The 142,239-nt window shown below is 46.4% G+C and overlaps 4 protein-coding genes and 2 pseudogenes across 9 annotated transcripts; 3 read left to right on the top strand and 3 right to left on the bottom strand.

The window, feature by feature from the left end:
• Positions 1 to 11,740: 11,740 nt before the first annotated feature.
• On the bottom strand, positions 11,741 to 12,372 carry LOC144253763 (bcl-2-like protein 13 pseudogene; annotated as a pseudogene).
• Positions 12,373 to 36,030: 23,658 nt separating this feature from the next.
• LOC144253762 (bcl-2-like protein 13 pseudogene) lies at positions 36,031 to 36,663 on the bottom strand (annotated as a pseudogene).
• A 15,866-nt stretch (positions 36,664 to 52,529) lies between these two features.
• Positions 52,530 to 67,218, top strand: LOC113193071 (2'-5'-oligoadenylate synthase-like protein 2). Of its 2 annotated transcripts, none has more exons than XM_077795579.1 (6): positions 52,530 to 52,576; positions 60,842 to 61,130; positions 61,938 to 62,113; positions 63,509 to 63,750; positions 64,221 to 64,362; positions 65,876 to 67,218. In XM_077795579.1, exons 2-6 carry the CDS (start codon positions 60,893 to 60,895, stop codon positions 66,356 to 66,358), a joined length of 1,281 nt encoding a protein of 426 aa, XP_077651705.1. In that variant the 5' UTR covers positions 52,530 to 52,576; positions 60,842 to 60,892; the 3' UTR covers positions 66,359 to 67,218. The 2 variants fall into 2 exon arrangements, with proteins under 2 accessions (XP_077651705.1, XP_026259205.1); XM_026403420.1 differs by lacking the exon at positions 52,530 to 52,576 and adding an exon at positions 53,509 to 53,791.
• A 6,680-nt stretch (positions 67,219 to 73,898) lies between these two features.
• Positions 73,899 to 90,257, top strand: Oasl (2'-5'-oligoadenylate synthetase like). 2 transcript variants are annotated; one of them, XM_026403412.2, is made up of 6 exons: positions 73,899 to 74,096; positions 78,001 to 78,283; positions 80,040 to 80,215; positions 84,620 to 84,861; positions 87,176 to 87,323; positions 89,115 to 90,257. In XM_026403412.2, the coding sequence occupies exons 1-6, from the start codon at positions 73,899 to 73,901 to the stop codon at positions 89,613 to 89,615; spliced, it is 1,548 nt and encodes a 515-aa protein (XP_026259197.2). In that variant the 3' UTR covers positions 89,616 to 90,257. The 2 variants fall into 2 exon arrangements, with proteins under 2 accessions (XP_026259197.2, XP_026259198.2); XM_026403413.2 differs by lacking the exon at positions 78,001 to 78,283 and having other exon boundaries at positions 73,911 to 74,096.
• A 1,314-nt stretch (positions 90,258 to 91,571) lies between these two features.
• Positions 91,572 to 101,922, top strand: C3H12orf43 (chromosome 3 C12orf43 homolog). Of its 2 annotated transcripts, none has more exons than XM_026403428.2 (6): positions 91,572 to 91,713; positions 96,180 to 96,222; positions 96,390 to 96,488; positions 99,724 to 99,797; positions 100,327 to 100,417; positions 100,912 to 101,922. In XM_026403428.2, exons 1-6 carry the CDS (start codon positions 91,572 to 91,574, stop codon positions 101,261 to 101,263), a joined length of 801 nt encoding a protein of 266 aa, XP_026259213.2. In that variant the 3' UTR covers positions 101,264 to 101,922. The 2 variants fall into 2 exon arrangements, with proteins under 2 accessions (XP_026259213.2, XP_026259212.2); XM_026403427.2 differs by having other exon boundaries at positions 100,909 to 101,922.
• Positions 101,923 to 102,514: 592 nt separating this feature from the next.
• Positions 102,515 to 121,415, bottom strand: Hnf1a (HNF1 homeobox A). Of its 3 annotated transcripts, none has more exons than XM_026403405.2 (10): positions 121,000 to 121,415; positions 112,753 to 112,952; positions 109,750 to 109,936; positions 109,078 to 109,319; positions 107,910 to 108,061; positions 107,585 to 107,786; positions 106,519 to 106,710; positions 105,351 to 105,472; positions 105,115 to 105,280; positions 102,515 to 103,804 (listed from the first exon to the last, which is right to left on the bottom strand). In XM_026403405.2, the coding sequence occupies exons 1-10, from the start codon at positions 121,323 to 121,325 to the stop codon at positions 103,677 to 103,679; spliced, it is 1,917 nt and encodes a 638-aa protein (XP_026259190.2). In that variant the 5' UTR covers positions 121,326 to 121,415; the 3' UTR covers positions 102,515 to 103,676. The 3 variants fall into 3 exon arrangements, with proteins under 3 accessions (XP_026259190.2, XP_026259191.2, XP_077651704.1); XM_026403406.2 differs by having other exon boundaries at positions 105,115 to 105,259; XM_077795578.1 differs by lacking the exon at positions 106,519 to 106,710 and having other exon boundaries at positions 105,115 to 105,259.
• Positions 121,416 to 142,239: the final 20,824 nt, after the last annotated feature.

The following is a 142,239-nucleotide window of genomic DNA, read 5'->3' as shown; positions in this document are numbered from 1 at the left end:
AGATGCATAGTGGCTAAAAAGCAAATGTGCATATTTTATGAAAATCATTTTCACTATAAAATCACTAAGAATTGGGTAAATTATGACAAGATTTTTCAAAAAGTATATTCTAGGAGTTTGCAGGTGTGGCTCAGTGATAAAGCACAGGGTAACATACATGAAGCCCTGGGTTACATCCTCAGCACTACCCAAAAACCAAAAAGCCAAAACACACAAAAAATATATAGCCTGAAAGAAACAATTAGAAAGCTACACTTTTAGGGTAATAATGAAAAGAATAGAATGTAGCAATGAAACCAGGAGAGAAGCAATCTTTACTGAATTGGCATTTTCTCAGTGAGGCCTCTCTTGATTAATATAAAAATGTCAAGCATATAGATTTTCCTGTTGTGATTTTTTTTCACATATAACGATATACCTTAATTGTCTCCTTCCATTAGAATTTAAATTACTTTGGGTCAAGGATTTTCTCTATTCACAGCAATCTATTTATTCTAGAATAGAGCATGGTGTGTAATAAGCACTCAAAATATTGCTGATGATTAATAATTGCTTGATACAAAACCAGATGGAATAAAAAAAAGTTAGATTTAGAGATAATGCTAGGATGGACAAAAAAAATTTTTTTTTTCAGTACTAGAGAGTGAACCCAGGTCTTCATGCATGCTAGTCAAACACTCTATTCCTGAGGTACAGCCCCAGCCCAGGAATATTTATTGATCACAGAATACAAGTTGTCCTCCAATGCAAGCATCTTCAGTATTCACATCTACCAATATTACAAATGTATTTACCCTTTGATTCAGTAGTCCCATTTCAGGGTATTCAACCCATAGAAAAACCTCTACATTTCACACATGAACAGTGTTATTCATCACAGCCTTCTTTAGAGCAAATGTTGGAAACAACAATTTCCTCATGAAGCTGTCTGGTTAAATGAAAGATGACTGTCCACTTGTTGAAAAGCAATGGAGTTGACAGAGAAAATAAGAATGAATGAAGGGAGGAAGCCCTTTACGTATCTATCTGGAAAGATCTGTGGCTGGCCCCAATTATTCACCAAGCTGGATCACTGCTGGTCTGTAAAGTCAATGACCAGTATACTGTCAATGCCTGGATCATCATGGCCACTAAGGGTTGGACCCAGAACCCCCCCCCCAGATCAGCCATTGCCAAGAAAGGGGGATTCTAGCTAATCTCTGGGGACACAGCCCTGTTGCCTGGGTGAACTCAAACCCTGCTCTGCAAGGTTACCTAGAGAGAGACAAACCACAGGGAGTTCTTTGTCTATTAGGGTCCAGGTCAACTTAATTAAGAAACTAGGGAAAGATTTTCTCACATGAACCTTTCACAGATGGGAAAACTGAAGACCAGTGAGAAGAAAGTCAAGGGGGATCATGAGTAGCAGGGCAATTCAGAGCAGGAATCCCACATCTATTCCTCCATAAGCCCCACCTGGGCTGGTGCTGAGCTGCAGAACTTGAACTTGTGTATGACCTTCATCCAAGCACCTGCTCTCAGCTGTCAGGTCACATCCCTGAGACCTGCATTCCCTCATTTAACCTTTGCTTAAGACAACACATTAAGAAGGAGGCCTGTGCATAATCAGTTCTTTATTCCTAAGCCTCTAGAACAGATCCTGGCACACAGAAAGCACTTACTGTTTATTGAACAAATCAATCTGATCCTCCCAAAAACTCTTACATTACATACAAAAGATGGAGACACAAAGAATTATTGGGTTTATCCATCCATCCATCCATCCATTCCTCAGGCTCCTGTGTTCTTCCTGTTGCATGTTAGAATACAACCATGAACCCCTGGCATGTTCCCTACCCTCAGAGCTCACAGCCCAACTTTGGGACAGCATCATACCCATGGGCCATGGTGGGGCTTTAAGCTGGAGCCTCCTCTAGCCCAATATCTAGTACCAGCCCCAGACATAGAGCCAGAGCCAGCCATGGAACCACAGACATCTCTAGCTCTAGAGCTGTACACTTTCTGACACCAAACTATAATGACAATTGGTCTCCAAAAAAGAAGCTAATTCTAGAGCTGCCCCAACACTACTGGGTGAGATAGAGCCAGTTCTAGCACTTTTTCAGACATCATCTTTTGTTCCAATTCCACAGCTAGAGCACCAGTGACTCCACAGCACCAGTCCCAGAGATAGGGCCAGCCCAGCACACCTCTCAGTACCAGCCCCTGAGCTACCACCAGGGCGAAATGCAGCACCAGAGGCTTATGGCCTGCTCTTTGACAGCAGGTTTTTTGTTTTAATTTTCTTTCATATTCTTTATGATTTATTATATTTTATTCTTAAAATTTATACAAACCAAAATTTAGTCTTCAAATCACTTTCAATTGTGCCATTCATGGATATCAACTATATTCAAAAGCTGTGCTGCCATCAGCTCTATCTCCAGCATCAGTTCTGGAAAAATCTCAAAAGCTAGATTCAGCTGTAGAAGCAGTGACAGAACAAAGAGCAACATTTGTCTGAGACATTTCTGTCATTAGATGTGATACCAACTGTCAGTAGTCTCAGAGCCGAAGCCATCAACAACCAAGTCTAGCTGCAAATCAGGACCAGATCCAGCTCTGCAGCAGCTTCAGAGGAGAGCTAGTTCCAGCACAGGATCACCCATCTCCCGTGGAGCTCAAGTCAGCTCTGCTCCTGGCATCCTTGCTAGAGGCAGCGCCACCTATAAATCTAGAACCAAGTCTAGCACCAGGCATGTTAGCAGCCGTGGAGCTCCAGCTAGCTCTGCACCAACTGTATGGGAGTTCCCCATGCCAGTAGAGTCTGCTTTGGAAAAGAACCCAACACCATGGGAATCCCTAACTGTCCTTCCATGTGGGGTCCTTTCCTTTTGCACTTACTAGGTCCATTCAGAGTACAATGACACAAACACAAACATACATGCACTCACACAATAGTGACTTGCTGTAAAGGGTTCAGAAGATAAAAGGACACTGAGAAGGTGGCAAAGAAATAGGGATGAGGTATTAGGCAGCTCTGCCATGGGGCAGGGGTTTACGCTCTCTTAGCAACAAGTCCAGCAAGGGCATTGCATGACAGGAGGGATATGCCAAGCTCATGGTGGGGGACCACCAGGTTCCCTGAGTCTGATAGGGCCAGGGACAACCCCAGAGCAGCCTCAAGAGGATGGACTGTGAGGTTCTGGGCTCAGTGATTTGATAGAGTAGGATGAGATTTCCTTTGTGTAGAGGAGCCATTACCTCTCAGGAACTTCAATTTCCTGCTCTACAAATTAGAGTGCTTGAACTGCTAGCAGTTTTTGGTGGCCCCAGTTTTTCATCCATGACCCATGGCCCACCAACCTCCTTCAAAGATGCTCTGATCTCTGTAGGTCCTTCTGAGCAGATAGCAACCTAGATCTTAGGGCAATGAGAATCTAGGTCATGCACAGCAATGAAAAGCACTAGACCACTCCTCTTTGAAAATGGGCCCTGCATCATTGCCCTGGTTGGGATGAGCGACTTGGAAACCCAAAGTCCAATCAAGTGTGTCAGAGGGACAAAGGCATCTCTATTGTTCCTTCATCACTCTAGAACTGGAAGATATGATTCCTTTGCCTCCTGAGCCTTGGGACCCACAATATATCTGCACTTAGGTGAGGGTTTTACAATGGGTTTCCTGCCTGGGTTCATTGTTAGCATTGGTCACTGGGGCAGCAGTGCCCACCATGTTCAATGGAGCAAGTGGAACCAGGGAACAGCCCCCAGGGTCATGCTGTGTGCTCTGCCTCCCACCCAGTGGAACCTCCCATCAATAGCATCTCTGCACACAATACAAGCACTGTGCCCTAGCACTCACATGGGCAGAGCCTCTGTTGGGCCCAGGTATGGCTCTGGAATTGACCCCCATGGGCCCTACCCTCTAGAAGCTGCCAGTCTTGCAGGTGGAAATGCCCCAAAGCTCAAATCAATTGTACATTAAAAATGCCAAGTATTGTAGTGAAAACATAGCCTGTTGGTTCAGGTAACCCTGGGGTCACTAGGTATGGATCTGAGAGTCTCAGTGAGGTGGCACAATGTGTTTGTGTTAAAAGCACAATGATAAAAGGGAGCCATCCTTGCTCAATTCTTGGAGCAATATTCCTGGAAAGGCTCGGCAGTGCTGAGACCAGCAGGCCAAGTAAGTTTGGCCAGGGAGAAGGTAGAAAAAGAGACCAGTGTGGCTGGAGAAAGCCTGGAAAGAGGGAAGAGGGGAAGGGCAGACCCTAGGGCCCAGATGCCTCAGGAGCTATTGCTGCAAGACAGCATTCACCTAACTCACTGCTGACATCCACAGACAATGATGATGTCACAGATCCTGGCACCTGATCCAGGCCAGTTCAGCTGATGCCTCTACCTCCATGTCTCTCAGAATCCTGTACTGAAGCTCAGCTGAGATGATCAGCCTCCAAGCTCATTCCTCTGCTATTGGCAGGATCCAGTTTGGCTGAGCCCCAGTGCTTTTGTTTGTGATCCAGGATACTATAGAATCTTTGTCCCTGGGGTCATCCATAGGGCAGCTCAAAGTATCTTAGCTTGATTTCCTAAAGGGAGGATGAGAGAGAGAGAGAGAGAGAGAGAGAGAGAGAGAGAGAGAGAGAGAGAGAGAGAGCGCGCGCGAGAGCGAGCCAGACAAAAATCAAACTTCCCATGACTCAAGTCTTGGAAGTGATATCCCATAACCTTTGTCAATATCTGTTCCTTAGCAGCCAGACACCAAGTCTAATCTACCTAGTTGGGAGGGGACTAAAAGCCTTATGTACCAAGAGGCTATGGTCACTGGGAGCCCTGTGGGGTGCACTTGTGGGATGCACAATTTATGAGAGGAAGCCATTTGAAGATCTATACCAGTCAGGGGTAATCTCTGAATCTCACTTCAAAGTTCCCATGGTACAGAGTAGGATGTGGCCAAGAGGTGAAGAGACTTTCCTAAGATCTCTGTGTGGGACCCAGATTTGGTTGTGTTACAATCTTTTTTCCCCTCCTCTTCTAGTGATCATCCCCTTTAAAGTTTGTGCATTAGAAACATGTGACTCCAGCCTTAAGGTTTCATGGGTAATACAGGTACTTATAGGCCACATACACTTGATGACATACTTAGAAGCAGATGCTAAAATGACCCCCAGGAAGCAAGTAGGGAGTCTCGGGAGGCCCTGAGAGGCACTATGACTTGTCCAAGATCACAAAACTAGAAAGAAGGGGCCAGGTCTGAACCCAGCTGTGTCCCCAAAGCTGGGCCACTGGGTATACCCAGGCCTGCCTAAGGGATGATGGGTCAGGGGTGTGTTGGTGTAATTGTGTCCACTTGTGTATCTTGGGAAGAGCAGAATAGACAGCATTACCGGTGAATTTTGGGGAAATCTTGTGTGAGGAAGAGAATCTGGTAAAGGGACTCATGAAATAACCTTACTTCCTTGACAATGGGAAAACAGAATTTGGGTCCATGGCAGCCAGGCACCCACAGGCAGAACCAGCCCCAGCCAGCTCAATTGTCTGGAGACCATGAAAGAGTGATGATCTTTTGTTGTCTTCCCAGTTGCCAAGGCTCAGGCCTCAGGTATTGAGTAAAGGCTTCGCCCATGTCTGGAGATGCTAGGTCAGTCCTCTCCCCTGGATGCATCTAGAGATTTTCCTGGAGGAACCCAGAAGTGACAGGGAACAGGCCAAGGCGGGTTGACATAATCACCCCACCCCATACATGGCTCCCCAGGTTTGTGTGTGTGTATGTGCATGTGTGTATGTGCGTGTGTGTGTGTGTGTGTGTGTGTGTGTGTGTGTGTAAATATGGAAGAAAATACTTTTGGAGCTCTTTTTCACTTCACTGTATGGATATTAGTCATTTTACAGTTTGCTACTATTTCCACATTAGAATTGTCCCTTCTTGGTTCCATCCAAGGGCAAAAATGAGTCAGTCCAAACACTGAATGAGCATGACAGGGTAGGGACCTGGGAGACAGGCATAGTGGAGAAGCTCATGAACCACCTGGTGCCTGTCCTGTGTTGTGGGGACCCATTCTTCATACCTGCTTCCTGCATACCTTCCAAAGTTTCATTACCACCTAGCAAGTGCTAAACCTGCTATACAAAAGGTGCACACCACCTCCAAGCCCAGGGGCACTTGCTCTTTCTGGCTGGGTCTTGGGAATGCCATAACAGTTTTCTGAGCCCCAGTGAGCTCTGTGGAAGCTGGGGGTTTAAGAGGAACACCATCCTAGGGTGTTTTGAGGATCAAATAGGATGAGCCCCCCAAGTGCTTGCCCCAGGCCTAGCCCTATGCAATGGGCTGCCTGGGGCTGTGGGCTTCTCTGTGTGACTGTCCCATTCCCCATAAAGCAGCACCTCTGCCTCAGGCCTTACTTCTTTGAGGTATCAGGCAAAGCAGTTTCCCCAGTTGGAAAGGAGGTTGAAGACTACCTCTGGGAAGGGCCCCAATCTAGATTTAGCTAGATATAGCCAAAAGCAGGGATCCAGGGGTGAATTGAGGGGCCTGAGTTATAGTGAGGTACCTGGGAAGGATCTGGTTGGCTTAATTCATTGCACAAACATATGAAACACCTACTATGCGTAGGCACATTTCTAGACACTGGGCATATCATTCAGGGAACTGGTAGAGGCTTCCCAGCTCTCCTAGGCTTTCATTTCTGTCCAGAAGTCAGCCAGTCCCACTAGGTGTCCTGGCAGATGAGGGGTACAGGACATTAAAGGTTTTACCTTCCTGTCCTCCTCTAGATATGGAATCTTCAGCTAGATTATGAGGAGGATAAACAAGTAAAGAAGTGGTGGGTTTTGGATCAGGAGGAAGGGCTCCTGTCTCCAGAGTGGGATACTTGGGAGGCTGGGGGAGAGGGCAGATGAGCAAACCCAGGGTCCCACACTTGTTTGGATTCACAATAGAGGGCTGACATTTGGGGCTTCACCTACAGGAGGAAGAGACAACTGTAGGTGGGATCCCAGGCACTTAGGGAGAAGCAGAGGGGAGGCTGGTGGCTCAGACCAGGGGCACTCTTGAGGATTTATCCCCACCACAACCCATGCAAGCCAGGCTTGAACAGGATGTGTTGGGAATGGCCTGCCCACACATGGGCTTCACAACTCTGCTCTCTGTGCCCATCTGTACAGGGGCCTTGGAAAGGTGCAGGAGAAGGCCCCTGATTGTTGTCTGCCTGCTTGCCCCTGGTGCTTTCTGCTCCATCCTGCAAACCTGGCTGAACAAATACCCTGAGAATTTCTGTGGTTCCCCAGACCTGGCAAACATAAGCAGCACCTCTGCCTCAAGCCTTACTTCTTTGAGGTATCAGGCCTATGTGCTACCTGGCTCAGACCTTACTCTGAGGCCACAGACTGTAGAAGGACCTGTTTCAGTGAGGCTGAGCCCTATGGTGAGGAGGTTTGGGCTGGGTGACTAAAAACATTTGAGGGGGTCAGTACTTGGCCCCAGCAGGAGGAAGCTCCAGGAGCTGGCTTTTGGTCAGGAACAGGAGCCTGCAGGCAGGGGACCCTAGTCTGGGAAGACATCCTATTGTGGGGACTAGGGCTTCTCTTGGAGGCAGGGGTCTTCTATGAATGGAAAAGGCTCAGGGAAAGGCAGTTGTGTTTGAGATACAGAGCTGTCTGTCAGCAGCCTTCCTAATTCAATCCTTAGATTTGGGGTAGCACAGAGACAGAGGCCCTGATCTTGAAGAGAAGGAATAATCAGTGCTAATATCAACACTGAAGAAGGGTCAGCTCCAATACCATCCCCAGGGAGAGACCATGAGTCACAGGTCCAGCTACAAAGCAGGAGGAAGCTCAGTCCCAGGACATTCCACCTCTGGCAGCACATATTCCAGCTGTAGATATGTGGCAGCTGGGGCCACCTCAGTGGAGGTATATCCATCTTCCCTTCTGGCAGCTGATTTTCCAGTCATAGGGGATTTAGAGCTTGCAGATCCAGAAGCAGCCAAACCAGACTTCATTCCACATAGTCTGAATGCTCTGGATCATATGGTAATTGGGGCAACATTTATTGGGATACAGCCCCCTCCTCCTGGGACAATGGACCTTTCAGCCAATATGGAACAAAACCTGTCAGGTTTCCACCTTGGACAGCACGTGGCTCAGCAGCTGAGGATCCTGGGAAGGATGGGGCCACCTCTATGGAGATGTCTTGACATCTTGCTTTGAGGCATCTAATCCTCCAGCCATTGGGAATCTAGAGCTTGCAGGTCCAGAAGCAGTTGAGTCAAACTACATTCCAATTCTGGCAGCACATGGTCCAAATGCTGTGGATCCTGAGACAGCTGGGCCAACATTTGTTGGGTTAAAGCCCCCTACTTCTGGAGCAACAAATCTTCCAGCCAATATGCAACAAGAACTGGTAGATTTATGTGGGGCTGAGTCAGAGCCCATTCCACCTCTGGTAGTACATGGCCCAGCAGCTGAGGATCCTGGGAAATCTGGAGCCATCTCTGTGGAGACACAGCCATCTCTCCTTTTGGCAGCTGATCTTCTAGCCATGGGGGGTCTAGAGTTGACAGGTCCAGAAGAAGTCAAGCCAGACCCAATTCCACCTAGGGCAGCACACCTTCTGGCTGTCGTGGATCTAGAGCCCTTTCAGGCACCTGACCTCCCTCAGTGTCAGTTCCTGGTCTTCACTCAGTGCCAGCTCCCCTATCACTTATGTCCTTCCCTTCCCCTGGAAAACTGTCCTGTTTATTTTTTCTTACACTTCTTTTTTTACATGCTAGGAATATCCTTTTAAATATTATTAATAAAATTTAATTATTTTCTCATTTCAATTTGTATCCTGAATCCTCTCATGTTGCATAACCACCTGCACTGTCTAGCTGCAATCTGAAGCCCAAAGCAGAGTACATGGGTCCTGTGGGGAGGACAAGCAAAGGCCTTCTGGAGGAAATGAGACAGAAACTTCTTTTTTAGGGGGAAGACACATATTAGGGTAGGTGTCAGCACTCAGGATAGTTAAATATAAGGATCCATGTCAACTGTGTCAAAAAAAATCAAGCAGCTAAATGTACTTTTTCCAAGAACTCAAGGCTTTGAAAACAACTATAAGCTCATGGAATATCAAATGCCACTGCATATGTCCTTATAGACTTATGGTTTCAATTTTCACACACACACACACACACACACACACACACACACACACACACATCAACTCCTCCTTGCCTGGAATCTGCCTCAGAAGAGAAAAGGCCTCTAGGCATAAAGATGAATACATAGTTCATGGTTCCCCTTCTGAAGAACACACTCAAAATAAATACAAGTAGTATCAAATCCAGCTCACTTAGGTAGAACCAAAACAAACAAAGAAAAGCTTCAATTTAGCAATGGCATAGCACTGGCCTGTTCTTACCTGGAAACCACTGCCTGTGGCTTCAGTTTGGAAGTGTGGCGTTGGGTGTTGGGTCCATGTCCCATGTGTCACTTTTAACAATAAAATTCTTGTGGATGTAAAAGTGATGCTTTGGGCTGAGCATGGTGGCACATGCCCTGAAATCTCAGCAAGTCGGGAGGTTGAAGCAGGAGGATCGCAATATCAATGCCAGCCTCGGCAACTTAGTCAGACTCTGTCTCAAAATAAAAAAGAAAATGACTGGAGGCGTAACTCAGCAGTAAAGCACCCAAATTCAATCCCCACTACTGCAAAAAAATGTAAAAGGGTTGGAACTGCAGCTCAGTTGTAGAGCACTCCTGACTTCAATCCCTACTACCTCAAAACAAAACAACAAGCAACATGGTGCTTTGTGGGAAGCCCTGACGTAAGATAAAGGAGGTACTAACATATAATTTCTTCTTACCAAAACACTTTTCTTTTCATTAAGAGTTTAAATTCAATAGAAATGGAAAACCTCTCTACATTGGTCAGCATTCAGCACATCAGAGATGGGTATCAATTTGATGTGACCAAAAGGTTACAAACACTAAAAATAAATGGATGTTGACCTCAGTATAAATGTTGCTATTTAAAATAAATCTTCCAGTGATGTATTATTTTCAACTTTTTGGAGTGGACTTTTTTAAAATAAAGATGCATATCACAGTGGAAACAAGTTGCATCCTACATATAACTACATACACACTCAACGCATTGGTTATTACAATCACATTCTCACTAGGGGAGAGAGTTTCATCCAAAAGGACTGTCTGAATACAATAGGCAAATTTAAATTAATTAATAAAAAAGACATCTCAAACAGCAAGGAATCCCAAACTATTTTTTATCATACATTTAATCATTCATGGCATCTTTACCTTGCACTGCTTTTTTAAAAAAAAAAAAAATTCTGTAGTTGTAGATGGAAAGAATGCCTTAATTTTTGGTTTACTTTTATGTGGTTCTGAAGATCAAACCCAGTGCCTCACACAATCTAGGCAAGCACTCTGCCACTGAGCTACAGCCCCAGCCCTACTTTTTGGCTGCCATTTTGATACAAATCATAACAGTCTTGACACACTCTCTTGAGTAAAAAGCAAGGTTCTCACCCCCTCTCTCCAAGCTAAACTAAAAAGTCTCCACTATATCAAAAACAAAGGTCCCAATGTTGAACACATCCCAGCCCTGGGAACTTGGTATATCCCAGAAGTTGATGGATTTTACTCAGATAACATACTCCCCCAGTGTGGATATAAATGAGGGATAACTTTAATTCAAAAATAAAAATATTTTCCCATTGTTTTCAAAATATTTTTGTGCCAAACTCTTTTGCTAAAGATAAAAAGATTCTTTCTCTAAAAGACACTTGGCATATCAAGGTCCTGTAAAATAATCCAGGCACTCAGCAGGTCAGATCCTCCCTGACCTCAGCTCTCAGGGTCCAGCATCACCTGCTGAGGTGCCTAAGGCTGCTTTAGAGGACCTCAGTTCCCACTGCTAGGTTAATTTTCTAGCAGCAGCATGAGCTGTGCTTACTGGGACCCATTAGAGTCCTTTCAACACATCAAAATGATCAGATTTGCAGCACCTGGAGTCAAACCAAATATTGTGTACTTACAAAGATGATAAGACTGATGATCTGAAATGATCCCCCTTAAGTCAATTCATCAGGTTGCCACATGAATAGGAAGGTGAACAGACGTTTATCTTCTAGTCTCCCTTTCTTGCCATTTCAATGTGTTTTTCCCAGCGTGCTGCTTCTGGAGAAAAGCACAATTCATAGACTTGAATTTCGGTCCTCTCACCTGAAGAGCAGATTGGCCAAAGATAGACACAGGAGGAAAGAGGATGAGCTCCTAGCATCTGGTGGGTGGGGGTTGGGTGTTGCTGACCATCCTACCATGCACAGAACTACAACAAGGAATTCTCAAAATGTCCATAGCACCAAGGCAGAGAAACCCTGTTCTATAGGGAATATTTTACTCATTAAGAGTCTGAATCTAGCATGAGCCTAGGTCCTTGGAATTGACAACCAGACCAAGATGAATGCCCTCTATGTCCAGCCCTAATATGTGGATCCCACTGCTGCCCTGTTAAGTGGACACCCCCAATCCTCCCAGGGGGTTCCACAAATGCCCCACTGGTAGCTTCCAGTTCAAATTCCAGCAAGGACAGCTCAACCTTAGACCCTCTTCTTTCTCTCCTGAAGCAGCAGCTAGTACTTTTTCAAAGCCATAAGACTCCAATTGCCACTGCCTGGATGTCCACAGCAGTGCCCCTTCAAACAGCTGCATAGACTTGCCCTCAGATGACAGCCAGCCATTGGAGGAGGACTCCTTGCTAAGACTGCCTCCTCACAGAGATCTCCTTGTCACTTGGCAGGGCAGAGGGCACCCCCTCCTCTGCTTCAGTAGGTTCCATGGCTGCTGCTTTCACCTCTTCTTCATCAAGTTCCACAAACAACAATGGTGCAGGGCAGGCTTTCTCAGCTTGCAATCATTTCTGTGTCATGTTCCCTCATCTCCAGCTAAAAAGTGGCAGTGGTGTGTGGAAACAGGGAGCAGGGGCTCTGGGGAATGCCTCTTGCAGCTCCCTGGCTGGCAAGGCAGCCCTGGCAGCCTCCCCAGTGCCCTCAGGTATCTCTTTTTCTTTCTATGCACAATGTCAAGAGTTGTTCTCTCTCCTCTCTCAAGCTCATTGCTCTCTAAACTTTTGACTTCTTCAGCATCCATTGCGATCTGCTGCCAGGACTCAGGCTCTAGGGACACTGGTAGGCTCTCTGTGTGCCAACTCTGGCTAGCTGACAGCAAGACAGGTGAGCTCTCTGACTGCCAAGTTGTCACAGTTGGAGACTCTGGGGGACTGACCTGTCCAGAGTTATCACTGGGCAGGATATAAATGTCATTGCTGTCTTCTGCAATGACTTCAGGGTATTTCTCCTCATCAGGCTCAAGACTAAAGACGTGCCCATAGAAAAGGAGGAAAAAATCCAATACAAAGAATGGTCAATATTGTAAAAATAGATGTCAGGTTGGAAAATATTTCTTTCATGAAGTTCTGGGAATAGATACATTGTTTATATCTGCACAGTTTATGGATTGAATGCATTTATTTGTAGGCCATGCTGAGTAAGAATTTTTGACAGTACTTTGAGGGGTTTCCTGAAAACTATGAACTAAAAGTTCACATGTATTCAATATAATTCATATAACTCTATTTCAGTAATGAATGCAGGACAGCAGAAGAAACAAGGCAAGATCCTGTTCTCAGAGAACCTATTGCTTAATACAGTATGAAAATAATGTTATATCCAAAAGGCCAGTAAGACTACAGATGAGAAAAATGAGTTCTTTTGGTGGAAATGAAAGAACATGAGGGATGAAAGAAAGCTTCACAGTGGAACCAGCAACTATACTGGACTAGAAGACAGGATGGTTGTTTTGATTATTTATTTGTGGTAGTGGGGAATGAACCCAGGAACACTCTACCATTAAACCACATCCCCAACCTGTTTTGCTTTTTCTTTGAAGACAGGGCCTCACTACGTTGCCCAAGTGGCCCTTGAACTTGCAATCCTCTTTCCTCAGCCTCCAGAGTCACTGGGATTACAGGCTTGCACCACTGCATCCCAGGAAATACTGTATGAAAAGAGTAATAAGATTTTGATGGCAAAGGTCATGTGGAAGACACAATACCAGCAAAAGCATAGAGCTGTGAAAAAGCTGGGAGAGTAAGCCAACCTGTTTAATTAGTGCATAAGAAGTACCGAAAGCTCAGCTGGGACAGGACCACAGAGGAACCTGACAGAGAGCTAAAAACACTGGGACTTATTCAATAGGTGATAGTTCATCACCAAATACAATACAAAAGTAAAACAGAGTACTTGCCTGGCATGTACAAGGCCCTGAATTTCATCCCTAGCACACAGTAACCAAACCCAAATAATTTTAGAAACCAAGAAAATGTGTACAAGCTTCAGTCAGGCACAGAGACAGAAACCCATAGAAGGCATGAGGATCATTTGGAGGATCACTTGAGCCCAAGAATTCAGGTAACAGATCCTATGTCAAAAATTAAATAAAAAGGGAAATAAACTTCAAAATTAACTTTTTAAAAACCCAAACAGAACAATTAAAAATAAAAACAATTTTAACTAATTTTTGTTGTTGTTGCTGTAGTATTAGGGAAGAAATCCAGGCACTCTGAACATGATAGCAAGTACTCTGGCCCTGAGCTACATCCCTAGCCCTATCCTGTCCCTTTAAATTTCATGATGGGATCTGGCTAAGTTGCCCTGAGTTGCATAGAGTTCTGAATCCTACCTGAGCCTCCTGAAAAAACAGGATTACAGGTGTGTTCCTATTTTGTCATTCTAATACCAGCAGTTCAATGACAAAGTTATACACCACTTCTAACTCTGAAAAGCTGCTGTGTTCCTAATTCAATCAATATTTCTATTGTACATCAATTAATTATTCCTTTCTTCTGCCTTCTCATTCATTGCACTTTGAACATACCCACATGTTGGTGGATGCAACATTGCACACAGTTATTCTCTTCAACTAGGCCTGAGCTTAAAAGGGCCTATGTTTTATTCAATGTTTGTATACTCCATCAAACAGGGTGCCTAGCACAGCATATGCAATTAAGGCATACTGTATAGTACAACTAATTTCTGAGGGACTTAAACAGCATCATATATATCACCCATTAACCTTTAGAAAATTCTTATGAGCATAAATTCTTATATAAAATGAGTGATTTCATTAGTAAATTAGAATTACTTCTAGATAATCTGAAGAATATGTGGGAAAAATTTCTCTAAGAACATGTCTTTAGGCAAAAATAAAGTCTAGTGTGTCTTTCTACTTATCCATGAAAAAAAAAAAAAAGAATATGAGTTGGGCTGAGTGGGGTGGTACACACCTGTAGTCCCAGCTACTCAGGAGGCTGAGGCAGGATGATCACTTGAGCCCAGGAGTTCAAGACCAGCCTGGGCAACATAGAGACTCAATGTCAAAAAAAGAAAAAGAACACGAGTTGGTGCTACTAATATTCACTGCTCCACAAACCAGAACTCCCCCTTTGATAATCCACACAGATGCTTAAAACACACATAGAACTGACTCACTCTCATATGACAGAGAAGATCAGCAGTTATGCCTGAAATATAGGGTTGGAACTATATGACAAAGTCCAAGTTTGATGGACAATGTCCATGGTTGAAGTAATAAGGGTAAATTAGGATAAAATCACTTTTTTTATCATTTGTTTCCATTTTTGGTGTTGGGGAATGAACCCAGGGACACTATGCCACTGAGCTACATCCCATATCTTTTTTTTTTTTTTTAATTTTGAGACAGGTTTTCACTCAGTTGCTTAAGGTCTTGCTAAGTAGTTGAGGCTGGCCTCAAACTTATGATCCTCCTGCCTTGGCCTCCTAAGTCACTGGAATCACAGGTGTGTGCCACCACATTCAACAAAAAAAAGTCAAGAATTATCTCAAATGAGATGATGCAAAGCAATTCAGAGTGTATAACAATCATTTCTCCCTTTCAGTTTTACTACTTCATACAATAGTCAGAAAATTGGCTCACATCTGCATGGTTGGAAAATGTCATCTCTTTATGAAAACAACAATGCAGGACAGTTTCTACTTTGTCTGCCAGTTAGTTTATTTAAGTTGCCCAATTTTATTCAACTACCTAACAAATAAGCATAAAGGCCAGTCTCAGTAGATGTTGTTATCTTCAATAGATTCAATCATTTATAGCCTGAAAATGTGGGCTTTTTCTCTTAAGAGCAGTAAATCATCATAGGGCTTTTCCTCTAATTTTACTATTCTGAGTTCCAGAAGAGTGAAGAACCCTTCCTGTGAAATTTAAAAGCAAAAACTGTCAAGTACTCTGTTGGATTATTCAATTGTTTGCTAATTGCTTAAAGACAGTTGGTTTGCTAAATGACACTGAAGAAAATCCGGGACCCAAGTGGCACTACTTAGACCAATTGTTTGAGGAAAGAAAATTATAGAACAGTATTTATAGGTTAACTATTAAGAGATGGTCGACACTAATACTGTGCATTTTTTAACGTGTCAAATACATAGTCCAAGAGTTTATAAACTAAATTCATGTATTATTACCTCTAAGAATAGCATTACAAGATATCCCCCTTCCAAGTTACTTGTGACAGCATTTCAAGTGGAAGCAGTCTTGTAAATAAAATTTCTGTTAAGCACATAATTTAAGGAAATTTTTACTGAGAAAAAAAAATCTTAGTCCACTGGTAACAGAAAGTATCAGTTTGTTGGATTTAAAATGTTTCCCTTTGGAGGGGGGGGGGGCTGGGGATGTGGCTCAAGCGGTAGCGTGCTGGCCCGGTTGCATCCTCAGCACCATATACAAACAAAGATGCTGATAACTAAAAAATAAATATTAAAAAAAATTCTCTTTAAAATAAGTGAAATAAATAAATAAATAAATGCAAGGGTATAATGCTAAAAATTTCAACGTATTAAGTTAATGGCATACCTTGCTTTAAAAAAAAAGTTTCCCTTTAAAAAAAAGAAACCCAAATACATACCCTCTGTACAAGAAAAGTATAAAATTTTGGATGATCACGCTACATAATATAGAATGAAACTGGTTAAAACTTTTCCTAATTTATTTATTCTGTTGAAAGCATTAATTTGTGAACTAATGTTTATGTTTAGTTCAGCTGCATTTATGGCAGGTATCATTTTCAAATCCGCACCCATTTTTCCTGAAGTGTAAGAACTCAAATTTTATTTTTAAAGGTCAACAAATTATAGAGCAAATTTAAAAAATTTTTTTTTTAGTTATTGATGGACCTTTATTTTAATCATTTGATTATTTGCGGTGCTGAGAATTGAACCCAGTGCCTCATAAATGCATGGTTAGCACACTACCAGTGAGCCACAAACCCAGCCCGCAAATGTTTTTAACTATATTTTTTCCTACTTTATACTTATCAGTTGCAATATTAACAGAGGGCTAACGTCTATGGGAAAAGTGAGCTCCTCTTGGTCAAAGGCTATTCCCCTCCCCGCTCATTTGTAGCCTCCCGGACCAGGTACTTCGAGATGTCCTGAGATGGGAGGCCTGATTGTAAGTGGGTCTCAGGACAAGTGGGAGACTTCACAAGGGTTAGCTCGGGCAGCGGAGGGGGCGGGGCTCCTGGCGCCTCACCTACAGCTCCGTCCCTCCCCGGGGCCTCTCTTCCCAATCCTGACGGGGCCGGGGGCGAGAAGCCGGGCAGGAAAGGCAGAAGGCTCAGCGCCAGCGACAGAAGGGAGGCATGAGGTCCCTCACGACTTCGGAGCTGCAGCCACCGTGGCCGTCTCACGCTCCCCGGGAACCCTGCAGCCGTTGCGATCGCTACCACCTGCCCAACTACCACAACCGCCGCCGGCGCAGGCACCACGTGGGCGGGGCGCCCGTGGCGTCATCACGCTTCACCCTCCTTGGCCCCGCCCAGCCCCGCCCCCAGTCCTGCCGCGCGACCGGGCTCCGGGCCTAGGAATAGATGGCGGGGCCCTCAGCCTCGCGGCGTTTCTGAAAGCACGCCAGATCGGAGCCGCGAAGCAGGATGACTCCGAGCTGCGGTGGCAACTCGGCGCTCAGCCTAGTCGAAGGCGCGGAGCGTACTCACACAGTCCTGCGGACACGAAAGCGCTGTGCGAGGCAAATCTAGCGGGCACCTGGCGCCGTGTTTCATTCAGGTAACTGAATTGCCCTGAGTTTCTTTTCGTCAGAGCCCTGAAAAGAGGATAACAGTAGCCATCCATTTAAGGATGTAGATAGACTGTCTCTAAACGGAGAGTGGTCTGAATTATCTTTATTCCCTGCCTCCTAGTGCTCATTAAGAATAGTTTAAAATGCCTTCAAAATGAGAGGAGTTGAGAGTCATCATTTTACAACTAACCTCCCACCATCATAATTAAACAGTTTACACTCCCTCACAATCCTGTTAAGGTTTCCTGTATTCACATTCATTCATTCATTCAGAAAATTCCAGTTTCATCCTGCTCATGTTCTCTAATTTTTTCCTCCCAAGACACACTTGGATCGTTTTAACTCCTGGGTCTGCTGTACCGTCTCCCCCTTTGTACTGCCAATATGATGAGAATTCTTAGAGAATGTGCTGTCATACAAGGTAACTATATAGCCACCATGAGACAAGCACCCTGAAATATTTCATTCCTTGTCTATCCAGGTACTTAGCCAGGAAAAGCCATTCTTTAACTATTTTTCAAGACCTTTCTCATCTCAGCCTTAAAGTCCAATGGAATTTCTCTTGCTGGATTCTGGACTTGCCTGGGACCTGTCCCTCTTTCTTTCTTTCTTTCTTTCTTTCTTTCTTTCTTTCTTTCTTTCTTTCTTTCTTTCTTTTTCAGTTTCTCACTTTTGGAATGGAAGTATCTGTACTGTATAGTGATTGTTTCTGGAAGCACATAACTTGTGTGCTTCACAGGTGGAGAGAAATTGTGGAACTGTCTTACTTCACCATGTTCACTGAAGTAATTCATATGACTGAATCTTACACATGCAAAGTCAAGCTAAAAAAGAGAAAATACAGAAATATATGTAGAGTACAATTTCATGAATACACAGTTCAAAAATCAGTAAAACTGAATTATGTGTACAGAGAGGCACATATACATGGTAAAACTCTAAAGAAAATGAAGGACATTATTACCATAAAATAGAGGATGAAGTCCAGCATTGTGGTGTGGACTGTAACTGTAGCCCCAGTAACTAGAGAGCTGAGGCAGGAGAAACTCTTGAGCCCAAGAGTTGGAGACTAGCCTGGAAAATATAGCAAGACCCTATCTCAAAAAATAAAATAAAATCCAAGGTGGTGCTGTGGGGAGCAGTGAATGAATCATTGCTTTGAACTGCCCTGGACAGCTTGGGATATTCTGGTGCAAAGGTGCCAAGAAAATTGCCCTTTCCACCTTGGGAAAATTTCCCTTTCCACCTTGGAAATTCTGGTGCGAAGGTGCCAAGAAAATTGCCCATTTAGGGTGGCCTCTGTTAAGAGGAAAAATTCTGCGCCAGTCTGGGGGACTTATTAGTTCAGTAGCCTTGGGTTCAAAAGCAAGAGCACTTGACCACTAAACTGCATCTCCAGCCCATTTTACTTTTCTTTTGAGGCAGGTTCTTACTAAGTTGTGCAAAGAACTTGCAGTCCTCCTGCCTCATCCTCCCCAGTAGCTGGCATTACATGCATGTGCCACCATACCTATTTCACAATAGAAATGCTCTCCAATAAACAGAAAACAAGTACTTTATTTATAACTTGTAACAAGCATGGAAGGAAATACATCTCACGCAAACACAAGTCAGTCGTAAGCCATCATACTTAACTATAGCACAGGTAAAAATAAGAAAGTATAGGTAGCCAAATGTCCATGTATTCAAAGGCAAGCCTCTTCAGCCTTTTTAATGGCTAACAAACTTGGTCATCTGTTTCCCCAATGGATAGTAATATCCTCAATATAATTTAAGCTCCTAGAACACATACATGTTTGTTTTGCCTACAACACTATCTCTAGCACTTAGCAGATAGTAGTCCTCCACAATCACTAAACAAAGAATAATGACAGAAAACTAAAAACAAATGAGGGTGATGTAAATAAGCACAGTGTCTAGGCATCTAGAGTGACATTAAAAAAAAAAGCAACAGAAGGCATAAAAAACATGAAAATTAGTAAATTGGGGTTGGATGCACATGACAGAAAACTTCAAAATAACAATGCCTTAAGTAAGTTAATTATTTTTCTCTCATATGAGAGAAGAATGAAGGTATGTAGTGCAGAGGAAGTGTGGCATCATATCATAAGGATCCAGGCTCCCATCTTTCTGCTTTGCCATTCCCAGTTCATGGGGTCTAATCATAAAAATCACCTCAGGGTTCCAGGACAGCCACAAGTACTTCTGTTATATGCAGGAGCAAGAAAGAAGTGAAGAGCAAACTCTTCCCTAATGTGGAAATTTCCAGAACATTCATCCACTTCAATTTACATCTCATGGCCAGAATGTAGTCATCTATTCAAATCTAGATATAAGGAAAGTAAGGAAATGGAGTATTTTATCTGAATGGCTAAAACTTGCATCTGTTCATAAGGGAGGTGGGTCAGGTGTTTGAAGCCCATTTGGGCAACTTAGAACCTGTATCAAAATAAAAATTTTAAAAGGGAGTGGGAATATAGCTCAGTGATAGAGCACTTGCCTAGCATGTGTGAGGTTCTGGGTTCAATTTACAATACTGAAAAAAAAATTCTCTACCACAGGAACAATTTGATCAGGAAACAAATACAAATAGACCAACCAATAGTCATCAAGAGTTCTTAAGTGTGGCATAATCATGATGCAGACAATTGCAATCATAAACATTAATGCAGATCCTGAGACATTGAGAAATGTTGAATTATCTGGGCCAATCTTCTTTTTAAAAAAAGTGAAGATGTATATAATACACTTCATGAAGATGCCTATCCAAAATATTGAATATTAAAAATCCAGAGCCTATAGATGAGCAAAACCTAGTATTCACAAATTTAGTCCTAGGTAGCTAAGATTTTGCTACAATGTATTAATATATTTTTTAAAAGATTGATCTGAATTTTTCCCTCAGAATTTGCACAAATTCAAATTTCAATATATATATACACACACACACACACACTCCTTTTAGGAATCATTCACAAGAAAACATGGAAATATAAGAATATCTGCTTTCACCCTGAAGAAAATCAGCACAGTAGTAGCAATACATTTGCATTGAATTTATTCAATGAAAAGTGTAAATTTAGTTTGACAAATTTGCTTTAGATAAATTTGGATATTTCTCTCAACTGCCAAAAACACAGTTCATGTTGTAAAACAGATGGCATATTCCTTCTTGAATTCATATGCTTATTAATGAAAAAATCCTTTGGTTATATAAATAAAGGAAACATTATTTAAGAAGCCAGAAGAAGAACACCAAGTGCCATGGATTGTACTAACACGATACAATAAGTTGGACTGCATTGCTTTAATTCTAGTAGCTACTAAAATTAAATGTATCATGTACTCTGTGCTGAGATATTCAATTTTCTTGTCCTTTCTCATTTGGATACAATATGACTGCTATAGAGTCAAAGAGAAGATGGAAAGAAAATTTCCCAGGAAATATGCACTCACATTTTGCTGGTCAAAGTTGAGTCATGGGGCCTGTTCATTCCTCTTCCATTGGCAGGATCCAGTTGGCTGTCCAATTCATCAACAAATCTTTGGGGTCTATCTTCAAAAGTTAACCAAATCCAACTTCCTCTCTCCAACTTTCCATTACTTGCTCACCTCTCACCCAGATTAATATAATGGGCTTCTAATTTGTCTTCCTATTAACATTTCTGACCCCTTTAGTTTTGACATAAGTGCCATCAAGATCCTTTTAAAACTTACCTAGGTGAGCTGGGCATGTTGATCATACACCTATAGTAATTCCATCTACTCAAGATGCTGAAGTGGCAGGATCCCTTTAGTTCAGGAGTTTGAGGCCAGCCTGGGCAACATAACAAGACTTTTATTTCTCATGGTTTTGATCATTAATGTCCCCTGAAGAGCCCATGTGATAGTCAATGCAGGAATGTTCAGAGCTGAAAGGATTCAATTATGAGAACTGTAACCTCATCAGTGGATTAATAATCTGAATTGACTACTGTGTCTGCAACAAAGCATTAATACAAACCAATTGCAGTATTATTGTAAGTGTTGAGGCCTGTGTGACTGAGCCCAGAAAGTTGAACCTGCTCATACTGATATAGGAACTCTGGGCTGAGATCTGCAATTTTCTTCTCCTTTCTCATTTGGATACAATATGGCTGCTACATTGTCAAAGAAAAGAGGGTGTAAAAGAAAAGTTTCTAGGAGATGTGCCCTTGTATTTTGTTGGCCAAGGATGAGACATGGGGTCTATTCATTTCTCTTCTATTGGCAGGATCCAGTTGGCAGAGCCTCAGTGCTTTTCTATCCGTGGGCCAGGATACTATAGGATCTTTGGCTTTGGCATAATCCACAGGGCAGCTCATAATATCTCAACTTGAGCTTTTGTGTTGCTGTGACCAAAATACCCAAGAACAATTTAAAGGAGGAAAAGTTTATTTGGGGCTCAGGGTTTCAGATATCTTAGTCCATAGATGTCTGACTGTTCCTCTGGGCCCAAGGTAAGGCAGCACATCATGGAGGAAGATCCCAGTAGAGGAAAGCTGCTCAGCTCATGGCAGAGTCAGGAAGCAGAGAGAGGGGGGAAGAGGAAGGGGCTGCAGGGAAGATACACCCTTCTGGGACATGCTCCTGGTAACCCACCTCCAAACATTTTTGCATTAATAAAGGAACTTTTGAGGAATACTCATATTCAAACCATAAGGAGAAGGGAGAGAGAGAGGAAAGAAGGAAGAAAAGGAGGGAGGAAAAGAAAAGAAAGAGGAAAGTAAAAGGGAAGAGGAGGAAAGGAGAGGAGAGGAGAAGAGAGGAAAGGGGAATTAGTCAGAAAGAAATCAGACTTTACATAACTCACATTTTGGAAGTGATATCCCAAAACTTTTGCTGATTTTTGTTCCTCAGAAGTTACAGGGCAGGGGCTACAGTCTTTAGGCACCAGGAGGCTGCAGATACTAGGACAGTTGTGTGGTACCCATCTCGTGAGAGGAGGCAATTAGGCCAATTCTAAATGTCCTATGGAGTTATTAGAAGATTTATACCGGAGGAGGACAATCTCTGAATCTCAGTCACTTCACATTTCTTGTGGTGCAGAGTGGGAAACATAACCAAGAGGGTAAATGGCTTTCCCTAGATCTCACTGTGACCCAGGTCTGGATTGAATTGTGTGTCACTCTTTGTCTCTCCCCTTCTAATGACTATTTCATCTCTTAAGTTTGTGTGTCAAGGACTTATGACTCCTGCCTTAGGGTTTCACAGGTAATATAGGTACTTATGGGCACATACACCTAACTATATCCTTGGAAGCTTATGCTAGAATGACCCCCAGGGAGCAGGTGTGAAGACTGGGAAGGACCTAAGAGGCACAATGAGTTGTCTAAGGTCACACACCTGGAAAGAACAAGGGGCTGGGTCTGAACTCAGGTGTACCCAGTACCCAAGCTCCCCAAAGCTTGGGTATTGGGTACACACAGGCCTGCCAGAGGGAAGGTGGGCTAGGCATAATAGTGTCCACTTTTACATGTGTCATGGGGAGATGGGGGAACTAGCATCCCAGGGATTCTTTGGGGCAGTCTTGTGTCAAGAAGAGAATCCGGTAAGGAGACCCCAAGAAGTAACCTCACTTCTTTGACAATGGACCTAACAGAACTTGAAACCAAGCACCCACATTGCAGAGCTCCAACTAGCTCACTTGTCAAGATCTCTTATAAAGTCTCCCAAATCACCAAGGCTCAGGCCTCAGAAAACCACTGAGGGGATACCTCACCCACATTAAGATACTGTGTCAGCCCTTGCCTGGAGTCTCAGAAGTGACACAGAACAACCCAAGAAAAGTCAGCACAGACCAGCCCACCACTCTATTCCCTGCAACAGCCCCAGAGCCATCCCAGGGATGTGTGTGTGTGTGTGTGTATGTGTGTGTGTGTGTGTGTATGATTATGGACAAAATATTTTTGATGCTATTTTCACTTCACTAGTAATGAGTCATTTTGCAGTTTGCTACTATTTACTTGTTAGAACTGTCCCTTCTTGGTCCTACCATAGGATGAAAACAAATCAACCCCAACCCTGGTTGAACCTGTGAGAGTGGGGATCCTGGAGATAGGCATGGTGGAGAAGCTTGCAAACCACTTAGTATTTAACTGGATCAAGGACCCCTTTTTAATATCCACCTTCCCACATACCTCCTGAAGATTCACCATCACCTAGCAGGTGCTAGACTTGCTGTATAAAAGGTGCCACCACCTCCAAACCCAGGAGAATTTGCTCCCTCCTGACTGGGTCTTGGGAAAGCCCTGCAGTTCTCTGAACCCTAGACAAGTCTGTGGAAATGGGTTTTCATAGGAACACCACTGTAGGGTGTTTTGAGGACTCTCCAATTGGGATGAGCCCTACAAGTGCTTGTGCCAGTCTAGCTAGCCCTGTGGAATGTGCTCCCTGGGCTGTGGGCTTCTCTTTGTGATTGTCCCCTCCCCTGCTTGCTGAGGCTTAAGGCAGAGAGCTTCCCCAGTTGGAAAGAGGTTGAGAACTCCCTCTGGGAGGGACCCCAACCTACATGTAGCCAGAACAGTGATCTCTGGGGTATACTAAGAGGCCCTGAGCCAATGAGATATCTGGGAAGGAACTGGTTGACTTCATTCTTTGCACAAACATATGAAGCACCTACTATGTGTAGGCACATTTCCAGGCACCTAGTGTATCATTCAGGGAGCAATACTGTTGTAGAGACAGATGAGGCCAGACACCAAGGGAGTAGCAGGACACGGATTTATTTATTGATTGCAACCAGGTTCAGAGGGAAAAGCTTTCACTATAATCAACCAATCCCCCTGAACCCCAAGTTCAGGAAGTTTTAGAACTTTATACCCAGTGTATAGGGGGAGGGGCTCAGAGGCTTACAATCTACAGAAGTTTACATGACAACTGGTTTTCTTTTTCTTTTTTTTCTTCATCTTCTCAGCTCCCAGCTCAACCCAGGTTTGACAAAAATAACCCTAAGGACTTTCTCTTTCCTCTCTCTGTGAAAATCAGTGCCTGAGTTTGTTTTTGTTTTATTTTGTTTTCTCTCACAAGCTGCCCTTCAAGGACCTAACTCTGAAATGCAAATACCTCTGTGAAGGCCTTGGGTTAGTTTTTCTTATTACACTGTGTTTCTGCAGGCATACCTCCTGCCTGAAAATTCTTTTTCAGAAAGTCTGCTGACAGTCTAAGAAAGATTATGGTGGGGTCTCTGGAGAAGCTTAATTAAGATTTTCTGTGGAGGAGGGGGTGCCACTACAGTACAGATATACTTTCCACTTGCTCCTGGGTTTTCATTTCAGTTGGGAAGTCAGTTCCACTAGCATCCTGGCAGGTGTGGGGCACAGGACATTTAAGGTGACACTTCTGGTCCCCTCTAGGTATGAAATCTTCCACCCACATTGTGAGGAGAATAAACAAGTAAAGAAGTAAATGGACTTGGGGTCAAGAGGGAGGGCTCCTGTCTCCAGAGTTTAGACACTTGGGAGGCTGGGGTAAAGGAGAGCTGGGCAAAAACAGGGGTCCCGCACTTGTCTGGATTTATACTAGAGGGCTGAGGTCTGAGGCTTCACCTGCAGGAAGAGGAGAGAGACAGCTGTAGGTGGGGCCCTGGGCACACAGAGGGAAGAGGGGAGGCTGGGGGCTCAGAGCCAAGTCCCATGAGGACCCATCCCTGCCATAGCTCATCCCAGCCAGTCTTGCCAACATCATCCTGGGTTGAGGCTGGACAAGAGGTTATAGGCCTCACACCTCTGCCTTCCATGCCTATGTGATGTTGTGGGTACAGGGGCTGGAGCTTCTTTGGGAGGCAGCAGTATTCTGAAAATTGGAAAGGCTCAGGGAAAGGGAGTTATGTTCAGGACCTTTTCTTCTGAGCACTTGAGCTTGAGGAAAAGGAACAGTCAGTGATACCAGCAACACTGGAGGAAGGGTCAGATATGGCACCATCCCCAGAAGGATAGCATGAGCCACCAGAGGCCATAGAGCCATCTATGAAGCAAAAGGTAGCTCAGTCCCAAGCAGCCAGGCCAGAGGACATTCCACATCTGGCAGCGATTATTATAACAGCTGTGGACAATGAGGCAGCTGGGGCCACCTCTATTGAGACAGCATCTCTCCTTCCGATAGCTGCTCTTCTAGCCATGGGGGGTCTAGAGCTTACAGGTCTAGAAACAGTCAAGCCAGACCCAATTCCACCTAGGGCAGCACACCTTCTGGCTGTCGTGGATCTAGAGCCCTTTCAGGCACCTCTCTCAGTGTCTTCACTCAGTGCTGACCTCTCCACCACTGCTGTCCTTCTCCTCCCCTGCAGAATTGTCTTTTTAATTTTTTATACACTCCTTTTTCCGTGCTTGGAATATGCTTTTAAATATTCTTAAGAAAATTTAATTATTTCCTCATTTCAATTGGCATTCTGAATCCTCTTGGCATGCTGCATAAGCACTGCACCAGCACTATCTAGCTGCAGCCTGGATCCCCAAGCAGAGTACATGGGGCCTGTGGGGAGGACATGCTCAAGCCTCCTGGAGGAGGTGAGACAGAAGCTCCTTTGTATGTAGAAGACAAATGTCAGGAGGCAGGTGTCAGCACTCAGGACACTCAGGACACTTGATGTCACAGGCCTAAGAAAGTGAGCTGCAGGTCCTGTGCAGTCCCAGAAGTAGGGGGTGTGGATGGCAGGAGCTGGGGTGCTGCATGACTCAACTGGGGGTGGAGACAGGCTTCCTAAAGGAACTTCCTGAAGACTTGGACCTGCCCAGCATAGGGAACAGAGTAGGCAGAGGTCAAAGCCCATGGCAGAAATGGGCTGGTAGCAGGGTAATATTAGCAGGAATGGCCTAGGATCAGTTTCCCTGCAGTGGCATCTGTCTCCACTGCCCCCCCACCCCCGCATGTGATTTATGGTACCAAGTCTTCTGAAGACTCTATAATAAAGATGGAATGAGCACACCATTACACTGATGGAAAAGCTAAGGTTTATGAACAAGCCTCCTCTGCCCTGTAAGGAGACAGAGCTAGGATCTAAGCCCAAGCCTGTGAGACTCTGTGGGGCCCGCATGACAAATGGGATGCACTGAATGTCACAGGAGTGACCTCTTGACTGTGCACTTCCTGAACCTTTGTTTCTGAAGAGAGAAGCCTTTTCCTACCCACAGATACTTGGAGAGCCAGGGTCTAGGACCAGCCTTTCCCCACCCAGCTTCCAGCCCAGGCAATGGGGATGGCTCTGTCCCCTGAGTTCAGCGAGGACAGAAGAAAAAACACACTAGTGGTATTTGTTTAAAAAAAAAAAACTGCTCATTAAAGTACACCCTTGGAGCATGGTGTTTACAGCAAGCAACATCCTGTTTAAGAAAAGCAAGGATTGGAGGAGAACTGCACATGTGTGTGAAAACTTCCACTCAAAATTGGGAACATTTTAATACCAAAGAAAAAACAATCTGTGCAAAACCCTGCCTAAATAGCTCAGAGATCTGGACTAAAGTGTTGTTCTCAAACTGCAGCAAACTCTGGTGTAGATACATAGGTGTTTAGCTTTTTCAATGTGATTTCCTTATATTTAAGTCAAGAAGAATCATAAGCAATTAAAAGGTATGATGGTGATATAAGGGCCCATGTCAATCACTGTGTCCAAAATCAAGTGGCTAAATGCACTTTTCCTCTTTCCAAGAAGTCCAGGCTTTGATAACACTTGGAAGTTCACAAAATGCCAGAAGCCACTGCATATGTCCTATTAATAGCCTTCCCCACATGCCTAGAATTGGCCTCAGAAAAGAACAGATACCAGCATAAAAGATGAGTACACAGTTAGACTTTTAAAATTCAGCAGATGAAGTGGTTGCCCTTCTGAGGACATGGTCAAAATAAATACAAGTACTGTTAACCCAACTCATTGGGTAGAATTAAAACAAACAAGGAAAAGCTTCCGTTTATGACTTGATAGTGGCCTGTTCTTACCTGAAAGCCATTGCCTAGAACAGTTTGGAAGTGTAATAATGGGTGTTGGATCCATGTCACTTTAAACAGTAAATCTCTTGTGGCTGCAAATGTGATGTTTTGTGCAGGGTGCAGTGGTGCACACCTGGAATCCTAGCTACTCAGGAAGCTGATACAGGAAGATCACAAGTTCAAGGATGGACTTAGAAAGTTCAAAGCCAGCCTTGGCAACTTAGCAAGGTCCTGTCTCAATATAAAAAGTAAAAAAAAGCTATGGATATAGCTTAGTGGTAAAGCACCCCTGAATGCAATCACCAATACCAAATCATTATCATCATCATCATTATCATCATCATCATCATCATCATCATCCAAGTGCTGTAATTGCGGTTCAGTGGTAGAACACCCCTGGTTTCAATACTTTCTACCTCAAAAAAGAAAATGAAACAACAATGTGATGCTTTGGAGGAAGCATGTGCACAAGAGCAATTAATTATTAATAATGATTTCTTTTTACCAGAACAGTTTTCTGTTCCTTAAGAGTTTAAATTCATCAGAAAAGAAAAACCTCTCTATATTGGTCAGTATTCAACACACAACACACTTTGTCTGGTCATCAAGCCCATGTGACTAGAAAGTTACAAACACAAAAAGTAAACAGATGTTGACCACAGTATGGAGCCTGCCATTTGAAAATAAACCTTCCAGGGATGTATTATTTTCAATATTTTGGAGTGGACTTTTTAAAAATAAAGATGTATATCGGTGGAAACAAGTTGAGTCACATATATACCTACCTATACACTCAATCATACATGCATTATTACAATCAGATTCTCACTAGGTGAGAGTTTCATCCAAAAGAATCATTTGAATGCAATAGGCAAATCTAATGAAAATATCTCAAACAGGAAGGAATCCCAAACTATTTTTTAATCATTCATTTGATCATTCATGACATCTTTACCTTCCACTGCTAAATGAATACAGTTGGCTGCCATTTTGATACAGCTCATAACAGTCTGATACATTCTCTTGAGTAAAAAGCAAAGTTATTACCCCCTCTCTCCAAGCTAACCTAAAAAGTCTCCATTGTATCAAAAACAAAGGTCCCAATGTTGAACACATCCCAGCCATGGAAACTTGGTGTATCCTGAAAGTTGATGGATTTTACTCAGATAACATATTATATTCCCAGTGTGGATATAACTAAGAGATGACTTTAATTCAGCAAATGTTTTCCAATTGTTTTCAAAATATGGTTCTAAGTGATAGAAACTCCTTTGCTAAAGATGAAAAGCTTCCTCCTCTTAAAAGCACTTAGCATATCAAGGTCCTGCAGAATATTCCAAGCACTCAGCAGGTCAGATCCTCCCTGACCTCAGCTCCCAGGATCCAGTATCACCTGGTGCTCCAGGATGCTTTGGGGGATCTCAGTTCCCACTCCTGGTAACTTCATTGGCTGTGCTGACTGGGAACTAGATTCATGGAGCATCCTTTCTATGTGATGATCAGGTTTGCAGCACCTGGAGTCAAATCAAATAGTGTGTATTTACAAAGATGATAAGACTGATGATCTGAAATGATCCCCCTTAAGTCAAATTTATCAGGTTGCCACATAAATAGGAAGGTGAGCAGACGTTTATCTTTGAGTCTCCCTTTCTTTCCACCTTCAATATGTTCTTCCCAATGCATGTGCATTGCTTCTGGAGAAAAAAAACAATTCATAGACTTGAATTTTGGTCCTCTCCCCTGAAGAAGAGTAGATTGGCCAAAAGATAGACAACAGGAGGGAAGAGGAGGAGGCAGAAGAGCTCACAAAGATAAAATGAGCAAATCACAGCTGTAGCAAGCAGAGCTAATGGAACTTCATCCAGAAAATGGAAATACCTGCTGTTAAGTAAAATGCTTTGTTAACTTAATTACCATTTAATTCCAGCATTTGGGGGAGATGAGAGCATTGGAGTCAATAATAAACTGAGCTTAATCAAGGAATGAGATATTAATGTGCACTTTTAATCTGGGGGAAAAATAAATGGAAGGCTACAAAGCAGGAAAAAAACAGGGCTAGGCAAAAGTAAATTATTTCCTTTGGTGCTACTAAATAATTCATGTGCATAACACAATTCTCTTGCTTAAAATCATCAGAAACAAATGCATTACTCCAGACTCTTCACAGGGAAGATGTACTTCAACTTCTTTTTCTGGGAAAGGAGGCAGCAAACCAGCAATCTTAAAATGTCAAAACTTTTGTTTAAAAATGTGTATTAAGTTTCTTCTAGTTGCACAAAGACCATCCACTGAGGGGAGCAATATCACTATAAAAGGTCCCCTCAGGAAAGGTGGGAACAGGGTAAGACTCATCTGAGTAGCTGCTACTCTGCACCTATGACAAAGCCTTGCAAATATCCCTGAGAACAACTCCCACCTGAGCTACAATGAAGCTGCTATCTTGTCCTGTGGCTTAAACATCAACATGGGGAGGACCCTGGTGGAGTGAACCAGGAAACACACAAGCCAGCTGGGGGCTAAAGCAAAGATAGGATGTATTAATGTTCTAGGAACACGACAGTTTCCAACTCTCCAGGGAGTCCTCTTGATAAAGGAGGTAACTATAATGTAATGATTGAATTTCATTCTTCCCTGCTATACAGTTGGGCTCTATTAGCAAAGCAAGAATTGACATTCTGCTATGTATGGTAAGGGAAGGGTTTATACTTTGAAGTCATGGGTCAGCTGAGCAAGATGTGTCTGGTCAATCCTCCTGGTTGTGATCTATGAGCGTAAAGAGGCCAAGTAATGCCTGCAGGTATTCCCCACCTTGCTCCACAATCAGACCACAGGCTGATGGCCTCAGTAGGGGAAAAGGAATAAAGGGGAACAAAAACTATCGAACGGCGAAGACAGAAAAATGTGTCATGGTGCCACATGCCCCTGGATCCCTTAGCATTTGGTGATGATCCCAATGTCAGGTTGCCTACCCTTGCTTTTGAGCAAAACCACTCAACACATAAATCAAGAATCCTAATGGGAAGTCACCAGTACTGACAGCTCTTCTGTACCCACAAGACATCTCATTCAGCATCTTGTGGAATACATAAGCTGCAATTAGAAGCCCTGGATATCACCTTCCTTAGTTTTCTGTAGTGGAACATGCCTACACAGTACTTTAGAGAAATCAGAAAAAGGCTGTGGTGAGCAGAGCACGGGCAGCACTCTGACATTTGCAGCCTCCTGCTCCAGTCTGCCCTTGTGCAGTAAGCAACTGGTACAATTGTGTGCAGAGAGCCTATTAGTACTGCTTTTCAGGGTCACAAAACAGAACTTGACTTTAAGCCAGAATAACTCAAAGTATTGCCTTGCTTCTCACACAGAAGACTTTAGGAAAGTTACAAGTTCTTATGCGTTTTCCACAATCAGTAGTAACATGGGAAGCTAGGCAAATGAATAGCCATCAGAACCATGACAATGCAGGAAGGTACCTGAGCGCACTGGAGCAAGCTCTGGCATGTCGCAGAAGCTCAACTAATATTTGCAAAAAATTTATATACACAAAGCATTTTTGTTTTCCTTAGGAAGCAGCTATTCTAATAATGGAAACACCTCCTGCGTACACAGACCTCACAGATGGGGGGTTATCAGTAATGCCAGGTGTCAGTTCTGGCATAGAGCATTTTGCTGAGATTTCATATGAGATAATTTCAGGTGAAGATTTGTTTGTGGGCTGAGAGTTGATCCCCTTAATCATCAGATGGCCTCTGGCCCTCTTGACCACCACCTCAAGTTCTGTGAAAGAGAAGTTTGTGTGAAAAGACAAATTGAGAGCAAAGAGAGGGATAAAGTTTCTTACCTATAAAACAATTTCTTTCTCTATAATAGCTCTCAAAATTAGAAAAGTCAAATGTCCACGTGTCACACTGTAAGGGAAAAGTCATTGTTTTATAGTAATGAAGGAATTAACACAAATACTGAGAAAATTTATGACAGTTTTGGTCCAAATACGTCACTGGGTTCATTGTTTGTATCTACGACAAACCCAGGACTGCATTTGATGTGAGATGAGACAGGTATACAGCTAAGAGGAGGAATTCGGATGCCTTTAGGTGGGAAATGCAATAATCAGGTCAGCAGGGCATTTCTTTATCTAGAAATATTCTCTAGAGGGCAGTATTCACAGCCTACCCCAAGGACCCTGTCTGTATCCAAGTTGGCTGGATTCCACTGCCTGCCCGCATAAGAAAAAGGTAAAAGAGGGAAAAAGCAAAAATGAACTTTATACAGTTTGTTGAGAATGGGGAAAACCCATTACAATTCTTCCCCTGCTGGTCCCACAGAAGCTCTAACAATTTATAAAAACAAAAGCCAGATGATACACACACACATGGTGAGCCTGTGCTAGACAGGCAGGGGCAGAGGGTAATCTCCACTCCCAGCTTGCTTGTTGTCCACGGAGGCTGCAGGGGGGTGTAGCCCTTTAGCCTCTGCTCTCCTATGAGCAAATATGGGATGCAGAAAATGTTATCAGGAAGTTGTCTTAAGTCTGGATCATATTGATCATAAGAGTCCTGGAATAGCACAAAGTAGGAACTGATTTCTATGGCAAAGAATTAGCACATTAGTACAGACAGGATAAGTTGGTATTATTTAATTCTGATATTTTTCTCAGGAAACCATCCCTGGCTTTTGGCCAAGTGATCAGAAATCAGTAACAGAGCAGTTAAGAGTTCTACGTGGAACATGTACAAGGACTGGAGTTAAGCAAAAAAAAAAAAAAAAAAAAAAAAAAAAAAAAAAAGTTCTACATAGGTGTGAGGACATAGTACCATGGTAGAACATTAGCCTAACATACTCAAGGACCTGGGTTTCATCCCCAACACTGGGGGAACTAGAAAAATTCTACAGAACTAAGAAAACTTTCCCCTATAGTTCACAAAGAACAAGGGATGACAAACTGGGTGATACTCTTAATCCCACATTTGCATCCCCTAAAGAAGTTGGATGTATTCTAAATCTCTCCTTTAGCTTGGTTTCATGTAAATTGGGAGGACAAGAAGGAATGGCCTCTTACAATCAATCCCCTCCAAAATAGGAGGGAAGATTTAAGAAATAATACTGTTTAAAATACAGTAGCTAAAACAAGGACTGTGATAAGAAGCAGCCCTCATTATGGCTACTCCATCCCACTGCCAGCAGCAGAGAACCAGGAAATGAGGAAGACAGGGACACTGACAGACACATCCAATTACTCAATAGCAAAGATGCAATCTAGAGAAAGAATGCCAATAGAAAAAGAGTATTTGCCATTACCCAAAAAACCTGGCCTGGCTACTTTACAGCAATATTCAATAGCTGGGCAAGTAAAGCAGCAAGTAGTCAGGTCAAAATCACATTTCTTCCTTATTCTAGCCTTTGTGGAGAACACAGACCCAAATATCCTAAGCCACAAGTCACCTCTTAGCAGCTCACAAACAAAACTGTCTCTTGTCAGTACCCAATATAAGCAGCTTAGGGGTGTGAGGATACAGAGTTCAAAAGCAATAACATCAGAAATAAGATATTTTATTAGGGAAAAAAAGAGAGAAAATCAAGATAACTCACCAATTTCTCTGCTGTATGGCAACATAAATAGCAATTAGAGCTGGGCATAGTGGAACAGGTCTGCAATCCCAACTATTCCAGATACTGAAGAATCCCAAGTTTGAGGTCAGAATGGGCAGCTAAGTGAGATCCTGTCTCAAAATAAAACAAAATAGGGCTGGAGATATAATTTGGTAGTGGAGCCCTTGCCTAGCGTGTACATGACCCTGGCTTAAATGTCAGTAACTGCCCCCCCCATGATATCAATAAAATAGCAACTAGAATATAGAATGATCCCAAGCAACTGTGAGAATCCATGGAGGAAAAGTAATCTTCACTTCATTAATCTCACTTTCCAGTCCTCTGACGTCCAGCAACATCAATCAAGGTCCCAAAACACACAAACATACCTCCCAAAATGGGACACTGAAAGTCAGAACATAGAGACACAGTACATGGGCTCGGGATGCAGCTCAGTGGTAGAGCATTTGCTAGCATGCTCGAGTCCCTGGGATCAATCTCCATCACTGCAAAAACAAAACAAAGATACAGTCCATGATAAAGCTGAAGACACACTAACACACTTGGATCTCTTCCTGATCAACTTCTAAAGGTGTTTCTTTCAGAAAGATTTTATTTTAAAAGAGAAACTTCAAAAAGAAAGCACATTTAAAACATCAGATCCTAGCCAAGCATGGGCACAGTTGTACTTACAGCTACTTGGGAAACTGAGGCAGTAGATTGCAATTTTAAGGTCACCCTTACTAATTTTGTCTGAAAATAAAAAAAATAAAAATGGCTGAAACAGCTGAATGGTAGAGTGTTCCTGGGCTCAATGCCCACTACTGCAAAAAGAAAAAATAAATCAGGCCACTAATCAGTGAAAGTATTTTTATTATAAATTTCCTTATTTAAAAAGGAAATTTTTAAATAAGGGCTCGGTGTCACACACCTGTAATCCCAGTGGCATGGGAGGTGAAGCAGAAGAATCTCGAGTTCAAAGTCATCCTCAGCAATGGAAAGGCACTAAGCAATTCAATGAGACCCTGTATATAAATAAAATACAAAATAGGATTGGGGATGTGGGTCAGTGGTTGAGTGCCCGAGTTCAATCCCCATACCCCCACCCCAAAAGAGTAATTTGTTACATTGACTAAGATAAATCTAAGATGACTTCCTCTCAGCATGTGTGCTCTGCAGAGTGACACCTATGGCCCTCAGGCATGAGAGGACACCGTTGCACCCCTCCTCAAGGAACAGAAACAGCCTGAAAATGGTGCTGATTCTCAACTGGCACCAACTGCTTTGGGTCCTTTTGGCACTTGGGTTGTGAAGGCTTCATGTAAAGAAGCCTCCATTCTTGACCTCTGAAGGCCAAACTAGAATCTCAACAGCATCCTCAGTCTCAAAAGTCAAACTTTCTTTTCCAATTTTTTATTTCAATGATATTTAGAATTAAGTGATTCAATGATAATGTACTTAATAGGAGATATGACTCAATTGGTTCTGTAAACCCAAGAGTGATGATCCTCACCACATGGCAAGAGACCCACAGTGGAGCTGGATAACCAATGCTAAGATTGAGGTCAGATATTGGAAAAAATGTACCAAACTAGGGGAATACAGTGAGCTTCTGTTATCAGAGGTGCTGCTGGCCAGGTCACCATAGGGAAGCAGGGTGATACTAACCAAATAGCCATCCTCCAGTAGCCAGTTACCTGCATTGCACTTGCAGTTTAGAGGACCTGAGGTCTGTGATGTTATCTTCTGGGTATTTTTTTTCCCAAAGTGTGGGAGACCAACCTTATACGTGACTGAGTCATACTCCTCGGCTAGGGGCTGAGGCGCTCAGTCACAGAAATGTGGTTGGTGTCTCGTGCATGGGTGTGTCTTGCTACAGCCCCATGGGTGAAGCTATGCTCACCTGTTCCTTTGTAATATAACCCCTGCCCTGTTTAGGATAGAATCTTCCTTGGAAGCGCCTTGTGTGTGGCCCCTTCTCTTACTGTGCCCTTAGGTGTGGCCTACCCAGGTGTCAGTCAACCTGCTGACAGTGGACATAATGAAGATACTCAGCCCCCTGAAACCTGACCCCTTGCCTCATTTGAATAGCTTCCCTCAATAAAAGGGGTCAGCACATGCTCTCGTTCTCTCTCTTTCTGAGGACCCTTAAGGTCAGAGGAGTCGTCACAGTGACCCCAAAGAAAAAGGCATTTGTGTCTCTTGTGTGGTTATTTCGTGCAGCACAGTTAGCCCAGTTTAACTGGAGTGACCCCTGTGCCTTTTAGTCATGAGAACAGAAACCCGGCACCAAAGATTCCTAAATGTAGCATCTCTGCAAGAAGGAACTAAGGAAGGTTCAGGGTCTTGTCAGAGGTGGTGACAGGGGAGAGATATAGTTCAGTTGGTAGAGTGCTTGCCTAGCATGCCCAAGGCTGTGGGTTGAATCCCCAATACCCCCCCCCCCAAAAAAAAAACAATGGCAGGGGCACCAGGTGAGCCCTTCCTCTGGTATTGGGTTTAAATGGGGTATGGGAGAAGAAGAAGCAGTGTGGTACTTTCATACCTGAGAAGTGGTGGGACAAGGGGAGAACACCTTCACATTACAGCATGGGGTTGGGTGGTAAAAGGCCAAGAAGGAGCAGCTCTGAAACACAGTGTGCTCATTAAGAAAGAGGAAACTCCAAGGAGGTGAATGCTGACAAGCCCACAGCTGCGGAGCTCACAGCTAAACCCTCTGCACTGGAAATTTCTACCCCCGAGTTTTCTAAATGAATCCTCTTCCTCTAAAGCCATAGCCCTCAAAGGAAGCTGATTTTACCTACAATGGACATTTGGCAATGTTAGAGACACTCTGGGTGTCCTCACCAGGAATCAGGTGCTCCTAGCATCTGGTGGGTGGGGGTTGGGGTGTTGCTGACCATCCTACCATGCACAGAACTACAACAAGGAATTCTCAAAATGTCCATAGCACCAAGGCAGAGAAACCCTGTTCTATAGGGAATATTTTACTCATTAAGAGTCTGAATCTAGCATGAGCCTAGGTCCTTGGAATTGACAACCAGACCAAGATGAATGCCCTCTATGTCCAGCCCTAATATGTGGATCCCACTGCTGCCCTGTTAAGTGGACACCCCCAATCCTCCCAGGGGGTTCCACAAATGCCCCACTGGTAGCTTCCAGTTCAAATTCCAGCAAGGACAGCTCAACCTTAGACCCTCTTCTTTCTCTCCTGAAGCAGCAGCTAGTACTTTTTCAAAGCCATAAGACTCCAATTGCCACTGCCTGGATGTCCACAGCAGTGCCCCTTCAAACAGCTGCATAGACTTGCCCTCAGATGACAGCCAGCCATTGGAGGAGGACTCCTTGCTAAGACTGCCTCCTCACAGAGATCTCCTTGTCACTTGGCAGGGCAGAGGGCACCCCCTCCTCTGCTTCAGTAGGTTCCATGGCTGCTGCTTTCACCTCTTCTTCATCAAGTTCCACAAACAACAATGGTGCAGGGCAGGCTTTCTCAGCTTGCAATCATTTCTGTGTCATGTTCCCTCATCTCCAGCTAAAAAGTGGCAGTGGTGTGTGGAAACAGGGAGCAGGGGCTCTGGGGAATGCCTCTTGCAGCTCCCTGGCTGGCAAGGCAGCCCTGGCAGCCTCCCCAGTGCCCTCAGGTATCTCTTTTTCTTTCTATGCACAATGTCAAGAGTTGTTCTCTCTCCTCTCTCAAGCTCATTGCTCTCTAAACTTTTGACTTCTTCAGCATCCATTGCGATCTGCTGCCAGGACTCAGGCTCTAGGGACACTGGTAGGCTCTCTGTGTGCCAACTCTGGCTAGCTGACAGCAAGACAGGTGAGCTCTCTGACTGCCAAGTTGTCACAGTTGGAGACTTTTGGGGGACTGACCTGTCCAGAATTATCACTGGGCAGGATATAAATATCATTGCGGTCTTCTGCAATGACTTCAGGGTATTCCTCCTCATCAGGCTTACAACTAAAGACATTGCCATAGAAAAGGAGGAGAAAATCCAATACAAAGAATGGTCAATATTGTAAAAATAGATGTCAGGTTGGAAAAAAAATTATCTTCTGAAGTTCCAGGAATAAATATATTGTTTTTATCTTCAAAGTTTATGGATTGAATGCATTCATTTGTAGGCCATTGTAGAGGAATCGTTTTTTCATTCCTCTGACTGGTTTCCTCAAAGCTAACATATAAAAACTTAGTTTTTATTCGGGGTAATGCATATATATGCAATGCAATAATTAATGCAAACCAGGGAAGAAACAATGGTATTAAAAAGGAAATATATCAGTAAGTAGATTATGAAAATAGTGCTATAGCATCTGGGCCAGTTAAATGGGAAAATTAATTCTTTTGTTGGAGGTGAGGGAATGCAGGGATGACAGCTTCACAGAGGAGCCAGCACTTATCCTGAACTCTGAAGCAAGGGAAGGTTTTGACAGTGAAGACCCAGCTAAAGACACAATACCAGCAAAAGCACAAAGCTGTGAAAAATGGGGAAGAGCAAGCAGAGCCCCAGTTTAATCAGTGCACAATTTACAGGAAGAATAGAAAACTCAGTTGGGAGAGGTCCACAGGGGAACCTGAATGACAGGGAAATAAGAAACAGGAACTTTAATCAATATTAATGATTAGTCACTGATCTTTTTCAGATACAATAGTAGAATCAACATTTAAAAATTACTCTTAGAAAATCAGGGTATAGCTCAGTAGTACAGTACTTGCCTAAGCATGTGCAAGGTCCTGGGTCCCATCCCTAGCACACAAATACAAAAATAAACAAAAATATTTGAAACTCAAAAAACTTGTATTCATCTTTATCTAGACACAGAGACATGTACCCATAGTCCCAGCACTCAGCAGGCTGAGGCAGGAGGATCACTTGAACCTACAGGTTGAGGACCAGCTTTGGCAACATAGTGAGACCCTGTATCAATAAATTAACTAGTTAATTAAAAAAAATAAAATTTAAAATTGTGTAAATATTGTAAGAACAAAAATAGGGAGAACAAAAAAAGTAAAACTAATTTGAAACAATCACCCCTCATTTTTTTTTTTTTCAGTTCTAGGTATGGAATAAAAAGATGCCGTCTCAGCTACATTCTTATAGGATTTCACCTCTTTCAAACTCTCATTGCATTTTCATCAGTGTAATTACCAATTTTACATCATTTCTTTTTTACCCCATACCTAACCAATTTTTAGCTATCATCTATTCCATCTTCCCCTCCCTTTATTTAATCATTCAGTACTACATGTATATTAACATACTTATTCCTAAATGGATCTTAGTTAAATCTAAACATATCTCTTCTCTCAATGTTTTCTGATATTACTCTATTGTAAGTAATTACTTTCTTTCATCAGAACTAATGCAAAGAGTCTTGAGCACCTGTGAACCAAGGTGGGGATGAACGGTACAATTCACCAGTCAGCTACATACAATTTCTTTTAGTCCTGAAGTAGTTGCTTCTTATTCCCAGAACTATGTGACTGAGATGCTAGTAATCAAATAATCTCTTCCCTCAGTGTTTAAAATTGTCTTTAAGTCCTAGTGAGAGAAAAACAGAGTACCCTTGGTATTTATGGAAGGCTCCCTGGAAGAATATTCTTTATTCAAGAATGGATCTTCAGGGGTTGGGGTTTGTGGCTCAGTGGTAGAGTACTTGCCTAGCATGTGCAAGGCCCTAGGTTCAATCCTCAGCACCACATAAAAATAAATAAATAAAGGTATTGTGTTGTCCAACTACAACTACAAAATTTTAAAAAATATTTAAAAAAATAATGGATCTTCAGGAAAAAGTAAGAACTAACAGATTCAGAGAGAGCTGCTCTAGTTAGCAGGAAAACCATCAATAAAAAACAAGATGCTGGCATAAATAGAGTATGCAGGCTTCTGGATCTTTAGTATCCCAAAGCTTAAAATAGGGAAGGAAGAAAGAGCTGGAGAAGAAGTAGGAAAAGTGAAGTTTGATGCTGATGCATGGAAAAATCAAATGTCATTGTCTACCTAGATAGACAACATAGACTCATATCATAAAATATGCTTTACCTCACTTTTTCTGAGTCTCACAAAGATCTGAGTTCTATTGAAAAATGAACTCAACTCCCTGGCCACAGTAAGTCCCTTTTATACACTATCAATATCTCAGAACAGAAAAGACAACTCTGAGATACCATCTGGCCACTAGGAAAAGGCTCAGTTGAATTTTATAAAATAGTGTAACCCTACATTTAAAATCAATTTCTAATTCTCTTACTACTCTAGTTAAAAAGCAAGAGGGCAAAATTATACAATATTTAGAATACATTATCCCTCCTGGAACACGTTAATATTTTTCCCAGGAAAGCAAATATTAAAGTTTAAAAGCCATAGCATAGTAGTTTTAGAGGAGCATGAGTAGGGATAAGGCCAATCTTTCCTCTCTATTCTTACCACAAAATTGTCTTCATCATATTCTAGGCTCCACATAAGAAGGAAGCCTTATCTTGGTGAGTGTATTCATTGTCCCATACAAGTGCTATACTAAATTCCTAAGCCCTGTCACTTTATTTTTGTAGACAATGAGGTTTTTACCATACAGAAAATGTTTTACAAATATAAAAAAGGTAAAAGATCTCTCTCTTAAATCTTCATTCATACAAAGCAGAATAGTATTTTAGGAGAAATTTCAGGCTCCCTGAAGCCTATCAAGGAGCTCTAGTTTAAGGTTCATGATCTGGCTAGACCCAACAGGATCTAGCTTAAATGCCATCACCTCTGGACCACGGTAGCTCCCTCTTTTATTTATCCTCCACTCCTAGATAGCTGAGTCTGGGCCACACAGAGTATCAGAATGATATATTTTGTACATACTATATTATTAGATCTCCCCAATTATGTTGCTCCTCAACCTACTACAGAGTTATCCTGATAAGCCCCATAATCTGAAAATATCTTAAGCTGAAATGCATTTAGCACTTCTAACTTACTGAACAACTTAGCTTAGTCTTATCTACCTTAAACATGCTCAGAACACATGCATTAGCATACAACTGGGCAAAACTAATACAAAGCCTATTTTATAATATAATGTTAAATATCTCACAACTAATTTATTGAACACTGGTCTGAAAGTATAGTTACACTTTTGCATCTATACACACATCATAAAGTCAAAGAATCACAAGTCAAACATCATAATGATATAGGATAGATGAGGCTGGACACCCAAGGAATTTTTAGGAAGCAGGTTTTTTTATGCTGCAGCAGTCCAGAGGGTGTAATCCCTTAAAATCTCTGACTCTGGCTATGGAAATTCTTTGAGATTTATACCCAGTGGGAGGGAAGGGAGATGTGGGGAGCTTATGTAACAGTAGGTGGTTACATGGCAGGTACTGTTTGTCCCAAATTCTTAGGTCAGACAGAGGTTTTACAAGTTTTATATGCAAACTTGGCATTTATAAGAAAGAGGAAACTTCAAACCACATTGAGTTCTTTGTAGAACTCCTGTTGACACTCTTTATAAAATCTTGCTGACAAGAAGCTTAATTATGGTAAGGATTTTGGGGGGGGGCTACTTCAATAATTCAGGTGCCAACTATAGATCATAAATGCTTAAAGGGGGATCCACAATGGCGGGCCAGAGGGAGGCAGCATTCTATGTCACTCTGTGACCCAGGTCTCAACTTGTGGGAATACTGTTTCTCTGAAAGTGATAGAAGACCCCTACAAAGCTGCTCTCATGCAGAAATCACCAGCCCTGTGCCCATGCACAGGGCTCTGGGCCTCAGCATTAGAGCAGGACTCCCGATTCCTGACACCTAACTCCCAAATACTAACTCATGCAGGGCTCACGAGTGCCTTAGCAGGATCACCGCATCAGCACTGGTGCAGAACTCCCAGATGCCGCTCCAATCCCACACAGGACACTCAGTTGCTACCATAGGAACTCTGGCCACCAATCCCCTGTTGACCCCCATCTACCAACATGGGACTCCTCTGGTCACCTCAGTCTTGCAACTCAGCAGCTATTGCCATAGTCCCCTACACCAATAGTCTGCCTTCACCTGGGGACATCCCAGAAGCTCTGAAGACAGTCAAAAGTGGCAACATTGCACGCAACAGAGCTCCTCTCTGAATATATTGCACAATGCCATTGCCTGGCTCCCCCCACTCATCCTGATACCCCAGTGCTGGAAGTGGCCCTTCTCCATCTTACGTCACCTTCCTCACCATCTTTGGTGGGGGGCAGCTCCCAGATTGGAACTCCAGCTGGCCAGGAGAGGTATTGTATCCCTACAGGACCACTATAAGCCTATAGGATAAAAACAATAACATCGGACCCACAGTGCTAGAAGGAAAGACACACAAGCAACATGAAAATACAAGGGAAAAAAGTCCCCCAAAACAATCAAGATACCACATTATTAGAATCCATGGCAAGTACAGCAGAAGAAATGACAGAGAAGGAGTTTAGGATGTATATGATAAAAATTTTCTGTAAATTAAATGATAATATAAGAAAGCAAATTCAGGCAGCAAAAGATCATTTTGACAAAGAGCTACATAAGCAAATACAGGAAGCAAAAGATTATTTCCATAGGGAGATAGAGGTTCTAAAAAAACCATAAATCCTTGAAATGAAAGAAACAATAAACCCAATTAAAAGTTTAATTGAAAACATCACCAACAGAGTAGACCACTTGGAAGACAGGGCCTCAGACAATAAAGAACAAAATATATAATCTTGAAAAGAATGTAGACCACACAATGAAAATGGTAAGAAGCCATGTGCAGAACATTCAAGAAATATGGGATAGCATAAAAAGACCAAATTTAAGAGTTATTGGGATAGAGGAAGGCATAGAGTACCAAACCAAAGGAATTACTAATCTATTCAATGAAATAATATCAGAAAGTTTTCCAAACATGAAGAATAAATTGGAAAACAAAATTCAAGAAGCTTAAAGAACACCAAATGTACAAAATCACAGCAGATCCACACCAAGGCACATTATAATGAAAATGCCCAACATACAGAGTAAAGAGAATATTAATAGCCAAGAGAGAAAGGAATCAGATTATATATAGGGGGAAACCAATTAGGATAACTGTAGATTTTTCAACCCAGACCCTGAAAGCTAGAAGATCCTGGAACAGCATATATTAAGCTCTGAAAGAAAATGGGTGCCAACCAAGAATTTTGTATCCAGCAAAATTAAGCTTTAGATTTGAAGATGAAATAAAAACCTTCCACGATAAACAAAAGTTAAAAGAATTTATAGCTACAAAACCAGCACTACAAAACATCCTTGGAAAAATATTCCATAAAGAGGAAATGAAAAACAACAATGAAAATCATCAGAGGGGGATATTACACTAAAGAAAAAACTAATCAAAAGGGAAACCAAGTCAAGTTAAATAACAAAAATGGCTGGGAATACAAATCATGTCTCAATAGTAACCCTGAATGTTAATGGCCTAAACTCACCAATCAAAAGACAGGCTATCAGATTGGATTAAAAAAAAGACCCAACAATATGCTGCCTCCAGGAGACTCATCCAATAGGAAAAGACATACACTGGGAAAAAAATCATATCATTCACATGGACTGCAGAAGCAAGCAGGAGTTTCTATCCTTATATCAAATAAAGTAGACTTCACACTAAAGTTAATCAAAAGGGATAAAGAAGGACATTTCATACTGCTCAAGGGAACCATCTACCAACAAGACAAAACAATTATATGTGTCCCAAACAATAGAGTATCTGTGGTAATCAAACAAATTATTCTCAAGTTCAAGAATCAAAGTGACCACAACACAATAATCTTGGGTGACTTTAACACACCCCTCTCACCACTGGATAGGTCTTCCAAACAAAAGCTGAACAAAGAAACTACAGAACTAAATAATACAATTAATAACTTAGACTTAACTGACATATTTCATCCTTCAACAAGTGAATACACTTTCTTCTCAGTAGCACATGGATCCTTCTCTAAAATAGGCCAAATAATATGCCACAAAGCAACGCTTAGCAAATACAAAAAAGTAGAGATACTACCCTGCATTTTATCAGATCATAATGGAATGAACTTAAAAATCAATGACAAAAATAAATAGTAAAAATTACTCCGACACCTGGAGACTAAATAATATGCTACTGAATGAACAATGGGTTGCAAAAGACATCAAGGAGGAGATTAAAAAATTCTTAGAGGTAAATGAGAACACTGACACAACATATTGAAATCTCTGGGACACTATGAAGGCAATACTAAGAGGAAAGTTCATTGCATGAAGTTCATTCCTTAAAAGAAGAAAAAGTCAACAAATAAATGGCCCAACATTATATCTGAAAGCCCTAGAAAAAGAAGAACAAATCAACACCAAAAGCAGTAGAAGATAAGAAATAATTAAAATTAAAGCTGAAATCAATGAAATTGAAACGAAACAAATAATTGAAAAAATTGACAAAACAAAAAGTTGGTTCTTTGAAAAAATAGTTAAAATCAACAGACCCTTAGAGAGAAAACTCAAATTACTAACATATGTGATGAAAAAGGCAATATCACAACAGACACCACAGAAATACAGAAGATAATTAGAAATCATTTTGAAAACTTGTACTCCAATAAAATAGAAGATATTGAAGGCATAAAAAAATTTCTTAAGACATATTATTTGTCCAAATTGAATCAGGATGATATACACAATTTAAACAGACCAATATCAAGCGATGAAATAGTAGATGCCATCAGAAGCCTACCAAGAAAAGCCCAGGACTGGATGGATGCACAGTCAAGTTCTACAAGACCTTTGAAGAAGAACTAATACCAATACTCTTCAATTTATTTCAGGAAATAGAAAAAGAGGGAGCACTTCCAAACTCATTCTATGAGGCCAATGTCACCCTGATTCCAAAACTAGGCAAAGACACATCAAAGAAAGAAAACTTTAGACCAATATCTCTAATAAACATCGATGCAAAAATTCTCAATAAAATTCTGGCAAATCGAATACAATAACATCAAAAAGATCGTGCACTACAATCAAGTGGGATTGATCTCAGGGATGCAAGGTTGGTTCAACATACAGAAATCAATAAATGTAATTCATCACAGCAATACAGACTTAAAGATAAGAATCATATGATCATCTCAATAGATGTACAAAAAACATTCAACAAAATACAGCACCCCTTCATGTTCAAAACACTAGAAAAATTAGGGATAACAGGAACATATCTCAACATCATAAATGCTATCTATGCTAAGCCCTAGGCCAACATCATTCTAAATGGAAAAACATTGAAGGCCTTCCCTCTGAAAACTAAAAGAAGACAGGGATGCCCTCTTTCACCACTTCTATTTAACATTAGTTCTTGAAACACTGGCCAGAGCAATTAGACAGATGAAAGAAATTAAAGGGATACAGATAAGAAAAGAAAAACTCAAATTAGCACTATTTGTTGACCATATGATTCTATACCTAGAAGACCCAAAAAGTTCTACCAGAAAACTTTTAGAACTATAAAATGAATTCAGTGAAGTATCAGGATATAAAAATTAACACCCATAAATCAAAGGCATTTCTGTATATCAGTGACAAATTCTCTGAAAGGGAAATGAGGAAAACTACTCCATTTGCAATAGCTTCAAAAAATACCCCAAAATACTTGGGAATCAACTTAACAAAAGAGGTGAAGACTGATACAATGAAAACCACAGAATCCTAAAGAGAGAAATCAAAGAAGACCTTAAAAGACAAAAAGATCTACCTTGCTCTTGGATAGGCAGAATTAATATTATCAAAATGACCATACTACCAAAAGCACTATACAGATTTAATGCAATTCCGATCAAAATCCCAATGACATTTCTCATAGAAATAGAAAAAGCAATCATGAAATTCATCTGGAAAAATAAGAGACCAGAGTAGCTAAAGCAATCCTTAGCAGAAAGGGTAAAGCAGGTGGCATCACTATAACAGACTTTAAACTATACTAAAGGGCAACAGTAACAAAAACGGTATGGTATTGGCACCAAAATAGACTGGTAGACCAATGGTACAGAAGAGAGGACACAGAGACTAACCCACAAAATTATAATTATCTTATATTAGACAAAGGCACCAAAAACATACATTGGAGAAAAGATAGCCTCTTCAACAAATGGTGCTGGGAAAACTGGAAATCCATATGCAACAAAATGAAATTAATCCTCTCTCTCACCATGCACAAAACTCAACTCAACATAGATCAAGGATCTAGGAATTAAACCAGAGATCCTGCGCCTAATAGAAGAAAAAGTAGGCCCTAATCTTCATCATGTGGAGTTAGGCCCCAACTTTCTTAACAAGACTCCTATAGTGCAAGAATTAAAACCAAGAATCAATGAATGGGATGGATTCAACTACAAAATTTCTTCTTAGCAAAAGAAACAATCTGTGAGGTGAATAGAGAGCCTATATCTTGGGAGAAAGTTTTTACCCCTGACACATCAGATAGAGCACTAATCTCTAGGGTATACAAAGAACTCAAAAAGCTAAACACCAACAAAACACAAATAACCCAATCAATAAATGGGCCAAGGAACTGAACAGAAACTTCTCAGAATATGAGATACAATCAGTCAACAAATATATGAAAAAATGTTCATCACCTGTATCAACTAGAGAAATGCAAATCAAAACTACTCTAAGATTTCATCTCACTCCAGTCAGAAGGGCAGCTGAATACAAACAACAATAAATGTTGGCGAAGATATGGGGAAAAAGGTACACTCATACATTTCTTGTAAGACTGCAAAATGGTGCAGACAATATGGAAAGCATTCTGGATATTCCTTGGAAAATTGGGAATGGAACCACCATTTGACCCAGCTATTCCTCTCCTTGGTCTGTACCCAAAGGACTTAAAAACAGAATACTACAGGGACACAGCCACATCAATGTTTACAGCAGCACAATTCACAATAGCTAAATTGTGGAACCAACATAGATGCCCTTCAGTAGATGAATGGATAAAAAATGTGATATATATATATATATATATATATATATATATATATATATATATTATATATATAAAATAGAATATTACTCAGCAAAAAAATAAGATAAAATCATCACATTTGCAGGTAAATGGATGAAATTGGAGAAGATAATGCTAAGTGAAGTAAGCCAATCCCCCCAAAAAAACACCAAATGTTTTCTCTGATATAAGGAGGCTGATTCATAGTAGGATAGAGAAGGGGTGCAAGGGAGGAATAGATGAACTCTAGATGAGACAAAGGGGTGGGAGGAGAAGGGAGGGGGCATGGGGTTAGAAATGATGATGGAATGAGATGGACGTCATTATCCGAAGTACATGTATGAAGACACAAATGGTGTGAATATACTTTGTATACAACCAGAGATAAGAAAAATTGTATTCTATAAGTGTAATATGAACTGTAATGCATTCTGGTGATATATATAACAAATGAGGATAAAAATTTTTAAAAAATAAACAGATAAATGCTTAAGGGGAGAAAATGTGCTTCTCTCAATTCTGCCCATCTGAATCCTTCTTATCACCTCTGAACTCCTAAGATTTACCTGTTTCTCTTAGCTTCAAAACATACAGTAAGTAGTATGCATCTACCCCACTTCTCCCATGTGGTATAGGATTCCATATGTTTTTATTTTATAAATTATAACTACATATTATATAAAGCTAGTACTATATTAATATAATAATTTATATTAAAGTCTTTGGAATTTGGACAAGTTGGTTCAATTCTTAGTTCTGGGATATTTTTCACTGAAATAACTGGCACCCTTTTCTGCATGATTGCTGCCTTGGAATCACCATCCCCTATGGATAAAACACTCAGGATATGCGAAATAACATGCCATCATCAGCTTTTTCTAGACCTGCAGATCTCTCTGAAGAGGAATACATCTGTTTCCAATCTCTACTATAAACAGAAAAGAAAGATGGTCATGGATAGGCTGGGGTTGTGGCTCAGTGGTAGAGCACTTGCCTACCACATAAGAGGCCCTAGATTCTATCCTCAGCACCACATAAAAATAAATAAATTAAATAAAGGTATTGTGCCCAACTACAACTAAAAAATAAATGCTTTAAAAAAAAGAAAGAAAAAAGGAAAGACGCTCAGTGGAGATCTGAACAGAACTGAACTTATCACCAAAGCTCAGTTTAGGATATCTCTTAACTGGCTCCAACACAGAAGACTCAGAACATAACAAACACTTTCCATGTCCTAGCAGAGGTCTCTTGATACTCTCAGTCATGGCCCCTTCCGGCTACCTAAGCTCATCTTCCTCATCCCTGCTGCTTTTCAACAAAGGTCCTGCACTTCTTTCTTTCCTGCACAACTATTTCTTTTCTTCTTATTCTCAACAAAGACTAAAAATATCTGTACTTTACCACAGCTTTCCTAATATTTGTTTAGTCTGAACAGCTAATTACTGACTCCTTTATGTTTTAAGTGTTTAACCATTAAATATTTTATAATGAGCATTCTAATAAATTCACAGTTGACTACTATGTTGAAGATAGAAGTTTAAGATTATTGTATAATCTCCTTCAAGGACTTTGTAATCTAGTTAGTGAGATCATATGGCTGCGGGTCCTTAAACTTTGCTGCCTAATTAGAATCACCTGTACAACTTTTATGCTAAAGTTACAACCCCGAACAACTAAATGTTCATCTTTAATAAAGGTAGGACCTGGGTATCACATCTTGCTACATGTTAGAAGGGCACAACTCTGTTGTAATCAATCAACCTTCTTTATGACACCCGAAGCCAGGACAGACTCTAGAATACTCCCTCTCTAGAATCACCTCTAGGTGATTGAGGGAGGATGATTGAGACTTTTCAGTACTTGCAAAGGTCATTCGCTGAATAATTAAAGTCACATCAGTGATACTGTGAGCTTTGCTAATTCTTGGTAAGTCACTAATAATAAAGAATGACAGTAATCAAGATGGATGAAAATCGCTACTATTTATTCAGAAAATCAGTTCTATAACTTTCTTGAAAAACTGGAGGGTCAACATTGAGGACAACCCAGTCACCAAGGCAGGTCAATGTTAACAGTTGTCTTGTGAAGTTATGTTTACGCCTTTTTGTCAGAACACAATTCTAACTAGTCATGTAGATCGTCAACACCTATTACAAAGGACTTTCTCGGGTCACATAACTTATACTCAAAGGTTTATCTGATTATCTATTCTTCTCTTCAAGTAGTGCCACTTGGTAAGGGTCAGAAAGACAGGAGCATGTGCAGAATGATTTTACAAGGAAGAGGAAGGCAAGAAAGAGTAGTAAGAGTATAAAGTGGCACCAAGTTCCTATTTGTTCCTTGTTACCTTTACTTTAGTACACTTATTTTATTTTCTCTCTTGAAATCTCTGAGGTACTAATAAAATGGCTTATCAGCTATATAATCCTCCACCCTCCAATCCCAGCAACAGAGCTAAAAGGAAAGGCAATGAGGCATTGCTGAAGATTAGCATTATTTCATTCATATTGAAATTGTGGACATTTAAAAACTGGACTAAGACTTTTCGTTAAGAGGAGAAAATTGGCAAAGCTAATAACTCTATCAGTCTAATACCCCAAGATCAAGTAAAATCATTTCTAATAATTTGCATTTCAGAGTTGTTAAATAGTCAAAGAATATGTTATCTCACTACAAATGATTTAGAGGCTTTTATGCACATTTAAAATTTTTCACAAAAAAAAAGATTCATCAATCACTCCCACCTCCCAAGTGAGTTATTTGGAGATAATGAGTGTAATTTCATATATTCTTTATTCTTAGTCTTGCTCTCTGTTTTAGTCAGCTTTTTCGCTGCTGTGACTAAAAGACCTGACCAGAACAACTGTAGAGAAGGAAAATTATATTTGAGGGCTCAGGATTTCATAAGTCTTAATCCACAGAAGGCTGGCTCCATTCCACAGGGAAGCAGAACATCATGGCAGAAGAGTGTGACAGAGGGAAGCAGCTCACATTTTGATCAGGAAGCAGAGAAAGAGAGAAACTTGACTCTCCGGACACAAATATATACCCCATAGCCACACCCCAATTCCCACCTCCTCTGGCCACACACTACCACTTCAGTTACCACTCAGTTAATCCCTATCAGGGCATTAATTCACTGATTGGGTTAAGACTCTCACAACCAAATCATTTCTCCTCTGAACCTTCTTGCATCATCTCACACATGAGCTTTTAGGGGACACCTCACATCCAAATCATAACACTCTTAGACAATGCTTTAGTATAGTCTTATTCTTAGTCTTGCTCTCACATTCTGCTCAAGCTCTACAAGTTTTGTCATCTGCCTTCATACCATTTCAAAAGACATAGTCTTAGCTCTTCATACAGACGGGTATCCAAGGGTCAAAGACGTCTTAAGTGCTCACTGATCGAAACTCTCTTTACTTATTTGCACTTCTAAAAACTGAAGCTTTTGTATCAAGAACTGATTGCAAAAACAAAAACAAAATGACCCCAAATAAAAAAATTAAATTCTCAGAAACAAGAGCTTTAAGGTTTTGAGTCAAAATAAGAGAAATAGAATTTTCACAAGTTTCATCATGAAGAAATAAGGGAAAAGTGAACAAATCAACATTGAATTTATTGTAAAATGTCCTTTCCCATTAGTATTAGTATTAGTATTATTTTTTGTGGTGTAAGGGATCAAACCCACATCTTTATGCATGCTAAGCACACATTCAATGCACGCGCACACACACACACACACACACACACCTATTTTTTTTTAACAGCTCAAAGCTAACAAAAGATTTAAGAAACTTATCTTTTGCTCTATATCTAGAGGAACTTTTTATTTCATCTAAGACACCAGTAAAACAAGTTTGTCCAATTACAACTTTAAAATAATATGTTACTTAAAAACCAATTCAGATTAAATAACTGGTTTTATTTGTTGTTGTTGTGTTGTGTTGTGTTTTGTTTTTACAATCATGGCTTAAAACTTAAACAATAAAGAATTTTTGGGGGACAATAAATTACCTAAAACTTAGATTATTAGACTAATAAGAAGTCTTAGAGCCATTCCAACAACCTAATTTTTTTTCTAACACAAAATATTTGTATTTTGGAAGTATCCATCTCTTTGGCCCCACTTATGTAAAAAACACAAAGGGGAAATTTTAACAGTTCAGAAATAAAAACTAACTATGGTCAATGATGAAAGTTTAAATATACAAAAAGAATCAGAGAACTGTGGGTTTTTTAAAAAAATAAATGTGGCCTGGAGAGATTAAGTAACTTGCCCAGAGTTCCTTGGCTTGCTATAAAAATCAGAGGTCAATAACAATAGGTAACCCTTATGTAACTCTTTATCATGTGCCCTTCTAAAGACTTTGTTTAAATTAATCTACATAAACCACACAACAATGCTATGAGAGGGGCGTCTCATTATTTCCATTTTTTTAGACAAGGAAACTGAAGCTGCTGCAGAGAAGACATAATTTTCCAAACACCATAAAGGCAGCTTCAGGCCAGGCAGTGTGCCCCAGGGTCTGTGCTTTGACCTACTGTGCTATCCTGACTTGGTCTGTGGTCCCCAGATCCCCATTCTGCCACTTTTCCCACTGTATCACAGGGTCTCTAGAGTTTATGACCAGAAGCAGAAAGAACAGGTAATTTTTGTTTTCTTCAAGCAAACACACAAAGATATGTGCATGAAACTCTTCGGTTAAAAATGGGAAATAGAAAAGAAACATATGGAGATAAAGGAAATTTTTAAAAATAAGTGTAAAATAAAATTAAAATACAATTTTGTTATGATGGTAGGAGGTAAGTAAAAAACACTGGCAATCTTTCAAAGAACAATTTAAAAATGTGCAATAGCTGCTTCCTGATGTCTATATTGACCACATTTTATTGTTTCACTCTTTTTTGTTCACATTGATTAAAAATCATTCTGCCATCTCAGATGTATTTTACCTTCCAAGTCATAGTTGCTGATAAGCTGACCTTCTACAGACTTCACTTTTCTATTGGAGAATGCACTGGACAAATTCCCAAATCCACCCACACTGATAAATTCATCTAGGAACTTACCTCCTCTATGAAATGCCATCAAACCTTCATCATCATTTCTCATGCTTTATATAAATCTCTCCCTCAAGTATTCATATTACAAAATGGAAAGCTAACTTTGAATAAAATCTATTTTCCCACCAATTTGACTCCCAATATTTGTGGAGCAACAGGCTGTGTAGCCTACCCTCTTCCCCTGGGCAGTAACAGTGCTGCCCATAAAGAGAAGAAAGCAGAAAAGAAGGTAGAAGTCTGAATTTCGTCCCAGGCTACGGGGCCTCAAGAAGCCTCCATTTATGCCTTCTCCATTGGACACCACTAATTTCCATGATTGCTGTTCTGTCTAAATGTCATCCTATGAAATGCAATTGATATTATCTCTACTTGGTGTCAGTTACCATTGTGTTTCATGACTATATTCTTACAAAAAGACAGTTAAATTACTTCTTTTTAAAACCACATTAACTACTGAAAAAACATAGATGTGCTCGAAAAGTCTATAAATTTTCTTCCCTCACTTCAGAAAATGTTTTGAAAATCAATGAACAGATTATCTTCTTTTTTAATATTTATTTTTTAGTTGTAGTTGGACACAATATCTTTCTTTCTTTCTTTCTTTCTTTATTTATTTATTTTTATGTGGTGCCGAGGATCAAACTCAGGGCTTCACTTGTGCTAGTCAAGCACTCTACCACTGAGCCACAACCCCAGCCCCCAGATTCCCTTCTTTAAAAAATGATTATATCCAAGCGGAGGAATCATCTCATTGAACAAAGGGTTGTGAACCTGCCTGGGGACGAGGCCTAGTCTTGAAGAAACTGGACTTAGCTTCACAGGCCTGATAGCTCTGGCCCAGGGTGGTATGCAAATAGGGCTCAGTCTGGTGGAGCCCAAGTCAGAGGCAAGGGGTGGCCTGAGAAGTGATCGCGATCCAATTTGCCATCCCCAACTGTTAACTGAGGTGCCTAACATGTAAGCCAGGCGGGGGCTGCTAAGGCAGGCTGCTTGTGTCTGGAGGAAAATATTGACCAAGACTTTATTTTCCAGGTGGCAGTGCCCTCCCCTCTGGACTTTCCTAGGTTCCATGCTAAACTCTTCTGTGAGTTCACTCTACCCCTCCTCCTCCCTCTAACTCTTGAGGTTATCCCTTCCCTTGAAACCTTGCCTCTGGTCATCTGGTAAGCCTGGTGAAGTCACAGGAGTGTTGTTGGAGTCAGTATTGTTGGTAATGGTGCAGGAGGAAAGGCCCTGCAGGTGGGGTGGATTGGTATTGCTTTTGGAGAGGATGGGGATTGAATGTGCACCCCTGGGTGGGGCTGCAGCAATGGTTCCAGCAGAAGTCACCCAATGCCTCATGGATGTGGTTTGTTACTGTAGTGTTCATCATGGCGAGCAGATGGCACCAGGACAAATGGAGCCCCTGCCAGTGTGAATCATAGCAGTGTAGGAGGGGAGACCCTAAAGGAGACAGCCTGCTTAAGTTGATGCCGGCAGAGTGAATTGCATAGGCTTAGGAAGAGGAGAAGTTCTCCAGTGCCCTGTGGTTAGCCCTTGTTCAGGAGCCCTTAAAGTAAAGATCTATTTAAATATATATATATATATATATATATATATATATATATATATATATTTTTTTTTTTTTTTTTCTCACAGAAAATATAAAATAGGGGGAAAAAACTGCCACACTGTGTTGAAGATGAGCCATCTCAGTCATATCACATTCTGCTTTTAGAACCAACCAACAAAGAAGTGCAAAAACCTTTTTGGACTAGCCTCCTATCCTGGAGTGTGACAGCTTCACCTGCCCCTCTGATCTATGGCCAAAGGTAGGTTCAGTGTAAATCATGTTTTGTTTTGTTTTTTTCTCCAAAATCTTCTATAAAATCCCTCCTTAGACCTAGTGAACCTTTTCCAAGGGCTATCTGGCCGTGTTGCTGGTAGCAGGGGAAGTTACCCCATCACCTCTCCTTTTCCTTTGGGCTAGTATTTGTAACAGCTCAATGAACCCTTTATTTCAGAGATCTCCGAGTCTCAAGCATTTAACACCTTCTGATGATGGTTTCTTAAAGACTCCTCTTTCCCATAGGTTATGGGGGCCCGAGGGTTCACCTAGATCAAGGAAAAAAAAAAATCTAAAGCAAGGAAGGCTGTGTACATTTTTGCCCTCGGAAAATAAAAAGCTCAGGCAGAGCTGGGGATGTGGCTCAAGCGGTAGCGCGCTCGCCTGGCATGCGTGAGCCCCGGGGTTGGATCCTCAGCACCACATACCAACAAAGATGTTGTGTCCACTGAAAACTAAAAAAAAAAAAAAAAAAAAAAAAAAAAAAAAAAAAAAAAAAATTAATATTAAAAAATTCTCTCTCAAATAAATAAATAAATAGCTCAGGCAATCCCAGAAGCTCAAAATATCTCCCAGGCTCAGGCAGGCCCTACCGTCACCCCAGGCAGGCAGCACCCCTGACCTGGGTCTCTGCCCTATAGGGCATGGGGGGGGGGGGGGGGGAATCTCCTCCTGCACAGCAGGACTCTCTGGGGACTTCCCAGGCTGATCCTGCAGGGAGGTGGGTGGCGCACTTGGCCCCGTATCCCAACCATGATTTCTTACCGCCTTAGAGAAATTTCCATCTCTGCAAAATTTCGGTTTCCTTTCTTTAGAAAGCTCAGTTTCGTTTTCCCGTGTGGCGGGAGGCTGGCTGCGGCTCTGGGGGAGGAGTCTGGGTTGCCCGGAGAAGTCTTCCAGCTCTAGTTGGACGGGAAAGATCCCCTCTGCCTCACGCTGTGCAGCTCTTGGGCAAGCAGGAGCACCAAGAATATATTGCAAGGGGCATCCTACCCCTGCAGAGATGAATCCCTCCCCGGACCTGTATGAGACCCCTGGGGACAGGCTGGACGCCTTACTGAAGCACAGCCTTCAGCCCCAGGAGGATTGGAAGGAAGAATCCAAGGATGTCTGGCAAAGAATGGAGCGGTTCTTTCGGGATCAGTGCTTCCAAGATAAATTGTTTCTGGGACAAGAAGTCAGGGTGCTGAAGGTGGTGAAGGTGAGCACTTGGGGTCCTAGGGTTCAAATCCCAGCTCTGCCCTGTGAGACCTTTCCACTCCATGCTTTGAATGTAGCCCTTGCTGCTCGGCCACTGCAACTTATTTAAAAGAACCTGCTTCTTTCTCTTCCTCTCTCCCTGCCCCTCCCTAATCTCAAGGGAAACAGGATTACCTTTCTTCCCCTAGTTAGACAGACTTATCTGCCCCTGAGCACCCACCCACCATAGGAACGAAGTCATCCAGACTTTGGGGGATGGCACTAGAAGATCTCAGAAATGCCTAGCTCCCAAATCAACAAGCAAATTACAACTTCAGACAGAGAACACATGGAAGGTAACCTTTGCAATCACCTCTTTAAACCTCCCCACCTTCCTCCCCCCCCTCCCCCTCCCCCTTCCCCCCCTCCCCCACCAATGGGCAGAATCAGCCTTTAGGACAGAGGTCCCCTGTGTTTCTCCTTTTCTAGCAAAACAATCAACCCTCTTTTTCCTTTTTCTCAAAAGCTCCCTCTATTGGCATTGGGTGCAAGGATCAAGCTTTTGGCAACAGTGCCACTTCATCTCCTCTTAACCTAGGTTTCTTATGTGCAATAAATGGAATAGAGCATGGAAAGAGGTTCTTAACACAGTAAATTATTCTACAAAGCTGAAGGGTGATTGATGATGATGATGATGATTTGGTTTTCAGTCTCTGAATGCCAAGGAGTCAGATGGAACATAGATATCAGGTCTTTTATAAAATTTATGCTTTTTGCTTCTTGTTTAAGAAATCCCTGGGGCTGGGGGCTGTGGCTCAAGTGGTAGAGCACTCGCCTAGCATGCGTCAGGCACTGGGTTTGATTCTCAGCACCACATTAAAAGAAAATAAAGATATTGTGTCCACCTCAAAACTAAAAAGTAAATATTAAAAAAAAAGAAATCCCACTTTACTTCCAAAGTCACACAAAAAAATCTATATTTTTCTTCTAAAATGGTACTGATTGGTCATGTTAGAAACCACCTACCAATCAGGTAATACCAGAGGGGGGTACTTGATAAATTCAGTGGGTTTTCAAGAACTGAGCCTACAATCCAACATCTATTTATAAGGCTAGTTTATCTTAAGAAAGTACCATCTTTTAATCCAACTTTTAACACTGGGATCTTATTAAAAGTGTATGTGTGGGCTGGGGTTGTGGCTCAGTGGTAGAGCACTTGCCTAGCACACGTGAGTGTCACGATGGGCAAACGGTTCATAGGGGGAGAAATAAAGAATGTCCACGGGTTTCTGCCCTTTTCAATGCTTTATTCACTCAAATCTCTCAATATAATTTCACTCTTAGGTTTTTAATCAAGAAAGTGACAATCCTTAATGCTGGGCACTGCCATCGAAAGAATCCAACCACAGCAAACATTTCTAGATGAGTTCTAAGCACTGCAAACACACTTAATCATGACAGGCCCGGGACAGACATTCCCTCTGCATGCTGAGCTCAAGGGCCAGATCCAAAGTCTCAAGCCTCAGGCTCCGAGTCCAGCAGATGCCCACTCACTCAGACCCCCGGGGGTCAGGTCAGGGACCAGGCAGGCTTCTCCCGGGGTGGAGCTGATGGCCGGCTGAGGAGAGGGTTGTAGGGAGAAGTTGCAGCTCTCACCAGGGTCAAGATGTGGCTGTAGAGTTCAAGAGCAGAGAGAGCACCGCAGAGGATCAGGCAGAGGAGAAGGGTGGGGGGGGGGGGGGGCGTGTCAGTCCAGCTCCAGCCTCAGGGCATCAGTGTGGGCTGGCTGAAAGTCTGGTCATTTGCTCCTCCATTTATACTGGATTCTGGGGCTTCTGACCACCCTTTCAAAATCCCTATCAGCTGCCACCGGTTTCTCAGTGACCTCATTCACCCTGAGGTTAAAGCATCTGGTCTGGGGGTCCCCACCCTGATTTTCTTGCCTCTCCCCCTTATGGGGCAAGGATGTATGACAGAGACGTCACTCTGAGTTTGTGGGGAGAAGTGACTTGTTTGTGCCTGAGGGCCAAACTGGAGGGTTCCATAGGGGTGGCTTGGTGAGACTGCAGGTTTCAAACTGGAGTTTTAAAATGGAGTTGCTTAGACTCAGGCCTAAGGCCATCCTCACAGTGAGGCACTGGGATCCATCCCCAGCACCACATAAAAAAACTAAATAAAGGTATTGTGTCCATCTACAACTAAAAAAATTAAATTAAATTAAAAGTGTTTATGTGTGATGGCAAAACCGGACCTGGTAATGAAATGAAATTACAAAAACCTTATGGTAAGAAACCAACGCCTGGGGAAGGGGTCAGTTCTGCTCCCCTCTCTCAGCCTTTTTCCAGGAAGCCCAATTAACCGCAGGTCCCTACCTTTTGGATTGTAAACAACTGTCCTAAGGATCTGCCTACTCCCTCTTGAAATGTAGCAGACACCTGTGAGAAGAACCCTTTCTTCTTATCGGTTTCTGAGACTCTGCACAAGACCTTCGGCCACCTAGATTAGGAATTAAAAAAGAAGAAGAAGAAAAAGCCCCAGTGATAGGCTGGGTCTAAGATGATATCAAATAACCTCTAAATATTGTGAGAAAATGTGGGTCAGGGCTCAGCATTGGAAGTTGTTTTTTTTTTTTTTTCCTCCTCTGGGCCTGCGGGTGTAAAATAAAGTTTGGAGTTCTCGTCCTCTCTCAGTGTTGCTAGCTGCTTCTCAGCCAGTCTGTTTTCCCGCGACATTTGAACCATAAGTCCAGATTTTGTTCATTTTGCTAGAATGAAAGACATCTCCCGTTAACGGAAGTAAATTGGCTTTCCCTGGGAAAGGAATGACTGGACAGGGTAGCACTGGGGAGGGAGAACAGGCAGTTTTGAAGAATCTTTAAAAAAGGAGCTGAAACCCAAGATTCAGGACAGTTATCAGCAACCTGCCCTTCAAAACACAAATCCAAGCTCCTGGGGTTGCTTTAAAAGATACAGCTTTGCATTTGTGGACTCTGAGGACTCCCTACTCTGACCTCACTGTAGGGGACCTCAGGCCCAGAGCTGTATATGCCCATCTTTGTTTCCAGGATCTGCAAAAAAAAAAAAAAAAAAAAAGGAAATCCCCACCAACACCAGAAATGAAATGCCAAGAGTCTCTTAAGGATGGGTCTTAAGGTGGTTTGATATACGTTCTAAATAAAGCTCTTGTACAGGTTCAAATGTGCTGTTTCAATGGGAAATATACATTTATGTTACCCCAAATATCCATATCTTGAAGTTCCTTTTCCCACTTGTACAGGTATATGCATCAAGTGAAGATTATTCCTCTGTATAAGAAAGAAATTATTTTATCTTTCCTCTTCCTTTCTCAACAATTTTTTTCCAAAAATCAAAACACCCCTAAAATAATTAGCATCACCTATTTTGAGCAGCATAGAAAATGCCTAGAATAAAATACGGCTGACACTGAAGATCTTATCTGAATAAACATTGATAAACAAGCAATGACAACAAGGACATATTTTTAAATTACATTTATCCTATGTTAAGAGGAAAGGGGACATTTGCACATGATTCAACATTTGTTTTCTCTCTTCCTTCGTTGACCTTTTTCAGCAGGAAATTTTCTTAGTTGCATCTATTTTTCCTGGTATCATCTTTCATATTGGGGTGGGAGTGGTATATTTCTAGTGTCAAATGTGCTAATTCCATTTGATTTCCTGCCATTAGTGGCCTGGAGAGTCTTCTAGGACCGTGAGTAAGTTTTACAAGGACATCTCTTGCTGTATTTAATCACCACCTCTGTCTTATCCTTCTGTTCTTTTTTTTTTTACTATTCTGTGTCCTCAGATCAAGAAATATCTAAATTGCTGGACACAGTGGCCCATACCTATAATCCCAGCAGCTCAGGAGGCTGAGGCAGGAGGATTATAAATTCAGATCCAGCCTCAGCAGCTTAGCAAGGCCCTAAGCAACTCAGTGAGACCCTGTCTCTAAATAAAATACTAAAAAGGGCATGGGGGCAATAGGGCACTTGCCTGGCACTGGGTTCAATTCTCAGCACCACATGTAAATAAAAAATAAAGGTCTATCAACAACTAAAAAATATATATTAAAAAGAAAAGGGGAAATTGGGGGTGTTGCTCAGTGTTGCTCAAGCACCTCTGGGTTCAATCCCCAGTACCAAAAAAAGAAAAGAAAAGAAATGTATAAATCAAGGACACATAAGTATCTAATTCAAAATTGCTCCATGGTTTTTTAATTACACAAGTAAAACAGTAACAAAAAATAGGAAAATACAAAAACTTATTTTACAAAATGAATGACTTCAAAAGTCATATAAATGCAAGCACTATTCTCATCTTAGTATACTATAAGCACATTTCAAACATTTGTAAATAACTAGAAAATGTTTCCTTTCATATGTATTGTTGAAAGAAAATCATTAGACAGGATAAATTCAACAGAATTCACTTGTGCAAAGGAGTTAGAAGTCAGGCATATACTTTTATAAGCTATCAGTTCACTCTTTACTGTGCAGAGAACTTCGCCCTGCACAGTAAAGAGTGAACTAATAGCTTATAAAAGTAGGCCAAAAGGGCTGGGATGGTGGCTTAGTGGTAGAGCACTTGCCTGACACATGGGAGGCGCTGGGGTCGATCTCAGCACCACATAAAAAATAAATAAAGGGGGCTGGGATTGTGGCTCAGCGGTAGAGTGCTCGATTAGCATGGGCGGGACCCGGGTTCAATTCTCAGCACCACATAAAAATGAAGGCATTGTGTTGTGTCCATCTACAAAAAAGATTCTCACTCTCTCTCTCTCTCAAAAAAAAAAAAAATACTCTGTCCATCTACAAGTACATATATATATTTTTCCAATGTTTTTGACTTAAGGTTGGTTGAATCTGCACATGTGGAACTTTCAGATGCAAAGGTCTAAATATATTGGAGGAGGGATTAAATAATAACAATATAATAATAAAAATAATTCAGTAAAACAATACAGCAACAAAATAATAAAAGATACAGTATAACAACTATTTACATAGCACTTATATTAGGGATTATAAGTAAACTAGAGCTGATTTCAAGTGTACTGGAGAATTACATAGGGTATATGCAAATACTACACCGTTTTATTAAGAGACTTGAACATCCTTGGATTTGGATTGCTGAGGGGGTGCTGAAACCAGTCCCCTGAGAGACTAAGGGACAACTGTATACAACATTCTTTTATTTTTATTTCCCCCAATACTGGGATTGAATGCAGGGATACTCTGCCACTGAGCTACATCCCTGGCCCTTTTTATTTTTTATTTTAAGATAGGGTCTCACTCAGTTGCTGAGGCTGGCCTGGGAGTTGCCATCCCCCTGTCTCAGCCTCTGGCGTCCCTGAGATTGCAGGTGTGCACCACTGCACCAACACAACTGTAGAAAACATTCAGGATTATATAAATGGAAAACAGATTAGTGTTTTACAGGGTTGAGGGATGGTGGAGGGGAGGGAAGCATATTTGATTATAAAGAAGCTGCATGAGGAAGATCTTTATACTGAAGGAATAATTCTCTATCTCGATCCAGCAATGGTCACAGGAATCTACACACATGACAAAATGTCACCGAACTAAATACGTCATATCCACATCAATTTCCTGGTCTTGCTATTCTACTCTATTTAGATAAGAGACAACCATTGGGAAGACTCCAACCCCTCTCTCCTGTCTTTATGGCTCCCTGTAAATTTAATTATTTCAAAATAAAGCCTACCAAGTGTTGTACATATACACATACATCTATAATACAAAATATGCATATAATCAAAATATAAACACAAAAAGTATGTTTATCAAGCCAGAGCTGTCCTGGAGAACTTTATATAATGAGAATACAATGTATGTATGTTATCAAATCTAATAGCCACTATCTTGGGCAGCTATAGAGCACTTGAAATAAAGCTAATGTAACTGAAGAACTGAGTTTTAATTTCATTTTAATTAATTAAAATTTAAACACCCACATGTGGCTTTTGGCTGCCACGTTAGACTGGGCAGGTCTCTTTTTTTCCCCCCTGATGCTGGGGATGGAACCCAGTGCCTCATGCCTCGTGCATGCCAGGCAAGTGCTCTACCACTGAGCTACATCCCCAGCTCCTGGGTAGTTATTTGGAACATCACATAAAATACTGGTAACTGTGGTTACCTCTGGAGAAGGGAGTTAAAGGTCATTAGGGGGCTGGAATTTTACATTTCATTTATGTCTTTAAAATGTTCATGAGGTATTTAATCTTTCTCAATCAGTGAAAAGATGTAGTACAAGTTGAATGTCCTCTAAATATTGAAAATTCTTGGGAACAGAAGTATTTTGGATTTTTTTATGTTTTTTTCCAGATTTTAGAATATTTGCATATACATAAGGAGATATGTTGGGGATGGGACCTAAGTCTACACATGAAATTCATATATGTTTCATATATACTTTATACACTTAGTCTGAAAGGAATTAATTTTTTAAATATTTATTTTTAGTTGTAGTTGGACACAATATATTTTTTTTTTTATTTTTATGTGGTGCTGAGGTAGGCGAGTGCTCTACCGCTGAGCCACAACCCCAGCCCCGTAATTAATTTTTTTAACAGGGAATTGAACCCAGGGCTTGGCACGTGCTAGGAAAGCACTCTATCACTGAGCTATATATCCCACTGCTTTGTTAGATTTGATTTTGAGGTCTCGCTAAGTTGCCACAAGGCTGGCCTCAAATTTCAGATCCTCCTGCCTCAGCCTCCTGAGAAGCTGGAATTACAGGCATACACTACCATGCCTAGCTAACTTCAGTAGATGTGCTGCCTAAAGGTAATTTTACACTTTGGGGAGGGCGGAGGTAGTACAATGTCAAGACTAAAAATTTGGGATTTTAGAGCATCTCAGATTTCTGAGTTTGGGACTGAGATGCTCACCCTGCAACACGGGGAGGAGGCCAAGGGCTCCTCTGGAGGTCTCTGTAGACTTCCTACCATGAGTGTCTCCGGCTTCACTCTCAGCCTCAAAGTTAACAAGTCTCAGCAGAAAAGTAAAGCTCAGCATTTGTCCTCCACAGGGTGGCTCTTCGGGAAAAGGGACAACTCTGAACCACAAATCTGACCTGGATATGATTCTGTTCCTGAGCTGCTTTGTAAGCTTCCAAAACCAGTCACTGGTCCGAAAATACATGATTGACTTCATTGAGGAGAAATTGGATTACTGTAGCAGAAGCCTGGCCTACAGCATCACAGTGATCCATCACAGGGAGGGAAACAGGATCCCTCGTTCCCTGACCTTACAGATCCAGTGCAGGAAGAGCACTGATGTCTTTCGGATGGACGTGCACCCAGCTTTTGATGCTCTGGGTAAAGATGGCGATGGATCAGGGCCAGAGAAACTCATCAGAGCCCCTTTCCCTGGTCTTGAGAGGGGTGTGGGGAAGTAGAAACCAATGGAATTGTTCTTTTTCGGACACTGGAGCTATACGTATCCTGAAGATTTCAGTCCTTCTATAAATGCATGTGCTGTCCTGTCCCAATATGGCCTGGGGAAAGAGAATTTCTCCTAAATGATAAAATTCCTACCCAACCCAAGAAGAAGATTCCTCTCCCACCTGTCTGGGAAACACCAGGTCAAGCGAGTAATTCAAGGCACTTGGAGTTGCACAGAACTAAATTGGAATCATCTTTAAATCAGTGCATTCGATACAAAATTTTGACTCCCAAACTTATTACTCGTGTGACCTTGGGCAAATCATTTAAAAGCTCCAAGACTGAACACGCCAACCTATTAAATGAGATGATATCAAATTTAAGTGGAGCCATAAGAAACTGACACTATTTGACCATGTTTGACCTGCAAAAAGGGGCAGTTTCCTATGGTTCCACCTAAATCAACTCCTTCAGTGAGCTGTTCTGAGGATCCCATGAGCCTGACCCAGTGCCTGAGACACGGTCAATCTTTGGCCAATGTGAATCATTTAAAATCTATGTGACTTGGGGGTGAGCTACCACACCATCTAGCCTCTGCTTACTGAGGCATAAGAGGGGGGAAGTAGCACCATAGGTGAGCCTTGGGTGACATAATTTACGCCTTTGCTATGCTGGGTCATCCTCTCCCCATCTTCCTTATCTTAAAGGTAGGTTTTCCTGATTTGGTGCTTTTCTCCTCAGGATCCTTTAGCCCAGACTCTAAACCAGAGCCAGAAATCTATGAAAGTTTAATAAATGCCTTTGGCTACCCCGGGGAGTACTCGCCAAGCTTCACCCAGTTGCAGAGACACTTTGTGAAAAGCCGCCCTTTTAAACTGAAGAACCTCCTGAGGCTGGTAAAGTTCTGGTACCTGAAGGTGAGAAGAGCCGGCATTGGACTGGGAGGGGTGGGACAAGGGGAGAGGAAGGTTGACACATAAGAGATCAAAACTCAGGGGCCCTCGACCACTGAGCCCCATCCCCAGCCCTATTTTGTATTTTATTTAGAGACAGGGTCTCCCCGAGTTGCTTAGTGCCTCGGCATTGCTGAGGCTGGCTTTGAACTTGAGATCCTCCTGCCTCAGCCGCCTGAGCCACTGGGATGACAGGTGTGCACCACTGCGCCCAGCCCAAAATTTCTTAAAGAAGAAAAAAAAAATAGAAACAACCTGTCTAAGGATATGAGGCTGGTTAAAGAGTGAAACCGAAGTAAGTGAAAGAGTGTAACCGAAGCCCTGTGTAACCTACAGTCAGCAGGTGACTGACATCTAGGAAGGCCACACCCAAGGGCAGAGCAAGAGAAGGGGACACACAAAGGGAGTTTCCATGGAACATTCTATCCCAAACAGGGCAAAGGGGTAAGATTACAAAGGAACAGGTAAGTGTAGCTCAACTCCAGGGGTCTGCCTGCTCAGAAGACTGGCCTTGCTATCTGAGTGGGTCACTGCCCCAGCCACAAGGAATGCAGGGGCTGGTCAGAGCCTGGTGCACCAGGACTGGAAGGTGTGGTCATTGAGAGCAGCTCCCACATATTATTCATTATCCTCCTTTTTGGAGATAAGAAAACAGACTCGAAACTAACATGGAGTTAAGAGTTGGGCGTAGGAGTGTCTGACTACAACTTGTGCTAACAATCACGAGTCGAATTATATTATCATTTTCTTTTGAGTCCGTCCTCAAATGCATTTGCCATTGGACTTGACATTGGGGGAATTACCTAGTAGTGTCATTAGTGTATTTTTTCCATGAACTTGACTCTTGTTCATTACTGTGCCCAAAGCATACTGCTTTTGTTACCACTGCTTTATGTGACATATCCAAGATGACAAATAATCAAGCTTTTTTTTTTCATAATTAACTGGCTTTTCCCAGGCATGTATACTTCTAATATGAATCTTCAGGCAACCCTGAGATTCTAATTGAAATTTTCAATGAATGTCTAACTTCATTTTGGAGGAATTGATCATTTGATATTATTCTTTCCCCTTCACCTTTCAGTTTATTCTGATTTTGTTTTCTGTTGTCTGTGTGACTTAGTTTTCTCCAATTATTTCCTATATTCAATATAGTGTATTGCTCCGTCCATTCCAAAGGAATAAAATGGACTTCAGAGGCCCTGAAGGTCCATAAGTGACCCTAACTTCCTCCTTTATTGAAATCTTGATGGCCCATATAAGATCACTCATCTTATATAATAAATCTCCCTCTCTCTCTCCCCTGCCTTCTCTCTTTCCTCTCTCCTCCCCCCACCCCAAACAACATACCTTCTCCAGTACGTGAAAGATAAATACCGAGGACAAGCAGTGCCTTCAAAATATGCATTGGAGCTACTGACCATTTATGCCTGGGAAAGGGGTACAGACGAAAGTGAGAACTTCAACCTGGACGAAGGGCTTGTGGCTGTCATGAAACTCATCAGAGATTACAAAGATATCTGCATTTACTGGACCAAGTACTATGATTTCCAAAATGAGACTGTCAGAAACTTTATCAAACAAAAGTTGAAAGACTGCAGGTGAGTGTGTTGATTGTCTGACTTTCTGCTTCAAGGAATAGAAAAGCCAACTGGAACAATTCTTAAAATAAAAGGACTTTTGCAACTGGAAAGCCCAAATGTAAAAGAAGCTTCAGGTATGGCATGATCTAGGTGCTTGCTATGTCATCCGAGTCCCTTTCTATGACTTGTTCAGCTCTGCCCCTCCCAGGGCTTTACCATTAAAATCAGGTTCATTCCTTTATGGTTACATCAGTTCTAGGCTTCTCCTTTAGACATATACCTTCTGGTACAAGAGGAAACCTTCCAAGCAAAATCTCAAGAGATTCACTCCGATTGGGCCAGCTTGGGTTACAAATATCATCCTAAACCAAGAACTTCCATCTTAGAGATAGTTCTTCCTACACCAAAGCACGCCCAACCCCGTAGACATGAGTGCCACAGGCCACAGTCTAAGTGTGACAGAGCTCTGCTTTCCTGTTGTCCCCCAGGCCCGTTATCCTAGACCCGGCTGACCCCACCAACAACCTGGGAAGGGGGAGAGGATGGGACCTGATGGCCAGAGAGGCTGTTTACTGCCTGAGACAGGCCTGCTGCAGGACAGAGGACCCCGGCCACAGCTGGCATGTCCAGGTAGGACTTCCATTCCAAGTCAGGGCTCAAGTTGTCTCCACACAGACTCCCCAACTCTTGCCACGGGACCCACGGCTTCTTGGGACAGGCGACCTCTCCCATGTGGACATCCCAACCCACCAGCTCTAGAATTCTTCTCTTTGTACTGTGAATGTCTGGGCTTCGTTTCATTCCCCTGTAAAATGGCAGGAAAATATCGGCCCTGCCTGGATTCTTGCTATTAATACAAGAGACTTAATCATTCCCCAAAAAATTAAGCAAGGATCACAGGGACTCCCCTGAGGACAACCGCTGTGTCGTCACAGCTGGTCCCACCCAGGTGTCCAACACTAAGTAGGAATCCATGTTCAGAGACCAGAACTCTGAAGATGAGCTTCCCTAGGAGGCCGAGTTTCCCAACTGGCTGCTTGGAGAGAAATCTGGCCACCATTCCCACTCTTCGTATCCTGCGTGGAAATTCTGAGTCTGGCCTCAAAGGCAACCCCACAGCACCAGAAGCAAGGCAGATAACTAAGCCACCGCAGAGAAGCCATCACCCAGCCACACATCATTGGCTGGGAATGTCCAGTGGACCCTGGGTCCTGAGAGACAAAATCAAAGGAAACTGTTGGAAAGGAGATAGAATTAAAGTAGGTTTCCCACGCACCTCAATACCCTGTCTCATGAAACACCACCTCCCAATGCCCACTCTTCCATCACTTCATCCACTGCCATGGACATACCACAGACCCCCGAGCACACACCTGTGTCCGGATGCATTTTGACTTTACTTGAATTGTTATTCAATGGGTTATTCCATTACTAAATTAAATTATCTTACAGACCATTCCCCCATCCACCCATATATACCCAATAGGCCTAACCATACAAAAAAAAAAAACAATCAGGACACTTCTGAGCATGAAATCGGGAAGATTCATTATGCCAGGTCAAGTGATCTACACCAGGACTGCCCTAAACGAGTACGAACATAAAACCAGCCCAGACCAGTGAATTTTTTTCAGCAGCTACATCCTAGTTCAATGAATGAAAAGTCTTAATGTGTGTAACCCGTACCGTGGGGCAGATTTTGAAGATGCTTTCAGGCTTTTGCCATCACAGTGAATACCCTTGAACATGTCTCCCAGAGCTCGACGTTAAATCACTTAACCTCACATCAGCACTTATATGTGCTCATGGAGATACTAAACATGGTCACCAGGCGACAGGTGAAGACTTTGAATAGTCCCACGGAGGAGGAGTGTGATTTTGAGACCAGTTGTTCCTCGAGTTTGGGTGAGTTAAAAGACAAGAGTTTGTCCCAATGGATCTGTTAGCCTAGAAGGACCAAATAGTTTCCTTCACTTGGAACAGTCTGAGTCCTGTTGTCCCCCATAGTTATTAAGAGCACCTCCTTGGACTTCTGAAAGTATCTTGGTAAATTACATCATCAGTAGCTAGAAGGGAGAAGCTTTGGAGGCCAAGATGGCCATGTCCACCCAAGAACTTTCTTATGTTGCTCCTTCTCTTTCAGAGAGCAAGAGATGTCCAGGTGACTGTGAAACAGACCGGCCAGAAGCCTTTGACGCTCTCAGTGAACCCGTACAGTCCCATCTGGAAGATGAAAGCAGAGATCAAGAGGACAAATAGGGCAAGGAGCCCCCAGAGTCAGTATCGTCTCTCCTTCCAGGAGCCCGGGGGAGAGAGGCAACTGCTCAGCAGCCAACAGACTCTGGCCGATTATGGGATCTTCTCTAAGGTGAATGTCCGCGTGCTGGAGACCATCCCTCCCGAGATCCAGGTCTTTGTGAAGGATGCTAATGGCCACAGCACACCCTATGCCATCTACCCTGATGACACCATCCGTGACTTGAAAGAGAAAATCGAGGACGCCGGAGGACCCTTAGTAGAGGACCAGATACTGAAGGCCCAGGGTCGGACCCTATGGAACCGCCGCAGGCTTGAAGACTTGGACATAGAGGACTGTGACACCATCACACTCATTAAGAGAAGCTGAAGGTCCCTGGGACTGCCCATGGTCAGGCAGCTCACCCTGTAGACTCCTGGGGTCCCTTCCCCCCATCCCAGCCCTTTCTACCTTCTACCTTTCTACCCACTCTGCACTTTCTGAAGCCTAAATATGAATATGTGCATAGCCCTCTCCTGTTTAAATGCCTCTGGTGTCTCCGGTGTCCTTGACTTTTACCCCTTGCTTTACCCCTCAATTTGCCTTCGCCACTCAAAACAAACCAGTTGTTCCCAAACACTTGCAATTCCAGAACACTAAATGTCATCACTTTGAGTCAACTCTCCCCTCTCCCATGACTCCCCTCTTTTATTTATTTATTTTTAAATTTTTGGTGGACACAATATCTTTTTTTATTTGTATGTGGTGCTGAGGATGGAACCCAGTGCCCCCAAGCATGCCAGGCGAGCGCGCTACCACTTCACCACATCCCCGGGGTCTCTCCCCTCTTTTAATGCTCACACTTCTAAGTCATTGAATGAATCTCAACCTGTGGACATCAGACCAGCAGAACCAGCCGCACTCGGGAACTCACTAGACAGGAAAACTCACAGCAACTCTCCCAAGTTCACCTGAGTCAGATTCTCAGGTGGTGACACTCAGCGGGCCGCGTCTCACAAGCCTTCCAAGATGCATGTTGCAGTTTGGGGACCCCTGACACCTGCCCCATACAGCTGGCCAAGGCGTCTCTTGCCCTTACCGCCCCTCTTCACCCAGATCAGACTTCTGTGGAAGTACCTGGGCACCCTCCCTGTGTTCCTTCATCTGTCGCCCTCTACCAGTGAAACCTGACAAACTGTGCTTTATTCCTGTGCCCCGTGGCCTAGAATGGCCCCTCCCCAGTGCCAACATTTGGCCCATGCTTTCTGAATAAAGGAATGAGCCCAAGTATGGGTTTGAATCCTTCACCATTGTCTTTATGAGGGTCTTGTCCCAATGCCATCTTGGAGCCCACATGGTTTGGGGTATGCCCGAGCCCATGTCTTATATTTTTGGGGAAAAAAAAACAAAACCATGCTAGAGTGGTGGATCTGGTCTCCATGCTCATAGCCAATGATGCTTTCCTCTCTGTCTAACCCTAACTGGGCCAAAGGTGATCAGGATAGAAGCCTTCCATTGCTCTCCTTCACCAATCAGATTCAGAGCACTGGAGAGTGCACCCAGGTCCAGTGAGCTCCTGCTGTGGTTAAACAGAAGAGCAGAACTCCACCCAAGCCCATATTTTAGTAAAGAGAGTCAACAGCCCAGAGAATGGAACCACACACAGCCAGAGACAGGATCAAAGGCCCTTCCCCATCCCTAGGAAGAGAAGATGGGGAATGTCAGTCCTGACATTTTTTTTTTCTATCAAGTTCCCCCTAAATTTCTTCAACATCTCAGTCGGGTAAGCAGCCACCATTGAATACATCAGAATCGGTATCTTTTCTGTCCCAAGACCTTTGACTAAAGCAAGGCATGGGGACACAGTTCCTTGTGAATTGGGAGGCTGAGGCAGGAGGACCACAAGTTTGAGGCCAGCCTCAGCAACTTAGTGAGACCCTGTCTCAAAGAAAAAGGAAAAAAAAAAAAAAAGTGAAAATGGCTGAGGATGTGGCTCAGTGGCAAAGCTCCTCTGGGTTCAGTCCCCAGGAAGAACAGGGGAGAAAAAATAACTTTGACTAAGATCTGTTTCAGCAGGTCAGCAAAATTAATACAAAGGCACAATGTCATTTGATTCTTATCCTCACAGCTGCCCTGGAAGTGGAGGAACGAGTAGAAATAAAAACGCTTCCTCATTTTACACATGAGGATCTCAAGGCTTAGAGGATAGGAAATGATGGGAGGGGGGAACTTCCGGGGAAGTTTGGGTACCATGACAACCTCAGTGGGAACTTTTGAGCTCTCGTGCACCATCTCAAGGAAGAGCTTCCTCTCCCACCTTCTCTGGGTTCCGCCAGTGGACACTGACCTGAGCTCCAGACTTGGGTTCCTTTCATCTTTTCACATCAAATGTTTCACCCTCTGCCCAGCTGACTGGACTAGGAGTGATCACCTGGCCCAGGAGAAACTCAGCCCATTATCTGGGCTAAGCCAATCAGAATATGAGTTCTGGAGCCTGGGTGCTGCTACTTCTTGAGTATTTTCTGGGATTATTAGCATTTAGTTCATGATCACAAGAAGCTTGCTCCCATTGGATAGGAAACAGAAGCCCACATGAACACTATGTGGAGAGAGCTGATTCAAGCTGTTATATGTCTACCTGGAGACTGGGGTGTCAATGCCATATGAGAAGTTTGATCTGCCATATCGAATCGGGAGAAGGGATTTTGTTCTACCTTCTAGCATGAGAAATAGGCATTATTTAAAAGATAGGAGGGAGGGGAGAGGAGGGGGCAAGGGGGTAGGATGCTGGTGGAATGAGTCAGACATCATTACCCTAAGGACATGTATGAAGACACAAATAGTGTGAAAATACTCTGTGTACAATCAGTGACTTGAAAAATTGTGCTCTATATGTGTGATATGAAATGACTTGCATTCTGCCATCATGTATAACAAATTAGGATAAATAAATAATTTAATTGGGACTTTCCCTCTTAGTGACCATGTGAATAAACTCAGGTCATCCTGATTATATTTTTTTTCAAATGGCATCCAATATATTAGAGATCAAATGACTGACAGCTGTTCAACCTTCAGAGATTTGTTGAAGGTGAACAAAAAATTAATATGTAAGGTCTAAATGGTTCTTATGTGGATGACTTTTCATTGCCTTGAAGTTCATCTTTTTTTTAATATTTATCTTTTAGGTGTAGATCGACACAACACAATGCCTTTATTTCTATGTGGTACTGAGGATCGAACCCAAGTCCCGCCCGTGCTAGGCAAGTGCTCTACCGATGAGCCACAACCCCAGCCCAGAGTTCATCCTCTGTCACCATAAACATACGAAAATGTTGGGATCTTAGTGGGGCGGGGGAGTGCTAGGGATTGAACCCAGGGCTTGGTGTTTGCAAGACAAGCACTCAATCAACTGAGCTACATCCTCATCCCACAGAGTCTTATTTTGTTGTTGACTTAAGTTTGTGAAATTGCTACTACTCTTTACATTATTTTAATGTTACTTTAAAATAATTCAATTTAAATTTTACTTAATTTTAAATCAAATTATTTTACTATTACAAATCATATTAAAATATTATTTTAATATGGTATGATCAAACAGTAGAGGCATGAGGACTTTGTGGAATGTATTATATTTTTAAAAACATGATGCTTTCCATTTGGGGTTAGCCAGTTTGAAAGCTTACATTGAAATACTGTCATGGCTGACCAACTTCTTGAAAGGATTATCTGCACTTCTGTTTTCCATCCCCCCTTCACCCCACTTCTCCTAAACTCATTCTAACCTGGATTCTGCTTCCACATCTCCCATAAAACTGCACACACCTACCCGGGCTCAGTAGCACACGCCTGTAATCCCAGCGGTTTAGGAGGCTGAGACAGGAGGATCTTGAGTCCAAAGCCAATCTCAGCAATTTAGTGAGACCCCCTAAGCAATTTAGCAAGATCCTGTCTCTAAAATATAAAAAAGGTCTGGGGATCTGGCTCAGTGGTTAAGCACCCCTTGGTTCAATCCCTGATATCAAAACACACACACACACACACACACACACACACACCCCTTTCCCGTCCACCATTCCTTCAAAAGGGAGCTAGGATCCAAGCCTCTCTCTTGAGCTCCATTGCTTCCAGCCTAATCCGGGCCACCAGTGCCTCTCGCCTGGACCACAGGACAGGGTCTGGACTCACCTTTCTGCATCTGCTCTTGCCCCCTAAAATCCATCCTCACCATAGAAGCAGCCAGACCAATTTTTCCCGATTCTAACTTTGTCACGAGTCACTCTTCTCATCTACCACTGTCCCCAGGATAGACTCAGAGCCCGTTCACCTGGGTTGACCCAGTGGTTCATTTCCTCTTTTTGAAAACGGAGTCATCATTTAGCTTCCACACCACTCTTTCTCATTCTTCTCTGCTAGCTCTGCAACTCTCAACTTCTGCATGATATTGAAGGCTTAGGGGCTCAGTGCTTGGTCCCTTTCCCTCCTTGCTCTACACTCCTCTCTCCTCCAGTCTCGTGGCTTTAAATACCTCTTTGCTGGTGACTCCCGAATTTGTATCTCAAGTCCAGACCTGAAATCAAGACTCCTTCATCCAACTCTCGTCCACGTCTCCACCTGGATCTCTAGTGGGCACCTCAGATCAGTTCCAAACAGCTCTTGATCGTCACGCCCACACATCACCCTTGCCCCACATTTTCCCCCCTAAATTAAGAGCAATTCCAGAGCCAGACATGGGGGTGCACTCCTGTCATCCCAGTGGCTGGGGAGGCTGAGGCAGGAGGATCTCGAGTTCAAAGCCAGCCTCAGCCCCAGAGAGGCACTAAGCAACTCAGTGAGACCCTGTCTCTAAGTAAAATACAAAATAGGGCTGGGGACGGGGCTCAGTGGTTAAGCTCCCCTGGGTTCACTTCTCAGTACAAAAAAAAAAAAAAAAGAACAATTCCATCCTTCTGATTGCTAAAGCCCACAGACTTAGAACACATCTTAACTCTGATCTTCCCCTCACTATTGATTACTCTCTATCCATCCACAAGACCTAGCCTTAGACTCAAAATAGATCCATCAAAATGAGGAACCTGGGATTCCATTCCAAACAATACCGAAGGAAAGATGTGGATGGTGTATCATCAAAAGATTCCATAGGCTGATAATTGTGAGAGCTAATTGATGGTATATGGATATATTCCAGTTTTTTCCTCTGTTTAAATCACACTACTCTCCCTACCTTCTCTGCCACCACTCTGATCCAAGCCACCATATGTCCTGCCTGTACAGTAGCACTAACCCTCTGACTCCCCTCTGATTCCCCTCTCACCTCCCCTCTCAACCCCTGCTTTTAATCTAATTCTCCCTTCACAGCCAGTGGGATGGATCCCGTTGAAATGAAAATCAGATCATGTCCTTCCCTCTGTTCAAAACTCTCCAATGGCTCCCCATTTCATTCAGAAGAAAAACGAAGTCTTAATGGTAGCCTTCAATATCCAAGACCATGCCAGGGGCAGTGGCACCTGCCTGTAATCCCAGCAACTTGGGAGGCTGAAGCAGGAGGATCACGAGTTTGAGGCCAGCCTCGGCAATTTAAGAGGCCCTAAGTGACTTAATGAAACCCTATCTCAAAATAAAAACTTAAAGGGCTGGGGACATGGCTCAGTTGTTAACCACCCTTGGGTTCAATTCCTGGTATTAAAAAAAAAAAAAAATCCAAAACCATTTGCCTCCCTGCCCTTTACTACTCAGCCCTAATCCTCATTCAACTCCTCCCTTGAGCTCCATTCCAGGCACAATGATGTTCTTTAAACCCACCCAGCACATTACCACCACAGGGTCTTTGCACTTGCTCTTTGTTCTGCCGGGAACAAACCGTATACCTATGGTTCGCTCTTCACTTCACTGTCTTGTTCAAATAGCTCCTTTCCATAAGCCTTCCCCGACCACTTCATAGAGGACTGAACACCTGTGATGGTTTGGATGTGGGGTGTCCCCCAAAAGCTCACATGGGATTCAATGCAAGAGGCTTGGAGGAGAAATGCCTGGGTTGGGAGAGCCTTAACTGCAGGTAGGTGTGGTTGAAGGAGGTCGCTCCCTGGGCAGGGGCCTGTGGGGTCTATAGTTTGTATCTGGCAAGTGGAGATCTCTCTCTCTCTCTCTCTCTCTCTCTCTCTCTCTCTCTCTCTCTCTCTCTCTCTCTCTCTCTCTCTCTCTCTCTCTCTCTCTCTCTCTCTCTCTCTCTCTCTCTCTCTCTCTCTCTCTCTCTCTCTCTCCCCTCTCTGATCACCATGTGAGCTGCTTCCCTCCACCAACTCTTCCACCATGATGTCCTCAAGTCCCAAGGAGTGGAACCAGCTGTCTAGGGACTGAGACCTCTGAAATCCTGAGCCCTAAAATAAACTTTTCCTCCCCTCATTGTTCTTGCAGGTCTTTTAGTCACTGTAGCAAACGAGCGGATTAAAACAGCCCTTTCTTTTCCTGCTTGGCTTTCATCCCCTTTGATTCACTATAGTTTCATCGACTCCTCCTGCTTGTTGTCTGTCTCCACCACCAGGCGCCCTGCACGCAGGGACCTTTTGTTCTGCATCCCCAGCACCTGCCTGGCACATAGTAGGTGTTCAGAAATCACCTGTTAAGTGAGCAGATGAGTGAGTGGCACTCCAGGACCGTTCCTGGCCTCCACCCTCAAGCCCCTCTCCCCACCTCAGCCCCACGCCAAGGCACATCCAGTGCCTAAGTCCCTGACACATCCGGGTTCTTCAGGCCGCTCCGCCTTATCTCCGCTGTGCCCTTTGGACCTGATTCTTAGTCTTTATGAATCATGTCAAACAGGTGTCTGCCAACACCTGTGACCCCAAAGAAATTCTGCCTGGCTCCCTGCCAAGTTGTCAGGCCTTTTTTGTGTCTGAGCACACATGGCACTGGACCCCAGGAACCCACCCCACTGCTCTGGGAGCCAGCCCTGTGGGGCAGGAACTTCAGAGATTTCTTAGCACAATGCCTGGCATCCAGCAGTCACTCAATAAATGTTCGGTGAATGAACTAAAACTGCTGCATCCATTGAGAGTTGAGTGTGGCCTCTGATCAGTAGTCTCATGCTTCATTAGCACAACCTTATGAAGTAGGTATTATCGTTGTTGTTTTGGTTTGGTTTGGTTTTTGGTATCAGGAATTGAAGCCAGGGGCCCTTCACCACTGAGCCACATCCCCAGCCCTTTTTATTTTGAACCAGGACTCATTTAGTTGTGCAGGGCCTCATTAAGTTGCTGAGGCTGGGCCTCCAACTTGCAATCCTCCTGCCTTAGCCTCCCAAATCACTGGGATGACAGGCACATGCCATCATGCCCGGCAAGGTAGGTGTTATCATTAAACCTACCTTATGAATAAAGACAGTGAGGGTCAGTGAGGTTACGAATCTGGTGAAGGGCACACTGGAATTCAAAGTCATCCCCACTAATTCCCGAGGTCTCCTTCTTTACCCAACCACAAGCAAGGCTCTTCTCCTTCCAAGTTTCTGTTTCCTTTTAACCAGTTGGGACAATTAAACTGATGATTCCATCCAACCCTAATCTATCAGGGAGGTGCTTCTATAAGGTCAAACTCAAGCCAATTTCAGTTTCTAAACGTCATAAAAGGGAAACTCCAGAAATTGAGAATCGAAACCAATAGCAAGAAGGTTGGCAGGATGCCAGCCCTGTTAAGGTGGCCCAGACCTGCGGGCCCCAGCCCAGTGTCTCCTCAGCACACTGCACCTTCTGCGGCAAGGGGGGCTTCCAAGAAAAGCAGCACATTCACCCCTGGATTCCTCTCTGTCCCCGTCCTTTATCCTTCAGGGGTCTGAGGTCAGCGGGGGAGGAGCCCCCTTAAAAAGGGGGTGTGTGTTCGGGAGCTGGGTGGGCTGGTGGCTATATATTTGCCCAGCAGTGTCACCCTGGCAGAGATGGCCCTGGCCCAGGAGCTGTACGGTGTCCCAGCCTCCAGGCTGGACTCCTTCGTGGCTCAGTGGCTGCAGCCCAGCCGGGAATGGAAAGAGGAGGTGCTGGAGGCCGTGCACACGGTGGAGCAGTTCCTGAGGCAGAAGACCTTCCAGGGAGAGCGCAGCCTGGACCCGGAGGCGCGGGTGCTGAAGGTGGTCAAGGTGAGCCTGGGCCCCTCCGTCCTCTGGCCAGCGCAGGGGACGCCCAGCACAAGAGCCCACATACCTGAGGACACCAGGGACCCCCGGCCTCAGTATTCCTGGCCCACACTGCAGACGTCTCAGGACACCCCAGCCAGCTGCCCATAGCCCCACTACACCGCTGCCTCAAGAATGAGCCAATACAGGAGGGTTGCGAGTTCAAAGCCAGCCTCAGCAAGTTAGCAAGACGCTGTCTCTAAATTTAAAAAATATAAAAAAGGGCTGGGGATGTGACTCAGTGGCTAAGAGCCCCGGGGTTCAATCCCCAGTACCAAATAATAATAATAATAATAATAATAATAATAATAATGTTAGATGCAATAGTTAATATTTAGGGTTCTGAGGGCCTAGTCCCTTAATATCATGTCATCTCTAATTCTGGCATCCTATGAAGTAGAGATGGTTCTTTTCCCATTTTACAGATAAGCATAATGAAGGCTCAGGGTCTTACGATGCATAACAACCAGATGCGAGGTCTTTGGATCCTGGTGTGAATGATCTGTAAAATATGGTTTGGGGACAATTGGGGACATTTTCACATGGCCTGAAGATTAGATGACATGAGGGAATCAGTGTTGATTTTGTTAGGTGTAATAGTAGTTTTGGGTTATGGGGAACAATGTTCTCTCTCTCTCTCTTTTTTTTTTTTTTTTTTTTTTTTTTTTGTGGACACAATGCTGAAGTATTTAGGGACAAAGTTTCTTGCTGTAGCCGGGAGTTTGGGTGTGTGGAACTGGCCAGGTTGGATATATCTTTTTGTTTTCTTTCTGTTTTTCTACAAGCTTTAGTTTTTGAGAATAAGAAGATTTTATAAAGGAGATCCAGAGAAGTGAGGTGGCTTTCCCAAGGACACACAGCTAGTATTGAAGCTGGGACTTGAATTTTGACTCCACAGCTAGGGATCGGGCCCCCTCACCAGGATTTTTCCCCAAGCACATTTTTCTCGTGATTCATGTCACCTCCTATACCAGCTAGGATCAAAATTTAAAAGGGCCAGAGCTCTAAAGGCCCTGAAGAATCAGTCCCAGCCAAACCTTCATTAAACACTCTGGACACACAGAGAGGGTAAAAGACATCCCAAGGTCACACAGCAAGTTGGTGGCAAAAGCAAGACTAGAATTTGGCTTCCTGACTCCTAGTCTAGGACTCCAGTTCTCCCTTTAGAGGCAGCCCAGGAGGCTGAGGCCACGGATTTACAAGTGCAAAACCATGAATTCTGACATCAGACAGTCTTGGGTTTGAGCTGTGGCTTTTTGTCCTGCTGCTGCATGTCCTTAGCTATCCCATCTCCTCTCATCTACGTCTGGAGCACATGATTCTCCTCCCCTCTCCTTCACCAAGCAAATGGGACAAAAGCAGGCTAGATGATCAGTGCAGGGTAGTTGCTGAAATACAGAAGGACATTTGTAACCCTGGCCCAGGCCTTCTTTTGGGCCTAGGGAACTTGGGCAGACCCCACCCCCTCCAGACAACTCTGAGAAAGAAGGGAGGGGATGAGGTCTGGGGAGAGGAGTGCGTCAAGCAGGTTAAGTTCTGATGGCAGGAAATGGTATTTACACAAACCTCAGTTTTTCTTACAGACCACGATCCTACCCTAAAACCCCTGAAAGGTAGAGACTCCCAAAGAGTAATGACTAGTGAGAAAGAATGTATTTTATTTAGACTCTAGACTCTCCCTTCCTCCCACCTTCTAAACACCTGGCAGTCTGAGCCCTGTGCAGGAGCCAATGCTTTGCCTTTGAAAGAAGTGGGTTTAACTGGCTCCAATGGAAGCAAGTCACGAAGCCTGTTCTAGATTGTTCTTCCTTCTCGGCCTGGATCTTACCACTGGGAAAAGCAGAAAAGGTGGGGTAGACGTGGTCTCCAGGGGCGTTGCCCTTCGCCCACACACAGTATCCACTTCAACCTTCTCACCTGGAGTGGAAATGCTGAGTCTGAAATCCAGTAAAGTGGGGGAAAGATGGCGGGTGTCTTCTCCTCCTCCTAGGAGTAGGTTGTGACTCACAGACTCAGGTGGCCGGGGAGAAAGAGGAGGAAGAGCCGCCAGCTACTGGTGTTCTAACTCATCTGATTTCCTGGCTGACTGGGGGAGGCATGGCGAGTTGATCAACACCCCCAGCCTCAGTATTCTCATCTGTACATTGGGGAATTCTCTTAGTAATTCCCAGCTTCACTGGTGAGTGTGAGAATTTAAAGGGGCAATATACATAAAGTGCTTCCAGTGGTGCCAGACACAAGGCCTGCTCAGCTTGTCACCGCTGAATTATAATCCATGTGCAGTGACTCCATCTGCAAGGAAATGTAGCCCCCCCTGGGGTCTGGCCTTCCCCACCCATTCTTCCTCCAGAGATGAGAAAGAGAGGAGCCAGAAAGGTGAGGGGGCTTTGTCTATCAGGCAGCAGGGCTGAGAGAGCAAGTTTAGAATTTCAGAATATCTAAAAGCTCCCCCTCAAAATCATCCAGGCAGAGGCCAGGTCCAGTGCTGCACACACCTGTGACCCCAGTAGATCGGGAGGCTGAGGCAGGAGGACTGCAGATTCAAAGCCAGCCTCAGCAACTTAGTGAGGCCCTAAATAACTCAGCGAGACCCTGTCTGTAAATAAAATGTAAAAAAATAAAAGAGGGGCAGGGGATGTGTCTCAGTGGTTAAGTGCTCCTGGGTTCAATCCCTGGTCAAAAAAATTTTTTTAAAAATCATCCAGTCTCCTTCCATTCCAGATGGGAAACGGATTCCCAGAGGGCAGAAGGATTAGCTAAGTCAAGTACATAAACAGGAAGAGAAATACATTGCTGACTTCCTGCAGCACGCCATGCCCTTGGCATACAGTATTTTATCTAATCCTCCTAGTCATCCAATGGCTCAGCTTCCCTCATTGCTCAGAGCAGCCCCGGATCACACAGCTGAGACAGGGCAAAAGAGTCATGGTCAAAGTCAAACTGCCCCATTCCACAGGTCACGCACGGCTCTACTTCAATAGTCAAACCTGCTCCCTGCTTTTTAATGCATTGAGTTCCTTCAGATACACACCCTCAAGTCCTCAAATGCTACAGAATAGACATTATTACAGGTTGAGAATCCCTTCCTAAAACTGCCTGGGACCAGAAGTGTTCCGGGGTCCTGAATATTCTGATTCTGGAATATTTACATGTACATCATGAGATTTCTTGGGAGTGGAACCCAACTCTACACATGAAACTCACTTCTGTTTTATAAATCCCTTACTCACATAACCTGAATATCATTTTTTGAGGGGAATTACCAGGGGTTGAACTCAGGGGCATTCAAGCACTGAGCCCCATCCCCAGCCCTGTTTTGTATTTTATTTAGAGACAGGGTCTCACTGAGCTGCTGAGGGCCTCACTTTTACTGAGGCTGGCTTTGAACTCGCCATCCTCCTGCCTCAGCCTCCGGAGCTGCTGAGATGACAGGCTTGTGCCACCTCGCCCGGCATAATTTTATACAATCCTTTGAGTGCACAATTGTTTTGACTGTGACCTGTCACATGAAGTCAGGTGTGGAATGTCCGCTTGTGATGTCATGTCAGCTCTCAGAACGGCTTGGGTTTTGGAGCGTTTTGGATTTCTGATTTGGGGACTTGAGATGCTCACCCTGTGTTCCCTGGGAGTAGGCGTTCCTCCACTGGGGGGACAAGATTGGGTCTCAGGAGCCGTGCAGTGCAGAATAGATAAGCAGCCTAGGCTCAGGCTGCAAACTGAGCGGCTCTGGGTGAGTGACCCTTCCTCTGGACACCTCAGCTTGCCCACCCATCCCTCAGGGTGGACACGCACAAACTGGGAAAAGGCACCGCTTGGTACACAGCAGAGGGCACAGGGCCTCCGGGTAACGGGCCTCTGTCTCCTGCAGGTGGGCTCCTTTGGGAACGGCACAGTGCTCAGGAGCGAGGCAGACGTGGAGCTGGTGGTGTTCCTGAGCTGTTTCCACAGCTTCCGGGAGGAGGCCAAGTACCACCAAGCTGTCCTGAGACTGATCTGGGGAAAACTGTGGTGTTGCCAGGACCTGCTGGATCTTGGGCTCAATGACCTGAGAATAAGCCAAGGAGTCCCCAGTGCTCTCGACTTCACCATCCAGACCAGGGGGACCGCGGAACCCATCAATATCACCATCGTGCCTGCCTACAGAGCTCTGGGTAAGGGGAGCGGAAGCCCACGACTTCCACACTGGCTCTCTCCGGGAGACTCCCAACTTCCTCACCTATCACTCCTGATCCCATGGAGACCCTGCAGTCCTTCATTTATGCTCCCATGCCCTGTGCTGGGGACTGAGCTTCTCCCTGAGCCCAGCATCACTCATTCTGTCAAGATGCCCAACTTGGGAAACAGAAGCTTAACAAAGAATCACACAGATAAACAGATGATAAATGGTGGTCAGTGTTCAGAGGAGAAGAGTGGGGTACCCTGGGTAGCCTGTAGAAAGGATATTCTGGAAGATCAGAGACCTAACGAAGTAAAGGATCTAAAATAATAACCAAGAGTTTTAGTAAGTAGCACTTACTATGGGTACAGAGGTCTGTCATTTGTTAGGACTATCCTAGCAGCAGATCCTGCAGGAAGGGCCTGAGGAAGATGATCCAACCCTGGGAAGGAAGTAGGGCATTGAGACAGGGAAGGGAGCTGAGCGTGGTGGCACCCGCCTGTAATCCCAGTGGCTCCAGAGGCTGAGGCAGGAGGATCGCAAATTCAAACCAGCCTCCGTCATTTAACAAGGCCCTAAGCAACTTAGTGAGACTCTGTCTCAAAATTTTAAAAAAGGGCTGGGGATGTGGCTCAGTGGTTAAGCATCTCTGAGTTCAACACTGGTTTTAAAAAAAAGACAGGGGAGGGGAGGAATCAACACAAGGTACATTATTGAGCAAGTCATCACTCCTAACAACTGGGCTTCATGCCTCTGCGGGACTCAAATTAATAATGTAAAGCCCATCTCAACATTATCCCAGAAGGGCTACTAGAGTGTTGATCTGCAAACTTCTTAGAAGGCACTTGCTAAGCGTTGCTTCTTGGAGCATTAGGTTGATGTCGTTTATGGTTAATCCTCAGGCAGAGAGTCCTAGATTCTTGGAATAAAATATACCAGCTGATGTAAATTCTGTGTCACTCAGTGACAAAATACAGGAGATAAGCCACCCAAAAGGAGGAAAGTTTTATTTTGGCTCATGGTTTCAGAGGTTCCAGTCTGTGGTCACCTGGCCCTGTTGCTTTGGACTTTGAGGCACAGGGCGGCAGCATGAGGTCAGGAGGCCTGTTGGCCCATATTGGCAAGGAAACACAGAGCAGCATCCCTATAGCCCTTCAGGGGCATGCCCCCAAAGACCTAACTTCCTCCCGCTAGGCCCCACCTCTTAAAGATCTCACACCTCTCAATAGCACCACAGGCTGGCAACCAAACCTTTGAGCCCATGGGCTTTGGGAGACACTCAAGATCCAAACCGCAGCAGGTTCCATATCGTGCGTCAGCTCCTATGAATTGTCCTATTAGCGTCTGCGTGGAATGGTCCTTTGAAGAAGATGTCAGAGAGACAGATCTGATCTTATCAAGAAAGACGGTGCCAGGGAACTGGTTCTCCTCTCTGATATTGAGAGATTCCAATGGATCACTAGAAAGCGGTCTGAAACAGATGTTAAGGAAAACTGACAGTGTTGGGGACATCCAAGGAGGACAATAATAGTCCTGGAGTGGACTGAGGCATAGAAAGCCCGACACTGGCTCTCCAGAGGAGGAATCTCACAAGAAGGATAATCAAACCCTAAACTGTTCGTATCCAGGGACATGAGGTCTCAAGTCTCCCTGGAAAGGTCACCCCAATGAATGAGCCGGCCCTCCTCCAGAGACTATTTATCCCTCGGGGGCTTCTCAAGTCAACCTCACTTTGCTTCCTCTCTCCTCAGGGCCTGCTGTCCCCAACTCCCAGCCACCCCCTGAGGTCTACGTGAATCTGATCAAGGCCTGTGGATACCCTGGAAATTTCTCCCCTTCCTTCAGTGAGCTGCAGAGAAGCTTCGTGAAACATCGGCCAACGAAAGTGAAGAGTCTCCTGCGGCTGGTCAAACACTGGTACCAGCAGGTAAGGAGGCTGCCAGGAGGCGTGGAGGAGGGAGAGGTGGAGGAAGAAGGGGAGGAAAAGAAAGAGAAGGAAAGAGAAAAGTAGGTGTCCTATAGTATTTCAGTAATGAAGTGCTGGACATGCTGTGGTTCCTGTCTAATGTCAAGTTCATGTGCCCTTTGCTCCTACATCCATCCCAGCAAGCTAAGGACTCCAAGAGGAAAGAAAGACTCCTTGAATTCCATCCACATCCATCCCCCTCAACGATCCAGTTCCTCAGCGTCATGGTCATTACTGAGTTTAATCTAACGGTGTATAGAACACTAGCCTTGCAGTTAGTTCATTCTCGTTTTATTTGTCTTTCATTAAGCAGTCTGTTTCTATGAAGTCACCTGCTTTTGGAATAAGTCTGGTAAAATTCTGACTCAGTCCCTTTAGGTGTCAATGTTCATCGTGTGTGTGTGTGTGTGTGTGTGTGTGTGTGTGTGTGTGCGCGCGCGCGTGTGCGTGCTTGTATATGTATATTTATTTTTTAAATTTATATTCTATTTATTTATTTATTTTTTAATTTGTTTATTTATTTATTTTTACATGAGCTCTCTTATTATTATTTTTTGCCTTACAATTCTTAATACACCTTTATACCACAATTTATCATATCTCTGTAGACAAGATATGTTGACACCAAATTCACATCTTCATTCCATGTATTTTGTACATGATGAGGGTCTCCTTCCACCATCCATGTAATTCCCCTTCTCCCTGCCTTTCCCTCCCTTCAATATTCATCGTTGCCCATGAATTTATTTCCAATTTTACTCCATAAGTTCGCTGGAGTGGAGTGGGGTGGGGAGAAAGACATTGCCCAAAGATAAATTATACAGCAAATGAGACCACTCTAATTAAAAAAAAAAAGTGATATAAATGTGTTTTTTTTTTCACTTATAAAAACAAAATGAACCAGCAGCTTTGGTTTTACAACTTTAATTATGAGACAAAAATAAACACGACAGAAAGTACACCAGTCAGCCAGCACATAGTCCCACAGGACTGTTTTTCCGGGAATTGTATTTAACCACACACAGACACACACACACACACACACACACACACACACACACACACACGCACACACTGATTGATTTAAATTCATAATAACATGTAAGACAATAGGTGTGAGGCTCCCAAGAGATATCAGAATTCTCAAGACAAAGAAAGAACAATCAAAACCCACTGACTACTGTCCCCTAGGGAATAAATGGGTGCGATCTACCTCCAAATAGACACCAGCAAGTGGTCAAAACCTAAAACCGGACTCACAGATTATATTATCAGGGGTGTAGTGGCCCCAACCAAATCAAAACAAGAATCAGAATCAGAGATAACAACATAGCCAGGCGTGGTGGCATACACTTGTAGTTTCAGCTGCTTGGGAGACGCAGGCAGGAGGATTGCTTAGCCCAGGAATTTGAGACCAGCCCAGACAACATAGCAAGACCCTGTCCCAAAGAAATTTTCAAAAAACAAGAAAAAAAGAAACTCATTTATTAAGTAGAAGCTTGCAGAGAATTTGCAAGGGAATCAGGTTGCAGAAGAAAAGGGTTAACCCAATAAAATATTTAAGACACAGTACCAAGATGACGAGGTCTATAGCTAGGCTCTGTTGACAGTGGAAAATTGTTTTCTCAGATGTTTATCATTATCTAGAAAGGTTGTAAAAGTTAGAGATCCAAAATATGAGGAAGTCATAGCATCTGCTACAGTTGGACCTTACCGGTCCCCCAAAGGCTGGTGCATTACAGGCTTGGTCCCCAGCTTAGTGCTAATCGGAGGTGGACCATTTAAGAGGCGGGGCCTGGTAGGAGGCACTCAGGTCATTGGGGGTGTGGCCTTGAAGGGGGAGGACCCCACCCCTTTCCCTTCCTCTCTGGAGGTGAGTGGATTTGTTCCCACCAAGATGTTCGGCCTTGCCACAGGCCCAAAGTCAATGGGGCCCATCAATCAGGGACTGAAGCCTCCAATATTCTGAACCAAAATGAGCATTTTTAGACTGGGGTGGTGGCTCAGTGGTAGAGCGCTTGCCTCCTCGCACTGGTGCGATCCAAAGCATCGTGTAAAGTAAATAAAGGTACTGCGTTTATCTACGACTGAAAAAAAGATGAACTTCTTCTCTTTATAAGTTAATTATCTCAACTTTATTTCTTTTTGGAGAGGGGGCAGGTACTGGGGATTGAATTCAGGGGCACTCAACCACTGAGCCACATCCTCAGCCCGATTTGGTATTTTATTTAGAGACAGGGTCTCACTGAGTTGCTTAGGGCCTTGCTTTTGCTGAGGCTGGCTTTGAACTCGCCATCCCCCTGCCTCAGCCTCCCAAGCCACTGGGATGCAACACCATGCCTCGCTCAACTTTATTTCTTCACAAGTTGATTATTAAGTTGTTATGAAGACAGAAGACTGATTAACCCACCCAGCATCCCTGAACATCAGCCCGAGAGGAGTACATAGGTCTTTTTTAAATAGTCTTCCAAAAATTCTTAAGGAATGAAATTTTTTGTGGGTTTTTGTTGTTGTTTTGGTTTGAGATAGGGTGTTCCATGTTGCCCAGTCTGGTCTTGAACTATGTGTTCAAGGGATCCTCCTGACTCAGCCTCCCCAGCAGCAGTAATTACAAGGCATGCACACCCTATCTGATGTATAGGATTCATTTTTCCTAAAGCTTACATCTGAATGACTACAGGCATTCTGTACTTTGGGAATATCTAAGTTTTAAGAATGGAAAATCTCACTGGTATTGGAGAAAACAACATTTTGGGGAGAAAATAAATTGTATTGACATGAGTTTAAATCCCAACAAAATTCTAATTGATTAATTAGGATTTATAACATTAAGCATTAAGTGTGGATTCATGAAAAGCTATAGCAAGTTATAAATAAATTTGAGTTCAATTAAAAACAATTTTAGGTCAGGGATAAAGTTGTTTTTTGTAAGGAGTCACTGACCTCTAGGAAGGCTCCAAGTTCCATTTATTTGGGAAACTAGAACAAGGCTTTCCTATATATATATATATATTTAAAAAAAAAAAAAAAAGGCTTTCCTATGACCCTGTGGCTTTCCTGTGTTTGTTTGTTTTAAGGTCAAAGTCTTGTGTCTGTTTTTGTTGCTGTTTATGTTGTTGCTGCTACTGTTTAACTATGGGATGTGATACACTCTTCATTTATAATGGCCACAAGAAAGATAGCAATTTTGCTTTCACAGATCAATAGCTGGATATTTGACAAAAATTTTCACTTTCTAACTGACTGTTTGAAAGGCTTTTTTTTTTTTTTTAAGATGGGGGTCTCACTACGTTACCCAGGTTGACCTCAAATCCATGCTTCTCCCATTTCAGCCTTCCAAGGAACTGAGATTAGCGCAAGGCTGAATATTAGAGGTTTTTCAGACAGGAAGTGATCAGTGTCAGTTAAAATGTTTTTGGAGTTTTTTGTTTTGTTTTGTTTTGTTTTGCAAGTTACAGAAAAAAATACAAAAAAAAAAAAAAGAATTCTAATTTCTGCCACCTACTGGTTGTATGACTGTGATCAAGTCACCTTCCCTCCCTGGGCCTTGGTCTTCCTTGTAGTGGCAAAATGACCACAGTTGTTCCTGCCCTCGAATCCACACACAAGAAAGGACTTCTCTTCCTTCAATCACTTAATAAAAGAACTATGCTCTAATTGAATCATCCTCAAATTACACACTTTTCTCTTGAATCAGTCACTTGGCAAGAGGTAAAAGCTTATGTTGTTGGGTTTGTGCCAACTTTGGAGTTAAGAATAGAATCAGGCTGGGGTTGTGGCTCAGTGGTAGAGCGCTCACCTAGCATGCATGAGGCATTGGGTTCCATCCTCAGCACCACATAAAAATAAAATAAAGATATTATTTCCACCTAAAAATAAAAGAATAGAATCAACCCCACCCAAAAAGTATGGCTGCAATACAATGGTATAGGAAATAATGTCTTCTAAAATCTATCCCAAGGTTCACTATAGAACATTACCTCCCTCAATCCCTCAATTGTTAGTGAAAAGCCCTTTATTTAAAGAAACCCTTCCCAAAAGCTCAGCACATTGAAACAGATTAAAACAGTGCTTCTGAGGCTGAGATGCTGGTGGCAGGTCCAGCCAGCTCACTCCTTAGGCCACCTCTTCACGACTCCACGCCAGGAGTTATGTTTGTTAACAACAATTGAAACACTGCACTAACCCAGCCTTCTAATTCTCAAATGAGAAAACCAAGGCCCAGGGAGGGAAGGTGACTTGGCCACAGCCACACAGCCAATAAGCAGCAGAATGAGGCCCAGAGTTTGGATTTTCAGCTTCTAGTCCAATGCCATCATCACATATAAACTCGGAGTCTCTCTGTCTTCCCATCTCTTTAAACAGTACGTGACAGCCAAGTGCCCCAGAGCCAACCTTCCCCCTGTCTATGCCCTTGAACTGTTGACCATCTACGCCTGGGAAACAGGGACTCAGGAGAATGAGAATTTCAAGCTGGACGAGGGTCTCAGCACAGTGATGGAGCTGCTCCAGGATTATGAATTAATCTGTATCTACTGGACCAAGTACTACACACTCCAGCACCCAATCATCCAGGACTTTGTCAGAGAACAGTTCAAAAAAGAGAGGTATGGGCCCAGCTTACCCACTAAGTCTCACATTAAAAAAAAAAAAAAAAAGAAGAAGAAGAAGAAGAAAGAAAGAAAGAAGGGAGGGAGGAGAATCGAGGGAAACATGGTATGGAATTGTCTGCATTGACTTAAGTACCCAGCAAGGCTGCCACAGTCGTTGACCCTGAGATTCTCAATGGCTCCAGTTAGTGTCTCACGTTTGCAGATCACCGTGAGGGGTTATGAACTTTTCCCTTGTCCTCAAAATAACCCCTCCACCCTCCCTTAGCCCTCTGGCCCTCAGGAGACCATTCCAGTGCTTTTTAGAGATGCATTAGAAAAGATTCTTGGAGCCTCTAGTTTGAGTCTCAGCTGTGTCATTTTCTCATTGCTATGCAATGGGAAGGTCCCATACAGGACCTCTACAAGGGTCACTGAAAATCAGTGTGAAAGATCCCCCATATCTAGTGTGGGGCAGATGCTGCAAAAAAAACGCTCACTGCTATAGACCTCGAATGCCCTTGGCTTTTATGGCTCTGGTGAGAGCTGGCTCAGCTTCCAAGTGTCAGCACCTGCACCCCTCTGCCTGGGGAGGGGGTGGGGGGTCCCTCCCCAGCAGGAGCCCCTCTGGAATAGCCCTCAACTAATAACTGGAGGGAGTTTGTGAGAGCACCCCAGCTCCCGCTCACCTCAGATGAAGGAACTCTGGGACTCCTCTTCCACACACAGATTCCCAGGGTTCCCTGGCAGGACAAATCTCTAGCTGCTACCATGGTAATGACCTTGATATTACCGTCCCCCTTCTTAGGTTTCCGTCCTTTTCTTGTCTGACTCTCTCACTCCTTTCTTAGTGTTTCCCAGGCTCTCCTTCCAAATAAGCCAAATCCTTATTTGGAGATCTGCTTCTGGGGGAAGCAGATCAATACTTTGTAGTAGAAATTGTAATATTCCATTATGTGAGTATTGGGGGGTTCATGCAAGGGGAAAAAAAGGGGGTCTTCTTAGGGGGAGAGGATTATCCAGAAAAGTGCAGTTATAAAATAACTTCAGGACCTTAGGCAGACTAGAGCCTTATTCTCTTTCCTTGTCCCTCCCTCTCCCCCTCCCCCTCCCTCCCTTTCTCTCTCTCTCTCTCTCTCTCTCTCTCTCTCTCTGCCCTTCTCCCCTGCCTGTCTCTGCTCTTTTTTCCTGGCAGTACTGAGATCCACCCCAGGGCCTCCTGCAAGCCAGGCAAGTGCTCAGTGCTCTACCACCGGGTTCCCCCTCCAGTCCCCTCCGCTCCTCCTCCTTATCCTGCCCTCTTCTTCACCCCAATTGGTGGGGGCCCCCTCTCATCCCTGGGCCAAACCCAAGAGGAAACCAGACCAATCCCTGGTCACAAGCCCTGTGTGGCAGATCACGTGCCCCACCATGGGATGAGCCACTCTGCCTCGGATGACCCAAGTCCCATGGGAGGGCCTGCACTGCTCCCCTAGGCCTTCAGACAGGACCACCCCAGGGAGCAGGGCAGCAGAGGCCAGTGTTGGGAGTAGCCAGCAGGGAGCCCAGAGTGTCCCGTCCACCCAGCAGCCTGCTCTCAGGTTCTCTCAGTCAGGCTCCCAGAACAAAAGATCCTGGAGAGAGAGGCCTGGTCTTACCCAACCCTGCTGCCATTCCCAGATGGCCCACTCAGGCTGTTAGACTGAGCTGACATTAGTTGAAATATTCATTCAACATTTATATAAACGAGAGAACTGGCAGCAGCCCAGCCTCCTCTCGGTCAAGGCAGTAGGATTAGAATGAGGAAGAATCCTAGCTGCTAGTCGTGAGAACAGGAATGTATGTGTGCCTCCGTTTTCTCACCTGTAAAATGGGCCTAACAAGAGTAATACTGGTCCCTACTTTGTAGATTGTTGTACGGAGTGAACTAGGTTCATGTACAGAGGGTTTGTCTCTAGAGCTTCAATGAAAGTCCACCGTTGGTGCTGGCACTGTTACTATGACCCAAAGCCACTCAGCTGTGCTAGCCTCAAATGGCACTGTCTGCTCTGCCTCTGAATGGCACACCTGCCTGAGTGGGTCTCTATTATTGCTCCAGTGTGACTTTTAAGGTCTCACTCGCTCCATCCTAAAATTTCTTGCAATGACCTAGAGAACTCTCCCCAAGATGAATTTTTGGAAATCTGATGGTCTCTGTCCTCTGGCTCTGATCTTTCTGGACCTCCTGAACTCGGAGCCTGAGGTCCTGGACCTACAGAGGCTTGGTGGTTTGAATAGATGGTGGCTGGGAGGCTACTCTGGCTCTCAGTCCCCAAGCCAGAAGGAGCCTGGGTATCCCATCCCTGTGTTGCAGGCCCATCATCCTGGATCCGGCGGACCCCACCCACAATGTGGCAGAAGGGTACAGATGGGACTTAGTCGCTCAGAGGGCCAGACAGTGCCTGAAACAGGACTGTTGCTATGACAGCAGAGAGATCCCAGTCCCCACCTGGACTGTGAAGGTAATGGCTCCTCTTGAGTCCACCACAGGCCTGAAGCCGGGGGATGTTGATCTATCTGCTTTTGTGCCGATGAAGAACAGCGCTTTATAGGGAGACAGAGGGAAGCCCGGTGCACCGCCCACTGGTTCCATAAACACAGGAAAATTCTTTGACTAAGGTTCAGATTTCCCATCTTTAAATTCTCCTCCTTTTCTTTCTTTTCCCCCATAACCTACTGAAAAAAATCAGTTCCATGTCCCTGATCATTCTTTGCAGAAGCTGAGCTTGCCAAGTCAACTCAATCAGCTCTTAGGTTCCAGAACTGGAGCTGGGAGTGGAGGAGGGGCAGCACCAGGGATACAAAAATAAGACGTGGTCCCTAGCCTCAAAGAACTCCCCCGATGCTGTTCAGAAGCAAGTCCACTAAACAAACTGCACAAAACTGATGGAACAATTACCAGAGGAGCCTGGATACTCAGAAAAAAAGAAATTACTAAGTTATTATGCAGTACCAAACCTACAGTACAGGCAAAGATCATAATAATCTATTTAATCCACATATTATATTTTACAATTTGTAGAGTGCTTATCCAGGAATTGTCTCAGTTGATCCTCATGGGCAATTCTAAAAAAAAAAAAAAAAAAAAAAAATGGAAATTCAAACATTATCATTATCTCCATTATAATATAATAATAATTATATCACTATTGTTGCCATTTAACAGATGAGGAAACTGAGGCTCAGAGAGGTTAAGTCAATTAATCAAGGTCACACTGCTCAGAGTCAGCAAAGTCAGGATTCACAGCCAGGACTTTGTAGAGCTCCAAAAAAAAAGGAAATATAAATGATTTTAAAGTTACCAGAGAAGATTCCTTGAAGGAACCAGGGCTTAAGATGAACCCAAAAGACCTCACCTTGTGTCTTTGGATGCTCTGATATAGATATAGATGCTCAGAACAAAGGACACTCTAGATTGAGGGCTGGAGTGAGACTAAAGGAAAAAGGACGGGATGTGGGAATGAGCAAGGTTCTGTGCAGGAACCCATCAGAGCAGAAGGCAGAAGCAAAAACAGAGGCTCTATAATAAGGCACAGAGGGCAAATCAGGGGTTCACCAACCACATGAGGCCTACAGGTACGCTGAAAATGATATGCCTCTGGGTTTTTCCTAAATATTAAAAAAAAATAATTGTGCACACATTTTTATCTGGAAAAATGAGAAGACTTTGCAGCGCTCGACCTAGATTCCTGCCCAGAACTGCGGGGCCCTTACTCCCTCTGGGACTAATATCCAGTGATCACTTAGCCCTGCTTAGCCACAATGGTTTCATCCCCAAAACCGGGGAGATCCGACCTCCTAGGGCTGCAGTAAGAAGAAAACCGCATTCAGACTAGAGCAGGGGAGGCCCAGCCCCGGGAAGAGGCCGGGACTCCTTAAAGGCTTGCTACTGCTGCTGCTGCTGCTGGTTGGGTTGCTTTTGCAAAGAAAAAGGTGAAGGGAATTTTTGCACGTGGGGAAGCGTGAAGGTAACCCCTCTCCCTCTCCCTCTCCCCCCCTCCCCTCCCCCCTCTCCCCTTCCCCTCCCCCCTCTCCCCCTCCCCCCTCTCCCCTCCCTCTCCCCCTCCCCTCCCTCTCCCCCCTTCCCCTCCCCCTCCCCTCCCTCTCCCCCTCCCCCCTCCCTCTCCCCCTCCCCCTCTCCCCTCCCTCTCCCCCTCCCCCTCCCTCTCCCTCTCCCCCTCCCTCTCCCCCTCCCTCTCCCCCTCTCCTCTCCTCTCCCCCTCTCCTCTCCTCTCCCCTCCCCCTCCCTGCAGGCAGCGAGAGACATCCAGGTGACGGTGCAGCAGTGGGGTTGCTCGGATCTCGTCCTCTGGGTGAACCCTTACACGACCATAAAGAAGATGAAGGAGAAGATCCGACGGAGCCGGGGCTGCGCGGGCCTCCAGCGCCTGTCCTTCCAGGAGCCCGGGGGCGAGCGGCAGCTGCTGCGCAGTCACTGCTCCCTGGCCTACTACGGGATCTTCTCCCACACCAGCGTCTGCCTGCTGGACACCGTCTCCCCCGAGATCCAGGTCTTCGTGAGCAGCCCGGACGGTGGGAGCCACGCCTACGCCGCCCAGCCCTCCCACCTGGTCCGCAGCCTGAAGGAGCAGATCGAGGACCGGCAGGGCCTGCTCCGGGAGCTGCAGCGCCTCGAGTTCCGGGGCCAGGTCCTGCAGGACTGGTTCAATTTGGGCTACTACGGCGTCGGAGACAGCGACACGCTCACTCTGTCCCAGAAGAAGGCCGGAGAAGCTCGGCTTCCCTCCTGCTAGTTTCCTCCGGGAAGCTTCTCTGTCTGCATCTCTGTCTTCTAATCCAGACCCCGTCCCACATCTTCACCGACTTTGTCAACACCTCTACTGGCCCTGCCAGTAGGGGAGGGGAAGAGGTGCGAGAGACTAAATATACAAATGGCCCATGGCCAGATCCTATGTGACAGTAAAACTCTGATCCACAGCCTCCACAGCAGCCAGGACTAAGGCAATCACTGCCAGTTTCTCTAATTTCCCACGCCACCTAGAACTCACTTTCCATTTCGTACCCACCAAAGAAAACCAAATGAGCTCCCCAAACCAATCACAGAGGTAGTCTGCTTGTAGTTGGCACCTACAACTTCCCAGCAGCAACCAGCTTGATCAGGCTATGCCTGAAGCCTTCATCAATTATCAGGTTCATTGTAAAGTTTTCCCATTCTCCTGCCTGTTCTGCGTCTCTGTGGAAGGCAAAGGATGGTGCCTGAAAGTTGGGAATAAACAACCTCTGTTCTCATTTGGGTGGTCATTCATTTCCACAGGTGCTGATGCTGTCCTAATGGGTATTATTTAATCATTTGAACCTCTCAAATTTGAGTCCTCAGGATTGAAACTGTCTCTAAAATATTTAAAAAGGGCTGAAGATGTGGCTCAGTGGTTAAGTACCCCGGGATTCAATCTCCAGTACCGAAAAGAAATAAATGAATGAATGAATTGTTGAATAAATCAGTCTTAGTTCATTTGCGTCGCTCTAACAAAATACCATGAACTCAATGGCTTATAAATAACAAACGCTTATTTCTCACAGTTCTGAAGGCTGGGAAATTCAAGATCAAGGTGCTAACAGATTTGCTATGTGGTAAAGACCTCTTCCTGGTTCTTAGATGGCAGCTTCTCACTGTGTCTTCACATGGTGGAAGAGATGTTAAAATAAACAACTAATTAATTTTAACAACATGGTGGATGAAGTGAGGAGGAGGTCTCTTTCATGAGGGCCACTAATCCCAATCATTAGGGTTCTGCCCCTCATGACCTACTCACCTTCCAAAGGCCCCACCTCCTGAAATCCTTGGGGGGTCAGGATTTCAATACAGGAATTTGGGGGACACAAACATTCTGATCATAGCAGTTACCTTTCTTTCTTTCTTTCTTTTTTTGATAGAAAAGTCAAGGCCAGAGAATCTGTTTGAATGATGTTTTGACACACTCATCCTAAGAGATAAACAAAGCATTCCAAAAAGACAAAACTTATTTTGTTTTATCTTCCACCCGTGGAATATCTTAGACACAGAGATTCTTATTTGTCTGTCTTGGGTCAGTGCTGGGAATCAGTATTTTTTTAAATACTGATTGAAAAGTCCTGGGCTGGAAAACTACCGAGTTTCCCATCTGAATTAGCCAGGACAACACATCTCACATTTTACACACAAATCACAGGAAGAGCTTCTCAGAATGCTGATTCTGATCTGGAAGGTTAGTGTTGAAGCCAGACTTTTCTGCATTTCTAACAAGCTCCCAAGAATTCTGCTGCTACTGGGGCCATGAACTAAGCTCTCAGCAGCAAGGCCCCAAGGTATTAGAAGAAATAACAGACTTCTGGGCCCCAAATCTGATAAGATTCTAATTCAGACCCACAGATGGGCATAGAAATTACTGAAATAAATAAATAATGTCTAAACTACATGGGATCAAAACCTGAACGTGGTTGGAATGTGGTGTGACCTCAGGCAATTCCCTTCAGCCTTGTGGGTCTCATTTTTCTCATCAAGACAAGACTGGAGAAGTTCATCTCCTGGATTCTTCACGCGCTCACGTTGGAGGACAGCCTCCACCTTCTAGGACAGTTCGAGGCCCACAGCGTACCTGAATCTGAGGACTACAATCCCCATAATGCCCTGCGCTTCTCCACCCTCACGTGCGGCCCTGTGAGCGGGTCCACAATAGAGGCGTTCCCGCGATCCTTTGCGGTAGCCCAAGATGGCGGCCCCAGGTGGCGCCGTGAGCGATTCAGAGAGCAGTAGCAGCAGCGAGGAGGAGGAGCTGGCGCGGTGCCGTGAGGCTGCGATGCCGGCCTGGGACCAGGAGCAGCGCCCGCGGGGAGCAGAGAAACCACGAGCCGGTAGGGGGTGTGTTCTGGGAGGCTGTCCGTGGGGCGTGAGTTCTTCCCTTAGGACCTGAGAGCATGGGTGGTGAGGAGGGAGTCCTCATTCTAGGTGCAGTAGGGAGGGTCGTTCCGTGGTCCCAGCGGGAGAAACTGAGACACCTCAATGTCTCTCGACTGCATTTTCTGCGGGACATCCTTACAGCCTCCTTTCTGAGAGGACTGGCAGCCCCGCTCCCTGCATTTTCGCGTGCAGCCTTTCCGCGCCTGCAGTGCATTCCCCACCCTCTGGATGCCCGCAAGCTCTGTCCACGTCTCTCAGACCTTGTGTGACGGGGGCTCCCTAGTGCCCTGGGGATAAATCTGAAATCCCTCAACATAATCGTGGTTAGAATCCTTAGGGTCCTTGTATTTGAAGTGGAAAAAAAATATTGCATCTTTATTTGCATTAACCCCTAACTAAAATGTAGCAGCTCTCTCCGTCATGTGCATGAGCAACAAGTCACAGTTGCTTTGACGATACCTGTTACTTTGTTACAACATGAATCACCAGATTTTCGAATTGCATTGCAATCTTTGTCCATATATGGAAATATTTTTCTTATTCACATTATGTTGGAAAGAGGTCATTTATACTCATCCCCTTGCTTTAAAAAACAGTGAATTTTAGACCCATTACTAGATCTTATTTAATAAAGATCTGCATTAATAAAAAAGCATATGCATTAATATCAAAAATTTGGTTGTTTACTATTAAGAGAGCTAAATTTCAGCGTTATTGGGGTTTTCCATAAGTCAGTATGTTGCATTTTATGACCAGAACCATTCTGAGAAGGGATCCAGGCTTCACGGTGCTGCTAAAGAAAACTAAGGCAAAGGGCTGGGGCTGGGGCTCAGTGGTAGAGCGCTTGCCTAGCACGTTTGAGGCTCTGGGTTGGATCCTCAGCACCACATAAAATAAACAAATAAAATAAAGATATTATGTCCAACTACAACTAACTAAATAAGTAAATAAAATTAAAAAAAGAAAACCAAAGCAAAGAAAGGTTAAAATCCATATATTTGGTCACCCATTCCCTGCCTGCTTCTCCCTAGTGCTCTTGCCATTCTCCACTTCCCACAGGTAGAAGCCAAACTACACCCTACCCACTTACCTCTGAACACGGAGAACTGCAGTTTTTCCTGCAGTTTTGGTAGACAAATCTGCTTCTCTGTCTCCATTTCCACTCACTAGCAGTAAGAACTTGAGCATGCTGTTTACATCCTGCTGTACCTGAATTTCCTCTTGTAAAGTTGGGAAGTTACTGAGATGATGCATCTGCAGTGCTTGGCACATAGGAAAGGCCTGGTAAATGGTGGCAAATGTGTGGTTGATTTCTGTACATGGACTGCTTGCCTCTCCTCCAGACTTAACTCTTGCTCATCCTTTAATGTAACGAGACAAAACCACTTTGGGAAAGCTCTCTCAGTCTTTCAAGTTGGGGTTACCTGCCTTGTGTGTGCCCCCATCATTCTTTGTGTGATTCCCTTTGTAAATAGTACTTTCATCTTTTCCTGCAATTTACCTCTTTATTTCTTATCTTTTTCCCCTTTAATTCTGCATCCCTAGCCAATATTTGCTGCACAAATACTTATTGAGAGGTTATGTGATATGAACTTCATGGCCTGTTCTTTCACCATGGTATTCCCAGGACCTTAGCACAGGGCTCGAATAAATGAATTCTCACAATGGGCACCTCACTGATGAGAGAGGCCGGGATTACAGTCAACTCCCAGTCTAAAGGGTTTCTGTGGTCAATAGTAAGAGATGAACACCTGAGAAGTGGTATGCAAGGTACCAGCTTTTCAATTCATTGTTTTTGTGACATTATAAATCCCCTGCTAGGCTGGGTGTCATGGTGCACACCTGTTCCCAGCTGCATTAGAGGCTAAGGCAGGAGGATCACAAGTTTGAAAACAGCCTGGCTCAGGAGATAAAAGGGGGGTGGGGAGCTGGCTCTGGAGTAAAGCACCTGACTAGCAAGTCCAAGGCCCTAGTTCCAATCCAGTACCAGGAGGAGAAAAATTCTCTGCTATGAAAATACATGTAGGTGCTAATAATAAGTACTTTTCTTTATTGAGCACCTACTATGTGCCCGGCAAGATGCTGGACCTTAGACAGTCTTGGGCGATTCTAATAATAATGTCACCATAATGTGTGCTTTTTTAAAAAAAAATGTTTGTTTTTAGTTGTAGGTGGACACAGTAACCTTTATTTTATTTTTTTATGTGGTGCTAAGGATCAAACCCAGCACCTCACCTGTGCTAGACAAGTGCTCTACCCCAGCCCTGTGTGCTCTTATTCTACATACTTTGTGTTGTCTGGTTCAATCTTTCCAGCAATTCTATAAACAGGGTATTATCAGCCTCAGTTTATAAATGAAAAAACTGAAGATGAAGTACCTTGGCCAAGGTCACTTGCCTTGTGAAAGTGCAGACCCAGGTGTAAATCTAGATCGCTCAGACTCTAGGTCCATGTTCTGTTTCTCTGGTATGTCACTCCCTGCCACAGACAAGTGTTTTTTGTGGACTAAACTCTCACCCTTTGGCCTCTGACCATGTGGAAATGTAAGTCACTGTTCTATGAGTGCAGCCTTCAGATACAGCTTTTAACTGTAGTGATGAGGAACAGGTCACCAGACCTTCAAACCACTTAAATTTGGGGGCACCAATTACATACTTTGATTCATTTGTACAACTTTTATTCCAAATCAAAGCACAGTCCTAGGAGATAGAAATAGAAAGAAAATAATAATAATAACAAACCCTGTGTTTCAAATGCAAGAAGATGAACATGCAGCATGTCCATAACACTAACTCTGGAAGGTGGGTGATCTTACCCCATAGTAGATGAGGAGAACACAGGCTCAGGGATATAAAGTGTCTTGCCCAGAGTCACACAGCTTGTTAGTGTCAGAGCCAGGACTCCACTGAGCTGCCTCCTTGGGGAGGTGAGTACTGCTGTGTTCCGTGGCAGGACCTGACAGTTCCTCTCTCGTTCATGGCAAGAGATGGTCTTCCTCTTGTGCCTGTAAAGACATCCCGCTGGGCTCCACACACTCTCCTCTAGGAGCATCAGGCACTTTTTGCAGCTTCGGTGTGCTCCAGGGCACATCAGCACAGATCACGGCGTGCCTGCAATCACACACACATGTAACTGTACCACGGCGTAGGCATGGCAGGGCCGCCGGAGTTGTTTAACACACCGTACCCCTACACCCAGCCTGGTGCCAGGCATCCATTCTGCTCAGTTGGCTCCTTAAAGGCACAAGCCCATTTTGTCCCATTATCCATGCCAGAAGCCTCCGAGCTGTCTTGTGCTCATCTCTGACACCTGCGTCCAGTCCATCAGTACATCCTGTGGACTCCACCTTGAAACTGTGTGTATCAGGAATTCCCAGTCATTGCAGGGGACTCCCCGCGTCTGCCCTTGCCCCACTCTGATCTCACTCCTCACAGTGGCCACAGATGTTATATAAAAATCTATGTCAGTTTATGTCCCCCTTCTGGCCAGAATCCTCCAGTGGCTGCTCATCTTCAAAGCCCAGATCCTCACATTGACCCACAGGGGGGGGGGGGGCTCTGTGATGCGACCCCCAGGAGTTCTTCTCTACTGGGCCCCTGCTGGCTGGGTGGGTCCCCGCCACTCTGGCCTTCTTGCTGGTTCTCATACTCCAGACAGTTCCTGCCTCAGGGCCTTTGCAGATGCCCCTCCCTCTGCCTGGAAGGCTCTCTCCGGGTTCCACTTGGTTCACTCCCTTACCTCTCTGATATCTGTTCCACTGTTACCTTATCAGAGAAACTGTCCCTGCCCACCTTTATACAGTGACCCCCCCCCAGCACAGCCCACCTCTCTCCTCTGCATTGTTTTGTTTTTTTAATTTACTGGCCATTATCCAATTTTGTAGTGAGTTTTTACATGTTTGTTATCTGTCTAGAATGTAAACTGCATGGAAACAGGAATAGCCTCTCAGTTGTTCAGCAACTGAGAGACCTGGTGATTAAAAGGCAGCAGGTGTTTGGTTGAGTGAATGACCACCAGGCCAGACAGTCCCAGTGTTTTGGCTTGAAACATGCGATCAGCACAAAGAGCCACCTTCTTCCATCTTCTCCCGCAGCACTTAGCACACAACCAGGCAAGTAGTAGGCATTTAACAAATTATACAAATTACACTTAGACTTGCCTGTTCAGCACAGTGGTTGACAGGGGCCTCTGGAGCCAGGTGGCCTGTGTCCCCTCCCAGCTCTGTTAAATTGCTGCCCAAGTTGATTTTGCCTTTCCTTGAGTCTCCCTCCCTCTTCAGGTGGGGATAATGGTAATCTATCTAATGGAGCTTGGAGATGATTCCCTAGTCACACATATAAATCACTTTAAAAAGTCCCTGTCACAAATAGATGTTTTTATTGTTGTTGCCTCTAATTCCTCAATTTTCATTTTTCCACAGATGCTGCAAATAACAAGTTGCCAGCCCCCCGACTGAGCCTCAGGTACTGTGCCCTCAGTAGGGCAGTTCCCTCGACTCATCAGCAGATACTGCCCGCTGCTGGGTTAGATGCTAGTCTGGTCGTCAGAGTGAGATGGACGCGGGGAGTCTCTGCCCCATGGGGCGGCTCCTGGGCCAGCAGGAAATGAGCTTCTTTTGTGTCTGTCACAGGCATAAAGTGGATGAGCACGAACAAGATGGCAATGAACTTCAGACCACCCCCGAGTTCCGAGCCCACGTAGCCAAGAAGCTGGGAGCCCTGCTGGACAGGTGAGCCAAAGTGTACGTAGACACCAGTGCAGCGGCACACTGGCTGGGAGCTCGGGGTGTCTGAGCAGGCATGTGGCATTGGTCTCCTCAGTGTATTCATAAGCAACACGTCACATAGGTCATGCTGATGTCCTTACCCCCCGTGAGGAAGCAGGCTGTCAGCAAGGAGATGTGTTTTCTTGAGGTAACAGGGAGCAAGGGGCAGAGATGGGCCTCACCCAGCTGCGTGTGACTTCACGGTTAAAGTGTTCGTTACCCCTGCCTTATCCTGCTGTCATGGGATAAGAGGAACCCTGAGGAGAAGCAGGAATTGAGGAAAAGAAAATGATTGACCCCAAAATTAATAACCATTCGCTTCATTTTATTCAAATAAACATACTTGTTTAGAAAAAAATAGAAAATAAATAAAAAGAAAGGTTAGCTTTTAAAGAATCAGGTTGGCATTCCCAAAGCGAGTACCAAGAATGCTACCTATTTTAGTCCATCCAGGCGACTGTAGTAAAATTCCATAAACAACATAGCTTATAAACATTTTGGATACTGGGAAGTCCAAGATCAAGGCACTGGCAGACTCAGTGTCTAGCGAGGCCCTCTTCTTAGTTGACAGATGGCACCTTCTAACCATCTCCTCACATGGCGGAAACGGACAGGCAGTCTCTCTCTCAAGCTTCTTTTGCAAAGGCATGAATCCCATTCATGAGAGTCCCAGGCCCGAGGCCTAAGCACCTCTAGAGACCTCACCTCCTAACACCATCACCTTGAGATTTCGGTTTCAACATAGAAATTTTAGGGCTGCACAGACATGCAGACTGTAGGCCTGGCCCAAAGTGCAGCTCTAGAAGAAGGGATCCAACAGCAAAGAAATTTGAGAAACACTGCAGTCCACATGTATCCACGTGCCCCTGGAGAGTGAGGGTCATTACAGTGGATTCAGGGCTCCGAGAGCTGCTGTGGCGGGGAAACCTGTGTCATTTGCTTGGCCCTGCATTTTCCAAACTTATTCGGCCACAGGATGTGGCCTGGCCTCATAGATCAGTACATGTACTGTGGAACACATCGCAGGGCAGGCTGCTCCTCGTCCATTTCTGATTGACAGTCCTGGCAGGTTTTGAAAGGAGAAGAGCACTTGGGGCCATGGTCCTTCAATTTGAAGTAAATATGCAAAACGACAGATGCTCCTTCCCACGTGTGGAACAGCTGTTCTTGTGAGGCTGACCATAGGGCCAGAGCCCAGCAGCCTGAGCCCCCACAGCACTGGTGCCAGGTCCCCAACTCCAGGATTGGTAAGGGGCTTGAGGAAGGCCAGGTGCAACTCAGCCTGAGGGAGCAGTTTTTCTGCATGACCTGCCTGGCTTTGCATTGAACCAGCACAGATGCTTCCCTGGGTGGCAGTCCAGCAGAATGTTCGTCACCATGGCCAGAATAGTCCTTGTACTGCTTCATGTTTCTCTCCAAAGAGACTTAAATGATACCCTAGCTGGTTCCTTCTATTAGATCAGGCATCTCAACCTAGACACTATGGACATTTTTGACAGGATAGCTCTTTGTTGTGGGCTGCTTTTCACATCACAGGATGCCCAACAGCCTCTCTGACCTCGACCTAGGAGATGCTAATGGCACCTGCCCCACCAGTCATGACAACCAACTGTGTCTCCAGGCATTGCCACATGCACCCAGGGACCTACACTGAGCCGCTCTGTCAGGTCAGAGACCAGGGCCTGGACAGCATCATCTCCACTCCCTCTCCCCAAATTCTTTCCCTGCACAGGGCTTTGGGAGATGCCTGTGGCTTATGCAGAGGGAAGTTAGGAAAAGCGCTGAGCGCACTCCACAGACCTGCTGCAATGGCAGAGAGCGCCGGTTCTGCAGGGCATGACTCTGCCTCAGCAGACAGCAGGACCCACCTCCTGGCCTCTGCCTCTAGAGAGCTGTGGCTGGTTTCTGTGAGGGGTTCTAGGAAGCTGATGACATCATCATCTCCACCACCCCACCCCCATGGCTACCATGTCCTGAGTACCTGCTGTGGCCGGCTCTGTGCCAAGGGCTCCACATCCATTTCTCATCTGATCCTTTTGACAGCCCTAACAGGAAGGGACTATTGTTGCTCCCAGTTACAGAAATGTGACAGAGACTCAGACAAGCGGAATCGTTTGCCAGAGGGTCACAGCAGTAAGTAACAAAGCCAGCATCCAAAACCCAGGCCTCTGCTTGGCGCAGTGGGTGTGGCTGTAATCCCAGATACTTGGAAGGCTGAGGCAGGAGGATGTGGAGTTCAAGGCCAGCCTGTGCAATCTAGCAAGACGCTGTCTCGATATGGGCTGGGGATGGAGCTGAGCGGTACACCACCTCTGGGTTCAATCCTCAGTATCTCAAAAACGCAGAGGACTCTGAAGTCTGACTAATGTCGGTGAATTGTATCAATTTCAGTTTCCTGGTTATGATGTTGTACTGTAGTTTTGCATGGTATTTGGAATCTTTATTATTTCTTGCAACTGCCTGTCAATCTATATTTATCTCAAACTCTTTTAAAATGAAGAAAAAGCTGGGCACGGCGGCACATACCTGTAATCCCAAAGGCTTGGGAGCGGAATTGCAAGTTCAAAGTCAGCATCAGCAATTTAGTGAGGCGCTAAGCAACTTAGTGAGACCCTGTCTCTAAATAAAAAAGAAATTTTAAAGGTGGGGAGGAGTCTGGGGATGTGGCTCAGTGGCCCTCAAAAAAAAAAGAAGGAAAAAAATGAGCAGGTCTGCCCTGTTCTAGAAGCTGACCTCTGAACCGCTTCTGTAGACTGGTCCTATTTCCCTTCCCATGCTATTCTGCAGTGAGCTCAAAGCAAAATCTATGGCCTTTCTCCAGTAAGTAAAGTACACAGGAAAGACTCCCTCATCACACCTCCGGCTCTTCCTGTTCCTTCTCCCATTTTTTTTTTCTCTGCCCTGTTGAAATTTTTTTTTTTTTGTACTGTATCTTTAAAAGTTCTTCAGTACTTTCTGGAATTATGGTAAGGTTTAAAAAAAAGAAACCCTGCAGAATCAGAAGGGGCTATTGCTGTTGCACTGTCACGGCTGAAGGTTCAGCCTTCTTACCAAGCCAATGTGGTCTCCACTTTTGCATTTAGGATCATGTGCCCCATCGCCTCCACTTAAAAATAAATGTTTTTTAAATTTAAAAACAAAAATTGCTTTTGTCATTACCCCAAATCACACCCTAATCAACCGTCTCCTCTCCCCTTAGCTCCATTACCATCTCAGAGGTAGTGAAGGCGCCAAGGACAGCTAAGAAACACAAGGTGGCCCCGGAGGATGACGGTGAGTAGTCACTGCAAATAGCAGCTATTATGACCTAGAGCTGGGCAGACAGTTGGGTGTAGTATGTCCTTTCACCCACTCAGGCCCTGCCCTAAGGCGGGTGACGATACCCCAGGCACAGACAGGGAACTGAGGCTCTGAGACAGAGTCACTTGTCTGCACTAAGCTCCTCTGTCTGACCCTGAGCAGGAGCAGGCTCCCCCCTGAGTCCATCGCCCTGCTCAGCTCTGTGAGCTCATTGGAGGCTGCCTTAGGTACTGGGAGGCTTAACTAGTGACTTCCAGAAGCTTCTGAGGGCTCACTGCCCCAATCTGGCAGCTGCCGCCCTGCAAACACTGCATGTCCTGGCCCATCAGATATGGAGCAGGCCTCTCTCAGATGAGGCCTCAGTTTGCAGTCGCATGACGATGACTCCCAGGACTTCAGCTCTGCACCAGGGGCTCCTTGAGGGCAGAGGCCGTCAGCCTCAGCACCCGGGAGAGGAAAGGTTGGCATCCAGCAGCACTGACTTTGCCCCTGTGAATCTTAGGCTTTCGGCTTTTCTTCACATCCATCCCTGGAGGCGGCGAAGAGGAAGCTTCTCCCCGCCCCCGCCCAAAGCGCCAGCCCTCCAGCTCCAGGTGAGAGCCCGCTCCTCTCCTCACAGCCCCTCCTGTCTTCTCCCGTCTTGGCCGTCCCCCTGGTGTAATGAAGCAGACGCCAGACCAACAGGCCGTGGAAGGGGCCTGTCAGGTAACTGGAGAGGCACACCCAGCAGGCAGGGTGCTTTGGGCTTCTTTGGGGTGGATCGGTACTGTTTTTAAGCACTCATTTTGGGTCAGACTCCTTATTTTCTTGTATTTGCCTCCTAAGACATCCCTGTGAGGTCTGGATTCTAAGATCCCCATTTTGTAGATGAAGATACTAAGGGTCAGAGAGGTTAAGTCACTTAATGAGGTGTAGGTCACAGGGTTTCTGGCAGAGAAGACTAGAGCCCAGGTGTGCCCCACTCCCAAGCCTGCGCTCGCTCTCAAACTGCCTCCATCTTAGACTCTGACCAAAGGGGGGCGGCGGAAGGCGACTTTGGGACTTGCCCTGACCGCAGCTGACCTACACTGCCCTCCCCTTGCAGCAGTGAGGACAGTGATGAGGAGTGGCAGCGGTGCCGGGAGGCAGCCGTGTCAGCCTCGGACATTCTGCAGGAGTCAGCCATCCATGTTCCTGTCAAGGTGGAGACGGAGGCCAAGAAGAAGAAAAGGAGGCTGAGGAGGAAAGCCCGGGAGGGGGCCGGCTCTGGCTCAGCTGCAGCCACCAGCCCCGCCTGCGGGACCTCGGTCCAGACCCAGGAAAGGGAGTCAGGGAGGGCCAACGGGGACCCGGTATCACTGGGGACCAAAAAGAAGAAAAGGAAGAAAAAGGCAAAGAAAGCCAGCGAGGCGTTGCCATTTTCACCAGCAAAGAGCGCAGCCGCTGCGCCTGCCCACTGACCAATCTGTGGGCGCCGTCCCCAGCTCAAGGACAGGCACCCAAGGGCGGCAGACCGCGATTCCACATGAGAGCACCTGGCTGGCAAGCTGCCTCCGCCCACAGACCTGACAGTGTGTGGGGCCTGGCCCAGAGTCTGGGCAGAGAAGCCTCAGCAAGGCCTATCCCCGTGTTTCCACGGAGGGCCGGGTGGACCTCTGGTTCCAGAACATTCCATGGCCTCAGGAAGGAGTCTTCCAGCTCTTCAAGACTAGTGGCCGAGTGTTAAAGTTGTCATCTCCCTCTCACCCTCTGAGATGGGCAAGGTCTCTCTCCCTCCCCCACCTCTTCAGCTTGGTGTAGAAGATGTCTTCAGAAAATGAGGGAAGGAGCCCCCAAGGTGCCAAGGCCCAGGGAAACCTCTGTCCTCCTCCCTCTAGCCTACATAAGCTTGGTAGAACTGCAAAAGAGGAAAGATTCCACCCCCTTGTGCCATTCTCCAGAATTTTCTTTCTCCACATTTGTGAATTTATCATACACAATGATGTCTCCGAGCCAACTAACTCATCAAAAATAAATTGTCAGACTGGGCACAGTGGCCCACACCTATAATCCCAGCAGCTTGGGAGGCTGAGGAATGAGGATTGGTGAGTTCAAAGCCAGCCTCAGCAAAAGTAAGACACCGAGCAACTCATTGACACCGTGTCTGTAAATAGAACACAAAATAGGGCTGGGGATATAGCTGAGTGCCCCAGAGTTCAATCCCCGGTACCAATAAAATAAAATAAATTGTCAGAATGGGGATGTAGCTCAGTGGAAAAGCACATGTTTAGCAGGCACAAGGCCCTGGGTTCAGTCCCCAGCACAAAATGAAAAAAAGAAAATTGTGGAGGTACCCAGTGCTTGGAATACGTTGGGCACGCTCTCCCCATCATGCTGGATTCTCATGAACTATTTTCAGTGACATCCCATGTGGAATCCTCCCACCTACCTGCAAGTGCCCCTTCACCCAGCTTCAAGACTTCAGGAAGTGTCCCAGCACCTGTGGACCTGGTTTCATGCAGCAGGGTGTCCTGCAAAGTAGCCACTCTAGCTTCCTCATCTTGCCTCAGTCTCACCAGGCAGCTGCGAGTCTCCCAGCCCCAGGCCCCAGCCTGCCACAGCCTCCCTCCTTTTGACCAGCCCCCAGCTGGGAGACTCCTTAACAAGCAACGAGTTTCCATACATTTCTTAGAGATTTTACTAAAAGTTAAATAAATGTACAGTCCCTCCCCCCCAGCTGGCTATGAGCCACAGAGGTGCTGGGTCTCCCCAGAACCCTTGCTCAATCCCAGGTAGAGGCTGCCCACTGAGGCCTGGGTTCTCCACCGCAGGCCCAGGAGACAAGGTTCTCACAGCTGCTTTGCCCTCCCAGTGACACTCAGGACCTCAGATTCCTCAGGGTGGCTGCCAACTGCGTAGGCCCCAGTCCTCAGCCAGCAGGGCTCCAAGCATCAGTGCGACCACACAGGTGGTCCCTTTGCTGATCTTGCCACTCTCTTCTCCCTCGGTCACCCCAGCTCTGCCGGGTGCTCAGGCCTTGCTGCCTTTGGAGCTCAGTAACCTTCCGTCCCCAACCAGGGAAGGGCCTGCAGGCGCCCCAAGGCCGGATGAGCTGCTGCCCTGGGACCTGGGCTTGACAACTGGTCACAGGAGCAAGGACGGCCCCAAAGTGGTCTTTCAGGTAGTGGCAAGATGCCAGGCCTGCTTCAGAAGGCTTGAGGATCAGGAGCAAATGTCCAGGAAAATGAGAAGTCCTGGGGTCGTGGAGAGGGGATGGCTGGGGTGGGGGCAGCAGGAGGGCACTGAGCCCCAGGCCTGGGAGAAAGCAACCCCTTGGGACATGCCTGGTGCAAGGGTACAAATGGGCACACGTCTCACTCCCTGGGAGGACCTGCAGCAGGGCCGAGTGGCCTGTGGAGGCAGAGGTGACGATGCAGCTGCGTTGACCTAGGGCTGACTCAGGGACTTGCAGAGCTCAGTGAGTCACAGCTCCCAGGTTTGTGCCATGAGAAGGTGGCTGCCCAAGCCCCTTGAGTCCCAGGGCTGTCCTCAGGCCCGCGTTGGGGGCACAGGAGCCCAAGGCTGCCCCTTTCTCTTCCAAGTAACAAGTTTCCACTTCAGCAGACAGGTGGTCCCTCCAGGGTCCCGCCAAGAACAAGCTCTGCTTCCCACTCTCCACAGTCCCCTCTTAGGCAAGTGACAATCTCCTCGGGTTGAGGCTCCTCAGAACCGTACCTTTCCAATGCTGGCAGAGGGAGAGGTGGGGACGGAGGGGAGGCAGCAGCCCTGTGGCAGGCTCAGAAGTGCTCCCGAGGTGGTGACTGCTGCCTTCGTCACCCCCCAGGCAGGCAGTGCAGGCTCCAGGGCCCAGCCCCTGGTAGGAAGTTGCCGAGGTCACTGGGAGGAGGAGGCCATCTGTGTGGAGATGAAGGTCTCAATGACGCCGTGGTTGGATGGCAGCAGGTGGCCGTGGCCGTTGGTGGAGTCGGAGCTCTGATACAGCACCAGGCTGCTGGCGGACACTGCAGGGGCAAGGGAGGCTGCTGGCTGCCGGCCACACCCCGGGCCCACCCCACACCTCCCCCCCAGGCAGGAGGGGCAGGGCCTCCGAGGTTCCAGAAACCCAGTGCCAGGCCTCTACCTGGGGCCACTCAGAACGTGGCCTCCTCAGGACATGTTAGTGGGAACACTACAGAGGTCAGGCGAGATGGCATGGGAGCTGCAGTCAGCTCAGCCAGCTGAACCAGGCTGATTTTGTATCTAGGAAGGCCTTTCGCGGATGTGGCTAAGGTCTAGGGTCAGCTGGCTGCTAAGTGGAGGGGTTGCCCTGAGCGTGTGGGTGGGCCTCTGCTAATCAGCCTCAGACCCGAAGAGCAAAAGCTGGAGTTTACCAAAGAAGAGGTTATTCTGCCCCAAGACCGCAGCATTAACTCCTGAGTGACCAGCCACAGAGGACACTTGCCAGCCCCACAGTTACACAAACCAGTTCCCTAAAGTAACTCTCCCCATGTGTAGTGTGCTTCCTGTTGGGACTGTGCCTTGGGGGAACCCTGACGGGTGGATGGGGGTGAGAGAACGGGCTTTGGGGTTGGACCTGGGTTCATGTCCTGGCTCTGCCACCCAGTAGATGAGACAGGTCCGTCACCTCGAGTGTCCACTTCCTCCTCTGTAAAATGAGGATAAGGCGCATGCCCCATGGGGTAGAGCAGGAGCTGGAGCATGGAGTGCCCTTGAGAATGCCTAGCCCTCGGGGCCCGGGGACCTAGGGCCTCCCCCGGGGAGTGCAGCTCCTAAACTCAGGGGTCCTGATGGCCGCCCAGGCCCCAGTGCCCAGCAGCCCGACTCCCAGGCGCCTGCTCCTAACCCCACAGGTTGCAGGCAGGGGCCACCAGGGTCACCAGGGTGTGGCCAGGAGAGGGTGGGGTCAGAGTGGCCAGAAGGCACACCCTGTACTGAGGAGACAGAACATGGACTCCCAGTTCCCCAGGAGAAACCAGAACGCCAGATTCCTCTGTGAAAACTCCAGATTTTTAAATGTTGCCCATTAATTCAAACAATATTAAAAGCTGAGCCAAGCTAAACACATCCGGGTCCCTTCTGGTCCACAGCCCAGTTGGCTCCTCATCCTCTCCAGAGCCGTGTCCTGTCCTTAACTGAGTCAATCCCTAATCCTATAAATTCGGCCCCGTTTCCCTGTGGCCGGGCACACTCCTGGTGCACTCTGGATTCCCAGAGTGTTTGGGACACTAGCCCCCCACCTGCCTCTGTGCACACCCCACCCCATGCCCCGACTCAGGGACAGCAGGGCAGGGACGGGACAAGCACCACTCACCTGTGGGGCTGGCACTGAGCCTGTGGGCAGGCTGCAGGTGCTGGATGCTGGCAGGGTCCTGGCTGGGGATGTGGATGGTGGTGGCTGGAGAGGCTGGCGCGTGAAGCCCAGACTCACTGGAGGCATCAGTGTCCGAGGCGAAGACCTGGGGACCCAGAGTAGTCCCCTGAGCCCTGGTGCATGGAGCCAGAGGCTCTGGGACAGGCCACAGGACTGCCAGACAGGCAGTGCCTTACCTGCTTGGTGGGCGTGAGGCTGGCGAGGGCACTGAGGTTGGTGGTGTCGGTGATGAGCATGGTCTGCGGAAGCAGGCCTGTGTGGGTGTACTGGGCCACCTCGGGCTTGTGGCTGTAGAGAGCTGGTGGGAACAGAGGGAGCAAAAGAGGATACAGACATGGCACCCTGGAGCTCCCCTGGGAGGCCTCAAAACAGGCTCTGGGGGAAGGGGTCATGAGGCCTTGTGAATGCCGAGCCCCTGGCAGGAGGGGGCCCTCTTCTTTACCCAGACCTGCTCAGCTGGAATTGATGGGGAGGAACCTGGGGAAGGCCAGCCACCAATTCCAGTCCCTCATACCACCTGGAGACCACAGGCATGAAAGGGAAGGGACGATGCAGGTGCAGTTGTACTAAGCACAAGCACCATGGTACTAAGCACAGGTGTTGTTGTATAAGTGCAGGCCTCAGAAGAGAAGGCAGGTGGCCCCATCCAGGTGAGCAGGGCAGAGGACAGTAATGCCTCCATCTGCAGGACACCTCTCCAACACCCAGTGTGTCCCCTCAGCACCCCCAAGACGCACACAGACACTTCTCAGGGACTCAGATGAAGCCTGACATCACAGGCACACAAAGATGTACACTTTGAACTCTGTGTGCACGCACACACGCACAGGGATCTACGTCCCTTATCCCAATCCCTCATTCCAAAGAGGTCTGCAGCCCAGGGGTTCCCATGGTGTGGCCCCAGAGCTCATTTGATGGCAACCCCCACACACAAAACCCAGCTACCAGTTACGTGAATCTCCAACCTGCTTCATGGGACTGCTGCAGAGACCCCCTTGATGACGGAATGGGAACAGTGTGTGACACGTGGCATTTCCACCTAGCTACCCTTCTAAAGTCACAACCAGCAGACTCCAGGCTTCCAGAGAAAGGGCTGTGGCCTGGGCCACCTGCCCCCCCCCCCCGGGGACGCACAGCCTTTAAACATAGAGCACACTGAAATGCAGCCTCCAGCTGCACATGTGCACTCGCCCGTGAGTGTTCACGCGTGGAGACATAAGGTGACCCGCAGCTGCCCTGTCCCCAAAGCGTTCGCGCCCACACAGACACGGCACGTGCCACGCTGCTGCTTCCCTTGCCCCCCAGCACGGCCAACCTGCCCCAGGCCAGGGCAAGGGCTCTCACCGTGAGGACCCTGCAGTTGGGCCATGGTGGCCATGAAGGGACTCTGGGCCACGTGGCTCTGCACGGGTGACATGAGAGGCTGCTGGTAGGAAGGGTGCAGCGGCTGCGAGAACTGGACCGGCTGCAGGGTGGTCAGGCTGCTGCCCATGCTGTTGATGACCGGCACACTCTGTGCCTGAGTGGAGGCCAGGCCTGGGGCAAGAGGGTGGAGTCAGCTGAGCCACCACCCCAAAGTCCCCTGACTCTGCCCAGATCCCCAGAGGCACCATGCCCCTTCCCAGAGCCCCGGATGAAAAGAGGGGAGGGTGGGGCAGTCAGGAAGCAGCTTGCACTAGACCACCAGGAACTTACATGACCCTGGCGAGTCCCCCTCTCTGAGCCTTTAGCTCCCGTGAGCTGATGGAGAGGAGGGCGACGACCCTTTCCCTGGTTGTCAGACTGGGTGCCCTGGAACCCCGGTGTTCCCCAACAGAGCAGCGCTCCTGGGCTCAGCTCCTGCTGCCCCCTCCCAGCAGCCCCTCTCTGTCTTGTTGTGTATTTGCATACTAATTTCTGCCAATGAAGGCTTTCTGGGTTTAAAAAAAATAGGAAGTATCCATGCCCCCCTCACCCTGCGCTATTTCCCCACCTTTTTATCTGAGGTACTATATGATTTCGTGTTGTGCTCATTGCCTTCCACACTGGGCTTTCTGAGATTTGGGTTGATTTGGTTCCTTTGTGCACTCAGAAAATGCATGTTGCACTGGGCGCTGTGGCGCACACCTGTCATCTCAGTAGCTTGGGAGGCTGAGGCAGGAGGATCGTGAGTTCAAGGCCAGCCACAGCAACTTAGCACAGCCCTAAGCACCTCAGCAAGACCCTGTCTCTAAATAAAATATAAAAAGGGCTGGGGATGTGGCTCTGTGGTTCAGCGCCCCTGGGTTCAATCCCCAAAAACAGAAAGACAAGAAAAGACAGTGTGTGTTGTAGGTGGGAACAAATGAATGAATGACCCCTTAGATTCCGCAGGGGACTTACAGCAGCCGCCCAGGTGCCCGCCCAGGTGCCCGCCCTCCCACCAGCTTACCAATGACCAGGGTGGAGGCGCCTGTGTTGGTGAACGTGGAGCCCAGGGAGGCAGGCTCCCCGGACCCAATGGTCATGACCCCAGGGAGCGAGGCCATGATGAGGTTCTGGGGCTGCTGGTTGAGGCCCTGCGACGTCTGCTCCAAGCTGTGCAGCGCTGTCAGCGTGCTGACAGGGGGCAGGGGGCCCCCAGTGGCTGAGACCTGCCAAGGAGAGTCAAGCCGAGTCAGGGTGGGGCCCAAACAGCCTCCCAGAGGACCACCCCGGTCTCCCAGCCAAAGGAAGGTGGGGTTGGAAAGGTTTCCGCCACAGGTCAGGACACTCACCAGCTTGGCTTCAGTGCTCAGCAGGCTGTGGCTGGGCTCCAGGCCTGTGGGGGACACTTGGTGCAAAGGGGTGGACACTGTCACTAGGGGACCACCGCTGCTCGAGGGCACCTCGGCTGCCTCACTGGTTGCAGGCTGTCCATAGCGCACGCCTGGAGTGGGGACAGTGTCCAGCCTCAGCACCCTCCCTGTCCCCTTCTGCCTCACAGACCTCGTCACTCCATGGCTTGGCTCAGGTCAGCTGACCCATCTTTCCTCCTGCAGCTGCAAACTGCTGAGCGTCACCTGGGGCCAGGCCCCGGCCTGTGCTTGCAGCTTCATGTCGCCCGCTGCCTAGTTCTATCCCTGGCATGCAGTAGGTGCTCAATAAAAGAGAATGGACCTGAGCTGAATTGGAGCTAGTGGCGGTAAACTGAAGGGAACTGAATGGAATGAACTGGAACTGGCTGAATTAAATTGTATCTAGTTGAGCTGATCGAAAATGAGCTGAGCTTGATTAAGTGAATGAAGCCAAACTGAATTGGATTACGTTGAATTAAGCAAATGTTTTTTTTTAAAGAGAGAGAGAATTTTAATATTTATTTTTTAGTTTTCGGCGGACACAACATCTTTGTTGGTATGTGGTGCTGAAGATCGAACCCGGGCCACACGCACGCCAGGCGAGCGCGCTACCGCTTGAGCCACATCCCCAGCCCTGAATTAAGCAAATTTAAAATTAAAGCGAATCGCCTTGAACTTCACCTAGTTAAACTGAGTGGATTGAGTGGGAAATGGTTGAGCGAGGCCAACCTTAAGTGAGCTAAACTGTCCTGAACACAATTGAAGGGAACCGAATTGGATTCAGTGGCACTAACAGGGTTTGAGTCAATGGATCTGAGGTGACCGTGGTCCACTGAGGTGACCCCAGTCAGGTTCAGTGGAATTGAAGAGTGAGGTGGAGTGGTCAGCTCTGATGGAGCGGGACAATGACTGGACGCGGATGGAGAGGACAGGGGAGGGTGGGATGGGCTGGACGAGTCCATGGAGTACGTGTGGGGGAGGGAGCAGGATGGGCTTATAAAGTGGAACCGACAAGTGCTCAGAGGTTTGGGTGTCTACTGCCACTGGGGCAGCCCACCCACTTGCCCCTTTACCCGCTGTCCCAATCTACCCCCCAGATAGCACTCACCGTGGACCTTACTGGGGGAGAGGGCGGGTGGGGGCAGGCCAGGGGAGCTGTGGGCAGGCAGCGCGGGTCCTGGGCCTGGCCCCGATGGGGGCCCACTGTACGTGTCCATGGCCAGCTTGTGCCGAAAGGCTTCTTCTTTGCGCCGGTTGGCAAACCAATTGTAGACACGCACCTCCGTGACAAGGTTGGAACCCAGCCCCTGTGCCTGCGACGGTGACACTCCCCTCTGGATGCACTCCGCCCTGCAGAAATGGCCACCCCTGAGCCTCCAGGCTGGGCACAGAGGAGCCCTCTCCTGGGGAAGGTCCTGAGAAGTTTGAGCTCCACCTGAGTATTGGGGGCTGGCAGATCTGGATTCTAATACCAGTTCTGCTGTGTGACTTTGGGCAAGTGACTTAGCCTCTCTGACCTCAGTTATCATACGAGCAAAACAGCCATGGGGTTGTAGAGAGGTTGGAATGAGGTGAATATTCACCCAAAGGGTTGCTTGGTGGGTGGAGGACACTAGGAATAGAATGAGGTTCAAGACACTGAGCAGCTGTTGAGTCCTCACAACTCTTTGGGCCAAGCCACATTCATTGACAGCAGGAGCTCTCAAGAACTGGGGAGCCCTCCTCAGATCCAGAGTTATCTTCCTGGCCTTGCCCAGCCCCACCCCCACCGCCACTCCACCTGTTGCACTCCTCCACCAAGGTCTCTCGCTCCTCCTTGCTGGGGTTCTTTTGCCTCTCATAGGCCTGGAACAGGATCTGCTGGGATGCTGGGCCCCACTTGAAACGGTTCCTCCGCCCCTTCTTGGTTGGCAGCTCGTCACCTGTGGGCTCCTCAATCAGCCCACCCTGCCCTGCATGGGTGAACTCTGCAGGCCCAGAAAGACATGAGCAGGGCATCAGCTCACCTGACCATCCCCCCCCCCCCCCCGATTCTCTCATTGTCAGGGGGCTGAACCAGAGGAGCTTATATCCAGAACTCAGCTCGTCCCATCTAATCAGCTAATCCAATAATAACAAGCATAGCACACTCCCCCTTTCTTAACCCGTGTCCCAGGCAGACATCACTAATCAACCCCTGCACACTTTTCGACTGAGCCAAGATGTCATCTCCCAATCCTCAGTACAAGGCTCTGGGTAAGCGTTAGCATTGTTCAGATTTGGCACATTTACTATCCCCATTTTATAGGCGAGGGAAGTGAGGTTTAGGGAGGTTATCTAATTTTCCAAGGCCACACAAGAAAGCAGAAACTTGCACCTTGTCCCCTGAGCAGATTCAGAGCTCATGTCACCTCTCCAGACCTGGAAATTAAGCTTACAATGCAATGTTGGCCAGGAAAAATTAAATGATCAGGATAAACATAGGAGAACTCTCCATGACCTTGAGTTAAACAAAGACTTCATAAACAGGACACAAAAACTAACTATAAGCTTAAAAACGAAGAACTTTTGCTGATCAAATGACATCCAATTTAGAGTATAAGGCAAACCACAGAGCAGGAGATTATATTTACAGTACTTAATTTTTTTAAGGCCTTATAATCAGAGTGTATTTTAAGAAACTCTTATAAAACCATCAGTAGAAAAAACAGATAATCCAAGAGAAAAAAAAAAAAAAGCAACCTCTTGAGCAGGTGTTTTGTTTTGTTTTGTTTGTACCAGAGATTGAACTCAGAGGTGCTTAACCAGTGAGCCACATCCCTGCCCTTTTTTAAAAATATTTTTTTAGGGCTGGGGATGTGGCGGTAACGTGCTCTCCTGGCATGCACGGGGCACTCAATCCTCAGCACCACATAAAAAAAAAATAAAATAAAGATGTTGTGTCTGCCAAAAACTGAAAAATAAATATTAAAAAATTCTCTCTCTCTTAAAAAATATTTTTTAGTTGTAAATAGACACAATACCTTTATTTATCTTTATGTGGTGCTGATAATTGAACCCAGTGCCTCACATGTGCTAGGCAAGTGCTCTACCACTGAGCCACAACCCCAGCCCTTTTTACTTTTTATTTAGAGATAGGGTCTCACTGAGTTGCTTAGGGCTTCACTAAATTGCTGAATCTGGTCTTGAACTTGGGATCCTCCTGCCTCAGCCTCCTGAGTTGCTGGGATGACAGGAGTGCAGCTGGCTACATTAGGATCTATCAAAGATTCCAAAGTACCTACTCTGGCCCAGCATTCCACTCTAGGAATTCTTCCTACAGACAGACTCGCACGGGAGCATGAACGTGTATAAATAGGATGTTCTTAGCAGCAGGTGATTGCAATAGCAGATTGGAAAAACCCTATAAGCCCTTATAGGTACCTTCAAATAATAGCCAGTAGCCCTTAAAAAGAATGAGATCAGGCGGGGCCCAGTGGCACACACCTGTAATCCCAGTGGCTTAGGGGACTGAGGCAAGGCAGGAGGGCTTCCAGTTCACAGCCAGCCTCAGCAACTTAGCAAGACCCTGTCTCTAAATAAAAAATATAGAAAGGCTGGGATGTGGCTCAGGAGTTAAGCACCCTGGGATTCAATCCCTGGTACCAAAAAAAAAAAAAAGAGAGAGAGAGAGCGAGTGAGAGTGCGGGCATGCAATCAATCTCTCAATGCTGATATAAGAAGATATATAGGATTGATTTTATTGGCCTGGGTTGTAGCTCAGTAGTAGAGCGCTTGCCTCGAATGCATGAAGCCCTGGGTTTGATCCTCAGCTCATAAATAAAGATATTGTGTCCATCTGCAACTATAAAAAATATTTTTTAAAAAGAAGATGTACAGGCTTAATTTTATTGCTGAGAGAAAAAAGCAATGTGCCAAAACTGTGTGTAATATGTCCCCATTGACTGGAAAGAAACATCTAAAGCTAGTATATGCATAAAATATCTCTGAAAGGGTACACAGGACCCTGGGAATGCCAATGGCTGCTTTAGGGGAAGGACACCTAATTTTTATCATTTTTTAAAACCAAATACATATTGCCTTTTTTAAGACCTGGAAAATGAATAAAAGAAAGGTCAAAATTTTACATATAAATGGAAGCCTAAGAGCGTGCAAATGCACTGGGAACTTGGGGGGAGGGAAGCCTTAATAAGGAGACTCACCATTCCCAGAGTAACTGTGTACCCGGGTCTTCCCAGTTTATCAGTGGAGTGTACCCCCTTGCCTCTGAGCCTTTGCTGGTGCCATTCCTCTGCTTGAAACACCCTTCCCTGCATCTCCAAAGGTTAAAATTCAACTCACACTGAGGACCTTATCTAAAGGTCATGCTTTCAGTGTGAACCTTCCTGATACCTCTGCCACCCCGAGGTAGAATAGATTAATCTCCCCCCTCCACAGTCAACTCACTACTCTGAAATACTGACTACTCTACCCTGGGCCTGGCACAAAGTAAGTGCTCAATAAATACTAGACCTCATGGTTGTTTTTGTTGCCACATTATAATGTCTCACTGTAACCTAACAGTCTCCACCCCCTTCCCACTAAACAGTGAGTTCGTGGAAGGCAGGAGGGGTCCAGTCCATCCATCTTTGGATGCCCTGGACCAACCCTGCACCCTCCCCCAGAGTGCCTTAATAAATGTGGGTTGAGTCCCGCTGGCTCCTGTCTCCCTGTCTGTGTAATGGGGCAGGGAAGCTCCCAGCCCCGCCCTAGGTGGGGTCAAGGCCCAGGCCGAGCCCGGGGACCTGCTGGGGTGGTTACTTACGCTGCGCCACCTCTCGCTGCTTGCGGACGTACCAGGTGTACAGGGCCGCGCGCTTCTGCGTCTTCATGGGGGTGCCCTTGTTGAGGTGCTGCGACAGGTGGGACTGGTTGAGGCCCGTGGTGTCCACCACCTCCCGCTGCGGGATATTGTGCTGCTGCAGGTAGGACTTGACCATCTTCGCCACGCGCCATGGGTCCTCCCTGGGAGAGAGCGAGGACGGGGTCAGCTCTCTGGGCTGCCGGGTGACCCCTGCCAACCAGCGGGTGAGGTGGGGCCCGGGCACCCGAGACCCCCTCTGCCCCCGGGTGGGGATGGTGGAGAAAGGTGGATACGGAGCCCAGGGGCTGCACCCGGCAGGAATGGGGAGGTGCGGTCACCCTAGGACACAGGCCTGAGGACACACAGACAGATGGACACACAGATGTAGGCCTGAACAGACTCCCACGGATTCCTCCCCTCATCCTCATCCTCTCTGAGAATTTTTTTTTTTTTGTGCTCAGGATTGAACCCAGGGGTGCTTAACCCCTGAACCACACCCCCAGCCCATTTTTATATTTTATTTAGAGACAGGATCTCACTGAGTTGCTTAGGGCCTTGCTAAGTCACTGAGGCTGGCTTTGAAATCCCGATCCTCCTGCCTCAGCCTCCCAAGCCGCTGGGATGGCAAGCGTGCACCTGGCCTGGCCCTGGGAATGTTAAATGTGTGTTATCCACCTGGAGAAACTGTAAGCACCTCGAGGGCAGGAACTGTCCTCTCAGCACCAAAATGGGCCTGACTTAGAATATGCCATTGATGTGGGAACATGGGAACAAGTGGTTGGATGGGAGGGTGCGTGGGTAGATAGATGGATGGACAGACAGGGGCAAGGAAGGGCAGGCGGAAGGGCTGATGGAATGATGCGTGGGCAGATGGACAGAGGATGGATGGGTATGGAGGATACCCACTGGGGACAAAAAGCAGAAATGCGGATCGTTCTGGCTTACAGCCAGGATCACTGAGATTCAGAGAGCCAGAATTACTTTTGTCTCTTGCCCAAGGTCACAAGGCTGGCCTAGAGGGTCCCATCCTAACTGAAGGGATTCAGTTCTAAGTCAGCCCATCAGGCAAAATCACAGGGTCAAAATGCCCGAAATCTGCCCTCAGCCCTTGGCAGCAGCCTAGCCAGTCTCTCCACGGCACCAGCAGAGGCCCAGGTGAACCCAGGCTGCAGGTTGCATTCAGAACCCTCATTACAACAAAATTGTTTTTTTCATCCAGACTCAGTAGTGCACTCTGAATCCCAGTGACTTAGGAGGCTGAGGCAGGAGGATCACAAGTTTGAGGCCAGCCTCGGAAACTTAGCAAGACCCTTTCTCAGAAAGGAGGGGAGGAGGCTGGAGATGTCACTCAGTGGTAGAGCCCTCCTGCATTCAATCCCCAGTACCACCAATAACAACAACACCTGTGTTTTTCTGGGCACAGTAAAGCAGCCTGTCATTCTAGCAGGAGGATCACAAGTTCGAGTCCAGCCTGAGCAACATCACAAGACCCTACCTCAAAACAAAAAATAAAAAGGGCTTGGGATGTAGCTCAGGAGTAGATTGCTTGCCTAGCATGTGCGAGGCTCCAGGTTGGATTCCCAGCACCAAAACCAAAATAAAACTGAGTTCTGGAATCCCACTCTGAGGACCGAAGCTCTCCAGGAGAGTGACTCAAGGGGCCTGAGGTCACCTGTGATCCATGTCTCTATCCTCTGCTCACTGTGAGTCTCCCTGTGAGGAAAGAAGGGATCACACTCCCATACCGTATCAATTCTCTCTTCTCTTGCTCTGCCCCAAGCCCCCACCCCTCGCTTGCAGTACAAACTGAAATGCGGATCAGGACGTCGGCGCTGGAACAGGCGGAACCGAGATTCGAACCCACATCTGCGTGATTCCAAAGCCACCCGTTCTCCCCTCCCGGCTTGACTCAGCAATCTGCTTCTAGAATCTGAGGCTTCCACTGTTTGCACACATGGCACATGGCGCTCATAGAAGGCAACTCTTGCTGCATTGCTTGCCCCGGCAGAAGACCCCAAGCAAGCAACCAATCCAGCAAAAGGAGGCTGCGTCCTGATTGCGCCCTGGGAGCCCCCTGCAGAAGCCCTGTGCGCAGCCGCCCGGGGCAGTTGGGGACATCCGCTCTGCTTTATTTGTGTAAAATTTGTTTTTTTCCCCATTTGTGTAAAATGTAAAGGGCGGTGAAACAGGCTTTCTCCATGTTCGACTGTGCACATGTGAAATACCAGAAAGGCGTGCCAGGACCCGGAGATGCAGGTGACCCTCAGGGGGCGGGGCTGGGGACAGGGTGAGAGGGACGGTTTTCTCTGTAGCTCTTCTGTACTTTTAAAATTGCAATTTTGAATCATATTCTATAATTCATACAGTCCCTCAGTAAGGGGGATCACTGCCAGGTCCCCCTTGGACATCAAAATCCACGGATGCTCACGTCCCTTGTATAAAATGCCATGGTATTTGCAGAGAACCTGCCACACTCACCTGCATACTCTGAGCCATCTCCAGATTCCTTATAATACCTAATACAACGTCAGTGCCGTAGAACTAATTATTTCACTGTGTTGTTTAGGGAATCCAGACAAGAAAATTCTCTGTGTTCCAAACGGACACATTTTTTTTTTCCTGAGTATTTTCAATTCACAGTTGGTTGAATCTGCAGACTTAGCAGCCAAGGATTCAGAACCTGCAGATACAGGGCTCCACTGTACAGACCATTTTAAATGAAACTGCAAATTGAAATCAACCCCCTAGATTCGGAAGCCACCCCACGGCCTTCTCTCCCTCCAAGAAGCAGCGGTTGCCTGGCTCCCTCAGGAGGCAGTGCCCTCCACAGGGATCAGGGACCCCAGCCTTTGTCACTTGGACCCTCTAACTTCCTCCTCCTTATCAGCAGTTCTCTGACGGCAGGGCAGGGAGGAAAGGAAGGTGGGGACAGGTAAGTCTAAACTGGTCAGCGTAGTACTGCGAAGTCCCACTTGCGTAAAAAATGACAATGATGAGAATTAATGACCCTGGATTATTTGCCACGAGCCCAGCACTGTCCTGCGGGTGACCATTTAATCTCACAATAACCCAGGAAGCAGGCTCCACTGGGACGCCCACTCCCCTGGTGAGGAACCGAGGCTCAGGAAGGTGAGGCTGCTGTCAAGGTGACCTAACTGGGGTACAAGAATATTTTGTGTTGTTGGGGCCTGCCCGCCCCTCCCTGGCTTCTCGCTCTGTGATCAGGGGCTCCTGGGAGCCTCTGCCACCTCCCCCTTCCCTGGGTGCCACTCAGAGCTAGGAGGGAAGGGCAGTACAAAGTCCAGCCTTGTGCTGCGGGCAAACATGTTTATCTGATGGCCTCCCGCCCCTGCCCCTGGTGGCAGCCACCGCCCCCTGCTCCCTGCTCCTCCCTCCCCTTTCTCTCCTCCCTGGAGAACGGGGTCAGTCCTCTCCCCAGGGCCTCTCCTGGGCTCAGATTGAAAATCTATGCAGCTGTCCCTCTGACCCATGCCTCTCTCTGCCTCTCTCTCTCTCTCTCTCTCTCTCTCTCTCTCTCTCTCTCCTGCACACCAGATCAAATAAAATAAAGTCCAGCCACTTTCCACAAACACAGGACAGTTACCTGGATGGGGAAAATGACAAGCAGAAGTGTTAAACTCAGTTAATAGGATCTTTCTTTCTTTCGTTCTTTCTTCTTTTTTTCTTTTTCTTTTTTTTTTTTTTTTGTACCAGGGATTGAACCCAGGGTCACTTTACCACTGAGCCCCATCCCCAGCCCTTTTTATATTTTATTTAGAGACAAAGTCCCACTGAGTTGCTTAGGGCCTCACTAAATTGCTGAGGCTCTCAGAATTTGAGATCCTCCTGCCTCAGCCTCCCGAGACACTGGGATTACAGGCCTGTGCCACCACACCTGGCAGAACTTTCCATTTTTAAACAATTCCTGGGACTGGGGTTGTGGCTTAGCAGTGGAGCACTTGCCTAGCACGTGTGAGGCACTGGGTTCAATCCTCAGTACCACATTAAAAAAAAATAAACAAAATAGAGGTATAATGATAAAGAACAACACCTAGTAAAGTTAGACAACAAATGCACATCCAAAAAAAAAAAGTGAATTTAAAATGCCAATCAGGCCAGGCCTCGTGATGCGCACCTAAAATCCCAGCAACTAGATCGGCTGAGGCAGGAGGATCTGCAAGTTTGAGGCCAGCCTCAGCAATCTAGCAAAATGATGTCTCAAAATTAAAAGAAAAAAATTTAAAAGGCTGGGAATGTAACTACTCATAGATAAAGCCCTGGGTTCACACCTCAGTACCAAAGGATAAAAATAAAACAGTCAGTCTGCAAACAAAAGCTAAGAGGGCCTCCCTTTCCCTTTTCTGGGGAAAGTTGCCCGTGCTCCTTTTTTCTAGAACCTACTGAGTTGGTCTCTGTCTCTCGGTGGCTTCCTCTCTTCCACTCACACACCCCCTTGGTCTCCAAGGACCTGACCCTTCCCAGGACAGCTTCCCCAGCTCAGAACTAAGAGACCAAGGCCCCAGGTGCCTCCTGCTTTGACCCCAGTGGGTTTGAGAGTCGCACCCAGCCGGGTTCAGGTCCCGCAGCTGTGTGAGCTCGCCTGCCCTCACTGCTCCGAAACACGGGTGATCCATGCCCCCCACACCTGTCAGGAGCGTTCAGGGAGGGTTTGGGGCAAGGCCTGGCCCTCAGGAGGGGCTCAGGAAGGGTAGGATACTGTGATGCTGGTCCTCGCCCTCACATCCCCGTCCACCATGTGGTCCTTCAGACCCGGCCTCTCCGCAGAGCCCAGGAAGCCCAAGGATCTGCCTACCTCCTCCTGCTCTCGCCTTCTGCCCACCCTGGGGTCAACCGGGCAGCCAAGACTTTGGGCCTTTTGTCCTCTGGTCCCCAAGGTCATGGAATGGGGGATACTGGCCTGAAGGGCTGCTCCCCTAGAAGAGAAGCTGAATTCCCCCATCTCTGGTCTTAGATCTGAGTCCGAATTCCGACTCTTCTGCCCAGGATCGGAATGCCTTGGGAGGGAGCCCGGCCTTAGTTTTCCCGTCTGTGAACCCTGGCTAGAAATGTCTCATCTCTCAGAGATCCTCAGGAGGGAGAAACGAGTCCCGTGCATTTGGAAGCCTGGGGGGCCTCAGAGTTTAATGGGCACAGGGCTCCACACTAGTGGGCATAGGATGCCGCAGGCCCAGTCCTGGCCTCAGTACTTGGAAGTGTTACCTTGGGTGAGTCCTTTGCCTCTCTGAACCTTAATTGGCTTGTCTGTAAAATGGGGTGACCTGAAACAGGAGGGTCAGCTACCGGTCCCTGCAAGTCCTCCATGTACAGTTCTGCGGGCACCATGCCATTCAATCCTGGGTGGGAGAGTGATTTTCATCTCCACTTTGCAGAGGAAACTGAGGCTTAGAAAACTGAAACCAGCTGCTGAGATGGAACAGAACGGGGATGAGGGCCAGGCAGGCTGGCCCAGTCAGGTCCTTTGTCCCACCTCAGCCACTGTCTTCCTAGCTGCTTGACGGGGAGGAGCACAGAGCTCCAGCTTTGGGGTTTGAGCTGTTCAGGACCAGAGGGGGGCTGCAAGGATGTGCAGGATGGAACCCTGGACCCCCCTTAGCTAGGTGCTCTCAGGGCCTCGGAGACTCGCCCCTCATTCCCACAGGTCTCAGGTCAGCCCTGGGCTGCTGCTGGGAGGGGTGAGTGGTGGTGAAGGAGACCTCGCAGGCCTTGGGATTGAAGAATTCCCTATTTTCATGGCAGGTGATAGAAAACAAATATTATGATCATAATAACTAAATGAAAAGGGAAGGTGAAAGTGGTGAAGGAGAGAGATGGGGGTGAGGCTCACCTAGGAAGGGGGCAACCAGGGAGCTGAAAGCTGGGAAGATCAGGAAAAGAGGTCCTGAGCAGCAGGGACAGCATGTGCAAAGGCCCGGAGGTTGAATCAACTTGTGTGTTGAGGGGCGGCAAAGTCAGCATAAGGGGAGCAAGATGAGAAAGAGTGAGGCCAGGGAAGGTGGTCAGCTGGCAGCGGGGTGGGGGAACCAGGGAATTGACGTTACTTTTATTTTGTACATAAGGAAACTGAGGTAGAAGAAGGGGAGGGACTTCCCAAAGGTCACACAGTGGACTAAGGGTGGAGACCTGAGGGAAGAACTCAGGTTCCTGATGTGGCCTCAAACATGGGACCCTCCCTGCCTCTTCCCAGGTACCCCCTGCTCCACACAAAGATCTCCAGCTGCAGGGCCTGCCTCTGTAGTCTCCCCAGCCTCAGCCTCTCCGCTGCCCAGGCCTCCATCAGGGGTCCCCCACCTCTCTCCCTGGGGTCCTCTCCCCTGCCCTGAGGCTGAAGGCCCCCCTTTTATCCCTGGGGCGTTTCAGATCCCTTTTGTTACCTGAACAATAAGTAACCCGGGTAGTTAGTTATAAACTCTGCAGGAACGAGGAGCTGGTTGATAATTTATAGCAACATCTCAAATTTAAATGGAAAGTAAATAGCATGCTGTTAGCATTAAAGAAAACCCAATCGGGGCAGGAGGGAGGCACTCGGGCCTCCTCCCAGCTTGGGGTGCCTTGCTCTCTCCCCTGCCCCTTCTCCCAGCTGGGCCTGAACCCCTCTCCCCTCCTGACTCCTCTGCCCTCTCTCTCGGCCTCCCCGACAGCCTCTCCTTTCCTCCCTGCTGTCCCTCTTTCCCCCAGCTTCCAGATCTCTGCTGGTCCCCAAGGACACTTTGACCTCTGCTCCCCCCAAATGCTGTGGAACCAGCCTTCCCCGCCCCACCACCCCACCACAGGGGCTGCTGATCCCGAGGCCCCCCAGAGCCAGGTAAGAGAGACCCTTGGCGCCCCTTGCCCCAGCCCTCACCCCAAAGCCCCCCAGTTCCACTGGGACCCTGAGCAGGTCAGGCCCAGCCCCACCCTGTCCAGGTGGCCCTCGCCCTGGGTCTGGCCTTGCCTGGCTCTTTGCCCCTCCCCTGCAGAGCCGCAGCCTTTGCCCTCCTCTTCCTGCCAAGTCGGGGGCCTGGCTGCTCCCCTGCCCCCTGCCAAGGCCCCACGAGGCTCCCTGAGCCTCTGAGAAGGTCCCTCCACCAGCCTCCCCCACCCAAGGAGGGATCAGCACCTTGGACAGAAAAGATGGTCCCCCGCAGAGCACTCTGGAGCCCTCCCTCAAATCCTCAGCCACCCCCCGCTGGGCCCTGGCTCCTGCCAGAGCGCCTTCCTGCTCTGTGCCCCAGTTTCCTCATCTGTGAGGCAGAGTCCTCAACTACTTCCTCCCCGGGCTCAGCTCCACATTATGGAAATCACACACAGGGCCCTCGGCAGGCAGACGGGCTGCAGGAACAGTGGCCGTCAGGGGGGGGCCTAGGGAGCTTGGGGTCTGGTGGTCCCGTAGCCCCCAGGTTGCTCTCCCCCAACCCTGTGCCCCCCATTCTCCCATTCTCCACCCCACGGCGGGGTTGGGGGTGGCTCCTGCCTCTGCGGGCCACGATCCTACAAGTTAATGATCACAGCCCTTATCAGAGCCTTTTGCTGTTTATAAATTTATAAAACAAAAGAGAAATAATAAAGCGAGTGGGTAATTAGTAACCAGGGCAGCCCGGCTGGGGAGAGGGGAGGCATCGCCAGGGACCCACCCAGTTCTCCAGGAGTGGGGAGCAGGCCAGGGATGGGGGTGCAGGACAGTACTGGGGGGCTTCCATATGCAGCCTGCTGGGGACCTGTGGCGCTGCAGGAAAGGTAAGAGTTCCCACCTCGAAGTCCCCTCTGCCTCGGCTAAGAAAGACCTGGGCTTTCCCCGTGGGGGGCCAGGGAAGCTCCCCAAAACCCCAGTCTCAGCCCTGCCTCCCAGAGGTGCTTTCTGCCCCCGGGGCCTACCATCTGAGCACTTCTTGGGGGGTACGAAGGGCCACATGGCTAAGGATTCCCACCCCCTCTGTTCTCCAGGACTCGGGGGTCCCTGTCCCAGAGCTTCCCCAGGGCTTGTCCCCGCTTCCCGAGGACACAGCTGAAGACCGTGGCTCTTGGTGTCTGGAGGCTCCAACCTCCGAACAGGGACCCCCAAGCACTGGCCTGGGCCCTGTCCCCCTCCCCGACGGCTAAGCTGAAGGCCACGGCTCAGGAGGACTCTGGACCTGGCAGAGGGGCTGGTCAGAGCGGAGGGTGGCCCTGGGGGCTCCTTCCTGGCAGCTGGGGACGGGGAGGGGTCCTTACTGCAGAAGGGTCTCCACCACGGCCTTCTGGTGGGCCGCCTCCTCGGGGCTCAGGTTCTCCAGCTCTTTGAGGATGGGCGGCGTGAAGTCGTCCCCGTCGTCATCCGTGTCGTCCTCGGAGCCCCGCGTCTCCCCCAGCCCGTTGGGCAGCTCAGCCAGCTCCCCTCGACCGGCGCCGCAGGCCTCCCCCTTGTCCAGGGGACCCTCTCCAGGCAGCAGGTAGGGCCCCGGCTCCCCCAGAGCCTGGATCAGCGCCTCCTTGCTCAGGCCCGACTCGAGCAGCGCGGCCAGGAGCTCGGTCTGCAGCTGGCTCAGCTTGGCCACCATGGCTCCGCAGAGGGCCACGCGGCCGGGCCACCAGCTGCCACCTCCCCCCGCCCGAGGGCCTCCACTGGCCCGGCCGGCAGCCACCAGCCAGGCTCCTGCACCGCTGCCCCCCCAAACCCACGAGCCAAGCCCAGTGGGCACCCCCAGCCCCCAACCCTGGCCCCAGCGGCCGGTGAATCAGGCCCCTGGCTGCTGTTTACATTGGAGCTGGGGAAATTCTCCAAGGTTCATATTTATCCGTGTGCTTAGCGCGGGGACTGAACTTTGGACTTCAGCCCTGCAGAGTGCAGGCCTCAGGGCCGCAGAGGGCCCGAGCGCGGCCTTCAGTGGGAGTGGGCAGGGGAGGGTGGGGAGGCGGAGGGGGTCCGTGGCAGCTTGACAGAAGGTGCTGGGAGCCAGGGGGCAGCATTGGGGCCCACCCCCAGGGCCTTGCAGGAAATCAGGCTAAGGCAGAAGGACTCAGAAAGTCCATTTCTTTGGGGGAATAGAAGCCACAGGAAGTTTTAGGCCACTGGGCCAGCTGTCAAGGACAGAGCTAGGTCCTGTTCATTTGGGGACCCTCTCACACTACACCAGGCCTGTGCTCAGGGATGGTGCTGGGTCTGTAACGTGTGCCTTTACTTCACCGTGAGTGGGTGCAGGGATTGTCTCCATTGTATAGAGGAGGAAATCTAGGCTCTGGGAGGTGAAGCAACGTGGCCAAAGTCACACAGGAAGGGATGAGACCTGTGGGATGGGACTAGGTGGACAGGAGCCGGGTACTTGCCTCAGTACAAATTTTCAGGGGCACCCACAAACTTAGTAATCAAGATTTTATGCAATGGATTTTAAAAATTAAAATCAAGGCAAACCCCTAAAAGCATGTGTCCATACAAAAATTCTCACGTTTGAGTCCTGGGGCTGGAGCTCAGTGGAGAGCGTTTGTCTGGCAGGCATGAGGCCCTGCCTCAGATCCCCAGTCCCACCAAAACAAACCAAAAAAGTCACGGATATTCCCAGCACCATTATTCATAGTAGCCAAAAAATGGAGAGAAAACATAAATATCCAGCTGGGTGTAGTGGCACATGCCTGCAATCCCAGCAGCTCAGGAAGCTGAGGCAGAAGGATCGAGAGTTCAAATCCAGCCTCAGCAAAAGTGAGGCCCTAAGCAACTCAGTGAGACCCTGTCTCTAAATAAAATACAAAATAGGGCTAGGGCTGGGGATGGGGCTCAGTGTCTAGTGCCCCTGAGTTCAATCCCCAGGACCCCCCCCAAAAAAAAAACAACATTACTACCATCAACATATGAATTAACAAAGTGCAAAATGTACAACATACAATAGTATATCATTCTGTCATAATAAGGAATGACGTTTTGACCCATGACACTGCCTGTATGGACCTTGCAGACATGCTAAGTGAAGAAGCTGGTCACAGCAGGCCTCGTTCCATTTCCAGAGATTTCCAGAACAGGAGACCCACGGAGAGAGAAGGTAGACCCATGTGGTTCCTGCAGCTGGGGCTGGGGTCACCAGAATCTGCTTTGTCGGTGGGAACCACCCTGAGCCCCTGGACACTCCGGAGAGGCAGGTGGTGCTGAGGGGCTTCCTGCCAAGCTGGGTGGTGTCCAGAGGTACCTTTCAGGGTTCTGGGGAGCCAAGGGGTGCTTGGCCATGGAAGGAAGGAAAAGGAGCCATGGCAGGGGAAGCCCTGCCTGTGGGGCAGGAAAGCCCGAGGGGCTGGTTACAAGGGACAGTCTGTGTGTCTCCCTGTCTCCTGCCCTGCGTCAGTTCCAAGCCCTTCCCTCCCGGCCTGGTGTTCCTGGTCCCTTCCCCTGAATCTCTTCCTTTTGCCCAACCTCCAACCTCCCCCACGACTGCCTTCCAACACAGCAAGTGGCACAGTCGCAGGCCATTGCTAACAATCTGAACCACGGCTGACGCCTCTTGTTGAAATGCTAATAACATGTTGGACATGCCAGGCTGAAATTTTAAATTTAAAAAAATTGCCAGGCCCAATGGTGCATGCCTGTAATTGCAGCGACTCAGGAGGCAGAGGCAGGAAGATGTTCAAGGCCAACCAGGGGAACTTAGCAAGATCCTGTCTCAAAATTAAAAATAAAAAGGGTCAGAGATGTAGCTCCATGGTGGAGGGCCCCTGGGTTCAATCCTCAATGCCACATCCAAAAATATTAGACTAAAAAGTTAATTTTAAATACATTAATTCTAATATTTTGATAGATTCTAATATTCTAATATATTAATATTTATAGGTCATTTAAATTCACTTAAATTAACTTGAATTTTAAATAGTTTGAATTGAATATAATTTTGATTAATGAAAATTATACTTTCTAATTTTTAAAATTAAAAAAAGTAACTTCACCTGTTTCTTTTACTTTTTTAATGGTACTACTAGAAACTTTTAAATTGAATATATATAGGTCTGGGGGTAAAGCTCAGTGGTAGAGTACTTGCCTATTATGTGCAAGGACCTGGTTCCGTCCCCAGCACTGCCAAACAGATAAATAAATAACTTACATATGTAGCTCACATTATATTTCCATTGGTGCTCCTCTATAATTTACTTATGTATTATGTTGATTTTACCTCATAAATAGTCCTCTGCTAGAATGTAAGTCCCATGAGGGCAGGGCATTTTGGTCTGTCTTGTTCACTGCCATATTCCCAAGGCCTAGTATATTGCCTTATCCATACCTAGTAGGTGCTCAATAAATACTGGTTAAATAAATGAATGGCTAAATTTCAGTGCAATTATGTCCTGAAGTTTTTTGTTTGTGTATGTGGTGTGTGTGTGTGTGCGCGCGCGCCCTGGGGCTTGAATCCAGTCTACTATGGTTTGAATATTTCCCTCAAAGTTCACATGCTACTTAATCCCCAGTGTGACAGTGTTGGGTGGTGAGGCCTCATAATAAGCAGGTAGATTCTGAGGGCAGGAGAGGGTTAGCAGTTAAAAAAGTGGATCTGGCACAAAAGTGAATTTGACTTCTCTTGCCTGGCACCGCCCCCCCCTCGCCCTTCTGCCTTCTGCCATGGGATTACACAGAGGGAGGCTGCCTTCCTCAGATGCTGATACTCTCTGACTGTATACGCTGAGTCACGCACTGTGCTTTAGTCATGTAGCAAATTCTCAGACATCCTGCAGGAGGAGAAAGGGAAGTTCTGAGGGTTAAATAACTGCCAACTCAGAGTCCTTCAGAACTGAGGTCTCAGTCCCCCTGAGCCAGGTGGTCCGGCTGCACAGGACATGCTGACGGCCATGTATAAGTGGGAACATGTACCTGGCTTATTTCATTCAACATAACATCCTCCTGTCAGGCAGATTGTATTCTTGAGAAGCACCCAGGATTGGCTTTGAATTTCACTGTATCCACCTGCAACGGGGTGGCCTGGGGCAAGTGAGTTAGTTAATCTTCTTTATTTTATATTTTTTGGTACCAGGGATTGAACTCAGGGGCCCTTGCCCCCTGAGCCCCATCCCCAGCCCTAGTTTGTGTTTTATTTAGAGACAGGGTCTCACTGAGTTGCTTAGCACCTCACTTTTGCTGAGACTGGCTTTGAACTCGTGATCCTCCTGCCTCAGCCTCCTGAGCCGCTGGGATTACAGGTCTGCGCTACCATGCTGGCTGAGTTAGTTTTTCTTGACCATCTATAAAACAGAAGTATGGCTCTGATAGGTTTTTGAGACAACTTTGTATAAAGGGCATAATGCCCTGAACTTCAGTGGTTCAAAGCAGGCTCCGCATCTCAGGACACTCATAACCACCTCTTCCCACCAAAATAGCAGTCACATTTAGTAAGTAGGCAGATCAAAACGACTTATATTTATAACCTAACAACTGAGCATCTGCTTGAAAAAAATAATGTGCATAACTTGAAAAATCATCTTTTGGTTCACTTATACACCTGCAGTAGGATTCATGGGATGCATGCGGCGGGCTTTGCACCACTGCTCGAACTTTGGCATTATATTGGACACCACCACCTTTATTTCCTGCTCCGCAGTAAATCTCAAGAATGGCCATAAACTCAGCCTCAGGAAGTCGCGATGACATCCTGCAACGTTGCCTCCTTCAACCTTCGCAGGAAAACCTCGAGCTGGTAGTTCACAGGGTGGCCGACAGATGGCGCTGTGTTTCCTCCAAAATTTCTCTCCTCGCTTCCCGCCCCAAACCCTGGGAAGCCAGATTGGCCGCGTTGAAGCTTTTTCGTGGAAATAGGCAAGTGCTGCAGATCTGGTCGGGTGGGAGGTTTGGGGTCGTTTCTTTAATTGCTTCTTTGGTGTTCAGAAGGCCAACCTGATACTCCTCCCATTCCTGATGAGCTCCAGAGACAAACAAAACTTGGGTTTCAATCTCAGCTCCATTATTCAGGAGCTCTGGACAGGAGGCGATGGCCTGAATCTCTCTGCACCTGTTTGGTTTTTTAGTTTGTTTTAGTTTTGTTTTTAGTTGTTGTTGTTGTTTGCCAGGGATAGAACCCAGGGGCACTTCACCACTGAGCCACATCCCCAGCCCTTTTTTTTTTTTTGTATTTTCTTTTGGAGACAGTGTCTTGCTAAATTGCTTAGGGCCTCCCTAAATTGCTGAGGCTGGCTTAGAACTCTCGGTGCTCCTGCCTCAACCTCCATAAGGGTTGGGATTACAGGTGTGAACTACCACACCCGGCTGTGCACCTGCTTTTTATTGCAAGGAAGGAGTGGTAACGATACTTCCTCTTAGAGTTTTATGAGGGTTAAATATGGTGTAAACGCTTGGCATGGCCTTTCTGTTCCTGAAGTGTTGGCCTCCCCAGCAATGTTGACCATGACGATGGTGATGTCCAAGTCCCTGTTGGGGCCCTTCCTCCAGGAAGCCTGCCCTGAGTATCCCACTGATGGGGACCACTCTAGCCAATCTCAGAATTCCTGAGTCCTCACTGTGTCCCAAATATTTTGGCCTTGAATTACACCACCAGCTGCATCATACCATCTGCAAACCCATCAGGGGGCGCCCCTGATCTGCAGTGGGCCCTCCACCACTCTCCTACTGCTACCTCATCTCCTATTTAAACATCAGTTTGGTCCATCAGACGGTGAGCTCCTTGGGGGCAGAGACCACACTGGACTCCCACTCTATGTCCAGACACCCACACACTGTCTGGCACCCAGCAGTTGTTTGTTCAATAAATACCCATGGAATGGATGGGTGCATCCTAGCTAGGATGATCAGAATCATCTCCTTAAAGCTCAAGGTCACTCGCCTGCTCAAGAACTTTCAATAGCTCCCCATTTCCAAAGTATTGTTTCTCCAATGCAAGAACCCAGGACCTGCATTTTTTTTTTTTTTTTTTTGCCACATTTGAGCGCCACCTGTACCACTATTTATGTAAAAGTTTGGGCTCCTAGCAACTCGCTTTTTTAAAAAATTTAAAAAAATGTTTTAAAAGAAAAAAGTTATAATAAACAAACAAACAAAAAGGATTCCTTACCATAAATAGAGAATAAATGAGTGAAGTCTTCTCCCTTGGTCTGGTTTCATGCCAGGCCTCTAAGCCCGAGGCCTGTCCCCTTTGTATTAAAAGGAAATTAGCCACTGTCAGAAGAATGTTAAAGATAGACTAGCTCCTGACGGAGGCTTCCTCTTTGATGTGATCACTTTCAAAGGAACTATAAAGACAGTGTTCTCCGTACATGACCAAAGGGTCCATATCACCTAAAACAGTCCTGTGTTCCATCATTTGGAGAATGCAGCAGGACAATATTAGCTTTGACTCCCAAGCTGGGGGTGAGCTCAGTGGCAGAGTGCTGGCCTAGCACGTGCAAGACCCTGAATTCCATCCCTAGCGCTGGGAAAAAAGATTTAAAAAATAAAAAGACACGTACAAGATTTGATTTGCCAGGCATGGTGGTGTGTGCCTGTAGTTCCAGCTACTTGGAGGCTGAGGAAGGAGGTTGGCTTGAGCCCAGGAGTTGGAGGCCAACTTGGGAGTTATGGGTTGCATCTGGAAGACTCCCAAAGGTTTGATCTCTAGCACAGCAAGGCTCAGAAGAGGGGAAGGTGGGGATTATTGGCTCATGAGGGCTCTAAGCTCATCAATGGCTTAATCCACTAATGGGTTGATGCATATTAATCCACTAATGGGTTGATGCATTATTGGGAGCCTTTAGGAGGTGGGACCTAGTTGCAGGAAGTAGGTCACTGGGGACATGCCCTGCAAGAGTATATTTTGTCCCCAACCTCTGGAGCCCTGTCTTTCTCCTTCTCCTCTCCTCTCCCCTCAGTCTCCTTTCTGGCTGCCATGAAGGGAGCAACTCACTTCCTCAGGCCCTTGCTGCCATGATGGTCAGCTTCACCTCAGGCCCAGAATCAACAGAGCCAAAATAAACCTTTCCTCCTTTAAAAAGTAGCTTTTCTCAGGTATTTTGTCACAGCAACAAAAAACTGACTAACACACTGGGCAACAGCAAGACCTTATCTCCACAAATCATGATTTTTAAATTCCTTAGCCTGGGATTAAAGCATGCCTCATTTTTTTTTTTTTTTGAGATGGAGTCTAAGTTGCCCAGATTGGCCTTGAACTTGCAATCCTCCTGCCTTAGCCTCCTGAATAGCTGGAATTACGGGCAAAGCCCTCTTTAATTTGAATCTTTCCAGCCTCATATTCTTCCACAGCCCCTACCTGGACATCCACACTCTTTGCCATCTCCTGCACACCCTGAACTTTATTATATCTGTGCCTTTGTACAAAATGTTTCTTTACCTGAAACCTCCCTCTGTTGGCCTGTTACCATGTTCAAGATCCTCCTGGTCAGAATCCCCAACTAATCCCTTCTACTTAAAGCAACATGAGCCTTCCACTAGATGGTCTTCCCTGCTCACTAGAATATAGCCGGTAGCACCAGAATATCCTGAATTCCATGTCCTGAATCTTAGGAATACAGATTCAGGAGCCCACATTTAAAGATATTAATTTAGTAGGTCTGGGATGGATCTCTTTATTATGCCAGCTCCTTGCATCAAAGAGCAGAGAACTGAGTGTTGTTCTCAAGATGTGTTTGTAGTGAAGTATTTGAGAAAGGTGTGAAAGGATGTACTCCAAACTCTCCACATCAGTTACCTTTGGCGGGGAGGTCCGTACAAACATAAACAAAACACTAGCAGCGTAGGGGAAAAGAATTAAAGAAAATAGGCCTCGATAAAACACCTCCTGTATAATGAAGTGATTTGGTTCAGGTCTGGGTATGAACCAGAGCAAGCCGTATGGATGGTCTCCAAAAGTTGCATCTGCAGTTATCTCTAGGTGGTGGAATTTCAGGTCATTTTTACTTTCATGCTTATTCTTTTCTGAACTATTTGAATCATTTGATATGAACATTTATTATTTGTCAGAAAAAAAGTACTATTTTTATTTGGGTGTTACCTCCACTTCCCTTCCCTTCAAAAAAGGAGTCCACAGTTCTGTTCCCTGTGAGTCCACAGTTCTGTTCCCTGTCTGACTGTCTCTGGATCTTCAGGTGTTTGTCACCTGGTCACAGCTGACAAGAACAAAGTTCCGAGGGTCCCTGGATGTGCAGGGCTCCGTAGACACTGACACCGACACACCTAGAACTCCAAACTAGAACACACCTAGAACTGCCCAAGAAATAGTTGCCAAGTGTAAATTGGACGGTTTCTGGATGCCTTTCTCATAACTGCCAATAGAATTAGATTGTGAGTTCTGGGAAGGTGGGGACAACTTTGACCTTCCTTTTACTCTTCTGGTCCCTGCCCGACTCTGATCTCCACACATAATTACCCCCCAGAGGAAAACAGAGGAAAGACACCTGAGCCAGGCAGAGAAGGGCCCTGCCTGGGAATGCCTGGGGTGGTTGCCATCCTCCTCCTTGACAGCAGAGGGCGCTCTACTTCCACCCTGCAAAACCTCCAGACCTGCGAGAGCCTAAGAGGGCCCAGTGGGGTGGGTTTAGAATTCACCGTCCAAGGCCCAGTCTCATTATTCCTCAATCAGACTCTCCAGTCAAAATGCCAGAGAGTCTCTTGTTTGCATAAACAACTCATGAAAGCTGCTCAGGATCAAGCAAGTTGTGGAAGTCCAGCTCACAGCTCCAGGGTGTCTCAGATCGGCTCCAGTCCTCCGGGTGTGCAGGAGGGAAGACAAAAATCGGCTCCTAACAAGAAAAGCCCAGAGAGAGCTGTGATACAGAAGCACAAAGCACAAATAAATAAATTACCCGGGACTCCCAGGGCTAGTTGAGGGCACAGGTTAAGCAAGTTCTGCTTTAGTGGTGTGACCTTGAGCGAGCCCCAGGGCCACTCTGAACCTCAGTGTCCTCATCTAAAAGTAGGGATAATGTGGGCCAAGAGTCTTACCCGCATGTAGATGGAAATGGCCAGGATCATAATGAAGTAGAAAAACCTGTCATTAGGAACTGCCCAGCACATGGGAAACCCACCCTACTTTGGCCACTGGGACTGGGAGAGAGGACCCCGCCCATCACGGCCCCCTCCTTCCGTTCTCTTGCCTCTCTTGGGAGGCTCATGGGAGCTTGTTCGGTCCTTCTGCCATGGAGGGTGTCTCCAGAAGATGCCAACCTGGTAAATAGGTCCTCCCCGACCTCCAGACTGCAGAACCATGGGAATCAGCCTGTGGGGTTTTGTATGGCATCCAGAAGAGACTCAGATCCCTGCTACGGTTTGGGTCCTGAATGTCCATGCATTAGAGGCCCAGCCTCCAGCAGGGTGCTATTGGAAGGTGGTGGGACCTTTAAGGGGCGGGGCTTAGTGGGAGGTCTTTAGATCACTTTGCTCCACCAAGAGCTGCCACCAGCATCTACTGCCACGGGCCCAGGCAACGGGGCCAGCCAACAGCAGACTGAGACCTCCCAAACTGGGAGCCATGGTCAACCTTTTCCCTTGACAAGTTGATTGTCTCGGGTATTTGTCATAGTGGCAGAAAGCTGAAGAATGCACATCCCACTCCTCAGCTGAAATGTCACCGTCACACAATGCCCTGCCTGACACATCGAAACACCGTCCCCTCTATCACTCCTTGTCTCTGCATTGTGTGGCTCCTTTGTGGTGCTTGTGAACATTTGTAATTATACGTGTTTCTCCCCAGTCAACTATAACTCCGTGATGTTTCTGTTCTGTTCATGACCAGATAAGGCCTGGCATGTTAAACATGTGAAGAATGAATCAGTGAATCCGTCATCTCTGTTTGATCACTTACAGGGGCAGGACACTCCTGATTTCACGAAAGCTTTCATTCAGTTCAATTCTCAAAAGGTACCAATTAGGTATTAGGTTTAGCTATATTAAACAGAAAACTCAAAGTGACAGTGGCATAAACACATAAGAGTTTGTTCCTTCCAGAAGTAGACAGTCTAAGACTGAGGCCTCCATAATGTCATCAATGCTTTTACCTTTCTGCTGTACCTTCCTCAGTAGGTAGCATCTGTACTCAGGTTTACCTCCTAGTCCATTGTGGCTGCTGAAGCACCAGCCATTATATCCAAATTCCAAGCAGCAGAAAGAGGTAGAAAGGCAAAAGCAGTGATCACAGCTGAGATTTTGAGGAGTCTCATACAACATGGAAAAAAATGTCATCATAGGACCTCACGTAGCGGGGCAAGAGAGACTGGGAAATGTCTTTATCCCAGGCAACAAGATCAGGGTTGTGTTACTAAGGAAAAGAGAGAAATGTATACTAGATGTGTAACTGGCTACAAATGACCCCAGCATCTGCATGTATTGAGCAAACACTTAAAAAATGCAGCCTGCTCAAACAAGATTGCCTTCTGTCGCTTCTGTAGCCAGACACACACACACACACACACACCCTGCTGGGAGCCACTGATGTGAGAAGTCTTTGTGACCCTGAGCAGGGAGGGTGTGATGTTGTCTTAGCATGATAAGGTCAGGATTCATGAAATTAAGTCACGGCCCTGTGACTGGGAGGAATATGAATTCCTAATGCAGAGGAGAGAGGGGAATGTGTTCAGAGGGAAATTAATCCTGGTGTTTTGAGACACGTTTGAATTCAAATCTATTGAGAGAAAACCAGCCACAGTCTGGCGTGCAACCCCCCCCCCACTGTCCCAGCCAACCCTGGAGAGCCCGAGAGACACCCCCCACCCTGTCCCCCAGAGGAATGAACAAACCATGAGGCCAAAGTCCCCTGTCCCTCTCTGTGGGACAGCAGACACTGGGAGAAGAAAGGCAGGTGACAGCAGACTCGGGGAACAGATGTACTTTGCAATTTACAGAAAGGAGGCCTGGGACTGAGTCATTTTTGGAGAAATGGCTGGTGTTTTACGAGAAGTAGGCCGTGCCCCCAAGCTAGGAGAAGAGCTGTGGAGGTTCTGAGGATCAGCATCTATCGGGGGTCTCTCCTTCCTGCCCAGGAGAATCTAAGCCACCCTCAAACTTAAAGTCTCAAATAATTAGTGAATAACAAAACACAAATATTCAGAAATACATTCACAAAAGCCGAAGCCTCTGATAGATCTGGTCCACATGGGTTCTGGTGGCTTATTGAAGGGGTACATCAGAGGCAGGGATAAGGTTTCCAGAGGGGAGTCTTGCTTGGAGATGTCTTGCAGTCAGCAGGCTGAGTGACATCTTGGCAGGTCACACCCGTCTCAGGTGCTGTGTGCGCCACAGCAGAGCGGGATGGAAATTCACATTGTCCCTGGGAAATGGACCGGAGAAAATGTCCACGAGGCTTCCATGCGCCATGACCCACAAGCAACTAACTCATGAACGATTCCTAACACATCCAGAAGCCGGATCCTGATACAGAATGGCCAGTCTAGACGGAGACCGGTGCGCCAAAGTGTGGCACAGAAATGCTGGTCTTGCTGGACTTCAGGGGCCCCATAGGCTTGAACGAAAGGTATGTCGAAAGAATCTGCATAGACCAGAGGCCAGAGGGCTCCCCTCAAACATTTTTGCCTGCATAGGAATCTCACAACCTCTGTACAAGGTTAGAAATAGGAAGCCCTGAGCTTAAATGTCACCCCACCCAAACATGGAAGTCTTGGGTCAGAAGTAATTTGACTTCCAAGCAAAATCATATTCTTAGCACGCGAGGGAGAAATGCAGACCTGTCCCAAATTGCAAGAAAATGAGGGTGGCTGGGTCCAGTGGGGTGTACCTATGATCCCAGCAACTTGGGAGGCCGAGTCAGGAGGATCAGAAGTTGCTTGGAGGTCAGCCTCAGCAACTTATGGAGAACCTGTCTCAAAATAAAAAGGGCTGGGAATGTAGCTCGGTGGTAGAGCATCTGTGGGTTCAACCCCAATAGGCCCCCCACCACCCCTTAAAAAAGAAAAAAAGAAGATGAGGGTATTCTTTGTGGATCCTTCTGCAACAAATTTGCTAAACTCAAAGTTCAGGGCCCAGTCTTCCACGGACTGCCATGCCAGTCCAAAGGAGGAACACATAGGCGCAAGTCAGAAAGGGACTCAAATGCAAACTTTCCAGTTGTCCTGGGCTGTTCCCTCCTCCTGGTTGCCACATGTGACAAACTTTGGAGGTGACTGTCAACCTGAGACGCTCCCCAAACTCGAGTGACTCTGACTGGGGGTTGGTTAGGATGTTCACCATTGAAGGTCGCTTTAGGAAAAAAGAGAGAAGGTCACACAGTGATGAGGCAGAGAGGGGTGTCCTGCCATGGCCACCGAAGGTCACCAGAGACAAAAAGATGAATGAGGTGAGCAGGGATTATGCCCTACAGCTTTCAAAGAGAGCAAAGTCCTGCTGACCCAGGTATCTAGCCTCCAAAAAAAGATGTATGTGCTGCAGCCGAATTAGTCACCTAGGGGACATGGCAATGGATGGGTACTTCAGCCCTTGATTGTCCCTCACTGGCAGTCCCCAAACTGATCATGAGACTTTTTTTTTTTTTTAACCAGGAATTGAACCCACAGCTGCTTAACCACTGAGCCACCTCCTCAGCCCTTTTTATTTTTTATCTTGAGACAGGGTCTCGCCAAGTTGCTCCAGGGATGCTGAGGCTGGTCTCCAACGGGTGATCCTCCTGCCTCAGCCTCCCGAATGGCTGGGATTACAGCTGTGAGCCTCCACTTCCACCCATTAGGGTTATGCAGATGATAGAAATATGCGGGTCACTCCGAGTCTCAAAATAGAAGGTAAATCAAAAGGCCTGGGGATGTGGCCCTGTGGCACAGCACCCCGGGGCCCAGTACTGGGGGGAAATGCAGGTCGTCAATGCTTCCTGTGCCCTCCCTGTCCTTTGTGACTTCTCTATCAGAGTGCAGGAGGGGGAGGGGAAGAAGCTCCTCCCCACAGTCAGCTTGGCTCCAGGGACCAGCCCTGGTTGGTGGAGAGTCAGCTTCAGTGACCGAGTGACGAGTGACGCACTGGGTTATCTGTCCCATCATGTCACTAATCCCACCCTGAGAGGTCTTGGCCACCTCCAGTCCTTCTCCCTTGCGGCTGGAAAGCTTGTTAGGGCAATCCCAAGCCAGATGCTCTGTTGCACACCTGTAATCCCCGGTGACCCAGGAGGCTGCCAAGGGGGGTGGCAAGGTTGAGGCCAGCCTCAGCGATTTAGAGACCCCCCTGCGTCAAAATAAAACAAAAAGGGCTAGGATGTAGCTAGCTCAGGGGTAAAGTGGCCCTGGGTTCAATCCCCGGTACTGGAGGTAAAAAAAAAAAAAAAAAAAAACTAAAAAACGAACAAACAAACAAACAAAAAACTTCTTGAAACAACGGAAACAAACGTAAAGTTTCAAATTATGGGAGGTCTTTAGCAGCAACCAGAGTTCTCGATCTTCTCCCCCTCCACCTTCTCCCGCAGCCTTCCTGAGGTGCACTGAGGACAACTGTCCTTTAAAAGCCTGGGACGAAACTCAGGGGCTTTATCCGTGACTGCTCATCGGCCTCATACTACACAGTCAATATAAAAGCTTCCCCAGAGTTACACACAAAAACAAAAAATCTGCCTTTAATCCCAGTAGCTATGGAGGCTGAGGCAGGAGGATCTCAAGTTCAAGGCCAGCCTCAGCAAAGGCAAGGTGCTGCAACTCAGTGAGACCCTGTCTGTAAATAAAATACAAAATAGGGCTGAGGGTGTGGCTCAGTGGTCGAGTGCCCATGAGTTCAATCCCCCGGACCTCCCACCAAAAAAATCCCAAGGTTGCGTGGGCCTTATGATAGGTATCATTATAGGCCAGAGTCTCTCCTCTGGCTTCTCACAAGTCCATAGAATCAGCTCCACTGAAGGTCCTTTCCCCTCATGGCCACAAAGTGGCTGCCACCACTCACAGGGGCCTCCAGGGGGCAGGAGGAACTATGCCTCTCCAATAGCCCAGAGCCTCTCCTTGCATCTCATTGGTCCACGAGCTCAGGCCCAACTCTAAATCAATCGCTGGCCAAAGGGAATGGAATTACCATGAGGGACGGACGCAGGGGGATGGTTCTCAGTGTGACCCCTGGACCAGCAGCCTCAGCCCACCTGGAGGTTCGAGGAGCGCTCCTCGAACCTCCCGAATCAGAAGCTCCAGGGCGACTCGGGCTGACCCTGATGCACACGGCTCTAACTGGAGAGTCCAGGCCTTGGACAAAGGCCGTCCTCAGCCACCCACGAGGTCCCAGCATGCAGGTGACTTGGAGGCAGGTGGGGCGGAGGGAGGGTGCAGGGGAGAATGCCCTCTTCAGTGGGCGCCAGGGCTCCTGCTGTGGATGACGAAGTCACAGGGACAGTGTGGACCCAGGAGTCCCCATGCAGGCCCTTAAGTGGCTGAGGACGGTCAGGAACGTCTCCTCCCCTACGGGCCCCAGAGGACAGGGATCGACCCCACGACAGAAAAGACAGCATCGGGTCACCGCCCTGTGTGGCTGGAGCTCCCCTCTTTAAAAGAGCTTCTAGAAGATTCCTTCTTGAGGCTGAGATGCGGAGAAATCAGGGCTGAGCAGCTATTTATGGTCAGCTGTCCTCCCATCTCTGCCCTAAGACACCACCAGATCCCTCCTCCCGTCACCTCCCAATGAGGGGGCGGGGGGCAACTGGCACCAGAGAGGAGCGCTTTGCATCGAGAGTTTTAAAACCATCAAAAAAATCATGAAAGCTAGTCTGCTTTGTTTTCTCTTTTTTTTTGGGGGGGGTGGGTGGTACCAGGGATTGATCTCGGGGGCGCTCAACCCCTGAGCCCCATCCCCAGCCCTATTTTGTATTTTATTTAGAGACAGGGTCTTGCTAGGTTGCTGAGGCTGGCTTTGAACTCGCCATCCTCCTGCCTCAGCCTCCCCAGCCTCTGGGATGACAGACGTGGGCCACCGCACCTCTCACTATTGAGCTTTAATGATCATATTTATAGAAAATTCTACAAAAAGCAAATTGCATAGATAAAAAGCAGAGTAGTGATGACTTGGGAATGGGGGAGCTATGTTAAAATACCAGAAAGAAGGGTTTACCCAGCATCCCGAGAAAACATTAGGAATGACAGGTATACAATCGGCATCACTTAATGATAGGGTACATTCTGAGAGATACCTTAGGCCACTTCAATACGGGCAGACATCATAGCGCCTACTGACACAAGCTGAGGCGGCTGCAGGGTGGCTAGGTGACATCCCACAGGACCACGGTCTGATGGGTGGTCCATTATTGACTGAGAAACTGTTCTGGGGTTTCTGATTGATGATGCTGATATTTTCACCGTGGTACACTCATGTCAAAACTTATCAAATTGTACCCTTCAAACATGTGCCATTTATCGCACGCCCATTACACCCCGACAGAGCTCTGTTGAAAAGCATTCCCGCTGTGGGGGCTGGGGACGCAGCTCTGCGGCAAAGAGCTTGCTGAGCACACGAGTGGCCCTGGGTTCCAACGCCAGCACCGCACACTCACAGACACAGAGACGCAAAAATAAATAAATACACTCACCGGCATTTTTTAGACTGAGAAAAGATTTTAATTACTTCCAATGACATTCTCCTGCCAGATAAGTCACCATGCAGCAGCCAGGCAACAAGAGACCTTGGTTATATTTGGCTCACACATATCACGCATACACCTGGTGCCTGACTCAATAAATAATACGGAGGAGATGATTAACGCAGCATTCCAAGTCACCATCTGACTGGCGCCCGGGAGGACTCTCTGTGTAGACCACAAGCTGCCAACTCAGAAGCCTTAGGGACCAGGCAGGCAGGTGACATGAGACAGGCCTTGACAATGCATAACAGCAGGAACTGTGGCAAAAATGATTTAGAAACAGCCCCAAATGCGGGCACAAATCCCCAGCGCTCAACGACAGACATTAGTGGACCGAACTGCAAGAGTCCCCCAGGAGTGACATCGCTAGCTCCCTGTGTAGACAATGCGTGTTAAGTTGGTTCGTGCAACTTAGTGATAGGATAGCAACAGCCAGCCTTCTCACAAAATGTTGATCTCAAGCCGGGCACAGTGTCATCCACAGTGCTCACCTGTAATCCCAGCCGATAGGAGGCTGAGGCAGGAGGATTACAAATTGGAGGCCAGCCTCGGCAATTTAGCAAGACTGGTCTCCAAATAAAAATAAAAAAAAATAAAAAGGACCAGGGGTGTGACTCCGTGGGTTCAGTCCCCTGTACCATAAAGCAAATAAAGGAAAAACCAAAATGCTTTTCTTTGATGTTCCCAACAACCCTGTGTTCCAGATAGGATGCTTTCCATTTCCCAGATGAGAACTCGGGGAGGCTCAGAGACATCGTCCAGACCCCCACCCTAGACCGGGGAATCCAAGACCCGAGCTGGCCTCTCATCTGGCCTGAATTTTTGTTTTTCTTTCATCAGTCAAATCCAGACGGTATTGACTTCATTTACCCCCGTGGAGCAAATCAGTGGAGGAAACCAATCACTCTTCCTTCCCCACCATGGTCACCCCAGGAGCCCCCTGATAGACCTTCTAGGAACACAAGAGTTGGAGACCTTCCTCGCAGTCCATCCGTGTCCACGTGTCCCCAGATCAGGACGCAGGTCGGTCCTCTTGGAGAAGCCGCTGTAGGAGGACTTCACCTTGCAGGCAGGTCTGTTGACTCACCCCACACACACACTAGTGGGGCCACCCACTAGTGAGAAGGCTATCGGGGTGCACGCCAGGCACGTGTTATAGGGTTTTCCAGGGATCCACCGTCTTCAAAGAGCAAGCGTTGAAGGTGGGTTCCGTGACGTTGGTTGGTTGCTCCAGCTGCCATCACAGACTGAGAAGTCTGTTTCCCATGGTTCTGGAGGCCAAGTTCAAGGTCAACGTGCCAGCAAGGCCGGTCCACTCTGAAGCCTCTGACTTGGGGGCCGCGGCAGGCTCATTACACGCTCATGTGACCTCTTCTGTCTCTTCTCATAAGGAACTGATCCTGTTGGCTCGGAGCCCCACCGTTATGACCTCCCTTAACCTCAGCCATTTCCTTAAAGCCCTGGTCTCCTGGAGGCTTGGGGCTGCAGCCTATGAGAAGAGGACATGACCGTTATTGACCCCATTTTACAGACGAGGAAAGTAAAGCACCGGACACACAGAGTGGTCAGCAGAATAGATGTCACCCTCTAACTGCCTGAGTGCGTAGTCCTGGTGGGAGAGACAGGTCCTGAGTCACACCACAGAATGTCTGAGGGAGTGCTGGGTCATCGAAAAGGGGTGTGGGAGAGAGGGCAGGTCGCAAAAGCCAGAGGCAGACAGGAGCAAGGGATGTTCTAGAAATTGAGGTGTGGAGGGGTGAGGCAGGAAGCTGTGGAGAAAGGCTGGGGCCAGATCCTGCAGAGGTGAGAAGTTTAGACTTGGCCCTTCAAGCAATAGGGAGCCATTGAAGGTTCTATGCTGGAGAGCAGTGTGGCCAGATGGCTTGGGCAGGTTACTTGGGTGGAAGGAAGGTAGATGGGTGGAATGAATGGTCTCTTCTCCGGGGCTCTTTTAAATGGAAACCCTGCCCTCCAGTGGCTCCACCCTCTTCCCCACCAAGGATAAACATCTTGGCTCATTATACATAAAACTTTTCAGGAGGACATGGGTTTTTGCAGAGTTAGGGTCGTTCTACCTTACGACAGAGGAAGAGAGAGAAGAAAAAGTTATTGGCCCATCCACTGGGTACCATTTCATCAAAAACTCATTCTCAGGAGGCCCGTGAGGTGTATCCCGTTCTTCATGTCAACCCAGGGAGATTTTGTTGTCACCGTGGTCAGCCGTCCCCAGAACAGTGGAACAGAGACACAGAGAGGTTGATCCAGTGGATGGAGGTCACAGCGCCTCATGAGGACAGCAGTCACTTCTTATCTGCAGAGATACATCTCCACGTGGGTGGCTCCTGGCCCCACAGAACCAACCCTCATATAGACCACGCTGTTCCTGTCCACGCCTAGGGTCATGCTTAATCCGTAAATTAGGCACAGCAGGAGATGAACAATACCTGCTAGTAATAGAGCGATCCCACCTATAGACTTCAACAGAACATCATTTAACACTGAGGATTGGCTTATTTCTGGAATTTTCCACTTAATATTTTCAGACCTGGGTTGACCATGGGCTGAGGGGGATCCCTGGTTAAGGGACACTCCTGTAGTTTGTCAGGGTTTGAACCAAGCTCAGCCTAGTACTGGCCAGCACTCTCATTTCTCTTTTCTTTCTTTAAACAAGTTTTTTTTTTTTTGAGGGGGAGGGGGTACTGGGGATTGATCCCAGGGATGACCTACCACTGAGCCACCTCCCCAGCCCTTTCCATTTTTTACTTGGAGACAAGGTCTCACTGAGTTGTCCTGGTTGGCCTCGAACTTGATCCTCCTGCCTCAGCCTCCCGAGAAGCTGGGATCACAGGCGTGCGTCACCGGGTGTGGCTCTACACAACTTTTTAAAAGTTCACGAGGGATGAGCACCGCGGTTCTCGGGGAACCCTGCCCGATTCATGCAGCCTGTCCCCTGTTCCTGAGGTCATTCCTGTACTCTTGGCCCCCTGGGGTACCCAACCACTCAGTGAATGTCCACGTAGCTCAGCCTCATGCCCACTCCTTCCTTGTTCCTTTAGGATACAGTCCTGGTTTGGGAATTTCTGGGTCAAACTGTTTGCATGCTTTTTTCCTTTGGCTCTGGGGATACTTATAGCCAAGAAAATCCCACGCTCCTTCTACTGCCCCGTTCTGGTTCCCAAGTGGTTGGCTGATGACGGGGAGGTGTCTTGGGGCTTCTCGGATCCTCTGATTCCTCTGGCCCTAAGTGCAGGACATCAGGAAGCTGGTCATGAGAAAGCGGCCGGCTGCCTGTGAGTCAATGAAAACAGGAAAAAGGCTGCTAGCTATGCCCCAGTCATTCTAATAAATTTTGGAAGGTCGCAGATTCGGACTGGGCACCAGCACTAGGCCCAGCAGATAAAACCGGAATAGAGTTTCATTATGATAACCGAGCTGTGGTTTGCTGCAAGAAGCATGGTAATCAATTAAGTCCGCTGGAACCAATTGCCTGATTGATTGAGGGGGGAGCCGATCAAGTCTTTTTTGGAGGGGGGGGAACCAGGGCTTGAACCCAGGGGCATTCAACCACTGAGCCCCATCCCCAGTTCTATTTTGTATTTTATTTAGAAACAGGGTCTCACTGAGTTGGTTAGGCCCTTGCTTTTGCTGAGGCTGGCTTTGAACTGGAGATCCTCCTGCCTCAGCCTCCCAAGTCACTGGGATGACAGGCGTCCCTGCTAATCAAGTTGTTTTCTACACCTCCCTTCTGGGTTTTTATTGTTGCTTGTTTGTTTATTTGCTCTGTGGCACTGGGGACTAAACCAAGGCACTTTACCACTGAGCTATATCCCCAGCCCTTCTTATTTATATTTTGAGACAGGGTTTCACTCAGTTGCTTATGGACTCATTAAGTTAATGAGGCTGGCCTTGAACTTGTGATCCTTCTGCCTTGGCCCCCAAGTCACAGGGATTATAGGCTGGCATCCAGTTCACCTTTTCTGTAAGTGTTGACGGATCACGTTGTTGGTTGGAGTTCTCAGAACGCGTTCTGGTTTTGAGAGCTTCTGAGTCTCTAATCATTTTTGTTTCTTCCTGCTTTGCTTAAACTCCACTAAATTTAATTGGTTTAAGAAATTTTTCTTTTGACAGTTTACTCACTCATTCAAACATTTATTCCCCAGCACTACAAGAAAATTTGTAAAATATTATGTATTTTTGACTAGATAAAGTGTAAACAGTAAAAAATTCAAGAGGAAAGAGTGTAGAGTAAGATGATTCTCTTCCCTCCTACCTTGCAGGCACCCAGGCCCCTACTGTGAAGATAGTCACTCTTCTACATTTAAGCAAGTCACATGGATATAGATAATTTCTGGGGCGGGGGTTACAAGGGCTTGAACTCAGCCATGGAGCCCCATCCCCAGCCCTATTTGCTATTTTATTTAGAGACAGGGTCTCACTGAGTTGCTTAGGGCCTCACTGTTGCTGAGGCTGGCTTTGAACTCGCCATCCCCCTGAGCTGCTGGGATAACAGGCACATGCCACAGCGCCTGGCTACAATTTTTTTTAAATTAGATATTGGAATTGTGAGTTTCACTTTGTTAGGTAAATGTGTTGTGTGCTGATACTTTTGTTTTTCTACAAATATCCTTAGATAGTTCTTTTAAAGTGTATATTTTAACACAAAAGATAGTATGCTAGACATACTGTTGAGCACATAGAGTTTTCTCACCTACCCATACGTAAGTTTGTTTTATATCAATACACAAAAATCCACTCTGTTCAGTTTTAATGGATCTGTAGTATTCTCTCACAGAGGAAAGTCCTGATTTATTTATTTGTTTCCTTTTGAAGGGCATCTAGGTTGTTTGTAATCTCTTGGTGTTATAAATAGCTCAGCGAGGAACATTATTTACCAAACATGTGCTCCCCCAAGATGCCAGGTAATGAGGATAAGGTAGAAAATGAGACAATGGGAGAGAGACACAGCAAGTTGCTATGGTTTGGATGTGGTTCATACCCCAAGGGCTCATGGGCTGGAGTCTTGGTCCCCAACGCAGCAGTATCAAGAGGTGATGGAACTTTCAAGAGGTGGGGCCTCTTGGAAGGTAATTGGGTCATCAGGGATGCTGCCCTTGGATGGGATTAATGTAGTTCTCCCAGGAACCCAGTTAGTTCCCTCCAGAGTGAGTTGCTATAAAAAGAGCAAGACTAGCCTCTCCCCAGACTCCAGCTTCCGGTCTTGCAGTCAACCGCTCTTTCCTTCTGACACACAGTCCCACCATGATGACTTCTGCACCATGCTGTGACACAGCCAAGGAGGCCTCACCACACCCATGTGGATACTGGCATCATGCTCTTGGACCTTCAGAGCTGTGAGCTCAACACCCCTCTTTGCTTTATAAAGTATCCAGCCTCGGGCATTTTATTATAGCAACTGAAAATGAACTAGCAGATAAGTGAAACATGGAGGGGCAAAAAGGGAAGCGCATCAGCCCTGGAGAGCACTCGTGGCCCAGGGACAGTGCTGAACTGTCCCTGATACTGCCTGTCACTTCCATCAGGAACAGGAAGCAGAAGTGCTGGATATCAGCATGGATAGTTTTCCAATCTCATGTACAATGTTACTATCTGAGGCTGAGTCCCTTGGGAGCAGAGTCTGAGCCAGGTACAGTGATTCTCTGAGGGGTGACAGAACAGCCAGACAGGGCAAGGGGGCGGGGCCAAGAAGGATTCTGCCTCAGGCAAAGTCTCGCCTGGGCGAAGGAGGAGCAGGCGAAAGGGAAGAGAGACTTAGGCGAGGCCAGCGCTGGTGGGGAGGCAGGAAGGGGTGTGACTCAGGTGGGGAGGGCGGGGTGGCCGGCGCTGAGGTGGGCACGGTGCTGGGACATCAGGCACTGGGGAGCCACCAGAGTCCAAGACAGAGGAACGGCACAGCCTGGCTTCCATCTGCAAAGGACTCCTCCGGCTGCTCGAAGCTGAAGACCCAGGA

The sequence above is a fragment of the Urocitellus parryii genome, chromosome 3 (assembly GCF_045843805.1).
Source record: "Urocitellus parryii isolate mUroPar1 chromosome 3, mUroPar1.hap1, whole genome shotgun sequence".
Taxonomy (NCBI): Eukaryota; Metazoa; Chordata; class Mammalia; order Rodentia; family Sciuridae; genus Urocitellus; species Urocitellus parryii.
The sequence above is the reverse complement of the archived record's forward strand: the minus strand, read 5'-3'. Positions and strand labels throughout refer to the sequence as shown.

What these genes read in the sequence shown, in the direction of transcription:
- Hnf1a (XM_026403405.2), bottom strand. Translation starts at nt 121,325, where the DNA reads ATGGTGGCCAAGCTGAGCCAGCTGCAGACCGAGCTCCTGGCCGCGCTG. An exon ending in TTGGTGGAGGAGTGCAACAG is followed by an intron (nt 109,320 to 109,749) that starts GTGGAGTGGCGG and finishes CCATTTCTGCAG; the next exon opens with GGCGGAGTGCATCCAGAGGG. An exon ending in CTCCCCCAGTAAGGTCCACG is followed by an intron (nt 108,062 to 109,077) that starts GTGAGTGCTATC and finishes TCCCCACTCCAG; the next exon opens with GCGTGCGCTATGGACAGCCT.
- LOC113193071 (XM_026403420.1), top strand. Translation starts at nt 53,594, where the DNA reads ATGAATCCCTCCCCGGACCTGTATGAGACCCCTGGGGACAGGCTGGAC. An exon ending in TAAAGTTCTGGTACCTGAAG is followed by an intron (nt 62,114 to 63,508) that starts GTGAGAAGAGCC and finishes TACCTTCTCCAG; the next exon opens with TACGTGAAAGATAAATACCG. An exon ending in CAAAAGTTGAAAGACTGCAG is followed by an intron (nt 63,751 to 64,220) that starts GTGAGTGTGTTG and finishes GTTGTCCCCCAG; the next exon opens with GCCCGTTATCCTAGACCCGG.
- Oasl (XM_026403412.2), top strand. Translation starts at nt 73,899, where the DNA reads ATGGCCCTGGCCCAGGAGCTGTACGGTGTCCCAGCCTCCAGGCTGGAC. An exon ending in GCCTGCCTACAGAGCTCTGG is followed by an intron (nt 78,284 to 80,039) that starts GTAAGGGGAGCG and finishes CTCTCTCCTCAG; the next exon opens with GGCCTGCTGTCCCCAACTCC. An exon ending in GAACAGTTCAAAAAAGAGAG is followed by an intron (nt 84,862 to 87,175) that starts GTATGGGCCCAG and finishes CCTGTGTTGCAG; the next exon opens with GCCCATCATCCTGGATCCGG.
- C3H12orf43 (XM_026403427.2), top strand. Translation starts at nt 91,572, where the DNA reads ATGGCGGCCCCAGGTGGCGCCGTGAGCGATTCAGAGAGCAGTAGCAGC. An exon ending in CTGGGAGCCCTGCTGGACAG is followed by an intron (nt 96,489 to 99,723) that starts GTGAGCCAAAGT and finishes CTCTCCCCTTAG; the next exon opens with CTCCATTACCATCTCAGAGG. An exon ending in CGCCAGCCCTCCAGCTCCAG is followed by an intron (nt 100,418 to 100,908) that starts GTGAGAGCCCGC and finishes CTCCCCTTGCAG; the next exon opens with CAGTGAGGACAGTGATGAGG.